The 144,179-nt window shown below is 39.1% G+C and overlaps 1 protein-coding gene across 3 annotated transcripts; it reads left to right on the plus strand.

Moving 5' to 3' along the window:
• The first annotated feature begins 25,652 nt into the window (after positions 1–25,652).
• Positions 25,653–85,234, plus strand: PTAC12 (plastid transcriptionally active 12). 3 transcript variants are annotated; one of them, XM_089396773.1, is made up of 10 exons: positions 25,653–25,806; positions 26,827–26,967; positions 27,058–27,122; positions 27,211–27,906; positions 28,278–28,390; positions 29,880–30,139; positions 53,115–53,236; positions 84,156–84,227; positions 84,549–84,602; positions 84,808–85,234. In XM_089396773.1, the coding sequence occupies exons 2-10, from the start codon at positions 26,931–26,933 to the stop codon at positions 84,829–84,831; spliced, it is 1,443 nt and encodes a 480-aa protein (XP_089252899.1). In that variant the 5' UTR covers positions 25,653–25,806; positions 26,827–26,930; the 3' UTR covers positions 84,832–85,234. The 3 variants fall into 3 exon arrangements, 2 of the variants coding, with proteins under 2 accessions (XP_089252899.1, XP_089252900.1); XM_089396774.1 differs by having other exon boundaries at positions 26,881–26,967; XR_016252960.1 differs by lacking the exon at positions 53,115–53,236.
• Positions 85,235–144,179: the final 58,945 nt, after the last annotated feature.

The following is a 144,179-nucleotide window of genomic DNA, read 5'->3' on the forward strand; positions in this document are numbered from 1 at the left end:
ATGCTTGATGGGCCTGAGAATCTTTAAAAGGCACATTTACAAAATATTTTTGCCTAAACCGGAAGGCATCAGGATGTTTTGAAGTGCAATCCTTCTAGAGTTTGGAGACAATATCGTTTAACAATTCTTTGCCATGTAGGTTAGTATGCTTGGTTATATTTTGATTTTTTCCAAGTCTTGAACATATTCTTTAATAGTCTCTGGAGTATCTAGCTTAATTCATATTGCATATTTGCTTTTAATTGGGACTGTTATCTTGGCTTGCTACACAGTGAATGTAATTGCATCTTTGTCAACTAGGATAGGCATATATTTTTTCACAAAATCCTGTCCCAATAGCATATCACAACCAGTATCATAGTTATACAGGGTGACATATACAATAGTAGATGAAAGCAATATAGGAAAATCAGGGGCAAAATAAGAAATCTTCATGAGATGTTTATTAATAGCTTTAAAATGCAATTGTGTGGGCTGCCAAAAATAAGATGGAATAGATTTATACTTGCAAAAACTACACATAGCTCATGTATCTATCTGTGCATCCAATTCATAATGCTTATAGCCATCTGTTTTCATTCCAATGGGGATGACCATCCGATCTCCTATAAATTGATACCAAGAACAGGTTTAGGAGATATTTCTTCTATCTTAACTACTAGTATATCTGCACGAGCCAGGACCAAAGCTATAAACTTTGAATTCATTTTATCAAGTTTCTGAATTTGATGTTGAATCTGATTTTCTAACTCTACCATTTTTTTTATATATTCTTTTGTTTACGACTTTCATCTAAAATCATTTCTTCCTGAGAACATGAGGAAGGAAGTGGTTCTAAGACAAAAGCATAGGAGGGTTTATACCAGTCCTTAGGATCTAATTATGCTTCATCATTCTGCAACACTAAAGACTCTTTCAATTTGTTGATCCTCTCTTGGAGTCTTCATCGGGGAATTAGCAGTCCTGGAGCAAGAGCATTTTTTGTTTTTGGAGAGATTGAAGCATTTCTTTTGAACTTTGTACAAAAAACATAAGACCATTTGAAATGTATGTACAATCATCACTACTAGAGGAACATGCTATAGACATTTTCTGAAAAATATTTTCTACATCAGAACCAGAGTCACTATATACAAAAAAATATTCATAGTCAGAATCTGATTGTGAAACCATATCCCAATCAACAGGATTATATGTGGTGGTGAATAACTCACAAATTTTGTTTTGAACTCCTTTCTTTTTATCAAGACACTTGTTAGCCCAATGTCCACTTTTACCGCAAATAAAGCACGTGGATCCCTTTGTTGGGTTTTCTCTTTTTTCTGAAGACATACTTGGATCTAGGAGACCTTTTAAACTTCTGAGGATCTTTCTTGAAATATTATTTCTTTTGTCTAGACCCTTTCGAAGAAAAATAACACTTATGGTTCTGTTTTTTCTAAGAACCCTTCTTGGAGGAGTTCTTATATCATCCAAACCTATAAGTCTCTTTAAAGGAGTCACAAATATTGGGGTTAAAATGCAACTTCTTTTTCACATTCTTCTTTGTTTTATATGCAACACATTCATTTCTGAGAATAGTGAGTATATGTTGATGTAATGCAGCCAAAGAAAGTGTTTCCATAAAAATTCCTTGAGCAAAGAGAGACTGATGAAATAACTCAGGAATCACTGGCATTGAAGCAAGATAATGTATTAGGTAGGCTACATCCTGGTAATCAGGAATCTTGTAGAAGAGAATTTTCATGCTGCAATAGTAGTATGAAAGCAAGTCAGGACTACATAACCTTTGGCTCATAAATAGCTGAGCATAGTGGTATGCATCAGTTGGTATATCTTATAGAGGATCATCATGGTCAAGGATTTCTAATTGTTCTTCTCTAGTATGCTTATCCCACCATAATCTAACATTACCATAGTGCCCAAGTGATTTAGATGACTACATCCTTTCATGAGGCTTTAGAATTTGCTTTCTTTTGGAATCCCCATGCATTTATCTTTTGCAACAAAATCAATGTCTGATATCTGTTTAGACAATCAAAATTAATAAATGTTATATTACCCTTAATATTGAAATCAGAGGATTTTTCTTCCTTAGCATCAATATCATTCATTTGTTTAGTCCATTTAGAGAAAGGGCTACTATGTGGCTGAGATCCTAGGTCTAACCTGGAAGTCTTTGGATTTTTATTGGAGAAATTAAAAGTTTTAGTACGTTTGTTCTTATTAGAAGATTCTCCAACTTCTTCTGAACCTGTCATTTTGATTTCAGAAATAGAAAATTCTTGTAATTTTTGTTTGATAAGATTTAACTTTTCATAAGCCAAATTTCTTCCCTGACTAAGTTTATCCAAAATATCTAAATCAGAGATATGGTCTTGATCAATCATCTTCAGAACGAGACTTGAGGAGCTTTTGGTGGCTCTATGATAGCTAAAATTTGTTCCTTCTTGTTCAATATCTTCATAATGAGGCAGGGATGATGGCCTTGGCAATGAACTTTGAAAATTCGAAACTGCTTTACTGATCACTCCTAGCTGGTCTGTAATGACTTGCAATTTTTTGGTTTGACCATCTTGGTGAGCATAAAGGGTGTCAAATGTCTGATGCAATTTCTTAACATGTTCCTTGACTTCTATCACATCTCGGGCCAAGTCATCTAAGTTTTGTGCAAGGCAAACAGACTGATAATTGACATAATTAAGCATTCTTGTTTGCTCACTTGGTTCAAGCTCAATAGTAGTATGATAATGTAGAAATTATAGGTCACATTGCATAGTTCCATTTCAGAACTTGGGAGTACTATTCCCAAGCTCTAGAGTTCTTTCTGGGAGTATAGGCTTACTGTTTGATTTTTCTCGAGGCAGGCTACATCTTAATATCTGGAGCAGGAATCATAATACAATCTGGACAATCAGAGTGTTGGCCATGGTGTGACTGAGAACTGGATGGAACACCAATACACTGGTACTTCTTTTTTGGATTTTTTGTATTATCTTGACAATACATACAGGAGTGTGAAGGACAAAACTTATGCGTCTGTACATGACTATGGAAACTCATGGCAGGAATAGAAGAAGTTGGCAACCTAGGAAAAATAGGGCTTTTATCAAGTCTGGTCAACAGACTATGACTCAACGGATTCATAGATTGAAATTTCAGACTAGTTCTACCATCATTTGTGGAAACAACTCTTAACTGATGGGAGGTGCTAGCCAATTGGGGATATTTCTAGGCCAAAGGCTAATATGCACTTTAGCATTCATCAAGATGAGTTATTTCACTAAATCCAATTTGGAGTGGGGTTGCGTTACCGGGGCCGATCACAACACCTTCCTTGAGTGCACACTTGTGCAATTTTGGGTTTATGGGTGGTATATCAGATGTAACAAAACGAATACACACAGTAGAGTGTAGTTGGGCTATCTATGTTTGAGGAGCGAAATTGAAGCGATGGAATTGAATAAAGGCTTGCAAAAACTCATTGACATAAGGGTTTGTTAGTGATACTTGATACCTAGGGGTCACAGAGGACTAGACAGGACCATTGTTCAGAGGACTTTGGAATCCGCCAGCAAGGCATCATTAAACTCATTGGCTCTGGAGTCAAGGACGCAAGTCAAACATGAGGTATTTAGTCTTGGTCGCACCAAAAGATTAATACCAAACTGTATAAGGCCAATATGGATATACCAGAAGCCATTATCAAGACAACATTCTATATCTTCTCTATTGATTAAAGGAACTTGACACACATTTTGCGATGGAGAGATTGGAATGTTAACATAAGTAAAACAAAAAATATTGGCAGCTCTGAACTTAAACACATGCATATTATAAATCTTATCTACATCAATATCTAGAAGTGTCTAGTTTGGTTGGGGATCAAACTCCTGAGTAATGACACAAGTGTTATATAGAAGATCCTTATTATCTTTATTCAAAAGTTTGGACAACCATGACCATCATTTATCATGTGCGGCTTTGCTCTATTCAGAAAACTCATAAGTTTTCCTAGAGTCCATATTGATACAAGAGAAAGAATAAGAGGAACATGAAAAATCATAAAACTGGTTGCAATCCTTGATCTACTGCCTTCACGCCCAAACACGACCTCCTCTAGTCTTCAAATGGGACTTATCATAGCGCACGACCTTCGGCTTTCACCTACAACATGTAAAATCTCACTCTTTGGCTCCCATACTAATTTCAGAGTACACAAGATCGAAAATATAGATAGATCACAAACACTTAATTCTCATAGACAGATCTCATAAAAACAAAGCACACAGACAAGTTTTCTATTATAGAGATTCTCTTTAATGTCTTATAAGCTTTAAGTCACATGAAGCATTGACACATAGAGGAATGAAGGAGTTAGAGGGATGGTTATCTCTGCACCCTACACTTTACATGTATCGATAAAGACCATACAAGTGATTAGAGGGTTTAGAAGGAAGGCTAGCTCCTTACTTTGAATTAAGAAATGAACTAACTAGGCAAGGAAGGATATTCGACACATGACAATACACTAATGTGGACTAGCATAAGCTCGGGACTTGGATGAAGCAAACGTCCACACTTCACATTATGTATGTTATAATATCAAGAAGGAAAAATCCCTTCATGGATAATGTGGTAGATGGCATGACCACTCAATATTGCAACATATGTATAAACTAAGGAATGGGAAGATGCCACATATTATCTGCAAAGAAATAAGAGAGTAAACATTATTTCTCACACAAACCAAAAGTTAGTCGAGTACTCTATTCAATCAATGTAATAATACACATATAATTCATAAATGTCATCTCAAGATAGACAAGATATCTTGTCAATTCATAGAGAAAATATCTCAACCACAAACCTAACTAGGAGCTAACTAGTTGGAGAGAGTCTCATCTAATAACCTCATAAATATTTGGAAACATGCTTTTATGTAGATACAAAATCTACCCAATAACAAGCAGTAATCACAACAACCACAAATATTATTATACATACTTATGATAAGTAGGAGTTACATATTCCAACATCGCCCCTTAATCACTGCTTGTCTCATTCTTTGTTGGGTTAGGTCTTCATCAACATCTAGTCCTCTACAACAAATGTTCCATTATGAATTAGAGAACCTTGTGATCAACAAAGTCTCTATCTAGTTCATCCTGTCATTTTACTTATACCTTAATCATGTAGACATCACCAAATATTAAAAGTCCATATAAAGGAAAAACCATCCATTATAATACATGGGTAACCTAACTATTGCAATTTTTTAATCTAATTGGATTTCCTTTAGGTACATAATTCATTTAACTTCTTGATGAACTCCCCTCGAATGTACAAATAATTCTATCAACATTTTTGAGGAGCTAACTAGTGAAACCGATGCACCCACTCTTGCTAACACCTCTTAAAGTCTACAACCAACATAGTCCACTCATAGAACATATAGCCAACACATGGCCCTACTCCAAATATAAAAAAACTCCATAACATAGGTTTCTATACAACAAATTGTTAGGGACACATGACAAAGGGGTATGCATGCTTATCTAGATATTTTAACGATATGCCCTTTACATGTCACATAGATAAATGTACATAAAATTAACACACTCCATCTCATGGAGACATTGGGTGAAAGCTAAAAAATTTCAAGGACCAATAAATGACATCATAGACTTGCTACAAATACAAGGTGTGATTCACATTACAATGCTGTCAAGTCTATTTTTATTTGACGAAATTCACAAAATTTACATTCATAGTCCACCATTATTGAATCTTTGTTGCTGCAAGAAGCAATATCATTAACTTCCATTGGACAAAAATATATAAAGAACTATTTGTTGTATCGCAGACAACATCTTTATCCTTTCTACTGCAATCTCACCCATAGTATTCAAACCGACTGATCCGAACTGTAAATTAGTCAAACCGACTGGTTCATTAGGCCGAGCTATCCAATCAATAGAGAAATCGGTTTCAATCCCTGTGGGCTAGTTTTTCGGGGTATAACTAGCCGATTTATGACGAAATTGACTAGTTCTTCCATAAACCGGCGAGTTCCATCATAAATCGGCCAATTTATTGCCAGGCCGGCTGCAAATGCCACAAAAGGCAGTTTTATGCTTTTTGAAGTGGTTTTGAGAGAAAATAAGGTTGTTTCCCTCCAAAAACACCCCCTCCAAGCCTTTAAAAGGATGTCTCCTCTCTCATTTTCCTCACACATCTCATTTGGAGTTTTTGTGAGCTTCATTGTGTACTTGGAGAGTGTTGAGTTTTTGTTGGAGTAGTGGAACAATAGAGAGTTTGGGTTGAGTAGTAGCCACCATGCCTCCAAAACCTAATGATATTGCATGGGTTCATTGGGCTATGATTAATAGCAAATTGATTTGCAAATATTACCAAAAATCTATTGAAGGAGGGGGTATTTACATGTTTATACAACACTTTGCTAGGACAAGAGGCCATGTAAAGCCATGTAGAGCACTAGATGAAGTAATAGGGCATATTGGGGAAGAATATCGTCATAAATTTGAGAGTCAACTAGCTAAGAAGTTTGTGACTCAACCAGTTGAAAATTTTGAGACTCAACCAACTGATTTTGATCATGATGAGAAATGATCATGTTGATCAATGATATGTGGACTTGTAGTACGCAAGTCGCCCCATAGCTTGTAGCATTGTTTTTGGATTCTATAGACCATTTAAAGTGTCATTGATTATGTATTTTCTCACTGATATGTATTGTACTTGGTGCCATTTTGATATACTCACCTTTAATGGTATATAGATGAGCAAACTTTGCATATTTATCTCTATTGGTTTGAAACCATGGTTTTAAATCTTAAAAATAGTTTTTTCCATTAAAATTTAATTATTTAATGCATTTTTTAAAAAATTGGTTCATTGAGCTCTGATTAGTTCTGGTTTGACCAGTTTCGATTTGAAACCCAACTTGATAGGCAGACCGATCCAATCACTTGTTCTAGTTTTCAATATTATGATCTCACCATTCCACTCCAAAAATTTAGCTCACAATCAACCCATGGCTTCTCAAGCAAGAACAATTTTAACTACTATGATAACCATCCAACCAACTCATTTTTGTCTTGGAACAAAAAATGTCCATGCTCCTCCGTTCACTTGCAAACTATTATCTCAAATACATACCAACTGGGAACCAACTGCACCTTTGAGATAAACATCAATATCACATGAATTGATTAGGAACTTGTTTTATTTCCAGGCCTAACATCAACATAACAGTAAAGAGTGAGCAACTAGCCATACCATGGACGTGTTTCCATATATCGAGACACATAGGTACCCAACCACTATTCTTGTGAATTGTCTAGAAAATATTATGGATACATGATATATACAAGTCAACCTTACATTTTTTAGACATCTCAGTGAGGACTTATATTGCAACATTTTTCAAACAATCCATCATAAATGAATAATAAAGGGGAACAAAACATGCAACTATAACTTGTTAGCTGCAATACACTTTGCCAAGCAAAATCGGTAATTACTTTGCATCACAAATTATTGCCATGCAAAACTGCAAATCATTAGCAAGAGATGACACATATGACATCAATTTATGTACCTTCTTGTTCCTCTACAATTATTCACATGTTTGGAGTCTTCATCTACATATTTGACCTCTAGAACATCAATGTCCTTGGATTTTCATACTCACTTGTGATTGGTTATAGTAGCCAATTCTAACAAAACCACTACATTTCATATTGAATTAGCTAGGTTTAATACGTTGCTTGATTTTATTAAACCCTAGGACACTTTCCACAACTCAATTATAGGTCTACATCAACATGTAGCATTTGATCTAATGAACTAATCATGTTTTAAAAATAAACATAAACATCACTTCATAATGGTAATCTTTAATAACTTCCATGGCCTTCCATTCTACGATCTCGAGGATGAGTTCTTTTGGTGATAAATGAGCTTGCTTGTATGGATACTCTCGGCCGCTACAAAGGGCTCCTTCTAATGTTTGTTTTTCATCCCCCATATAATGACGCACTTCCTTAAATAGCCAAGTTGCCATGACTAGAGTTTCAATGTCCCTGGACACAATGTTTTGAATGGCTCAAATAACTTCCTCCCTAGAAAGAATATTGCCCTTCAATTCTTTTGGGAAGAACACATTCAACTACAACCTTACAAAATATGCATACGCAAAAGATGGGTGAATCTACTATTCTCTTCCTCTCCTTGCAGACCCATTGGAGCTACTGAACAACACCACCAATTTTGGTAGATTCACAAATGGATAAGTGCCTCTTGATGGATATGTTATTTGAATTTCTAGCCATATGTCTTCCACGCCCTCTTTGATAGTTAGCTTCATCTACTTCAGTGATTATAGACTCCCAATGTACTATCACTGCTTCACTCTCACCCACCTGACCCAAGTTGCCTTGGGAATGGCTCCTCTTGGTGTTGGTAGATCTATGAAAAATTCAAAAAGCATTGATAGTGGCTCCTTCCTGTAGGTAGCACATGACCCTCTCTCCAACAAATTATTTATCATGGTAGTTCCCTTCTTAGCAATAGTTCCTCTCCCCACATGTATGATGGAAAAACATCTTATAGTACAAACAAGTCATAACAATCACTTACAAAACAATTTACTCTACTCTCCTACTATAATCCTACATATTTGCAAAGGATTAGAACTCACATTTCTATCGCTTTCCTGGGGCTCTCTTGTGAGGAAGTTAAGCCTAGTCCTACTTTGATACCTTGAGAGTAGACATTATTTATCGCACACACCAAAATTGTGTTGAATGCTCCATTCAATCAGATGTAATATTATACAAAAATATTTGAATGTTGTCTCAAGATAAGGCACACTATCTTGGTCAACCAAATCAGAAATATTTTAACCACACACAAAATTAGAAGCAATCTAGTTGGAGAGAATCTTTCAAATCCAACTAGATCTAACAACCTCCTAAAGATTTGGAAACAAACTATATGTAGAGACAAACACTATCTAATAATGACCAATATTCATAACAAACACAAATATTATCATGCATAAGACAAGTAGCCATTACATATTCCAATGCTATATTGGTGGATGCAACTCTAAAAATAATCATAACATTTAAAATGCATTATAGTGAGTGGTTATGATATGGGTTTCATTGATAATAATCAAGGTGTCTATAGAGGAATATGGCGAGGTAACTGCGATGACTTCTAGAGGTGTCTTAGTTTTCAAGACAATGGAATCAAAAGGGACCAATTGTTGTCAAAAGAGTGCCAAAGATTGGGCACAAAAGGGGTGAGAAAGGACCACTAGAGACAACCCAAAGACCATTGAGAAGGTTGCGTAGGTTGTTGATCATTCTTTTACCCTTCATAGTAGAAGGTAAGAAAGAAAGTTGAGGCTAAAGATCCAATGTATCATTGCATTTGTCTCCATGAGCAAAGGGTAATTTTGAAAATGATGAGAAGAAGACTCAAATGCCAAGTTTGTTCACATTTGGAGCAAATATGTTCATGAGCTCTAAATGGACATAAAATAATCTCTTAAAGAAAGCATCACTAACAACACCAAATGAATGGTCATTGATTTAGAGAAAGATATCAACAACAATAGAGAACCATTCCAAACACTAAGAAGATGAAAGGAAAAACAAACCTATCCTAAGGGGAACAAAAACTTCCCAAAGCTTTAATTGATGATCTCTAAAAATACAAATACCCATTAAAATGTAATCATTTATATGTAATATATGTAATATATATATATATATATATATATTTTTTTTTTTCTATTAATAAATAATTTTACAAAAATCCATTATTTACTAATTTTCTTATTTGCAAAAGGTGAAAATGATAGCACTTATGGTCCCATAAACTATTTTTAATCTGGTTAAAATATCATCTCATTTTTTTTTTATTATACCTGCAACACACATGGTATTATGGTCTCAAAACGATTTTTAATGTCGTTAAAATATCATTTCATTTTATTTTTCTTTATTACACCTGCAACAAGCATGATATTACACATTCAATTTTGCTTTGACTTGTGTATTAGTTTATCTTTGACCAACATTTCTTGATGCTTATCCATAGTTTAACATTAGGATTTCAATTTTTGTTATTTATTATTATTATTATTATTTATTTATTTTTTGTAAAGTGATTAGTTGAGGTGTTATTATGGGCTCTTTAGTAGCTTCCATTTTTGCTAGTTACTAATTTTTTGTTTTTAAATTTATTTCCTTTTTATTTAACTTTTTTTTCTTCATAAATTCTAAAATTTTCAATTTAAAATAACTTATTATTATATTAAAAACAAATTTTAATAAATTATATATATATATATATATATATATATATATATTATTAATTAATCATATTTCTTAAATTTTGGTAGTGACATATAACATTTTATTAGTTATTTTATTTTTGTAATGATTTTTATTTTTTAGTTTAATTAAATTATATTTAAACTTAACCACAAGTACTAACTAATATATAACTTTTATAATTCTTATTTTCCATAGTTTAATTACTAAACAAACACAAAATAAATTCCCCTTATTTTTTAATATTTATTATTAATGTTTTCCATATATTTAATTACAATATATAATTAAATCATACAACCAAATTTAAACTAGCAACTGGAGATTGGATTCATGAGACACTGATGAATCAACTTTTTTCTTTTTCTTTTTCTTTTATTTTATTATTATTATTTTTTTAAGGTGGCAAAACCTATCAAACTCAGGTGTCAAACCAACAGTGAGGACAACCATCTCTGGCTGCTATCCGCGAATGTCGGTTTGACTCATCACTGTTATCAAGGAAAACTACGCCACCTGTAATAACCCGCTGGTGGTACGTAACGGAGTAGGCTATCACTCCTGCGAAATGCTTCTGAGTCTTGGGTGGTTGACCTGTTTCCTTACATCCTAAAAAGACAAGGCTTAGTTTTAGTTTTAGGGCATACTAGAGCACGTATAAATCGAATTACTATACAAACACAAAATAAATTCCCCTTATTTTTACGTCGTAAGGCGTTCCCTCTGGAACAACTCCCCTCTGGCATTACGTGTACATTTGTACGCCTTTGATTTCTAATGTTAGATGATTAAAATAGTTTCAACCGTGCGATTAATTCTAATTACTACCACGCGATTATTTCCAATTAACCGTGCGATTAAGACTGGTAGCGGTAGCGCTTGCTCTGGACTATCCATTGTCTGGAACACTTCTGCTACCAGAACGCTTCTGCTACCAGACCGAGGGTACAACCATGCGATTAATTCCAATTAACAGATGATCTGTGATTGATATTTAATGACAGATGATCTGCATGAAATTGAGAAGAAGGTATGGGTGTGAGAGAGTAGCTGATAGACTGGGCCACCGAGTTTTTGATAGCGATGGTGTGTGGGAAACAATAGGGAATGAAGAGGCCGTAGATTTATTGAAGGATGTGATGGATCCTGACACGGCTGCTAAACTCCTGGTTGACAGAGCTGCTGAGAAGGGAACTAGCACGGAAATATTGTCCTGTATTGTCATTCGCTTCCAATGATCCGAGTCGCCACAAATCCTGGAAAATTAATGTTGAGTTTTTCTTTTCAATACAAAATTAAATTGTTACTGACAGCTATCTTCTTTTGTTTTTTATGCAGGTGGCTAAACTAGAGGTACAATTTAAGGGAGGGCGCAATACGCGAGTAGAAGAGAACCACCTGCTGAAACAGATAAAAGATCTGGAGAAATCAAGAGGACAAGTTTTGAGCGTTGAAGATTGGAATCTGAAGAGGAAATTGAAAGATATTTGGAATGAGAAGAAAGCGTTGCGTGACATTGATTCAGAAATCCGATATCTGGAGAAAGATCTCCAACATTATAAATCTTCCATGAAGCACCTTTCTCCATCTCTCGATCAACTACGTACTCGCCGATATCAAAACGTAAGTTTCAAACTATATCAATAGAATTTAATATTACAATTTAATTGAGTAGAAGTCATTAATTTCTATTCCAATGGCTTCCTTTCCTGCAGAATGTGCTCTCTTTGCAACTGCGGGCCGTAAGGGATGATGCGATATTTGATTTCTACAGGAACAATCACAACGTTTCTGACCTGGAGAACAGGTCAAGACTTGAGGTATATAATATTTTTATTTTTGGTTTCTTCTAGGGTTTCTAACTTCTTAATATACCAGAGAAATTAACGGACTGCATATTCATTCAATTGCAGGTTGATAAGTTCATGGAAATGTGGAATGAAAATAAAGAGTTTAGGGAAGAATATGAACGAAGAAAGTTGATGGCTCGCAATCAACAAAATTGCTCTGATGCCAATGTTATGTTGGAAATTTATGAAAATTCCATAACAGACAGACAACAAAAATGCTCTGTTTTTATACTCTGTTTTAACACAGAAAACTCAGAAAAACAGAAAAAAAATCGTTCTCTGCCCTGGTGTTGCAGCAACGTAGTTTGGTGTTGCAGCAACGCTGTAACTGGTGTTGCAGCAACGCAAAAAAAATATTTTCTGAAAACTGAATTTCAACAGTGCACAGCAAAAGGGAAGTTGTATTCATGTATAATACTTCCTCTAACAGAGGGATTTCTACAAGGCTACTTTAAAGACAGTTCAAAACTTAAAAAAAACTTCATGCTGTAAACAGAAAATACATTACTGTGTCTGCACTGCTGTACATTACAGAAAACAAAATACTCTGTCTCCTCTGAAAAATCAACAGGCTGTTTTTCACTGCTGTGTCTGCACTCTGCATTGTTGTGACTGCACTCCTGTGCATTTACAAAACACTCTGTTTCTGGTCAGAACTAATGTTGCTGTAACACTCTGTTTCAGCTCAGAACGCTGTTGTAACACTATGTTTCTTCCTTGAAACATTTTACACTGCTGTGTGTAAATTACATTCATACATTCACGCTACTGCATACATGAAAAAAAAACTTCTGCACTGTTGTGCATTACAAAGAGAGCTCTGCCTCTGTTCCAAAAAAAAAACTAACACACTGCTATGTCTGCATTACATTTTTCAGATTCAACAGAAAACTGAACTTCACGTTTTTTTTTTAGTTGCCGTAAAAGCAAAACTATACCTGTGAATTAAAATAAAATAAAATTAAAAATCCTACCTACATTTACCAACTACAGCAATAAATTACCATCATTCCGTGAGTGACCACCATTCCGTAATAAATTGTTGTGTAATGACTGATTCAGGAAAAGACTGGAGTTGCGGATGTTTAATGGCAGTTTCATCAATGTAGAGGTATGGTTGTTGATTCATCAATACAGGAGTATGGCAAAGGACAAGCCCTGCAGTTGAAAATAATATTTCAACACTCCCCTTTAGTTTCAACTGCTGGGTAATCAGTCATACCCAGACATTTCCTCAAAAACTCAAAACTTTTCTGTCCCAAAGGCTTGGTTAGAATGTCTGCAACCTACTCCTGAGTTTTGCAATGTACTAGGACAATTTCTCCATTATTTACCAACTCTCTGATATAATGAAACCTTGTGTCAATGTGTTTCATTCTCTTATGAAACACAGAATTTTTTGATAATGCAATAGCAGAACTGTTGTCACAATAAATCACAGTTCCTTTTACCTGCTCTTGGCCTAAGCTCCTTAACATCCTTCTCATCCAAACTGCTTGACATGCTGCTGCTGTAGCTGCCACGTACTCTGCTTCTGCTGTAGACAATGCCACAATTGGCTGTTTCTTGGAAGCCCATGAAATGGCTCCTGAACCCATATGAAAAACATAACCGGAAGTGCTTTTCCGATCATCTACACTTCCAGCCCAATCACTATCAGTGTATCCAACTAAATTTGAACATTCTGAAGTAGTATATAAAATTCCAAACCTTTTGGTACCTTTGACATACCTCAGAATTCTTTTTGCTGCCTGCCAATGTGCTTCCTTTGGCCTCTCCATGAATCTGGAAATTAAACTAACAGCAAACATAATGTCAGGCCTAGTAGCTGTTAAATACATAAGGCTGCCAACAATACTCTTGTACAAACTAGGATCAAAATCATTGCTGTTATCCTCTCTGCTGAGTTTTAATCCCATTATTGTGGGAGTGATCTCTGCTTTGCATTCTTGCATGTTAAATCTGCCCAACACTTGATTTACATATCTAGCTTGTGAAATAAAGATTCCTTTTTCATTTTCATCTACTTCTATGCCTAAGAAGTATCTCAAGAAACCCATGTCAGTCATTTCAAATTCCTCTTTCATGACTGATTTAAAATTCTCAATGAGCTGATCATCATTACCTGTGAAAATAACATCATCAACATATAAGACAACAATTAAAATTTTACCATCCTTTTCTTTGATGTAGACGGTGGGTTCTCCTTCACACTTGTCAAATTCATTATCCAATAGATAGGAATCTATCCTGCTGTACCATGCTCTTGGCGCTTGCTTCAGCCCATAAAGAGCCTTCTTCACTTTGCACACTTTGTGCTCTTCACCTTTCTTCTCATAGCCTAGAGGTTGTTCAACATAAACCTCTTCCTTTAACACTCCATTTAGGAATGCTGACTTCACGTCCATTTGGTAAACTTTCCACTTGTTTTGAGCTGCTATGGACAACACTGCTCTCACGGTTTCCATTCTTGCAACCGGGGCAAAAGTCTCCTCATAATCTCTCCCATATTGCTGCTTGTACCCTTTGACAACCAGCCTTGCCTTGTGTCTTTCTATTTTACCTTCAGCATTGCTCTTGGTCTTGTAAACCCATTTCACTCCAATGACTTCTTTGCCTTTTGGTAGCTCAACCAAATCCCATGTTTTGTTTCTCTCTATGGCATTCATCTCCTCATCCATAGCTTCTATCCATTTCTTATCTTTAATTGCATCTTCGAAATGAATAGGGTCTTCAACATGACAGTATAAAGCAAATAAAGAATTCATACCTTCATTTGCTGCTTCTTGTTCATAAATTTCATTTAAATTTATGAACTTCTTACCTCTTTCATTTGGTGTATAAGTGCTTGAAGAAGCACTTGAATTTCCTCCTTGTGGTGTGCTTGAAGAAGCACTTTCATTTCTTCTCAAGGGTGTCTCTTGCTGTCCTTGTGTTGGCGCTGCTGTTTGGGGTGTTTCAGCCATTTCCTCATCATCATCATCATGAGACAAACAGTTTTTAACATTAACTGTTTTCTCTATGCTTCCATCCCAAGCTTCCTCCTCAATGAATTGAACATCTCTGCTGACAAAAAATTTCTTGGTAGATGGGATATACAACCTGTAAGCTTTGGATTCCTCACTGTATCCAATGAAGATACATTTCTCCCCTTTGCTGTCCAACTTCCTCCTTAGCTGATCTAGTATGTGTGCATAGGCCACACATCCAAAAACTTTCAAGTGGGTGACACCTTGCTTTCTCCCACTCCATGCTTCTTCCGACACTTTGTTCAACACTGCTTTTGTAGGACACCTGTTCAAAATATACACTGCACAATTTACAGCTTCAGCCCAATAATCATTTGGCAAATGCTTTGCCTTCAGCATGCTCCTTGCCATATCCATGATGGTCCTATTCTTCCTTTCAGCAACTCCATTTTGCTGTGGGGTGTACCTAGCTGTAAACTGTTTGTGAATTCCATTTTCTCTACAAAATCGTAGGAATTCCTTGGAGATATACTCACCTCCTCTGTCAGTTCTCAAAACTTTTATATGCAGCCCGCTTTGGTTCTCCACAAGTGCTTTGAAATTTTGAAATTTCTCAAACACTTCACTTTTGTTCTTAAGGAAATATACCCAAGTTTTTCTTGTAAAGTCATCAATAAATGTTAGGAAATATTGGCTGCCTGCTAATGATGGAGCTTGCATTGGTCCACATAAATCTGAGTGGATGATCTCTAAGGGTGCCTTTGCCCTTATGCTTTTACCTGATGGAAAACTTTCTCTATGTTGTTTCCCCAAAATGCAACCTTCACAAAGGCTGTCCGGTTTCTCTATCAATGGTAATCCTCTTACCATTCCTTTTCTGCTTAACAAGTTTAGACCTCCAAAATTGAGATGTCCAAATCTCAAGTGCCACAACCAATTTTCATCATTTGGCACACTTTGGAAAGCCTCTTGTGTCACTGCTGCAATTTCTTCTTTATTTTTCAAATCTGCTCTTATTCTAAGAGGGAACATTTTGTTCCTTGTCATCTTCACTTCAGCAATGCATCGCTTGCTGGGTGCTCTGTCCATAATGGTGCATACATCATTCTTAAAGAAAACATTGTACCCCTTATGGACAAGCTGTCCAATACTCAAGAGGTTACACCTCATTCCAGGGACATAGTAGACATCTGCTATGGTTTTCTTTTCTCCTTGCTTTGTAAATATTTTAACTTCTCCTTTTCCCATAACAGAAATTTTGCTATCAGTTCCTAGTGTGACTTCTGATTTCACATTTTTATCTAGGGCAGAAAAGAAGGCTATGTTTCCTGTCATATGGTTGCTGCAACCTGAGTCTAAAAACCATATGTCTTCACTGTTTGTTTCAGCCATATTACAAGCTAACAACACATTATTTTGGCTGATATTTTCACTAGTAATGTTTGCATTAGATCTATTGATCATATCATGCTGTTTCTTTTTACATTCACTGGCATAATGCCCATATTTTTTACAATAATAGCATTGGACATTGGATTTTTCATACCTTTGTCCTTGAGCATGATGTTGTCCTCTTTGCTGGCTGTTGCCTTGGCCTTGGTTCTGATTTGGATTGTTGCCTCTTCCTTGAGCATTTGCTAGGCTGTTCCTTCCACCTCTGTTTTGATTTCTGCCTCTTCCTCTCTTGTTTCCTCTGCCTTGACTTCTTCCTCTTCCAAAAGACATCTGGGTCTTGAAGGCTTGCTCTAGAGATGAGTTTTCATTCCTACTCAACCTCTGCTCATGTGTTATCAGTGATGCATGTAGTTCATCAACTGAAAAGTTTGAGAGATCCTTTGTCTCTTCAATGGTGGTGACAATCGCATCAAACTTTGAGGGTAAGACCCTCAATATTTTCTCCACAATCCTCCTTTCTTCAATGGTTTCTCCATGAGTCCTCATCTGTGTGATCAGACCAATCACATGTGTGAAGAATGAGTCAATGTTGTCTGACTCCTTCATGTTCAGATTCTCAAAATCCTTCCTCAGCAATTGTAGTTTTGCTGTCTTCACTCTCTCCATGCCTTGATAGGCTGTTTTGAGAGTTTGCCATGCTTCATTGGATGTCTTAGCTGCTGCTATTCTTGGAAATACACTCTGGTCCACTGCTTGATACAACAATACAATGGCTTTTGCATCCTTCTTCCTATTGCTCTTCAGCAGATCTTTCTCTCCCTGAGTTAAGTTGTTAAATTGATTTTCATCTGCTGGTTCTGCAAACCCAGATTCAACTAATTCCCATAAATCTTGAGAGATAAACACGACTCTCATGGTTATGGCCCAATAGTCATAGTTTTTCCCATTAAACTGTGGGAGTTGGGTGTTAAACATACCCATACTAGTGCTGGTGCTAGCCATTCTTTCAATACTTGACTGTGTAAAAAAAATTCACTGACTCTCTTCACTCTGCTGGTGAAGTTGCTACAGCAATAAACCCTTCCTTCAGCTTCTTTGACACTTCAAAGAGCCTGGACTAGCTCTGATACCAAGTTGGAAATTTATGAAAATTTCATAACAGACAGACAACAAAAATGCTCTGTTTTTATACTCTGTTTTAACATAGAAAACTCAGAAAAACAGAAAAAAAAATCGTTCTCTGCCCTGGTGTTGCAGCAACGCAAAAAAAATATTTTCTGAAAACTGAATTTCAACAGTGCACAGCAAAAGGGAAGTTGTATTCATGTATAATACTTCCTCTAACAGAGGGATTTCTACAAGGCTACTTTAAAGACAGTTCAAAACTTAAAAAAAACTTCATGCTGTAAACAGAAAATACATTACTGTGTCTGCACTGCTGTACATTACAGAAAACAAAATACTCTGTCTCCTCTGAAAAATCAACAGGCTGTTTTTCACTGCTGTGTCTGCACTCTGCATTGCTGTGACTGCACTCCTGTGCATTTACAAAACACTCTGTTTCTGGTCAGAACTAATGTTGCTGTAACACTCTGTTTCAGCTCAGAACGCTGCTGTAACACTCTGTTTCTTCCTTGAAACATTTTACACTGTTGTGTGTAAATTACATTCATACATTCACGCTACTGCATACATGAAAAAAAAACTTCTGCACTGCTGTGCATTACAAAGAGAGCTCTGTCTCTGTTCCAAAAAAAAAACTAACACACTGCTGTGTCTGCATTACATTTTTCAGATTCAACAGAAAACTGAACTTCACGTTTTTTTTTTACTTGCCGTAAAAGCAAAACTATACCTGTGAATTAAAATAAAATAAAATTAAAAATCCTGCCTACATTTACCAACTACAGCAATAAATTACCATCATTCCGTGAGTGACCACCATTCCGTAATAAATTGCTGTGTAATGACTGATTCAGGAAAAGACTGGAGTTGCGGCTGTTTAATGGCAATTTCATCAATGTAGAGGTATGGCTGTTGATTCATCAGTACAGGAGTATGGCAAAGGACAAGCCCTACAGTTGAAAATAATATTTCAACATGTTACAGATAGCAACAAATCCCAAGAGTAGTCTTACTAATTTTTCAATTACATATTTTTTGGAATCATTTCCAGATCAGTTTTTCCATTTATTTAAGAACGTCGTAATAGGTAATTTAGGAATTGCTGTTCAACTTTTTGAACACTATTTAAAACATAACCACATATGTTTTCCAATGTTTCTTAAAATATGAAGATATAATTATCTTGTTGCTCTATAAAATGCTTGCAATATATGAAATGGATATATTTAATACAGAAAATTTAATAAATATAAATAAATTATATGTATTTCTAATTAAGCGAACCTTGCTGCATAACCAAAGTTTTCAATGGTAACTGTGAGAAGACTCATGATATAGTTAGTATTACTGTAGGTTGAATATTTCGTAAGTTATGTAAAATGCAGAAGATAATTCTTATACTAGTTAATGAAAAAATAATAAGCAGAAACTAATTAAACAAAATTGTAATTACGCCGTAAGGCGTTCCCTCTGGAAACGACTCCCCTCTGGCATTACGTGTACATTTGTGCGCCTTTGATTTCTAATGTTAGACGATTAAAATAGTTTCAACCGTGCGATTAATTCTAATTACGACCATGCGATTAATTCCAATTAACCGTGCGATTAAGACTGGTAGCGGTAGCGCTTGCTCTGGACTATCCATTGTCTGGAACACTTCTGCTACCAGAACGCTTCTGCTACCAGACCGAGGGTACAACCATGCGATTAATTCCAATTAACAGATGATCTGTGATTGATATTTAATGACAGATGATCTGCATGAAATTGAGAAGAAGGTATGGGTGTGAGAGAGTAGCTGATCCACCTAAGGAACCTTGAAGGTAATTTTGAGCATATTGTGAAGTCCTTGTTACAATTTAGTGAACTTTTGTTTTACGGATAAAAATTTACAGCTAATTTGTTATAATCGGGATTATGTTTTATTTATTTCCTTTACATTCTATCACTTTTAAATTTTAAACATGGTTCTTTGGTTTTAGGTGGCAGATTATGTGATAAAAATGTGCTCATTATTTTCATTATACCTATATTTTTTTTCAATTTCTAAGTATTTAATACTGGCAAGCAAATGAATTTGCAACAAAAACAATCAAGAATAGTGGTTTTGTGAAAATTATTTATTATTTTTATTAGATTATTTTACAGGAAGTATGGCCAACAATTAGCTTACAGAAAGTATTCCCAACAATTATCTTATTGTTGCACAGTTCAATCAAATTTGACATCATTAAGGAAACTCTGTTTTTTACTATCAACAACATTGATACATACATCTCTAATTTCTGTAGCCTTCAATAATCACGCATACATGTAGTAATAGGTCACATTTTTGGAGTTCATTGGGTTTATCTTTTATGTTTTTGGTTATGTTTTTTTGTTGGAATTTTGGAATCAACTGAGTGGACTTTTTGTCCCTTATTTCGCTCTCTTTTAATAGAATTCTTTGGACCCTTTCTAAGGCTACATGCACAGGTCCTAGATGTCATATTTGGCCTGCTTCCTTGCAAGGGTTTGGCCTTCAAAGAATACAAACTAAGGTCTGAATTCATCCTTCTTCACAAAGATTTCTATGGAAAGTTCAGGCATCCATTTAACATTCTATTTCGATCATTTTTGAAGTCAATTCGAATTTCTGGGTTGAGGTAGGATGGGCTTATCTTCAAGCGAGTTCTTGCCTCCCTCTAATGAATATTATTGGCAATCTTTTGCAGATACTTGTCACCTACATTTCAGCCTTGAGGAAGTTTCTTATTCACACAAATTCAGGGTTATTTCTGTGTGGTTAACCTGCACTATTTTGAGAGTAATTGAATGATGTTTGGAGCACAATATGTGGATTGATTTTGAATTCAACATTCTGTCTGCACGCGAGTGTCTCAAGCCTGTCAGCTCATTGACATTGCCACAGCTTCGTCTCCAATGTTCTTCAGGGTAACACATATCCAACGCAAACAACATGATCTCATGTAAGTTTTTTCACTATGTGTAGTCCTTTCAACACCATCACTGCTTTGGCATGTTTCTTTGTTTCTCTTCTTGTGCTCCATGCAAAATCTGCTCCCCTCTAGTCGCATGGGTCAAAAATTAAGAGGGAAAGATTGCTTTTGAAGAGCCTGCCCAATCCAATAAGTCTCGGTTCTTCAATCAATCTCTCTTTTTCTCCAAGTATAATGTTGATTTGTCTCTCTGACGTGCCTTCTGATGACAAAAGATCAGAAGGCATCTTCTTGGTTTCTGATTTGATTTGGTCAATCCTTTATTGTATCTGCATCGTCTCAGAGCTCTTCTCATGAGTATATTCATCAACAAGATCTTATCTACCTTCTACAAATATCAGGTGCAAAAGTTAACTTACTTGAAGTGAGACCATGATCATATGAAGTGATTGAATATCTGGTACTCCAGAGCAAACCCATTCAGCTCAGAGTCTGCTTCATGCATTTATTCTAAATAACCAGTCATCATGTGGTTCATATTCTGGATAAGTACTTGTATGGTAAGCTATGAAATATGCTGTCTGTTTTGTAAAAAGCTTCTGTCATGGTTGTTATGTCTTTTGATAAACAAATTTAGATGGCTCTTGATTGGCACAGATGTCTATTTCTGTCTAAAGGAGTTCATTACTGATAGTTGGGGATTGACATGAAGTGCTGGCACATGTTTTGTATTTAAGCAGATCTTGCTGTTGGTCGTTTTGAACACGCGGTCAGTAAAAACAATGCCAATGGGGAAGGATAGAGTTATTGCTGATGTTGGAAATGCAGCTGAGGCAGTGAATGCTGATGAAGAGGCAGCCAATCCCCTTCATGAGATCCAGAGTCTTTGCATGCGATGTGGAAAAAATGTGAGGCTCGTTGAGAAACCCCCAATGCTCTTCTTGGATTGGTTTGATATGAATATGTTTGACTACTTCTAGTCTTCCAATAATTAATTATTATTGTTGAACTGTAGCTTTCTAACACTCCGTAAATCTTTTTTTTTTCGTAATAGGTCTTATTTAAAATGTGTGCCTTTTCTGCTATAGTTGTTAGAATTTTCAATGTACAATAACTGGTGCTTGAAGTTACATTCTTAACCAGAAAGTTACATATTTGGAATAGGAGAGACTTGTACTGATCATTCTCCAAAATGATATCAGGGGAAACGCATGGTGGATATTTGACAATGCTTCTATTTTGTGTCTAGACTTTAGAGTTGGCTTTTGTTACTGGATTTCTTCTGCAGCTTGGATTTTGTTTTTTGGTGGACACGGTATCTCTTTGTTCGTAAGACCTGTTTTAGAAAAGGAAAGTTTGAGTTTACACTATTTCATACTTATTGGGAATGACTATAGGTGGTTTTCACTTATGCCAACTATATCAACAAGTTTCCCCTACACACTGAATATTCACGCACTAGTGGAAGCAAGATCTTGTATAACTGGCAGTGTTTTTTAAATATGTTTTCTTGTTGCAATTGCTTATCCATGCCTTTTTAATGAAATGGACCCTAAGAGATTATACTGAAATCAGTTGCTTTTTGTGTTTGGATGGAGAAATTTTTCAGTCTCTAAAGGAATTTTCTCATCTCCATTTTACAGACCTCTTCATAAAATGATTTTCTTCCCTAAGATTTTCCAGATGGAAGCATTTCTTAGCCATATAGAATTTGTTAGGACATTTTTGTTTATAAGGCGTGCATTTTGATACAATGTTTATATAATACATTTGCATGTTTGAACAGTATGGACATCCTTTTTTCGAACAGTATAAAGCTTATAACATTTTTATTATTTTTTTCTTTTCCTTGGCATATATATAGTCCAATGGCAATGTCCAAGAGTCACATAGTAGTCCTTGCTCCATTCGTTACTAAGGGCTAGGATCCATGTTGTACTGAATAGTGCATGCACATTGTTGTTGTTTTTTTTTAACTGTAACGGATATAAGTTTTATTTATTTGAAAAAGATAGGAGGGGTCTTTGCCGAGGCAGCCCCAATTACAAAGTGAACATCCAACAAATTCAGCTTTTAAGTTGCATCATTTTCAAGGAATTTGAAAGGAATAGTCGTCGTTTATAATTAGCTGCCCTTTCATGAGAGAGAATCCTTTGTTCGCCATCTCGTCTGCTTCACCATTCAGGTTTCTGAGGATATGATAGAACTTGTAGGAGGTGAAATCTTGAAGGACTCTTTTCAATCTGCCCAGAATTTTGTTGAGGCTAATCCTCCGAGTCCTCGAAGAATAAATGACCCCTCCAGCGCCAGTAATCCCGGGGTTTCCTTTGGAGGCCCCATCGAGGAAGATTGTGGTTGGATTTTTCGACCTCCACCAGTTTATGAAAGAATCCTCAGAGTCTCTTTTACGCCATTCCAGGTTTGTTGTTTGAGGAGTGAGAAGGAACTTTCGAGGAGAAGGTTCGAGGGGGTGAATCCATCTCCTTTCTTCGGGTAGGAGCAATGAATCTTCTTTAAAAAACTGCTGTTATGTGAGCTATAAGGTATAGTAGCATCTGATTCTTTTCATGGTTATTTTGTATTGAATTGATATGGATGCATCAATAATAAGTACAGTTGATTTGTTTTTATTCATTATTTTCTAAATGGCACATATCTCTTTCTTCTTGAAAGGCAGTGAAAAAGAAACAAATAGATGTAGAGAATAGAGATCTATTGTGCTATTATAATTTCCATCAAAACTTTTCCATTAGGTAGGTTTGGGAGTCTATGGTTATTTGATTGCACTTGAAATAAAGCAAGTGAATGTAAAACACCTCATGATTCAGAAGGTTTAAACTGAGCTTTCAATACCTTGTTTTTGATGCAGTGCATAAAGTCAAGATCATGCCAGATATGCCATCCAGATGCAGTTTTCAGTCTTGTAGGTCATCCTTTCTAAATATGGAGTCCCTACGCTCTCGATCTTCAAATTTACAGTCCACAGTTTTGGCTGGATGGGAAGCAGTGAGAAAAATTCGTGTTAGACCCCATCCTCCTCTGCGTGCCACATATTCTCAACGTGGTCTTGCTTATGTGCAAGCTAGTGCAGAATACATACGAGAGGTGTCTACCCTTATAAAATCAGGGGCAACATCACTTTGCAACAGCACATCAAATGAAATGACACAAGGTGTGACTTATCTTCTATAACTTTGTAGAGGTTTTAGACCATCTTTGTCCATGTCTCGCTATTAAGAAAAAATATTCAGTCACATAGCACAATTTGAACCTCTCCGTTACAGGGATGTAGGTTATTAACAAAATTGTGTTTGTTGATTTCTTTAAATTGTCATGTAGTTCAGAAAATGCAAATTCTTTCACAATTTTGGGTGAAACTATTGTGGATTCATCACATTCAAGCTCTAGTAAACTTAAGATTTGCAAGATTTGGAAATCCAAGTGGGTCCTGCAAAAATTTCTAAGGGGTCTTGCCATGCAGTGAATTCAACTTCCATTCTAGAAAATGTATGCACTTATTTAATACACTAGTTTGATTGAGGGAGATAAATGAACGTCTGCTAACATAATTATTTTTTGCAAAGGCATTCCTTGGAAAGGAGACACGTTCCATCTCTGTTTCTGAAGATTTGTTTGGAATCTCTTGTGCTAACAATCTCAATTCTTTGGCCGCTGAGGGAGTTTGGAAATATTGATCAACACAGTTGCTACACATATTGTCAAATAAATATGTAAAAATATAGCACTCACTTCAGATAATTTTATATATGGAAGCCTGCAAAAATGATTCGAAGCAATTTTATAAGTAAACTAAAGGTTGGTGTTGAGTCTACATCTGTGGCTTGTCTTGGAAATTGTTGAAGACCAATTCAAAAGATATGACAGGCCCCTCTAGCATATTAAGACTATTCATTGTGGTGATCAATCGTAGGCTACTCTTCCACATTTTTGTGGTGCAATCTAATCCATAAAGGCTTATCTCTATAAGTAAGAGTTTCATTGGATGATTTGAATGTGTTTTTTATGCTTTTGAGGAAAATGGAATAGTGGAATTCAGACCCACGTCCTCACCATAATATTTTTTTTTTTATCTCAGAAACAATGATGCCAGTGAATGTTCCCAGTGTAATATTGTTTTTAGAAGTTCTTTGTTGTGCTTTATAATATTTTATCTGTCCTTCTTTTAACATAGTTGTCATATGAATTGCAAAAATATTATTATAGGTCCCTTTAATATAGTTGTCATAGGAATGACAACATTGTTAATATATATTTTTTCATAATAATTGGTTTGGGAAGTTGAGAAGTGCTTTATAGTATTTTTATCTGTCTTTCTTTTAACATAGTTTTCATATGAATTCCAGAAATATTATTATAGGTCTCTTTAATATAAATGTCATAGGAATGGCAACATTGTTAATATATTTTCTTCATAGTAATTGGTTTGGCAAGTTGAGGAGACTCAAGACTGAAACTTGAAAAAAAACCTTAAAATAATATACAAAAACATGTTCACATGAACAACAATTAAATGGATAATGGGGATAACGGATAACCTGTGACATGACATTAACTATAACTCATTATCATCCACCCTTGCTTTCAACAATGTTGATTCACATGTTTCTATTCTTCTACACACTATTATTATTTACAAAGTATCCATATTCGAAATACAGAACTAATACTTTCAACGGTAACTCATTATCATCCACCCCTGCTCTCAACAATGTCCATTTAGTTATTTTTCTACACACTACTATTATTTACAAAATATCCTTACTCATAATACAAATAACTAAAAATATCAAGTGTAAATCATTATTATCCATCCTTACTTTCAACAATGTCTACACACTTTATCGTTATTCTTCCACACTTTATGGCATACACACTTTATCGTTATTCTTCCACACTTTATGCCTTGCGGCGTTTCCTTTGCAACCTCAGATGAAAACGTTAGTTTAATTTTATATTAAACATTATAATAAATATATTTACCTTTGAATTTTCGTTCGAGGAAAGTGTCGATACATCACGCAGACTGCTCTCTTATCCGCCTCGTATGGACTAGAAAATTTTGAGCATTTCACCTTGCGAAATGCAGTGTTAATCTCTGCGAGTATCCAGATTACCAATATTTTGAAAAAAGTTGGTACGTTCTTCCCTAGTTTCTCAAGGCTTTACCAATCTCTGTCAACGGAAAATAATCTCTGTCGATGGAAAATAACTTCCATTCAATAATATAGAGTATTTTTAACACAGCAATCTCCGCAAGTTAAATTGTTCTCTATGTTATTTAAAAGTTTTTGTTGTCCGTTATCGTTTCTTCATTTCAGTGAATCCAATCAGCCCACCAGTAGCTTTTGCACATTTACCCGATAATCAGCCTACCAGTAGCTTTTGCACATTTACCCGATAATCTTGACATGTAGTCCACTAAAACCCTGCAAAATCCACACATTATTATCTGAAGCAGAAATTGTTTGGAAATCTTGCAAATAATGAAGTATTCATCAAATATAACATATTTCATGAGATTTATGGGGCAATTCATTATATTTGGGTTCTAATACATAGAATCTGGGCGACATCCGTTGTCAAAACCTTAAGTTCTGCCGTTTTTTGAAACATGTATCAAGGTTTACAGTCTAATTAATATTCTTGAGCATCCAAATGCAAATTTTAGGTCTCCATGACTTTTTTGGGCAATGATTTTTATTTTGAGCTAGTGAGGTTCAGGCTAAAATACAGCTTGGTAATTATTAGGTACTGCCACTCTCCCCGTTGATTGGGAGGTTTGTACTCGCTGCTTATGAATTTCCTATTGTGCTGGTTCACCTGCTCATTTTTTTTTTCTCATAGCAGTCTCGCATTACTCACAACTTTACGAGCATTTGCTGAAAATATTGCCTGGAAAATAGGCTTAAAATATTTGTTGTTTCTCTTTAAAAGGCTTAAAGTATGGACCATAGGAGCCACTCATCTCCACCCTTTTCAAATGTTAGTATTTTTTTTAGTTTATATATCAGCAAGTCGTCATCAGTTCCTTGCTTGATACATTTTTTTGTGCTATATGTCATAGCTTGAAGACGTCCTTATTTCATGATTTTTAACCGCTGTGAAGCGCATTAATAGATACTTGGTGCTCAAACCTGATTTACTGTTTGTACAGGTTATTTGGAATTAAAGTTTACACTTTTTCTTGGTGAATATGATATGAATGCAGAAATAAAGTGGAGATTGAGAGGAGGTTCTTAATCTCTAATTGTGGCTATTATGGCCGCTTCTTCAGCAGTGTGGTCAATCAATCCAGGTTTGATTCTTAGTATCAGAAATTCGGCACTGAATAAGTAGTATTCAATTGCTGACAAAAAATAATGATATTTATGTGTCTCTTCTGCAGATAGTGTTCTGCATCATAATGCACATCATTCATTAGGCTTACAATTGTCAAGGCAAAAGTTTCCAGTAAGTTGTTGTATTTCTTCAAGGGAAAAATTTGTACTTTTGGTGGCTTTAAACATCCACATTTTAACTTTTTGGCTGGACATTGCAGGGGAATCTACCGAACAATATGATATATTCATTGCCTTTAAAAGATCCAGTGCAATTGTTTGTACGATTGACTAATTATCCTGTAAGAAAGAAGAAGAACAGATTGGTTGTATCAGCAGGATGGCGGCCAGGGGGTGAAAGAATAAATGGTCCCATTGAATTCCCCCCTTATGATTCTTATATAGACTCTAATACCGGTGAACCGGTGCCGGCTATGGGTGCCCGTTCAAGTATACCTAATAAGGAGTTTTGGTCTGAAGACACAGTTCTTCGTGTGAGGTCTGCACAAGCATCTTTGCCTTTAGACAAGTCTGTCTCTTCATCACATCCTTCTTTTGGCCAACAGCCAGGAAGCAGGAGGAAGAAGTTCAAGAAGCATGCATCAATGACAGAATCTTCAGCTGGAGAAACTGTTGACAATGAATCTACTCTGGAAGATGCAGATTATTCATCTGATGAAGCAGAAGACACATCAATGCCATATGTTATTCGGGAACCAGAAACAAATGAGACAGTTGATGCTGAAGAATTGGCAAGGAAATATGGAGAGCCTCATTCCTTTGTTCGCCAAACGAAAGCGAAAAATCCACAGGAAGGGAAACTGCCAAATGAAGATCTGTGGTGGAACTGGCGTAAGCCCCCAATAGGCAAGGAAACATGGTCAGAATGGCAAAAAAGAGCACCCGATGTAGATACGGTATAGATTTTGGAATTACACTGCTTTCCATAATGGGAAATCTTTTTTTGGATAAGCTTGGTGTTTTCATAACCTTTGTTTTATTTTCCTTGAGTGACGTCTATGATAAAATTGGAATAAATCTATTTGCAGAAGTCTTTCCCTGGGATTCTACCATTGTTATCAATAACATTCTATCTTAACCCCCGGGGCTTTGTTTAAATTTCATTTGTCTAGAAACTTTTCCATCTAGTAATTCAGCGAAATAGAGGGAATGGGGGAGAAGATCATGTTTTTTTCGGTTAAATTTCTTCTTAAATTATTCATGAAGTTCAACAAATAAAGTTGGATATAAGAAAGATTCCGAGTGGCAAAACTGCTCCTATTTGCAGGTCATGGCCATGGCAATGGCAGAGGCTGGGCAGATAAAACTATATGGAGAAAAACCAACAGTTGCCGAGGCTGCTCTTGCACGAGCACGGAAAACTGTTTTGAAGGAAGAAAGGTACTCTCTTGTGGGCTTGCTTTTTATTTTCTGTTCGTGTTACTTGCTGCATTTTGAATATAACTAATATTTTGAGGTCTTTATCTCCTTTTTTACAGCCAGAAGAAGTCAAAGGGCAATGGCATTTGATTTTCAAGACTATATGTTGCATGAAAACTAGAAAGTGGGTATGGAATGCTAAGATACAAAGTCTATCTCTGATTCTGTTTTCACCTTGTTACCGTCCTTGTTACCACAAAATCTAGCAGCCTAGCACAAAGCTTTACTAGGCACTCTATTTCCAGGGCAACAACAAGATCAACCACCACTGTCACTTTAGTGGCTGTCCTCCTGTTGTTTTGTGGATGGATATTATCCCCACAAGGGAGTCTTCCCCAGCAGGTCTCAGAGATTAAGTAACTCAAGGATTCCCAGCGAAATACCCTCTAAGGAATCTGTTAATTTAGACACCCCATAAATGTATTCAATAAGGAAGGTTCCGAGTTAAAATGAGATAGCGAGTTCAAAGAACCTATTGCTAAGTTTAGAGGGCTGAAATAAGTCCCGGAGATGGTCAAATAGATTCCAAGCACATGCCACTATCAATTAAATAATTGCTGTTATAAATTAGGGTTTGGGATAGACACTTTACAATGTGGAAATGTTATGACAACAATGATAAATAGCCCACAAATGGTGATTATCAATAAATTAACAAATGATATTAGATAAGTAAAGAAGAGAAAGGCTTAAACAAAGTTTTAAATGGCTGAAAATACAAAAAACGGCTAGGAAACCCTGGAGGTCAGCCCTAAAATCTGAAAATTGCATAAAATGGTAAATTTTTCTTTTCAATTTAGTAGATGTAAACTCTAGTTATAGGACATCAACATGTAAGGTGATTCAAGCTATTTAATGCAGATTTTACTAAACCCTAACCCTAGTTTACCATGAAAGAGAAAAATAAGGTAAATTTCATGAGATCGACACACAAAGTCTAGTGCCTTTTACCTTGGATGGAGAGGGAAGAGAGAAAGGAACTTCTCAATATAACCCTAGTGAACTTCACTAAGAGGAGATTTAAAATCAATGAATGCACCTTTAGTTTCCTTGATGGATATTTGGTGACAAATCTTTCATAGGGAGATGTTAGAGTTCATAAATGATAAAAGATACAACATGTCATGAAGACTTCATAAAACACAAAGTCTACAACACTAGCAAAATGAAAGAAAATATGTTGATGTGAGTAGCTTTGGAAGTTCTTCTACATCAGTTTGGTGTCTTAGCATGTGGAAGACATTATTTGCCTCTGTGAGTGATTTATGTCTTCTTTCCTAAGTCTAACTTAGGAAAAGTACAATAATTAAAGTAAATTAATTATTGTGGACTAAATTAATTAAATGCCTAATTACTAAAAGTAGAGGATATTAGCTTTCCAACGTATTTTTAAGGTTTTTTGGCTTCATAGGTAGTGGGTACCATGATAATTATAGATTTTTGAACACAGGCTGAAAGCTGAAGAAGAAAGGAAAGCAGAGATAGGTCCACTGGCATACTATAAAGAATGGGTGAAGGCTTGGAAAAGAGATACTTCTAAAGAAGCTGTGCAGAAGCATTTTGATGAGACTGGTGAGGATGAGGACCTACAGCTTCTTAATATGTTTCTATATCAAACAGAGAGAGAATATCGCATAATGATGGGCACAGATACACGCATTCGTCGTGATCCATTAACAATGCGCATGCGACCGGAACTTAAGAAAGCAGGTACTTTAAAATTTTTGTTTCTGATATGCAAGTTGAGTAAGCAAGTTTAAGCATTATCTATTAGCAATATGCTGCCTTTGGAACTGATCATAAGATATAATCAATTTGCCAATGGTCAAATAACAATTATAGAATTAGCATAGTCTAGTGGTCATATCATTGTATTATTAGGTGTTCGTATTAGATAATAAAGTGTTTGAGGACACGTTGTGATAATGTCTCGTCATTTAATAGAGGCAGTGGACACTCATTGTGCCAATTACGTATTGATATATCTCAACTCAATGAGGCTGGTACAACTATTGCCTTCCATAGGAGATGTAAGTTTTTATCTCATTTTCATATTGAACAATAGCAAAACTCTCTCCCTCTTTCAATATGACTTTTCACTGTGCGTGTGCATATTCTTAGATGGTATTGGAGAGAAGGTTCATCAACTTACGAGAGAATTAATACCTGATTTTAGGCATGTAAGTCTATCAACACTTTGTTTTGGGGCATTTGGGTAAGTCATGGTGAATATTGGGAATAATAGGAATACAAACGTAGGACTAGGCTAGGGAATTAAGACAAATGACACTCTGCAAATTCGCAAAACGTCAGCTTGGTGATGGGTAATTAAAATACACTGTAAGCTTATATTTGCGTCAATGATTCATGGAGTGAATTATGGCTTCGGAAATAATTGATTATTATGAATTTGAGGTAAGTGGCATGTTTCTTTTAAATATATATTGGAGTTGAAAAAAGGAGTGACGGGCAATGATAATGGAGGTACATATGAGTAGGGTATTAGTATGGGCATATAGGAGATCGGTACAGATGCACATAGTAAGGTTATCACTGTCTAGGAAGGCAGGCATGCATGTTTATTAGCAGGTATGTCAGGAAGGGTATAGATGCACAATCTTTTAAGGGGTTGGGTACAATAGGTTTAACAAGTGTAGCAGGAATGACAAGTGTAGGAAAAGGTACGGATGACTAGTAGTTGGCTCAAGGGGTTTTGGCGTCAAAAGAATCATGCCATGCGATTGGTGGGCAGCTTGGGATCCCTTGTGGTGAGGAGCAATGTTTTTTTTTGAGGGGGCAAAATTTGAGATTTTGAGGGTAGGGATGTCTATTGGAGGCAAAGCAATTCTAGGGAGTGGTTTCTTGTAGAGTATCTTACCCTTAGCAATTTCGAAAAGCAAAGTTAGGTGCAAGCTGTGGTTCATTTTTTGAATGCTTAATATACAAATTACAGGTAATTCCGTTGCTAGTTTGTAGAAGTCTAGGGAGGAGTTGTTTTGGAATGGATCCAAACAAATGAATGGGTATAAGTCTCAGTAATTGCAAGTTAATTTGGTAAATAATAAAGATTGGCAAACTTTGTAAAACAATGCCTATGTAAAGTTTAGTAAAGACAAATATGGGAATGTGAGAGGAAAATATAGAATTAAATGTAATAAGAAAAAATGAATAAGAGAGTAGGCTGAGGAATGGGAAGTGAAGGGGATTGCTGTTGGCCTTCCTGCTACCCCACAACTCTTCCTTTTTCCTCCTCTAGTCTCGTTCTCAATGGGTCTTTTGGCCAAGAAGAGGTGGACAAGGGTAGGAACAACATTTTAACCAAAGATTTGCTAAAATGAAATAGACTAAGCTCTATTCAAAGTTGGTTTTTGTTAAAATTGGCAACTCGGGCCAAACTCCATGTGGATCACCTTATTTGTGACTACTGATATTTTTCCTAGATTCCTCTCATTGAGAGGAATAGGATTGATATAAAGATCATCCGATTCTGATAAGTATTTATGGAGATATGAATTTATTTTGATTATGGAAAAATTATCAAAGTCGGCCAGCAACTTATGTAGGCTTAGAAGCCCAACAGTCATGTCTATTCAACCTCAACGTTTTACTATAAAAAGAAAAGGTCTTCAAGTCATTTAGACACACACACTCTTCATGTGATCTCCTCTCCACGTCTTTGGGTTTTGGTGGAGGAGAGACACTAAGAGTATACGCTGGCCTAAGTAAAGATGATGCCCTAGCCGCAGTAAAGATGATGCCCTAGCCGCAGTAATGAGGGTTCTATATGCAACTAGAGGAAACTTCTATCCGAAGCATTTAAGTGTGCCCTAGCTGTAGCATTTAAAGGTGCCCTTGACCGCAGTCAATGATGATCTGAGGCAGCAAGGGGAGGCACTTATACGCAGTCTAGAAGAGATTTAATTCCGCTGAGAAAGGAGGTTCTAAATGTAGCTATAAGATGCCCTAAGTCACAGTTAAAGGGAGGCTCAATACACAATCCATGAAGGTATATACGTAGCAACAAGGGAAGGATCTAGCCACCATCTAGCCGCAGTTATCTAAGGACCTAGCTGCTGTCATAATGATGCCTAGCCACAGTCAAGTCTTACAAGGAAATCTGGCCGCAGTTAAAAATGAGACCTGTAACTGTCAAGAGGAGTACCAATACACAGTATGAAGGTGTCCCTAATATGTTGTCCCAAAAGTCCTTATTACGCATCCCTAATTCGCTGTTCAAGGAGGCCATTATATGTTGTCCTAAGATGCCCTAAATCAACATATCCTCTGAGCCTTCATTCACAGCTAAAGAGTGATCATATTTGCTGATTAGAGGAGTCACTCATTCCACAGCAAAGAAACCCTATACGTAGCAAATGAAGAGTCTCCTTATCTGCAGCAAAAGATGGCACCTATTCACAATATAAATTCGGATTGTTGTAGGTGACGGCATAACAATAGAAGGATTGTTTAGTTTGAGTCTGCTTGAAGGAATCTAGAACTATAGCCTAGCTGCTTTGCTAGGCTGCAAGCCATAGCAAGCAGCTAAGGCTGATATACATATTGCAGTATGATGAAGCAACAGAAGTATAGCAGCAGCATGATGTAGCAACATGATGAAGCAACAGAAGTATTGCAGCAGCATGATGTAGCAACAAGGTATTGCAGGTATTGAGTATGCCTTGAGTGTATGATTGGGTGAAAACACAGTGACACGTGCAACTGATAATCAAGTATAGCATAGTAGTCATTAAGTATAGATCAGTGATGGTGCAGCATTGAGTGCAAATCAACAATGAGTACAACATTAGATGCAGATCCGTGATAAGAGCAACTCAATGAGTGGAGCAGCAAAGTGACAAGAGCATCTACACGAAGTGCAACACAGCGAGGTGTAGCATGTAGACAAGATGCAACACTATGATAGGTGAAGGAGTCACCTTGGAGAATCAGTTGAAGCAGCATGTCTTCAACTGATCTCATGTAGATATAATAAGTCAAAGTGTTGACTTCCGTTGTAGATGTACTATCTCTCTCTCTCACTGCTGAATTATTGAAGAACATATAAGAAGAATTGGTCAAGGGTTTCCCCACATTGGGGTTTGTCCCTGGCTAGCGCCACATCTTGTGTCCTCTTGTCTTGGCTTGTCTTCTGCGATTTATGTTTATGTTCTATCTGCAGTTTACTTTAATGATTGCTAATCTGGAAAAGATATTGAGCTAATTGTGAAAATTGAAATAAATTGCTCTAAGCATAGAACATACCTAAAATTAACATGGTATTAGAGCTGAGGTGAAGACAATGCCCAAGCAAGAGTAGAAGAGCAATCATCGAAGACAGTTGGGAAAGAACAAAAGGATCAATGGATTCTTCATCCCTCTTCAAATTCACCAAGGGTGAAGTCGAAGTAGAGAATATTATCAGAATGGCACGACGAAAGTTTCTAATGGCCTACCGAAAGATCACTTCATTGGGAAGTCCAGATCTAAGGGTGGAAGGAAAGGCAGATGCCTTGGTTGCAATAAGTTCGACCATTATGCGAAGGAGTGTCCGAATGACAAAGACACATCTCTTGATGAAGATAACAATCTATCTAGGGATGTCTTCAATGATCAAAGGAATGACAGGTAATGCAGGTCATCGAGGAAATGGCCGACTCTTCAAAGAAAGCAAGGAACCCCATGTATGAAGAATCAAATGTTGTTTTTGATAAGATAAAGAAGCGTTATCTTGTATTGGCCCTCTCCTTCAGATTCTTTGGAAATTTAGCTTATTGATTGTAGTGCTTCAAGGCTTCATCGGATAGAAGGGTGCACTCTTTAATTTGATAGAGATGAAAACAATCGTGGGATTATACTTGGAGCTGATGCCACCTATCTCGGAAAGGGTGTAGGGAATGTTAACTCTCAATTGAATGAGGGTAACTCAATTCATTTACAGAATCTCTTTTATGTACCTGATCGCAAGAAGAACCTGGTGACCATTTTAGCAATGGAAGTCAAAGGTTACGAGGTGGCACTCATCGATGGAAAGGTACGTGTTTGAAAATAGAATTTTCAAAGATGTTTTTTGAGTTCAGGGTTGTATCAAGTTGCATGAAGTCCACTGGGGACCATGTCCATTGACACATAGCACCGGAGGTCTATGAGTTAGATGGTGATAGGGATGCCTGAATTAAAAAAGAGCATGAAAGTACATGTTTGAGATATATCGAAGGAAAATCTTACAAGGGGACCATTCCCCTCATGTAGCACGTCCATAGGTTTGGAACAACCTGAGGGGTTTGAGATTGATGATCAGGAATCTCACGTATATAGGTGGAAGAAAGCCCTCTATGGCTTGAAGCAAAACTTCTCGGGCATAGTATGAGAGGATTGATAGCTGTCAGATGAAGCTAAGATTCACTAAGAGTGAAGCCGATCCAAACCATTGTTTGAAGGTTGTGGATGATAATCTCTCATACCAGCACCTTATGAGGACGATCTATTTCTGACCGGTGCAGATCCTCTCATTTGTAGAAGTAAGAGGGAGTTGGATTTCGGATGTGGAATGATAAACTGCAAGCCTGTGACTATCTCGAGGACCTTAACTTTCAGAAGTTATATGGTAGTGATGTTGGACTAGATTTGGGAAAGGCCTCTGAGTTTCATAAACTCATTCGCGTTGATGTTCTTGGTGAACTTCCGTCCGGACATATGTTTTGCAATTAGCATGGTGACCTCATATTTGGTTGAGCCTCACTGGATTGGTGCCAAGAATCTTTTGAGATATCTTCGGGGCACAATATTTCATGGATTGAGATACACTGCCGGAAATATGACACTGCATTATTATTCGAATGCTGAGTAGGCAGACAGTGGAGGATCTTAAGAGCACTTTTGAGTGCTGATTCTCTTTGGATTCTGCTTCTATATCATGGATGAGCAGGAAGCAGAAGTCGGTTGCTATAAGCATCACCGAGACCAAATACATAGCGACGAGTATAATCTCATGTGAAGCTGCATGGTTGCGGAAGCTCTCAATTGAGCTGTTTGTACACATGATGAATATCACTGCGATTCTCTGTGACAACGAGAGGGGGATTCAATTATTGAGGAATCTCGTATTCGATGATCGCTCCAGTAGATAGACATCAGATACTGCCTTATCCGTGATATGGTAAGTCGATGAATGAGGAGGCTCCATCGCATTGAGACTGTTGTACATGTCACAGAGATTTTATCAAAGCCCTAGGGGAAAGGTCAAATCTGTGAATTTCCCGAACGACTTGAAGTCGTTGAGAGACCTTCTTATAAGGGTCCTGCGTGTTGTATGCATTGAGCTCTTGGGGGCTTGGGGTACTTACTGTAGCAACATACGACCACAGGGTGACTCACTGTCCCCTGGTGGTGCACTATGTACAGGGTGACAGGTTCAACCTTCCCCTGTGATACCCTGTGGCGACTGTTCCATAGGATGATTAGTTCTCCTGTGGCAACTATGGAACAAGATGATTAGTTCTCCTGTAGGCCAGGATGATTAGTTCTCTATGGCATCCATTGGACAGGATGATTCGTTCTCCTGTGGATAGGATGATTAGTTCTCCCGTCGAGGCATCCTACCCATGTAGTGTGGGACTCATGGGAAGTACCTCTCATCTGATCAATGAGCAGGGAAATGAGGATAGGGACCATAGTAGTTCTATCGATGGACGCATCGTTGTTTCTACCGTACTCCCTATGCTAGGATGACCTCCATTGATTTGGAATCAATGGAAATGATCTGGATCAGTATGAGTGGTTTGAGACACTCTTTTGTGATATTGATCTGGGATCAATAAAACTGACTTCGGGTCAGTAAGAGTGATGTGACACACTCTCTTCAGATGAAATTGACTTTGGGTCAGTAGAGAATGGTATGAGATATTCTCGATCAATTCTTCTTCTTCATGGTTCAACAGAGCAGAGCAGAGCTCAGCAGGGCAGAGCTCAGCAGAGCAGTGCAGGACACTGATGGCAGAGATAGTACGGTCAGACATATGGATCAACAGATGGAGTTCTCCCTAGTTGAGAGGGAGTGTTAAAATTGGCAACTAGGGCCAACCTCCATGTGGATCACCTTATTTGTGACTACTAATATTTTTCCTAGATTCCTCTCATCGAGAGGTGTAGGATTGATCTAAAGATCATCTGATTCCGATAAGTATTTATGGAGATATGAATTTATTTTGATTATGGAAAAATTTTCAAAGTCGGCCAACAACTTATGTAGGCTCAAAAGCCCAATAGTCATGTCTATTCAACCTCAACGTTTTACTATAAAAAGAAAAGGTTTATTCGAAGCATTTAAGGGTGCCCTAGCTGTAGCATTTAAAGGTGCCCTTGACCGCAGTCAATGATGATCTGAGGCAGCAAGGGGAGGCATTATACGCAGTCTAGAAGAGACTTAATTCCGCAGAGAAAGGAGCTTCTAAATGCAGCTATAAGATGCCCTAAGTCACAGTTAAAGGGAGGCTCAATATACAATCCATGAAGGTATATACGCAGCAACAAGGGAAGGATCTAGCCACCATCTAGCCGCAGTCATCTAAGGACCTAGCTGCTGTCATAATGATGCCTAGCCGCAGTCAAGTCTTACAAGGAGATCTGGCCGCAGTTAAAAAGGAGACCTGTAATTGTCAAGAGGAGTACCAATGCGCAGTATGAAGGTGTCCCTAATACGTTGTCCCAAAAGTCCTTATTACGCAGCGCTTATTCGCTGTTCAGGGAGGCCATTATACATTGTCCTAAGATGCCCTAAATCAACATATCCTTTGAGCCTTCATTCACAGCTAAAGAGTGATCATATTCACTGATTAGAGGAGTCACTCATTCCACAACAAAGAAACCCTATATGCAGCAAATGAAGTCTGCTTATTTGCAGCAAAAGATGGCACCTATTCACAATATAAATTCGGATTGTTGTAGGTGACAGCATGACAATAGAAGGATTGTTTAGTTTGAGTCTACTTGAAGGAATCTGGAACTATAGCCTAGCTGCTTTGCTAGGCTGCAAGCCATAGTAAGCAACTAAGGCTGATATACATATTGCAGTATGATGAAGCAACAGAAGTATAGCAGCAGCATGATGTAGCAACAAGGTGTTGCAACATGATGAAGCAACATAAGTATTGCAGCAGCATTATGTAGCAACAAGGTATTGCAACATGATGATGTATTGAGTATGCCTTGCGTGTATGATTGGGTGAAAACACAGTGACAAGTGCAACCGATAATCAACTATACCATAGCAGTCATTGAGTACAGATCAGTGATGGTGCAGCATTGAGTGCAGATCAACAATGAGTACAACATTAGATGCAGATCCGTGATAAGAGCAACAAAGTGACGAGCATCTACATGAAGTGCACAACATGGTGCAACACAATGAGGTGCAACATGTAGACAAGATGCAACACTATGATAGGTGAAGGAGTCACCTTGGAGAATCAATTGAAGCAGCATGTCTTCAACTGATCTCATGTAGATATAATAAGTCAAAGTGTTGACTTCCCTTGTAAATGTACTATCTCTCTCTCTCTCTGTTGAATTATTGAAGAACTTATAAGAAGAATTGATCAAGGGTTTCCCCACATTGGGGTTTGTCCTTGGCTAGCGCCTCATCTTGTGTCCTCTTGTCTTGGCTTGTCTTCTGCAATTTATGTTTATGTTCTATCTGCAGTTTACTTTAATGCTGATGTGATTGCTAATCTGGAAAAGTTATTGAGCTAACTGTGAAAATTGAAATAAATTGCTCTAAGCATAGAACATACCTAAAATTAACAGTTTTCCCGTTTAGGTTTCTAGGGTAAATTTCTGAGTTTCCAGGGTGAATTTATGACTTTCCAGGAATCAGAGGCAAAAAGGATACAAGAGATAGAGCCAAAACATGGGCAGATCAACTGTGGGGCAAGTCGAGACAACCACTAATTGCATGCAGGCGGGACAAAAAGAGTGTCGACAACAAACTGCGTGCACGGGTGCCGCCAACAACTTAGTTAGTCTGCAAGGAAGCAAGGTGAGCTAGACGACAATCATGAAAGTTGTGTTAAATCGCTAGGAGTGGTGTAAGGGAAACTAATTGGTTGTAGCCACCGCTGCAACTAGTAGCTACAAAGTGACATGACTCAATAGAGGGGCTGCAAACTGGGTCAACAATGCACAATTCGAATGCACATTGTGGTGTCATTTTCTAGGTTGTCCAGTTGGTTAGCAAGGAGTAGTCGTAGCGATAGAGCACAAGGGCATAGGTGGGGCATGTTGTTGCAGAGTAGAGGTGCAACACCAATTGCCCAAAGTACTTGCAATCGTTGACAGTGGAACTGCTAGGGGGCGTGTGGTAGCTGATAGAAATGATGCAAGTGGTGTAGCTGTCGGCTAAGGCAAATAGATACTATTTGGGCTGTTGTGGTTAGTATGAGAGAATGTGTAGTCAGAGTAGAAGGCAGGGCCTTGCAGTAGGCAACAATTGGTTTCAATTATCTAGCAGCTTGGGTTGAGTTTTTATAGTGTGGGTTGTGGGGTTTGAGCTAATGTTGCAAAAGTCTGACTTGGGAATGAATTGGCAAGGGTTCGAAATTGAAAAAGTAAAAGTTGGGAGAAAATCGAAAAAATTGGGAAAAACATGACAAAATTAAAAAAGTACAAAAATATTCATTTTTTAAATTATTTTTTTAGCATCTAAAGTATCCATAACATCAGATAAATGCGTTGCCACATAAATATGAAAATTAATCTAATATACAAGATGTATAAGAAGTCTAGTGCTACATCACATGTCGACAATGAATAAAGTCTTGAACCCTGAGTCTTGACTCACCCTCAAGAGTCAAAATATCATTAAAAATTATAATAAATATATCTCATCATCATGAGTCATCTACATGTCATAAACTAGTGAGTCTCTGAGTTCCTCTGCCCCTTTTACGAGAATAGGGAATGGCTTTTCTCCTAGAGGAAGAAGGCCCTGCCGTTGGGGTTAGAAATGGATTCTGATGTCCTCTAGAAATGAAAATAGGAGGTCATCTCTGTCCTTTGTTGTTTCCCATAATGATGTCACCTCCTCCTGCTCCCGCTTCACCACTTATTCTTGCTCCTCCTCCTCCTCCTCTTTTTCGGCCTCCTTTGCAGCTACTACCTCCTCTAATGCCTCTACCTCTAACTAGTAAAGGACCGATTCCATGACAGGCCTCTTGGTCTCAACCCTCCATGCAACAACGATGTCAATATGATCCAATCAGATGGCTTTCATGTCAGGGGTTTCTGAAGTTGTCTCACCCACATTTGAAGACATAAACAATGTCATTAAGGCATTGAGACTCCATCAGGGTCATAAATTTTAAATTAGTAATTAGATAATTTAAATATAAAAAATAAAAAATTATAATTTATAATGAATTCAAAAATTTAATTTGAATTCTTTTAACCCATTATGCTTCTTGGTGTGTATTTTGTTAAATACACTCTATTTGTGTTTGCATCCAAAAGAACTGCATGTTTGGCTGAGCACTCTATTGCCCACCAAAAGTGGGGACCCCTAAGAGAGCTTTTCTCCAACTCATCTTCTTCTAGTTCGCAGCCAATAGCCCAAAAGAGCCACCTTGTAGCTGATGTGATTTTCCACTTTATCTCCGCTCCTTGCATCAATTGTATGTCACCTTGCCCATCAGTCAAGAGCATATGTTAGAAGGTGTGCTATCCAATCCAAAAGGTATGTTTTTCATTGTGCAATCAAGAGCTTATGCTTGTTTTTCATTTGGGGTTTTTGGGCATGGATTATTGGGTGACTTGGAAGAAGGAAGCGCTTTGACTGTGGTTTTGTTCCCTCACCTTAAATGGAGGGTTAATCTTCAATCCTAGTCTTTTTGGATCTCCCCTATTGGCCTTAGGAAGGGCACTACTTAGGAAACCTCGATTTTGGTAGCGTGGTCCTTGTTACTCGCCACCTGTGGGTGACACTTGTAGGAGAAATTTTCTCCTAGATTGCCTTCAACATATAGCCAACAACCCCTTGCAGTCGCTAGGTAGCTCGATGTGCCACCATTTCCGCCACTTGAGCCAACCATTATGCACCCTCACCCATCTGTCATGATTGTATGTTTGAAGGCGGGCCTTCCAATGTCGAAGGTATGGCTTTCATTATGTAGTTGGGTATTTTTGCTTACTTATCATGGACACTTCTAGGCATGGATTAGTGGGGGGATTCAACGGAAAGAATGGGCTTGGTTTGTACTCTTGTTCCCTTGTCTAACTTGGTGGTTAACCTTGTATCCTAGTCCCGTGGGATCTCCTTTATTAGCCACTAGCTTTAGGAGTAGCACTACATGGGAAATCCCGATTTTGGTCATGTGGTCCCACTTCCTGACACCACATACATCACTCCCCTTCACTCATTATAATCCCTTTTCACATATTTCCCATCTAGGTACACATTTGTCCATTGGGTCCATAAGGGGTTAGCCTCCCCCTCCCCTTCATTCATTTTAATCCCTTTTCACATATTTCCCATCTAGGTACACATTTGTCCATTGGGTCCATAAGGATTAGCCTCCCCTTCCCCTTGTCCATACATTGGGTCAAGCTTGGAACTCTGCCCCAGAGGTTGATGCAGCTAAAAAAAAGTTAAAAGCATAATTTGGCCACTTTCAACAGGAAATGTACCATTAAATGCAAAAGATCGCTGGGACATACAAATTTAGCACATGGGCAAAAACCATCATGAGCTCTACCCCTATCGTCATGGCCATCACCTTGGTCCTAGGGTCCCTCATATTGCCCCCTACATCATTAAGCAACTCATGATTGTCCCAACCCCGGTGGGCGATGAACTACCCAACCTTAAGAGGGTATCACTACTATATCTTACACATCATGCTCTCATTTCCTGGATCCCTGAGCAGTTATAAAAGAGAAATCAATAAAAGGAAAAGGCATATGAAGAAGGGTGGAAAAACAAAGGCAAGGGTAACTCATGTACCATGATTTCTCCTTCCTGCACCCATGCAACTAAGTGTGGGCCTCCCTCATCATAGCTACCCTTGTACCATGGCATGTGGCTTGGAGCCTTCCCCAATGCCCCACTAAGTTTCATCATTATATCACATGACACCTACCATAGGATGGATGTACCATGGACTTGTCACTTTCTTAGAGGTTGAAACCACTTAATAGGGTCTTTGATCAACCTCCTTCTTGAACTTGGAGACACTTGTACACTCTAAAGCCCATTATGGAAGGGCATACCACTATGAAGTGCCCACTTGGTTCCATGACTTGTAAGCTCATTTGCTCAATTACATTGATGATTTGTTATACTGAAAGGTGAGGAGACACATTAGATCTTATGTAGGATTGCAAGTGGGTCTTCATCTTGGGGTTTGGACTCCCTATATGGGGTCCAAGCTCTCCAAAGGGTCATATTAGCATTTATAGGGTATGCGTTGAGAGCCACAGGCCTCCATTATAGCAAAGAGTAAATAACGATGCCACGGGATCCTTTAACACTACTCATTGCTAGCTCATGTTCCACTTATTTGATGATGTTGATGCCCTTGGACCACCTTGCCTAACCGACTACACACTTGCACCACACACCTGGCAGTTAGTCCAGGGCCCAAATGGGGTCGTGTTTCACCATGGGAGACAAAGGGAGGGGTTTCATTCTTGTTCTGGCCCTTGTAAAGGGTTACATGCTTGTTCGATTTAGTTGGAGACCCATGAGGATGGTTTTGTGCCCCCCATAGACACTTTGGGGAACCGCAGGTCATTTGCTTGGAGATCAAGGGGCCATCCCCTTCATCACTATTTTTGAAGCCTTTTCATTCATTTTGGCACATGTTGGACTCCATTTGGCCTCCCAATGTGTTAATTTGGTAGCTCAATGACAAATTCCAATCGTGGGAATAGATTCCTCTTTTCAACGGGACCAATTTTGACTTATGAAGCACTTGATTTGGACAAGAGAAAGTGTATTTTTGAATTGAGGCCCACATGTGCACAAAAGGACAGGTCGACCCAAAAATAAATTGGACACCCTTGGATGGCTATAAATACAAGTCAAGTGACCCTCATTTGGAAATGGCATAGGTCTAAGGTTGGTTCGCATGGGTCCGAAATTGCAGGGTCTGAAGCTTGCATGTGTGATTAGGGTTTTTGGTTCCTAGCTGCACGCATGCTACAAGGTATTTTTGGTCGTAACTGTAGGCACACTAGCTCATGCGTGCATTTGGAGGGTTTTAGCTGCACGCGCACACACTCTCTCCATGCGGTTGGAACCTAGGGTTTGAGTTTTACAGTTTAATGCAGAGTTCGACAGTTGACCTCAAGCTTCTGAATTAGGGTTTAGATTATTAGCATTGTTGGGTTTATCTCTAGGATGTTGTTTAGTTGATTATGTTAGATAGTTTTGTGGTTGAAGATACGGATCATTGTACTCTCCCATTGCTAGGAATGTCTTGATTTCTTATATGCAATACTTTCATCAAAGGTAACATCACTACTTCAATTCGTCGCTCTTCCTTGAAGTATACTCTGTAAGCTTTGGATGATGTACTATAACCAACAAAGATGACTGTCATACCTCGAGGGTCCAATTTCTTCCTTTTGTCATTGGAAATGTGTATGTATATAGGAAATCCAAATATTCGAAGATGGTCAACATTTGGCTTCTTTCCTGTAAATGCTTCTTCTGAAGTCATGTCATTGAGAATTTTGTGAGTACTAATATTTTGTATATATGTCGCTGTTACTGTTGCTTCTCCCCATAAGAAATTAGGTAAGTGTTGGTCATGAAGCATGGATTTAATACATTCTTTGATTGATTGTTCTTTCTTTCAGCCACAACATTTTGTTGAGGATTATAGGGAACTATTAACTCCCTTTTGGTTCCTGCTTCCTTACAAAAAGCCACGAGTTCTTTGGAAGTGTATTCTCTATCATTATCAGATCTTAGGATTTTTATCTTCCTTTCTATCAGATTTTCCACTTTCTCGTTGAACTCTTGAAATTTCTCAAACACTTCATCCTTAGACTTGAGAAGATATATCCATGTTTTTCTAGAGTAATCATCAATGAATGTCACATAATACTGATGACCTCCAAGAGACTTTTCTACCATTGGGCCACAAACATTAGAATGTATGAGATCCAAAATTTCATTGGATCTGGTATCAATGCATGCAAAGGGTTTCTTTATATTCTTGCCAAGAGCACATCCCTTATAGATTCCTCCATGTTCTTCTTTCAGCGCAAGGATGCCAGTAACTATATGATTCAATGATGGCAATATCTTATAGTGAAGGTGAGCATACGTTTTGTGCCATAGTTCACAAGGGTTTATCTCTAAATGCACTAGAGCTTGAGGAAGAGGTGTTAGAAGCCTATACAACATCCCCTCACAAATCCCAATTGTCTTAACATCTTCAATACTAGATCCCTTACCCCATACAATGACTTTGCCATCAACAAAAGAAATCCTATCACGTCTATCGTCTAGACAATAAATAGAAAGCAAGTTTTTCTTCAAATCTGGAACATGAATTATATTGTTGAGATGAATGCTTCCACCAGTTTCCAGCTCCAAAGAAGTAGATCCAATCCCTTTAACTGAGTAGCTCTTCTTGTCTCCAAGTTCAATTGAATGAGAAGAGATTCATTTTGATATAGTTTGATGTTGTCCACATTCCCCTATCATATGTCTGGAGGCTCCAGTATCAATTACCCAAACACTATCACCTTCAAAAGTAATTGAGTGCAGAAAAGAAACTTCCATCCATGACCCTTCTTGATAGCTTGGAGATGAATTTCATGATGCAACCTTTGATAGTGACAAAGAGACTCCTAAGAGTCTTGAGACCTTTGATCATGTAGTTTGCCATTGAAGAGAGAGAGAATAGATGACTGCTTCAAGAGTGCCTTCCAACAAGATAGCCAACAACTCTAGCCAAACTTGCCCAGTTCAAAACTTAGGCACTGCAACTCAAAAATTTTTGGCCCTTCAATTTAGATCTGAAATTCCCCCCCCTCAATATTCGGACCCGCAGTTTGTACAATTACTCAAAAATCTCACACGTGTGAGCAAAAGTAGTAAAAAATTCAAGATTTTCCTTCTTTTCTTGGCTTTGTTTCTCTTCCTTGACCTTTGCACCTCTTTTTCTTCTTCTCTTGCTGGGAGATCAAACTTGTGAGTGAAGTGTGTCCAAATGAGGACGAAATCTTTTCCTTTTATAGTATTTCATGAGGTTGAATTAGCCCTCCTCTAGGCCGACTTCTCCTTGGCAGGGCCGACTTGGTCTTGGGGGTCAAAAAGACTTTTCTAGACTCAAAAATAATATTTTTCTTTGTTACAAATTGTTCAAATGGGACTTTGATTCATGACAAAATTTCTAAATAAACCCTAGAAGCATGAAGAACATGTTTGTCTAGAAAAAAAATAATAATTTATTTTTTTCTTTCGTTTGCTTTTACATGGTATATACATTGATACAAGTACAAATACAATTATGAAGACTAAACCTAGTTACATTTTCTAACACAATTGATGTAATCAACATGAAACTCATGAAGAAGTTCATAGGTTCATATTTAAATCCAAGGTTTCATAAAGCCTTGCGTTTGGAAGATGTTAATTACTTTCTATTTAACGTATGATAAATCATCAGGGTAAAGTCTAAATGTAGACCTAGGTGATTGGGGACATGTTATATTCTTGGAAACTAGATTAATAAGCTTTGATAGGAGCAAGTAGTTATCCCAAATCGAGAATGTTGGGTTAATCTTGACTCATTCATTCATGGGTTTACAATTTGTGTCCTACAGGCCCATGGTATTGGGTAACCTATGGTATTAGCGTGTGATTGACTTACAACTCCAAAATGAATGGCAATTGCATGCTTGAGCATGTGATGTTCAAAGAATCCACTTGCTTCATTACTTGCATATCATCTGCACTCTCCATGGCTTCCATCATCAAACCACTCTAGCTTGAGAGTCTAGGTTTTCTTTGCTTGGATACCAAATGTAAAATCCATAGGGATAATAGTAACACCAAGAATCACAAAATGCAGAAGATATTTTTCCCCTAGCAACTCTTTACCAGGAAAACCAACTTTCAAAGATATATTTTCATTCACCTTGACCAATCTGGCCCAGTTATGCAAGGAATTGTTTGTGACATTTTACAATGGAGTTCTTCAAGCCTTTAAATAGACTTTAAATAAACTTCATCACATGCTAAGACCACGGAAAAATACCATGGTTTACCCATTACCATGGGCTTCTAAGCCACAAATGGTAAACCCATCGATGGTCGAGTAAAGATTAACCCAACATTGTGACATTACCACTCTTAGGTCTGATAATGGTGGGGAATTGTCTTCCAAAGAACTCAATAACTTTTGTGATTAACATGGGTTCAAAACACAGTAAGCTACACGTTACACTCCACAACAAAATGGAGTGGTCAAAAGGACGAGCCACACAATCATATAGATGGTCAGCTGTATGATGCAAAGTAGGTGTGTTCCAAATATCTTTTGACCTGAGGTAGTGTTTGCAGTAGTATACTTGCCAAACGAATTTTTGACAATGGCGTTGAAGCAAGAGACTCCAGAAGAAGTATATTTTGAGGGGAAGCCCAATGTATGTGATCTTAAGGTCTTTGGTTTTACTGCTTATGCTTGGATTCTAGAGGAGGAGAGAACCAAGTAAGACTTAAAGAGCAAGAAACTATGATCTTAGACTATAGCGACAGTCATAAAATTTGCAAATTGGTTGATGTAAACACTAATCAGTTGAGATTCAGCCGAGAATTTGTAATTGATGAGGAAGTTGGACCTTTCTATACTTCTTCAGAGATCAACATCACATAATAACACCTGTTGCAACTAAGGATTCAGGGGTCAAGCTTTTGGTAGCTCCACCTAAAGGGGAGGGGGAGGGGAGTGTTGAACAATCTAGGGGAAATCAGTGTAGTGTGATTCTTCGTTACTTGATAACAATTTGTGGAGTCTTTTTACTTAGCTTAATCTTCTTCTTCTTCTTAATGCAATGTGTGTGAACTTCATCAAACTACCACCAAAACATAAGAACAAGATCACAAGATGTTGGCTCTTTGCCAAGGCTAAAACCTCTCTTCTCTTGAGAGGAAAACCCTTTAGTAAGTTTCTCTTATTGAAGCTTCTTATTGATCAATGCCAAACCCTAGACCCCTGACTTGAATATCCTCCAAGCACAAGTCAAGTCCTTCCGACACTTTGTTTCCTCGACACTTCCTCCTTCTGACACTTCGACCTTCTTCTTCCAACACTTTGTTCTTTTTCAATTGTTGATAAACCTTGTTACACTTGCTCTAGAAGAGACACCTTTTGATAAGTCCTTTTCTTGAGATGATCCCTTCCTTCTCTTCACCAACCAATCAACTTGAATGACTGTAATAGGAGGGCTGTTATAACAGCAGAGACAACCTCCTTTTCCTTCGCACGTGTGACTGTAATAGGCTTTAGAACAACCTTATTACCTTTGCTCTTCTTCCTTACTTCTTCGCTTGAGTGGGAGGTACTTTAGGTCTATGCTCTTAGTGCAAAAGATGAAGTTTATGTGACTGTGGTAGAGGGCTTCTATAACAGCAAAGAGACCCTCTCCTTCTTCGCATGTGTGACTATTTTCTACCCTAGAAAACAGTCCTCTCGACTTCGGTTATGTACCCTTCTCCTTCGCTGCCCTTGGAACCCCTTTTCTTCGTCCTTCTTCATTCTTTTCTTGCCTCCTTTTCCTCGCTGATTTCAGAGCTATCTTGGTGCGTTATATTGGAGTGGACAACCTCTATATATAGAGGATTGTCCCTCCTTTTAGGCCGACTAGAAGGTTGACATGTTAACTGTTTGTAGGCCGACTTGTTGTGCAGACTTCAGATGGTTTCTATGGTGGTTTTGCATGCTTGAAGGAGCTTCTTTGATGGTGCCTTTGCATAGGAGGAGGCTTGACTTTGCTTGGAGGTATTCTCTTGACTTTAATACATAATCATACATGGTGTAATGTGACCTTTAAGGTCTTCAACCTTTTTCTTTTGTTTTGACTTACCTATGGCACTTTAACTAGTGCTAGACCTATTTCAATGAGCAAGAAACTCATTGACATATATTATAAAAATAATATTTCTTTTCTTGAATAAGTACAAATATCAAAAGTACATTTATGAAGACCGAACCTAGTTATATTTCCTCCAACACTCTCTCTTAACTTGGGAGGTATTCATACAACATTACAAGGTGTTTGGCTATTATGAATTTATGAAGAATTCACATAAGAGAAACCGGATTTGCAATCCATCTGTTATAACATCATATCAATCATTATTGTCATAGTGCAAGGCCTTGACTAACAGCTCCATCTCTTCATGAGATCATGAGCTACAATGCTGGTGAGACCAATGATTTATAAAAACCTTCATCATTGTCTCTCAAGGTTCATACCCACCCGGGTGTTCTCTGAGTATGACCTTCTAGGACTATTCTTATCTTGGGTTCCCAACTCTCAAAGAATATCGGTCCTCTTGCCTACTCTTGTCTTGGATGCCTTACACATCCTCAAAGAGTATCAAATGCCAGATGATTACGTAATCCTCCCATTCTTTCTTCCCAAGTGAAGACAAGAATGTTGTGTCTATCTTGTGTATACATTTCCATTCATGGCCTTCATCTAGACTTATGACTATTAGTCCTGGTCTAGTGCATGACCCATGAAATGGAAAAACACAATTGTCACTCCTTTGTAATCAGGGGTGATCCAAAAGTCCCTCTTGATCAGGGACCTGTCAGAGCTCTCTCTTAACTAGGGACTCTTTCATTCATCAATAACTTCTTCTTTGTGGGTCCTTCAGCTGCTTGATCTCTTTCCTTTCTTTGATGTCATGACGTCTTTGTTCGAACTTCTTCTAGGTAGGGCACCATCCATTGATCACTTTCCTTCCTGGTTTGTTATGTCATTGCTTCCTTCGTGAAAGTGGCTTTCTTGCCCTAAATCAAGTTTTCTGGTCATCTGACTACTTCCTTTGTCATCTGTCCATGCTTCGGAATACTCTTCTCATGGATGCTTCGTTGTACTTGCTTGTTTACATGCTTCGACCTAGTAGCCCATCACAACTTCATCTTGATATTGCTTCAACATTGCTTTTTCTTTTACTGGATTGTTTCTTCATCACGACATCTTCGTAGAGTAGAATCAATTATCTGCATCTTTTATATCTCCAATGCCTTCATAGGTGTCAAGGGTCCTTCCTTCCTTTGTCAGAGTTGTCCTGCCTTCTTTCGGGAGATATCTTCAAAGTATCTTGTGAGATAGCGATTCTTGGTGATCATGGTGTTCTTCACATGATTGATCTCTTTCTTCATTTTCTTCTTCATAGATAGATGGGTCAAGCATCTTATGCTTCTTATGAGAGCATTTCTTCATTGCTTGTTTCCTGGACTAGTCAACATTCTTCTTGTTTCTTAGTCAACAATCTTTTACTCCTTATGTGAGCATATTCTTTTGTTGACCTTCATTGCATTTTAGTACATGCCTTCGAGCATGTCCTTGATGAAAGAGATTCTTTCATACTTGATCATGTTATAGAACTATTCCCATGACTCAATAATATACAAATGATAACATGACTAAACTTAGATGCATAGATACCTCATCTTGATTCTCCTTTGATCATTTTAGCTTCATTTGGTTGTCCTTGGTGTTGCTCTTCTTGCTTCATCTTAGCTTGCTTGCATATCATATTTTTCTTGAATCCCATGAATGGGATTCCCAATGAGACATCTGCTTCTTATTCATGAATCTTCTTTTGAAGATTCCATCATAGGATCTTGAAGATCCTTACCTTGCAAATGTTTCTTTCCTTTTGATGATGGAGGTCTTCTAAGATTCTTATTCATGACCAATTTTGTTTCATAGTGGATGAGGTTGTATTCTAGGTATGCTCCTTCTACATGAATATCTTGAGCTATACCTATCATGCTCCTATATTCTAGAAGATATTTTTAACCATGCATTTTGTTCTCATTATAAATGCTACTTCTTCATGAGTATCTAGAACTCTATGTACTTCATGCTTTTAGATTCGAGAAGATGTTTCTAGGCATGCAATTTTATTTTATTCCTACATGCTCCTATCCTACTCAAAACCTTGAAAGAAGACCTAAAGTAAAGAGTTTTCCTTAGTCATAGTAGAGATTCGACGGATCTTCCTTCCTTTGCTTTTTTTTCTTCTTTCGCCTCTTGAGTCATGTGAACTACTTTCCTCTTTCTTTTGTTGTTGTTTTCCTTCTTAAGCTCAGGACAATTCCTTTTGTAGTGTCCATATTCTTGGCATCCAAAACATTGGATTTTGGACATGTCTTTGTTGTTTGTTCTTCATGGACCAAATTTTCCATTTTTCTTGGCCATGGTAGCAAATGCTTGCTCCTTTGATCCCACATCTTCCTTTGCTTTAAGTCTAGTTTCCTTTGTCCTGCATAGAGACCATATTTCATTGAGTGTGGTTGCTTCCTTCTTGGCATATATGCTTGATGTGAAGTTGCCCCAATCCTTAGGTAGATCATTAAGTACTACAATTGTCATCGTTCTGTCAGACATGACTTTCCCAAGCTCTTGAAGTTGATCTCTCATTTCAGAAATTTTCATGAAGTAGGGAGCTATTCCTTCCTTTGTTATTTTCATCTTATATAGTTCATTCCTTAGAGATATTACTTCTCCGGTTGTGGATACCAAGAATAGCTCTACTAGCTTATCATAAATTTCTTTTGATGTTTCAAATTTGGAGACATAAGGAATGAGAGAGCCTTTGATTGATTCTATCAGAATCCTTTGAGCCCTTGTCTCATCCTTATTATACTTGGCTAAGGCTTGAGTTTGTTCCTTAGCAGGGATAGTGATGTTCCCTTTAACATGTTCTAGAAGTTCATTTTCCTTGAGAAGTAAATCAGTCCTCTTCTTCCATGCAAGAAAGTTATTGGTACCTACCAATTTGTTGCTTTCCTTGCAAAAAGACATTGATGTATATTCAGAAGGGGACATATACTTACTTGATAGATTTTGAGATGTAGTGGGTTTGCTTTCTCCTTGAAGACTTGATGGCTTGCCTTTCTAGGATCTTGATGTTCTTCAAGTTTCCTTATCCAAGTGGACTTGCTTCAAGTAGACTTCATTAATGGCTTGGCTTGTGGTGTAGGACCCTTCTCGATCTGCTCTTCTTTGTAGGTGCCTTTATGTAAGGCTCTTGTTCTTGCTATGTAGTCTTCCTTGATGAATGATGTGTGGTAGGCCTTCTTTTCCTTGAGTGGATTTGACTTGATGCTTCAACCTTGTAGATGCCTTTCCTTGATGAGTGTTCTTGAGTTGCCCTTTCCTTGATGTGTCACCTTAGCTCTGATACCATGTTGAAGAATGTAAGGCAACTAAGTATAGTGTGATTCTTCGTTACTTGATAACAATTTGTGGAGTCCTTTTGCTTAGCTTAATCTTCTTCTTCTTATTAATGCATGTGTGTGAACTTCATCAAACTGCTAACAAAACATAATAACAAGAACACTAGATGTTGGCTCTCTGCCAGGGCCAAAACCTCTCTTCGTGAGAGGAAAACCCTTTAGTAAGTTTCTCTTATTGAAGCTTCTTATTGATCAATGCCAAACCCTAGACCCCTAACTTGAATATCCCCCAAGCACAAGTCAAGTCCTTCCGGCACTTCGACCTTCTTCTTCCAGCACTTTGTTCTCTTTCAATTGTTGATAAACCTTGTTACACTTGCTCTAGAAGTGACACCTTTTGATAAGTGATTTTCTTGAGATGATCCCTTCCTTCTCTTCACCAACCAATCAACTTGAATGACTGTAATAGGAGGGTTGTTATAACAGCAGAGACAGCCTCCTTTTCCTTCGCATGTTTGACTGTAATAGGCTTTAGAACAGCCTTATTACCTTTGATCTTATTCCTTACTTCTTTACTTGAGTGGGAGGTACTTTAGGTCTATGCTCTTAGCCCAAATGGTGAGGTTTATGTGACTGTGGTAGAGGGCTGCTATAACAGCAGAGAAACCCTTTCCTTTTTCGCACGTGGGACTGTTTTCTACCCTAGAAAACAGTCCTCTCGACTTCGGTTATCTACCCTACTCCTTCGCTGTCCTTGGAACCCCTTTACTTTGTCCTTCTTCGTTCTTTTATTGCCTCCTTTTCCATGCTGATTTCAGAGCTATCTTGGTGCGTTATATTGGAGTGGACAGCCTCTATATATAAAGGACTGTCTCTCCTTTTAGGCCGACTAGAAGGCCAACATGTTAACTGTTTGTAGGCCGACTTGCTGTGCATACTTTGGATGGTTTCTATGGTGGTTTTGCATGCTTAAGGAGCTTCTTTGATGGTGCCTTTGCATAGGAGGAGACTTGACTTTGCTTGGAGGTATTCTCTTGACTTTAATACATAATCATACACAGTGTAACATGACCTTTAAGGTCTTCAACCTTTTTCTTTTTACTATTTGACTTACCTATACCACTTTAACTAGTGCTAGACCTATTTCAATGAGAAAGAAACTCATTGACATATATTATAAAAATAATATTTCTTTTCTTGACTAAGTACAAATATCAAAAGTACATTTATGAAGACCGAATCTAGTTACACTTTGTTCAACTGCGAGGGTGGGGGGGCGAAGAGGAGAGGATTCTGAGCATGAGAAATTTTCGGGATATGATTTTGATGATGCTAGTATGGGTACAGGTTTACCAGATCATGGTGACAGCTTCAATGGTGAAGATCTCGAGAAAATGTGAAACTGGTGGCACAGCACCCTTGGAGATCGCGGGATGATTGTGGAGAAACAAGAGTAAGAAACCTAATATGGTCAACTTTCCTCTAATTGCCAATGTTCAGGAAGTATATGAGCCACAGGTGTTTGATGGGACAAAAGGGAGATCTGGATGGGAGAAGGCTGTGGCAGCTGAAGATGATAGTTTGATGAAAAATCAGACTTGGGATCTTGTAACTCTTCCACGAGGCAGGAAACACATTATGACCCTTTCATTTTGTTTTTTCTTTTGTTCTTATTTTGACTGAATTTTGTCATACATTCTGTTATCTTTCACTCGTTTGCATATTGAATTGGAATTCCTTCTTTTTTCCCAATAAACCTATTAAATTAACCTGTGTTACTGAATGCATCCTTTGCATGCTAAAATACATATAAAATTATAAATTTATGGCAGTGCATATGATCTTTAATACACATTGAATTCTGCTCAGTTTCTCTAGCTGGAATTGATGCACACTGAATTTTTGTTTAGTTTCTCTAGCTATAATTTATAGTAAGTTAGTAACTGATCATGATCCAAAGCGAGATGCAACTCTATGAACTCCCTATTATGAATTCGGTAGTGCACAAGAGCACAAAAACAAAAGAAATACTACAGTTTTAATTTGCGGCAATAAAGTATGGAGTGATGATTATCATTTTAAGGCAATATTCAGATTCTGTAGGTTTGTCGTTTATTCACTATCACATTACGATTTCTATTCATTCCTTCAGCTCATATGTTACAAAATAATGGTTTCATTTCTGCCAAGTTATGACCCGAGCTTGACAGAATTTCATCTGTGCCCTCCTCAGTAACACATATTCATTTGTAGTGCAGTGTTTGGAGGAGATCCAGTGTATCCAACTATAAACTATGAGCAGGCTCCTGACCATGTAATTGATTATCGTGGACCTAATTTCCATGAACCAGTGCCAGATATACTGGAAGTTTTGAGACGGGTAAAACTACAAAACACAATGTTTCCTTGTACTAATTGAGAATTAAGTATGACGAGCAATTCTGAATAATATTTTGCAGATTCACACACGCGAGAAATCTTATGAACTTTCCCCACTGAGACTGTTTAAATTGAATTGCTCTTTTGTTATGGATTTTATTGAGTGATTTTCTCTTTTTTTGGTGGCGACCTTTTGAAATTGATTAAATGATAAAAATACTAGATTATGTTTTTTCTTCTACTGATCTGCACTCATTTTTGAATTCTCAATTTCTGTCATTTTGAGATCAGAGTCATAAATTTAGACCAATCCAGTTATCTAGTATGCTACTTTTAGATGTCTCTACTAGCATTGTTAGCCTTTGTGTAAAATTTCACTTCAAGTTGTTATCATGTTGATCTGATGAGTTGTTACTCAAGGTAAATTCCAAACACCATATTTTTTCTTTTAAACTGTGAATATGTAATACTCGTTGCAGATATAAAAATATTTTCTTATCATTTCAAATTCTGGAAATGAAACTACAAGTCTGATGGGTATCTTTTGTTTAGCTCATCTAATTGTTCCCATTTCTTTGACAACAATAATGATCTTTGCCAGAGGGTCCCCATCACATGTAGCCTAAGTTAGCAAGATACCGATTCAGATACAGATACATTGGTTTTTTGAAAAGTCAGGATCTGCATATGGGAAATAAGTTATAAATTATAATACACACATAAATCTCGTCTCTTTTTGTGCACTGTGATCTCTACTGCTCTAATGTTCTTGTGTTGTTGAATTTCTGAAGTGTAATCGCTTAATGATATACTGGAAAAATTAAAAGATCAACATCACTAGAAGTAATTATCAGTATTTCAGAAATACTATAAACATCAACATGGTATCAGAGCTTTGGTGAAGAAAGGAACATTGAGATCACCTTCAAGGAAACTCTACTTTGAGATCACCATTGTTAAAGTCCTTGTTAATTTTGAGTCTTGCATATTCTATGAAATCATAAAATAAGCAAGAGGGAGCATCAAACTTCAGAGCTTGGAAACACAGAATTGGTCTTGTTCTTGCCAAGAACAAAGTTCTGGATATTGTGACAGGGAATGTTGTAGAACCAACAGATACTGCAGGAAAGGAGAAGTTTAAGGAGGATGCCATCACTGCCATGAGTCTTGTTGTGGACTCCATCGGAGATCATTTCATCCCCTACATTGCAAAGCATGACACTTCCAAGAAAATGTATGATGCCCTAACCAGTCTATATACTATCAAGAATGTTGCTCAAACCATGAGCTTAAAGAATGAACTTCGTGATGCAAGGATGACAAATGATGATACCATGGCTTCATATTTTGTAAGGATTTCACAAATAAAAGATCAAATTCAAGCAATCGGAGAATCTGTACCTGATCAAGAGCTTGTGACTACAACACTCAATGGTCTACCTAGATCATGGGATGCATTTACAACAGTCAGAAGTAGCAGGAAGGAAATTCCCTCTTTTGAAGAACTATGGGCTTGTTGTGCTCAAGAAGAGTCAAGGTTAATATCAAGAGACCGAAAGGAAGAAGAAGCTCAAGCATTTGCAACTTGTTTCAAGAAGAAAAATTGAGGAAAAAAGAAATTTGGTTTCCAAAATCGTTAGTCTAAAGGAAGATCTGCTCCACAAGGGAAGAAGGATATGTCAAAGGTTGAATGCTATCGTTGTCACAAATTTGGTCACTACAAGAACATATGTCCTAAAGGAGAGAAAGATATAAAGAGAAAACAACATGCTTCCGAGGTGACAAGGATTTCTTTATTTTTTTCTCTAACAGGTTCTATTGCAGATGATGATGACAATGTTTTATAACTCGAACTCGGATTCAGAACCAGCTGAGGGTCAACTATGACTCTGTATCGACTTAGAGTAGTTGATTCCAATGACTCGGTCTTTTTAAAAAGTACATTAAATATTTAATTTTAATGAAGAAAACATATTTTTAAAGATTTTCATTCATGTTTCCAAACTCAAAGCATTAGAATAATAGAGAGAAGACCACATATGATCAAAATATGCTCATGAATATATCTATTATATCAAAACGACATCCAGTGCACTATACAATACATGTAATATACAAAGATCAGAACAAAAACACATAACCAATGCTGCTCCAAAAACCAACTCCTTAATGGAAAATGTTGCTCCAAAAACCAACTGCTCAATGTTGCTCCAAAGATCACCAAAGAACCTCTTCAATGCTGCTCCAAAGATCACCCAAGAACCCTTCAATGCTGCTCCAAAAACCAACTCCAACTGCACACAAACTCCACACTTATGCTCACACAAATGCAATGAGATAGTTCTGAGGAAATATGAGGGGGTTGGGTCACCTTTGTAGGCGTGGGAGAGGGGTAGAGGGGCTAGGAAATAGTTTAAACAAAAAAAAAGATTTCAAGTCTACCCAACCCCCCTTTTTTCTCGCCACTGAGACCGATTGATTTAAGTCGGGCTTGGTCGGTCTGACTGCCAAACCGGATAATTAACCTAGTCAGTCCAGGCAGGGGTATGACTTGGTCAACCAGGCCGAGTTTGAATCAAACCGGCCTAGTTTTGAAACTATGGACGAAGATATGTGGCTTTTGGATATTGGTGCTTTTAGGCATATGACATGAGATCATGGAAATCTCTCTAGCATGATGGAAAGAAGACTATATCAAAGTGTTGAGCTTGGGGACAACAATAGCTACATAGTCAAAGGAATTGGAAAAGCATCCATTGAGCTGGAATCGGGTAATAATGTTCATCTCAACAATGTTCTATATATGCTAGGTTTGAAAAAGAACTCAGTCTCTATTTCATGTTTATAAGACAAAGGAGATAGTGTAGCTTTTATGGATGAAAAACTACTTGTATGGTCCAAGGGCTATAATATAGATGATGCTAGGGTTATTGGGATTTGTGAAGGATGATTGTATACACTTGTAATTCAACCAACTCAAGCTCTAATACATGACGAAATCAATTTGAGTGAACTATGTCATATGAGATATGGTCATCTTCATTACAGAGCATGTGCACTTGGAAAGAACATCAAGAAGCCATTTCCATACAGTGACAATATATCCAAAGAAGTCTTTGTTAGTTTTGTAGCATGGGAGGTGTTCTAGTTTCGAAAATTTTTGGAGAGGCTAAAACATATGAGATCTCCATAACCCAAAAATCGTTTCTAGAAACTCCACCTAGAAGTGTCCCAATTAGATTATTAGCCTATTTTTTAATATTTCCTAAGTCTAAACTTAGCAAATCTGGTTAACTAATTTGTATTAATTGAGATAAGGTGTGAATCATCTAGAAATTCACACGGATTGACGGGGAATCAATCTGGGCCCTTGACTAAGTTTTAATCTTGGTCATTAGAGGCCCAACAAAAGATTATAAGAAGTCGATGGGTAGATGGCCTACATGCTTGAGATACTTGTGGAGTTCATTTTCCTGGGGCAATTCGATTTCTAGAGAGAAACAATAGTTGCTGGAAAGCCAGAGAAGGAAGCAGAGACAATGAAGGGTAGGGACAGTGAGTCCGGAGGAAAGTTTTTCCAGATCCAGAGTGTTGTTTTTTCACGATCTTGGTGTATGGGATAGAATCTTAAATCACTTACACTACCAAACCAAGAATCACAACGAAACTACTTTGCACAGTGGGATATAAACAACATTAAATCTATTAGTGCACAAAATATAGATAACTTTTTACAATTTTCAACCTAACTTTGTGATGTTAATCAAACTGAATAATACAACAGTCTAGGGCTCCCGTACTAGGGATAATGGCCCTCATACATCCACTATTACAAGAATACAAAACTGGGGCTTGGTGTCAATCCATCGACAACCAATCTACTCTCAACAAGATACTATGACCATCTGATTGTAGCGCACTCTCAAAGCTCCTCTCGGTCGTACCTTGTACCTTCCCAGTCCTTCGGCTCCTGATCTGCGACCCTTGCCTCTATCAATCCTCCAAGTCCATCTGGCTACTGAATCTTGGCTTAACAATCAGTTCTCTCGTTGATCGTTCGTTCATCAACGCATCAACACATCGAGACTCCCGTTGAGTTGTTCACAACTCCATTAGTGAACAACTGTCAATCTGCCCACTGCTGCTCCTCAACTATTTTGGGACTTCAGCCCACTATGGTCTTTCTGCATTGCTTCAATGAAGACCAACATAGGGCACAACGGGCTGCCACCTATCACTGCAAGATGTCCATCTCCCACAATGAACACAGGCTAGGAGGACTTCCCATCATTTGCTGTAGTTGTCCTTCTCCACACACAAGTCTAGGGCTACTCAAACTACTCCTAGTTGATCAAACCTTGAGCTCAACTTCTGCGGCCTGCCACTCTAGTGGCCACTTAAGTCCATGAAGACGGTGCACACTGGGCTCCAACTTGGGCACTATCGTGCTGTCCTCTAGCAGACCATAAATGCCCAATCCAGTGTCTATACTTGGTCCACTTTCACGCTGCCCTCCAATAGACCATGAGTGACCAAGCCTCACTATAGCATCTACCTCTAGTTAGGGCATCCAACCATCTAGGAAACACCCCTCTTGGCTGCCAACAGACTCCTACAATCTATTCTCTCCTAGGGCACCCATCCACCTGATGAGATGATGTGGCATTGCTGCAAAGTCTGCAATCTGGTTAGGGCTAATATCAATCCACATCAACCCCAGATCCTTGCCTCTAGACCTCCTCTACAACTGTGGTTTACTTCTCATTGTAAGCTTCTCCCTTTTCTAGCACATGAGACATGTCTGTGGTGGAGTGCAGTCGAGGTCTCCTAGGCCTACAACTAAGCTTTATAAGGCCTAATGACCCCAAAGCAAGGCCTAGAAAGGGAGGTCGAGGTCCCTAGAGGGTACAAACTGCATTAAAAAGGGTTGAAATGAAGATGCAGAGGGATGGAAGGTTGACGCAGGCCAAGAGGAGGAGGATGCTAGCCCTAGGAGGACTGGATCTGGGCTTGGGAGGCCTAAAACTCAAAACCCCAACTTCTGAAAATTTTATTGGCTCACATCTGAATTTTGCTTTAAATTTTCCAATTGCTGGCCCTGCAAAAATTCTAGAGACTAGATCTTACCCTCAAGGGCTTAGATCTAGCTCTATTCTAGCTTCTTTTCTTGACTTCACCTACAAAATGGAGATAAAATACCCAAAACCCCAAATATATACAAAATCTCAAAAACCAAAAACCCTAATTAGCCAAAATAATTTACAAATTTAAATTACAAATCTATTTACACAAATTTACAAATATACAAGGGTTTTGAAATAAATTTAGAGAAATAATTTTTATGGAACTTTTTCTTTGATAAATGGCTTAAAATACTTTAGAAACCCAATGCACACTATAGCCTTACCAATTTTTAAATCAACCACATAAATATTTGGGATCCAAACAAAGTCGGTTCATGCCCATAGTTTGTGAACTTGGAGACCAAGGATTGGGGTACCTGCAAACACTATGTATATATCTCAAGAAAATATGTTAATCATATGGCAAATCAAATCATCTAAGATTAGCCCAAAACTATCAATAGAATGACTTTATCCCCATCTAATGAAAAACAAATTTTATCATTTACCAGCACAACATAGGAAACCCTGTAGCCAACACATACCACAAATCAACGAACATTGAACACCTTGAACTGCACCCCAAAGTCTTTATTATGATAGAAATAAAAGCTCCCAACACAACAATAGTGTTACATCAATGTTTCAACAACAATTTCTTAACCATAAATCAGATGGTTAAAGACCCAAATGACTCTCTAATTTATAGATCAATCCTCCAAGTGGAAAAATAACAGCTAGTGTGCTTGATCCTTGTCAAAATAATCTTGACCATCGAAAAATACTTTATCATCTTTTAATTTTAGCCGTTGAATTTTTATTTTTGAGGAATTTTCGAATTTCTCGTTTAATTCCATTTTTATTAGCTCAAAATTAATTATTTTGAGCTAATTTTCTCAAAATTTTGACTTTGACTTAACCACAAGGTCCAAGAGTCCCATTTTTCTTGAAATATCCCATATTCCCTTGGCGGAGGACCTCCAAAAATTTGTTATTTTAAGAGCCACAAATTTTTCCACTTGGATAATTTAATTTTCCTAAGATGTTATTTTTGATTCTAATTAATTAAATTTCTGGCTTAGGATTTAATTATTTTTGCCAGAAAAATTAATTAATTGACACTTGAAGGGATTTAATGTTTTTTTCTCCCTCTAATATTTTAACCACGATGTCTAAGTATGAGAGACCATGCATTAAAATATTTTTACATTTACATAAGATTTTTTATAATTCAATTCTCAAAGGGGGAATACCCATTCGATTAGACCCTCGAGTTACATACCCAATTCTGCGACACAATATGATCTAGTAGACCAAGTGATTTGTAATGAAGTAATTTAGCCAATTAGCTTAAATTATTCCCAAATCACTTTTACATAAGACTCGATTAGAACGCTAGGACTCACCTAAGACTTTGACGAATAATTCCACCCTAGTTTTGGGGTGAAGTTAGAGGGAAAAACTCTGCTGACCATCCGTGTTTAGAAATACAAATGAGTTAGTGAGACGAAAAAACCTCTTAGGATGAAACTCTTGTCATAACAATAGGCCTACTTAGGTTGTTACATACATTCATGGTCTTACTAACATCATTTACATTACATAACTTGCAACATGGGTTCACAATGACACATAAACGACTGATAGATGGATTGGTCCTATTGAAAAAATTTGTACTTCCGTTTCCTTGTGTTGAGAAATCTAAAGTGTGGCAGTTAAATGTTTTCTCTTATTTTGACATTATCTTGTGATGTTTTTCATTATTATTATTTGAGTTATCTTTCTTATCATCAAGACTAATGCCAAACAACAAATAGAAGAGAACACAAGATGTAGGTACACTGCCAAGGAAAAAACCCACTCTAGGGGAAAACCCAGTCAAATTTTTTTTTTTTTTTTTTTGCAGTAGATTCAAGTTGAGATGACTAGGACCCTTACAACTTAGGCTTCAGACTACCTCCATCCATCAAGTCAACCTTGTCATTCTCCAGTTCTATGGCTTATGTAGCAATCATTCTTCTTCACACTTTGATCCTTGCAATGGCACTGAACTTGTATCTGGAGATAGCAATGATCTCTGAATCATCCTTGTGTGAAAGCTCTGAACTTACTCACTGAGATAGCTGTGAAAGTTGATAATACGAAGTTTTATCCATTAACATAAAAACCTTATCACTGTGATAGCATCGAGATACTGAAGAATCGAGGCTTCATCACTGTCGTAACAATGTGATAGCACCGAGACATTCACTGTGGTAGCAATGTGATAGCACCGAGATACATTACTGTAATATCACCAAAATGTGATCACTGTAATAGCATCGAAACTATGGTAGTACCAAAACTGTGAGACTGAAATATCACTGAGTCATTGTGATATATCAGCGAAATATCTCCACTGTAATCCACATTCTATATGCCGAGAATATTTCTGAAGCTTGTATATGTGGTTACCGAAATTCTCTAAGATCACCGAAAATTTTCCATTGAGATAACCGAAACTTCATCTCTAAGATCACTGCAATCTTCTTTGAAATCCGAGCTTTTGATCTGTGATATTATGCGAAGTCCTTAAGCTTGTATATATAGTGGTTCGTCCATCATAAATGAGCCGACATGATCATCATGAAGACATGTGTCTCTTTATAGACCTGTTACGCACCATTTTGTGGGTAATATCCCTAGGAGAAATATTTTTCTCCAAGATGGTCCTCAGCCGGCAACCAACAACCCCTTGCAACCATTAGCTAGCTCATTGTACCATTTCTTCACCACTTGAGCCAACCATGTGGTTCCTCGCCCATCTGCCATGGTTGCATGTTTGAAGGTGGCTTCTCGAATCTAAAGGTGTGTCTTGTCATTTGGACATTGAGTATTGTAGTTTGCTTATCATGGCCACTTCTAGGTATGGATTAATGGGGGGATTCGACAAAAAGAATGGGCTAGGTTTGTGCTTCTGTCCCCTAGACTTCTTTCAGGAATTAACGTTGGATTTTTTCTCGTGGGATTTCTTTTACTGACCATTTGGTTCTAGGGATGGTATCTCACAGGAAACCCCAATTTTGGTTGTGTGGTCCCACTCCCTTATCCGCTCATATTACCCTCTTTCCATTCATTATTACCCCATCCATCATTTCTCCCACCCAGATCCACATTCCTCCATCAGGTTCACATAGGGTCAGGTCGCCCCTTGCCCTTGCCCAAACCTTGGGTCATGGCTTGGAATGAAGTCTGACGGTTGATGCAGATGAAAAGAAAGTTAAAAGCATATATGGCCACATTCAACAGGAAAAGTACCACAAAATGCAAAAGATGGTAGAGACAAACTTTTAGTACATGGGAAAAAGCCAATACATGGAGCTCTACCTCATCATCATGGCCATCACCTCGGTTCCTTAGGGTTTTATGAGCCTTCTTCATCATATAGGAATCCATGATTGTTCCAACCCTTGTTGGGCGATGAACCACCCCATCTTAAAAGGGGGAATTCACTGCCATATATTATACATCATGCTCTAACCCCTTGAGCCTCGAGCAGTTAATCAAAGAAAATCATAAAAGGGAAAGAGACATATAAAGAAGGGTGGAAAAACCAAGGCTGGGGCACCTCATGTACTATGATTGCTTCCTCCCACACACTATAAACCCAAGTGTGGGCTTCCCTCTTATCAGTTACCCTTGTACCCCAGCATGTGACCCAGGATTGCCCCTTCTCATCTCCTACTTCATCCACCTACCTGTCACATGCCACCACCTTTTAACAATGTACCTTGACTATATTATCCCCTTAAGAGGTAGAAACCACCTAATAGGATACCTAAGTAACCCCATTAGGAGTTTAAGAGACATTGGCACATCTCGAAGCCCATTGTGGAAGGGCAGGCCATTATGAAGTCCCCACTTGTGGTCCATGATTAGGTAAGCTCATTTACTCGATTTCTCTAATGACTTGTTGTATTGGAAGGCTAGGGGACACATTGGATCTTATACATGATTGCAAATGGTTTCCATTTGGGTTTGGTCTCCCTATACGGGGTCCTAATCATTCGGAGGGCTACATTGGCGCATATAGGGTGAGCGTTGAGAGCCATTGCCCTCCACAACAGAAGATTGCACTTCATGGATCCCCACAATAATTTAGAGATTTCTCGTGGTTCACTCATTGGACAAGGAGGATGCACTTGATCCAATATGCCCAGTTGGCCCCTATTGTAAAGGCAAATCCCCTCTGTGGACAGAGGCGATCCCTCTAGCCCAATGAGTGGGTCTAGCAACAAATTAACAAACTAACATACACTTTCCTAGCTTATGTTTGACAAATGCAGAGAGAAGGAGAAACCTACCTTGCTCTGATGCTAATCGCTCGATCCTTGGTGATGGCTTTGAGGCGTTCGCTCCAGGCCTTGCTCCTTAGTTGTTCTTCACGTCCAATTACCTGCAAGAAAGATCAAAGTACTATGCAAGGTACAAGAGCATATGTGGCATACATCAAACATAAACTACTTAACATATCAAGGAACATTAAGCTAATAGCGTAAATATTTACACAATTATGGAAAGTGATCATCATATGTATATATTAATAAGCTAAAAAGGGAAGCATACAACCTATGCCTTGATGTTGAAGACCTCTTTTTGGTGGATGTCCAAGTCCAAGCAAAGACTCTTTAAGCATTCCTTCTCCAAGCTAGAATGGGTAGCATGTAAGCATAATCTCAGCATAGGGATGCAATAATCAATGACCAACCATTTGGGGATGGAAGGGAGTGAATTTATAGGAAGGGAGAGGGAGTTAGGGATCCATAAAAGAGGGAGGAAGGTCCACATCTCAAGGGGAAAGCCCATGATGATAAGATCAAGAGGCCCAAATGAGAGAGCTCGACCATATCAACAAGAAGTTACAACCAATATCCAGCTTGCTGTTCCCGAAGGCTCTAGTGAGTGAAGCTTATCCTCTAGTTTGGAAAAACCTATCAGAGCAAGAAAACCCATGCTGGCAGCGCAAGTGTATAACTGAGCAACCTACCATTAGCATGGGTAGGCAGTGGAGCAAAACGCGCTGATGCCAAAAATTAGGTTTTTATGTAACCTTCTCCATAATGGATTTAGGGCAGTTTTCCTTTGATTCTTTTGGGAGGTTTTTGTTGAAATTTCTAAGTCTATTCATTAGAAAATTAATCTGTATTCTGTTGGTTTATTTCTTCTACTTGTAAATTTTGAACAAGTTTTTTTAAACATTTAAATACCGAAATAAATACAACACAGTCACAACATCTATAGATCATCGGCTGAAAGAAAACAAACACACAAGTGACACTGTTATTTTTGGACAAATGTCCCCAAAAAAACCCAATGCGAGAAAAGCGGTGCAGTTATTATGAGGGTTTATTAATGTAGTATTTCCTTGAGTACAACTGGGTGCCTAACCGGCTCATCCGATAGAGAAAAATACACGGCAACAATACATCTATATTCGGAAACAAGTATTCAGAAAACCTTTCCCACGAAACCCTCTCTGGCGACTTTGAAGCTCAGCGCTGGCCCTTCTGGCCTCTGCATCAGCCTCCTGCTAACCTCCGTTAGACCCAGGACCCTCTGCATCAGCCCTCTGAGGCATTGCACAGCCTCTGGGACCCTTTGCGTCACTCCAGCGACCTCTGCGTGGATGACGTAGTCCCTCTAGCCTTTGCGTTATCTCTGCTGGGCTTTGCGTGGCTTGAACTGGCCGTTGTTCTCTCTCTCCCAGCTTCTACGCTGGTCTCTCAGTACTGTTTCTACCTCTTTGTCTAGTACTCACTGCCCCTTGCTGCTGATCACTGATTCACTTTTTCTTAGCAACCCCACTCTAGCAAAATGAATGACTGATCACTCTGGTGTTTTCTCCAACTGACCCTCAAGCCTCCTCTTATACTTTTCTCATTTGTCCTTCAACGACCGAGATTAAATCTCTGATCAACAATTAAGATTAGTTTTTGCTTGATCCATGACTTTTGGAACTTTCTAACCCAGTTTTATATTAATACCCATTAATATTTTATTTTTCCTAAGTTTAGACTTAGGAATTCCATTAAAAATATTAATTATTCTAATATCTCCCAAACCGGGTATAATCTTTCCAAACCATTTCCGAGTTTTGGAGATCTCATGTGCTTTAGCCTCTCCACCAATTTTCGTGGCCAAAGCACATCCGATGCTACCCCAAATCAACAGTTTTGGTTTGGATATCATGATGGATATGTTGCACAATAGTCAATGTTTTGGCACTTTGGGATATGGTACAGGAAGTGAACATGAGATATGACAAAATATTGTGTAATAGATGCCCCCTAAAGCATGAAGGCAAAATAGGGAGTGATGGTTGAGATGCTTTACAAGTTAGTGCAAGGACAAGAGCAACATTGTTATGAGACCTACAAATCAAGCATATACATATACATATACATATCTGACATCTCTGATGGTCATGCCTAACGATACAGGAATAGGCATCTAATAATACATGAATCCGTTATGGATGCAACCATCTGTATAAAAGGGATCATTTGCAAAGATCCTCGGTATGGTCGCAACCATCCAAATAGAAAGGATCATGAATATGGGCCCACGGTATGGTTGCAACCATCTGGCTTGAGGAAACATGTGTGCAATCATGAATGACTCCTAACTCCATGCAACCTAGATTTTATCAGACAAAATCCAGGGCCTTGCGCTCGGTCTCGACCCAATGAATGTACGAATTTTAACATGTGAATAGATGTGTCGAAGTCGAATATGATAAAAAAACCACCACATGATTACCGGTCAATGATGTAAACCGTTAACAGGCACAAGAGAAACCACTAATGATGACAATGGCTCTCAAGGTACAATCAGCACAATCCATGAATGTGAAAAATGAAACTTAAGTCGAACACTCGTGGAATCATCCGATCAAAGGTCAATGATGTAAACCTCTCATCGAATGCAAAGAACTTGCCATTGAGGCATGCAAGCCCTAAGGTACTGGAAGGGAGTTTCTAGATCATATACCCGGATGATGGGCTGAAGTCAACAGGAAGTGATCCGTCGAAGGAGGGCCATAATGAATCCCACATCATCGACATGAAACAAAAGGATGTAGTAGAGTAGATAAGTGTGATCTAGGACTGTGGCAGAAAGTCAGACAATGTATAGGCGGTAAAGAACTGCAGATAAGACTTCTCTTGAAAATATCGACGACACGACTCTAGAGTTTGGTAGCATTTGACTCAACATCGGATCAAAGGTCATGATGATCGAATGGTATGATCAAATGAGAGGAAAAATGGATTCCCCAAACCTAGGAAGGCAAGTGACCAAGTGAGGATGTCCCAAACCTGACACAAGTAATAGATGAGTGTCATGTTCAAGAGCGACATGCTTCCTTTACAGGATACAAGAGATGAATGCTTTCACTTTTTCGCCCACCATTTTTGGTGAGTGCCCTATATATTTTTTATTGCAAGTTTGAAGGGGATAGCATATGCTTGCCATATAAGTTCACCCTTCGGATGAATCCATCCTAGTAAGTTTTACGAGCCCTAGGAAGGAGGAACTCGACCTCGTCATGGTGACAAGTCCTGCGTCGTTTAAGTTTTACGAGTTTGACGGAGGTGAAATTCAACATTTTTTTATGTTTAGAGAGTTTGAAAAAGAAGCGAAAAAGAAAAGTCCAAAGGTCCCTTTTTGTAAATTGTCTCTTGAAATCGAAAAGGTAGAAAACAATATCCAAGAGAACCTCTTAGCCGTGTTCGACTAAGGTATTCCTCCTTGTACAATAGTCTATCTTAGTCCTGAAAAGGGTTAAACTTATACTGAGTAAATGTCATTTCGTTTACTTTGTTGAGTTCGAAAAGGCAAGTGCTCGACAATCTTTTCATATTTCAAGAGTCAGAAAAGAGCTAAAAGATGACTCTGCCTGGAAGAATGAGTGGTATAAAAGGATAGAAACTGGTTCCAATTATAATCAAATTACTCAAAACATGTAAGGGTCAAGAGGTTGGCTAATAAGACCGCTCATTGCAGATGCTCCCCAGGAAAGGGTAAAACAACCAAGTGAAAGCATATGATCTGCCAAAGAGATGGTGATGATGGAATGAAAAAACCAAGGCTCATCTGGCAAAAATTGGCTGATAAAAACGACAATCACGAGATGTAAAGTGGGAATGGTTTCATTTTTACACAAGCTTGAAATAAAGATAAACTATGCTTGAGATAAGTTTTCATGCCCCCAGCATGAAGACTCAATTCGAGGTACATGACCCGCAAGCTTCATTTCATTCACCTAAGTAGACTACTGGTTACTAACAGGTGGATGGAATGAAGGTTCACTTACGAGATCAAGTGAAAGACACAACTTGGTCTTTACGAGATATAATCAAAGACTCGAATTGGAAGGGTATTTGTTTCATTTTTTAATGAGCTTGACATAGGAAAAGAACCATGCTCATGACATCTTGTTTCATTTTTTACCGAGTTTGACACAAGTAAAGGAACCATGCTCATAGCACCTATTTCATTTTTTAATGAGCTTGACACAAGGCAAGGGACTTTGCTCCAAGCCCTTGATCACAGACCAAAAGAGGCCATGGCTTCCAAGAGGTTCTCATCAGATGGGAGAACAACACTCTGGAAGGGATACATGTCCAGGGATCCAAATGAAAAATCGAGCTCTAATGTCTCCAGTACATGATGCATTACGTCACCTACTAGATCATCAGTAGATGTGGACATGGAACAAGTGGCCACGTAATTAACCTGTGGCGAGGGTGATATCGCTTGCATATAAGAACCATTTAGGGATGATGATTGTTTGGGAGTTGATTCAGGACCAATAAACGTAAGATGATCAATGATCACAATGCTTCCTTCATGTAGGAAACACATCACTCGAAAGAGGGAAGAGACAAGGCTCCCATGACATAAACATAGTCACCGCGAAGGAGAAGATTAAAATCCAGTGGGCTTTGGACAACCATCACGTCTATATAGACAGTCTTTCCTCCCAAAGTAATAGGCAACTTAGGAAGGATCCCTAACGGTTCACTGGTTCCTCTGTTAAAAGTTAATAGATTTTGGGTGATGGGGACAAGCTGAAGAGAACCTAAAGCTTGCCAAGCAGTTGAGGACATAATGCTAACATATGCACCCTTGTCTATCACTGTGCTAGGTACAACCATATTATAAGCCTGTATTGTAATCTGGAAAGGCACATAAGACGAAACACGATACCCTGCCAGTCGACTCCAATCAAAAGAAGTGACTAAACTACTCGGAGGGGGTGTCGTAGGAACGTGAGAGTTTCCCTCTTGCGCTATGGGTTCAAGAGAACTGCTCTCATGCACCTCGGGAATGAGAGGATTTCCCTCTAGTTCATTCGAAACTAAAAACACCATAAGAACCTGAGTGGTATGAGGTTCACTCTCTACCGGAAAGGTACGATTAACTGAAGGTGGAGTCAGGTCTACCGTTTTCTCAACCAATGGTTGGTCAACAATGGACTCATGAGACTCACTTTTAGAGAGAGTGGGGTTGACCAAATATGAATTTTGATCAATCACTTTGTCAAGTAGCGGAGGATCAGGGGAAAGCTTTCGATAACCAATCGAAAGATAAGGCTGAGAAGCTGTAATGTTTTCAAACTGTTTGGAAGCTTCATCCATAATAGGACAAAGGTGAATGGGATGATTACCTTGACACAACTTACAGGGAAATTTGACTTTTCCCTTTTTCCCATGAGCTTTACTGTTACTAGTTGAGGGTTTGTCACTAGCATGAACTCTAGAGGCTAATGACAAAGGTCGATGTGAACCTGTGGACCACACTTCTAAGACTTTGGGAATACCAGGACAATTCCAAAGAAGGTGGTCACCCTTACATAACATGCAAGGGAATTTTACTTTCCGGGGCTAGTTGGAAGATTTTTCTTCATCAATTGCATCCATAGCAATGGTTGTTTGGTTGCCCCCTTGCTTATTTTGCTTCTTCTTCTTCGTCCTCTTCTTCTTCTTAACTTCTTGGTTACTAGAATTTAGACTTTCACCAGGCGAAGAGGAAGAACGGGGTGAAGAAGGCGAGGGGTCAACTTTAGGATCAACATGAGGTTGATGTTGTTCAGGTGGAGGAGAACTTGGTTGAAAAGCAATTTGGACACTTGGAATCACCGAGGCTGAAAATAACCAAACTGGCAGACCAATGGTCAATCTAGGAAGAGACAACGTTGCCATATAGGGAGCACCAACATTTCCAAAAGAAAGAAAAGGACTAGGATTCCCGCCAAAGGGGTTTCCTTGGTTGGTAGACTTGGGAAACGTTGCCAATGGTATCAACCTAAGATCTAATAAGGAGTGTTTCCACCGGAAAAATGTTTTTTTGTGGTCAATTAATTAATTTTAGAAATTAACAAAACAAAACAAAAGGGGTAAGCTAGGCAAGATTTATATACACCTTAGCCGAAACCAAGGACTTCAAGCACAGCGATCGATCTCCCCGAATGCTGTGTTCGGTGTATCACGTCTACAAGGTGGTTGATTCGATTACCTGTGGCTAAAGGATAACATCCTAGTGGGGTTTCCCAATATATATGCGACGGTATGGGGAGCATAGGTCCGTGTTAGCACTGTCTAATGCATAATCGTTCAGTGAGAGCATTCCCGTACTTGCCATACTAGAGTACCTTCGATATACTCGAGAGTGCTAGAGAACCTCTAATATACTTTCGTACTGGAATGGGATTTCATCCCCGGGATACAATGCGGGCAGTTTACGACAGTTGCTAGGTTTATAGACGCTGGAACACATCTCTATCTTAGACCTCTAAATGTTTGCGTTAAGTTCCAAATGCTTCTTAGGTTAATTCAATAAATTTTAATGTTGTTCTTGAATTATGTTTCAATTTGGGCTCAAACGATGTCACCTGAATCCTAGAATGCAACTATATGAGAAAATGAAACTTTTCATTTCAATGAAAAGCTAGATTAATCAAAGGGAAGAAATTTCAATCAATAATGCATAAAACAAAATGCATCAAACAACATGCCTTCCACTAGCTTTCACTTTCGTCTTCCAAATGCAATGTCAAAAGTAAAAATGATTTTCACTTTTCACTATCCTAAATGCAACTTTTTCGAAAGCAAAATGATTTTACTTTACTAAGATGTACTTATATGAATTATGCATTTCTTTTCCCTTTGAATGATTTGATGCATCTAATACAGTTTTTAGCTTTCAATCACTGAAAAATGTGATCTATTTTCAACGATGAATCTCAAAAATTAACTTTTCAATGCAACTAATCTAATGCATTTTCATGAAAAGTAAATTTTGAAAGACAAGCTAAAACAAATGCAAAATGATGTTTTCAATGATTTCCATAGAAAACAACACTCGATCGATCAACAAAACCAATATCTCAATTACACCAAGAAGCAACAAGCCATGACCAATTGACAAGAAACCCTACAACTCAATCAAATTTCACTTCAAAGCCAATGAGACAAATTTTGCAAATTAATAAAGACAACCAATCAAAAACACTGACAAATCCAAGCACACAAGACAAAACAAGATCTTAGGGGCTCAGACACACTGGGGTTTGATAGAGAAACCCTAGATTTTTGTTAATATCAGAGATCAACACAGTTGTTAAGGCCAAACTGGCACTGAACAGGGGATCAATGCGACTGTTTTTAATAAAAAACATGCTGGCAACTGACTGTCAGATCAAAAAGCGCGCTGGGCGAGGAATGATGGAAAAAATAAAAAGAATTTCACAAACACTTCCAGACTGAGCACTCTAAGATAGCAACCAATGATTGTGTAGACCTATATCAACCCAAACTAACTGAGAACACAATGGTCAGTCAAACTAATCAAGAGATCAATTGAGAAAGGAGGATGAACAAGCTATGGCTTTCCCCTGTGGAGTTGCCATTGCGTAGACATGCCGGACAAACACTTGCTGTTTGTCGCTGCACTGCCATAAAAAATTGCACAGTTCTGTCAGCTAGTCACCCTATCAGTTGTCCTATTGCTCCTCCTGAAAATTGCACAATTTTCATGGGCAGTCTCCTAGCTGCCTAGCATCCCGCTCAGCCTAGAAATTGCACAGGGATGTCCTGCAGGCCAGCCTTCTAGCTTTGCGTAGTTTTGGCCAGCAGCCTCCCGCAACCCATTGCTAGCCTCCCTAGAGAATCTGCGTAGTTTTTACTGCCAGTCTCCCCTTGTTGCCTGCATTATCTCCTGGAAAAATTGCACAGATCTACCCTCCAGCCGAACCAGATCCTACAGATAGTCATTGTCGATCCGCACTGCCCATCTCAGCCTCCTAGTGACCTCTGCCTCTGCGCAATTTTCATTGACAGTGCCCGGAGCTGGCATCCTGGCCGCAAATGTGCTCTACGTAGTTTCAAAGCCTTGTTCTCTCTCTCGGCCACCTGCATCTGAAAGCGAAAGATAATGCATCATGGTAGACTAGGAGATTTCTAGATTTGATGTTGTCTCGTCATGAATGATTGCAGATACATGTACATGGATGAAACATGGCGCGATAACGAATGGGATGAACAAGGAGCACATGCAAGGAGACTTGTTCGCGAACAGACGAACATATGGAGCATGCCAAGCACAAGCGGAGAGACATGCACGTGCAACATTAAGCAAACACCAAGACCATCGAAGACTTCGCACACCTTGCCATGTGGAGGTGAAGCTATGATACACCAAGAGCACACTCATCACTCAGCAGCATTGCAACTTGACATGGACACCAGCAGCAGCATGAACATACTAGCTCTGTCGTGTCGAGTCATGTCATGAGTCATCTTGGCCACATCACTACTGTGAGCCACACTGTTGTAATCAATGTAATGTAATGTGGGAGTCCAAGAGACCCACATGTAAAGTTGAAGAGCCATGTAAGTTAAACAGTCATGAGGGAAGTCAAACAGTAACAAGGGTCAGTTTCACCCTTGGCTATATATACCCGTCATTTGTACATGCAAAAGACTTTTCACCTTAGCTCCTCCCACATAGCCTTGAGAGTCTGTAGTCTTTTCTTTGAGGAGCGAGCAGTGGCTCCAATGCCCTGCTATCGGGGTTAGTGATGTAAAGGTGTACCAATGTGTCTTGGAATTTTCGCTTAATTCAGAAACCTGATAACAGGCCAACACTTTTTCACACATGTATCGTATTTGTTTGTAAGACTATTCTTTGGACACTTGTAATGCAAGTTGCCTTAACCTGTATTAAGACAATGGAACTGTTTCGGTTGTTCTAATACATATGCTTATGAAAATGTGTTGTATAAGTTGTTAATGTTGTCTCGCCCATGTGGGCTATCCTGCTGACACTCGACAAAACCATTTCCATAAACTTGTTATAATGGCCGTCGCACTCGTGTGGATTATTTCGTTGGGTTTTATACGTGCTATCCGTTCACTGTGTGCTTGTGGCTATTGCATCTGATCCAGATTTAAACAGGAACACAACAAATTACAGATATAACCATAAATACAAAGATGCAGTAGAAATAACACTTCATTTCGTTAATATCAAATACTGAAATATGCTTACAAACAAAATGGAAATAAGACTAGCTCGGACGATGATAGCTTATCTCTGAGAAGAGATGTGGCGGCTGCATGCCTCAGATCTATGTTACAATGAGGCTCAAAGGCCTCTTTATTATTGAGAAACAATGGAAAACCCTAAACATCCAAAAACCTAACCCTAGGAGATGAAGCACCAAAACTATGGGCCTTGTTTGGATAAATTGGTACATCAACTTCCCGGGGTCGTAACTTTGACATACAATCTCCGTTTGGCTATCATATTACCTCGTTTCGAAGATCTCGAAGAGACTCGAAGAGAAGGCCAAAAAAATAGGCAAGCTGATTTGGGATGTTTCCGATCTCTTTGTTTTCCCTAAAAATGCCGTTTGAAGGCCAAAAAAATAGGCAAGCTGATTTGGGATGTTTCCGATCTCTTTGTTTTCCCTAAAAATGCCGTTTAGGGCCTCAAAATGGCTCCGAAAGTTCAGGGCCTGAAAAACTGCCAAAAATAGTAAACTGTGCTACAATTAAGGAAACCAAAAAACTGAAAGAGACAATGTTGGGGGTTCAAGTGGAATAGGCAGGTGGCCACCAATATCCACCTGGATCATTCCTCTCCCCTTAGGAAGCAATGGTCCCCATTGCATTGAGTTCCTCCATGAGATGAGGAAACTTTTGCTGAACTGGGTCCCCTGGTGAGCCACTCACTCTGGTGAAGGAGTTGGCTTGCTTTGACAACTCGATATAGGTGGATCCTTTGCTTTCAGGTGTTCTTGATCTATGTGTCCATGATCTGATCAATTGTGGCTTGTTCCATGCAATCTGGATTTAACTCTCTAGGTGTGAGCTGTTCTGCAATGTCTGATGTGTCTAGCAATGGTGGGAAGTATGGTTGAAGGTGGTCCACATTAAACATTGGGTGCAGGCCAAGGAATGGGGGAATGTTGAGCTCAAATGCATTGTCTCCCATCACTTTGGTAGTGTAAGGACCATATCAGAGTGGTCTGAGTTTCCAATAGGCTCTGGTAAGGCCTTCCTTTTACAAATGCAACCAAACTTTGTCGCCCACTTGAAACTTGTGTGGCACTCGATGTTGATCATGTCGTTGCTTGTACTTGGCATTTGATTTCTCCAGAATGTCATGGACCTGTTGGCCGATATGTTGGATGTGCTCAATGAAGCTGTTTGCCTTATCAGTTTTAGACTGGACGTGAGTCGAATTTGCATGATAGCTGCAAATGGCATGGCCACATCAATGGGACATAGTGGCTAGAATCCCAAGCCCACTTGAAAAGGGTTGTGGCCAGTCGAGCTGTGGAGAGCCCAGTTATAGCTGTGCTCGACATAGGGGAGGCTCTCATCCCATGTGCGTGGACGCTTTGAGTTGTATATGTGCAAAATATGTATGATCATCCTGTTGACGACCTTTGTCTGGCCATCAGTTTGGGGATGGAAAGCTGTGGACTTAGTGAGTTTGGTGTCCAGAATCGACTAGAGATTGGACCAAAATGCAATGAGGAACCTGCTGTCCTGATCTAAGATGATAGATTGTGGGATCCCAAAGTGTATCCACACTCGTTCAAAGAAGAGTTTAGCAGTGGCTTCTGCGGTGATATTCTTCTTGCAGGCCGTCATAATGGCCATCTTCGAGAATCTGTCAACGACTACAAAAGCACAGTGATTTCCATGCTTAGTAGAAGGAAGGCCCAACATGTAATCCATGGAGATGGATTCCCAAGGTCGACTAGGGGTAGGCAGCAGAGTATAGAGGCCTTGCTTCTTGATGGTAGGTTTGGAAATGGCGCAGGCAGTGCAGGATCTGATGTACTTCTTGACATCCTGTCGAAGATTCGACCAATAGAAATACTTTGCAGTACTGCCACTGTTTTCTCGACCTCGAAATGCCCAACGGCTTGACTATAGTGTGCTTCCCAAATCATCTTAGCACGCTCTCTTGAAGGAACACAAAGGTGTCCTAGGTGGCATAATAGGGCATCCTGGAGGTGAAAATCTGGAACTTGTTGACCCTCCAAGAGCCTCTGGTATGTGTGGCCGAATTTTGGGTTGCTTTTGTGGAGAAGTGGCTAATAAAAAATCTAGTGCCCACAAGAGTTGAGCACGGTGGTTAACGCCATGATCGGTGGTCCGCTGAGGCAATTTGCAACATTATTGGTGTTGCCCTTCTTATACTTGATATTCAAATGGAATTGTTGTAGCTATGGGGACCACTTCTGATGGCGATCATTCTGCAACTTCCTTTGCGTCTGTATGTTTTGCAGGGGCCGGTGGTCTGTGTGGATGATCGTTTCCTTCCCCAAAATGCAATGCTTCCATTGTTGGTAGGCCTGCACAATGGACTCTTTGTCATAAGTGGGATTTGTGTCTGAAAGTGTCTCACTGTGATATACCACTGGATGCCCCTGTTGAGTAATGATTGCCCCAATAGCATAGTCAGAGGCATCTCTCTCGATCTCAAATGGCTGTTGCATGTTTGGTAATGTGAGCACTGGTGTAGAGTAGAGGCGATGTTTCAACTCTGTGAATGCCTTCTGTTGAGATCCAGACCAAAAGAATTTTGCTTTCGCTCCTCCCTTGGTGACTTGACTCAAGGGCCACGTGATATGAGAGAATCCCAACACGAACCTGCGGTAGAAATTGGCAAGACCCAGAAAGCTGCAGAGCTCTGTCAAAGTGGTTGGAGTTGATCAATCCTGGATGACTTGAATCTTGGCTGGATCCACATGCACCCTCTGTTCATCAATAATATATCCCCCTGTTCATCAATAATATATCCTACATACTAAACCTGGGTCATGCCAAAAGTGCATTTCTCCAAATTGGCACATAGTTTGTGTTGCCGCATTGTTTGGAGAACTTGTCAGATATCCTAGATACTAAACCTGGGTCATGCCAAAAGCGCATTTCTCCAAATTGGCACATAGTTTGTGTTGCCGCAGTGTTTGGAGAACTTGTCGGATGTGGTGGAGGTGCTCTTCCCACTCTGGTTGAATATTAGGATGTCATCCAAGTATACCACTACAAATGAGTTGGTGAATGGCCGCACGATGTCATCCATTGGCCTCATGAAGCTTGTAGGAGCATTCGTCAACCCGAAAGGCATAACCAACCATTCGAAAAGGCCCTCCTTGGCTTTGAAGGTAGTCTTCCACACATTGGAGGGTTCGATTGGTACTTGGTGATATCCTGACTTCAAGTTGATCTTGCTGAAATATTTTGCCCCCTTTAGTTGGTCTAGAAGGTCATCAATCCGTGGGATTAGGTACCTATTCTAGACAATGATTTTGTTTGGCGCCCGATAGTCAATACAGAGTCTCCAAGTCCCATTCTTCTTCTGTACCAACACCATCGGGCTCCCACAGGGCGATGAACTCAGTCGAATGTGACCTTTCTGCAGTAGCTCTTGAATTTGCCTCTTGATTTCGTTGTTCTCTCCGAAACGGAGCGCCGATAGATTGGTCCATTGGGCAGTGACGCACTTGGGGTCAGATCGATGGAGTGCTTGACCTGACAGTGTAGAGGCACCCCTGCGGGGGAGGTGAAGATGTCCTCGTACTCCTCCACGAACTTGTCCATCTATTGTTGTCGTGGGGAGGGGCCTTGTTTGGAGGTCGTGGCCACCATCCTCTTCTTTACTTGAGGGTGTATCATCAGGAAAACAAATTTCCCGGTTTTGGAAATGAGCTTACTGCATTGTTTTGCAGTAAGCAAAGAGATGGCGGTAGGCAGTGCTACCTTCGGTATCCTGTACAACTTATTTCCCAAAGTAACAATAACAGCACGAGGCCTTGACTCATACACAACATGTTGCTTCCATAAGTATGGTTGGCCTAATAATACATCACAAACATCAAAGAGAGAAACGCCACTTAATACCTAATTCGAGAAGGGCTTGATGCTATATGGAAGGCGGCATTGCTGGCTCATGTGAAGATCCCGTCCTTGGTGAAGCCACCCAATGGTGTATGGTTGTGGATGTGTTGTGGTCGGTAAGCCCAGCCGCTTCACGATCTTTGCCGAAATGAGGTTCTTTTGGCTCTCGCTGTCGACAATGAACTGTAGCGGGGAACCTTTTACCCACATCTGGGAGTGGAAGAGGCGCTCCTCCTCCTCTGGATCTTCGGGTTCCTCCTTCTGGATCTTCGTTGGGCTTCACATCAATAATCTGCTTCCCTTTGTCATTCCCCTTGTTGGGTTTTGACTTAGAGTCGGAACATGCATCTGATTCCGAAGCCTTTAGCTCGGCCACCAGTGACTGCTTGGCCCGACACTCACTTGGGTTGTGAGTGCAGCTCTTATGGAACTCACACCACTTCCTGTGTCCTTCTTCGGCTTCACTGTGTTGTTCTTTGCTTGTGGCTTTGGCGAGTTGTCCTGGGCTGCCCCACCTTGGCTTTGTCCTTTGTTCTGCAGCTTGGGGGTACCTTTCCCTTGCTTTGGATGCGCAGATCCAAAGTCTCACTTCTTCTGTTTAAACTTTTGCTCGATCTTGACGGCATATCGGTATGTTGTGCCGAGCGAGGAGATGTTTAGGAACTCCATCTCGTCTGCGGAGCGAGGAGATGTTTAGGAACTCCATCTCGTCTTGGATGTACCTGTGTAGGCAGTCGCGGTACTTGAGAACCAAATGGTTCTTAGAATCCTTGATAGCCAACTACGTGCGAAGGGTATGAAAAAACATTGGTAAACTCCGGTACATCTTGGTCCCTTCCTTGTTGTAGCGTTATCCACTTTATGTATTTATCCTCATAGCTCCCGACAGGGTAGTATTGCTCCTTGATGGCATCCCGGAACAAGTTCCAAGTGGGTACGGATGAAAATAGTGACTTTGCACTTTCATCCTTCTGCTCATAGTAGGTTTCCCACTAGTCCTTGACGTGGGGGCTTGCTTTGAGAAATGCAAAAGTGATATTTTCCCGGCTGGAAAAATCATGTATGGAAAAATATTCTTCTAGTAGGTTTAACCATTTATCTACAACGTCTGCATCTATTTGACCCTCAAATATGGGAATGTCGAAGTTAATTTGTACCTTAAATGGTGTGGCACTTCCAGAGTAGCTGCCGGAAGTAGATGCGTCGCCCTTGGGTAGCCGCTGAAGGATCTGGGCAAAGTTGTCCATCATCGCGTTACTTTGTTGCTCGAGGGCTTCTTCGAGCAAGATTTTGATAGGATCTCCTGCCCCCTCGCCTTTCTTTTCATTTGCCATGGGAGGCCATCGGGATTTGTGAGGCTGGTCTTGCAAAAGTTCAACCAGTTCAAGCCCTAGCTCCTTATATCCCGACCTCGTTGGGGACATGCAAAGCAAAACAGAGAAATAGCGGATCACTCTGATACCATTGATTTGGATTTAAATAGGAACGCAACAAATTACAGATATAATCATAAGTACAAAAATGCAGTAGAAATAACATTTCATTTCATTAATATCAAATACTGAAATATGTTTACAAACAGAATGGAAATAAGACTAGCTTGGGCGATGGTAGCTTATCTCTGAGAAGTGATGTGGCGGCTACATGCCTCAGAACTGTGTTACAATTAGGCTCAAAGGCTTATTTATTATTGAGAAACAATGTAAAACCCTAAACATCCAAAAACCTAACCCTAGGAAATGAAGCGCCAAAATTGTGGGCTCTGTTTGGGTAAATTGTTACGTCAACTTCTCGAGGTCATAACTTTGGCATACGATATCCGTTTGGCTATCATAATACCTAGTTTCGAAGATCTCAAAGAGAGGGCCGAAAAAAATAGGCAAGTTGATTTGGGACGTTTCCAATCTCTTCGTTTTCCCTAAAAATGCTGTTTAGGGCCTCAAAACGGCTCCGAAAGTTTACGGCCCAGAAAACTGCGAAAAATAGTAAACTGTGCTACAATTAAGGAAACCGAAAAATTGAAAGAGATAGTGTTGGGGGTCCAAGTGGAATAGGCAAGTGGCCACCAATATGCACCTAGATCAACATCCGTGTGGACTACTCCGCCGGAAGCCGCGCATGTCGTACTGTGTTGTGTGTCTCTAACAAAGTTGGGACTCTTCCCTTTCCACTTGAGGCTCACTTCCACCCTCTCCCTCCGCGGTGAATGAACCTTGACACAAGTAACATTAAGCACTCACCAAGCACATGAACCACGCTGTTCGAAGGCAAAGAAGACCACTCTCATGTGCTGACAAGCAAGAGCTAAGGTAAATCTCTAAGACAATGGAAACCAGGCCATCATACCGGATGGGACTCCTACACTAAACGGTGTGAGGTCTAGTTGGGACTTCATACCCCAGAGATCCCCTGAATGTTGCTGGGTACGGCATCGTCAACATAACCCTATGTTCCATGACCTCATTTTTGATGAGATTCAGATATGTCCTCTTCATCCATGTAAGAAAGTTCGAAGCCCCAACCAATTTGTTGCTTTCCTTACAAAAAGACATTTTGACAGATTTAGATGTAGACATAAATATACTTGTGAAGATGCTTCTTCCACTTGCTGCGTCCTTGAATTTGATGATGATGTAGATAAAGAACTTCTTCTTGATGAATATAGTTCTTTTCGAGAGTGATCCTTGACTCCACAGAGAGGGAGATCATTTTAGATCCTTTTATGGTGATGTCCTTGTTGATGATGATTGATGATGACTTTATGGTTCTTGGATGATCTTCTTCGAGGATAAGGATTTTATTTTAAGAAGAAATACTTATTTCAGTGAGAGGGAGATTGCCTTAGAAATTTTGAGGATGACGACAACATCCTTGATCTTGCTTCTCTTGGATGAGTAGTTTTCAAGTTACTTTGATTTGTAGATCTCTTCAACTTGAGCAAGGTCTTAGTGGTCTTTAGATGATGACTTGGGGATCCCAAGACTTCTTCTAATGTAGACTTCTTCTTTGATCTAGGATTTTGACACTTATTTGTAGATCTTGACGAGATTTGCTTTGATGCCCTCCTCGAGATTTGGTCCTTGATGAGATGCCCTTGATGAGATCCTTGAGCGTCCCTTGATGAGATGCCCTTTCCTTGATTTTGTCACCTTAGCTTTGATACCATGTTGAGAAATCTAGGGCATTAGAATTAGGAGATTTCTCTTTTATGATAATTGCTTGTGAATGCTTTCTACTTCTTTAAATTAGGATCTTTTCTTTAGTTATATTATTACAGTGTTCTTCTTCATCAAACAACTACCAAATAATAAACAATAAAGAGTCAAGAGACACAGAATATAGGCGATCAGTCAGGGCCAAAACCTCTCCAACTTGAGAGGAAAACCCAAACGAATTCATCTTCTTATAGAGACTTCAATTGACGAATACCAAGACCAAGACCCTTGACCTATTTAACCTCTCCAAGACCAAGTCACAAGGCTTCTTCTTCTTCTTCCTGGAGTCAATGATGGTCAAACTACTTGCTTCTCTTTCCTTCTTGGCTATCCTTCAGATTTAGGCTTCCTGCAACCCTCGACCTCTTTAGAATCCCTAGTTGCAGAACATGGGAGAGATAGATGGTGATTTGATCCCTAAAACTCCTTCGCTTGGATAGTATGACTTTCTCCTTTAACTCAGCTTGATGAAAGACTTATTATTCTTCCTTGATTCGATCCTTTAGGACAACTGTAACAACTCAGCTTCCTTGAGCAACAAACGATACTTCTCTTCTTCGCATGTGTGGGAGGAATCAACCAAAACAGGCCTAAAAAAATCAATATACTTCGACTCCTTGACTTTCTTCTCCTCGCTTGATGTGAGGCTCCTTCTCCTAGGTTTCTCGCACCTTCTCTTCTATTTTAGATCCTTGATCGAATGTATTCTTAACGAGGTCAAGCTCATTCTATATATAGTGCCCTGCTCTTGGAAGTAGGGTGACTTGAGCCATGGGTTAGGCCGACTTGCCATTTTAGAAAGATCTCCATCTTATTTTGAGGGTCGACATGAAGGAGCGCTTGTGAGGAGGTCTTGGAGTGTTAATGGCTCAAACAAAATTACTTTTTACAATATGTAACATGTCTTCAATTCATGACATTGACTCCCTAGACTTTATGACTTGATGACCAACTCTAAAGGCTCACAATGGGAGCCTTAACTATAAAATAAAATTCCTTAAGCTTGAAACCCATAACCCAAGCATTATAATTCTTATTTTTATTTTCTTCTTTACATCAATTACATAAAATCATGATTGCACATGTCATTATGAAGAGCGAACCTAGTTACATTTATCAACAATATTGAGGTTGGCTTGTAACCTCACACTTGTTGAACACTCAAACAAACTTGTTTTAAGGATTTACTTGTAAAATTAGTGGCAATAAGGTGAGTTACTTTTATAAATAGACGAGACCTTACTCTAATTTTCATGATCACACATTCACCACTCTTCTTCCAAAGAGCACGAATTGGTCTCTTTTCTCTACCTGGGTCAAAATGTGATCTTTCTCTGGTGCAAATTTTCTTGGAGATGGAAATTTGTATGGAGATGTTTTCCTTGGATTGAATGAAGTTTTTTTGGAGAATTTTGTAAATTTCATGCGTATTTTCTATATTTAGCATATTATATTTGTGTAGTAGAGTTTCTATTTTGTGCTATTCATCATCACACATTCATCACTCTTCTTCTAAAGAGCGTGAATTGGTCTCTTTTCTCTACTTGGGTCGAAATGTGATCTTTCTCTGGTGAAAATTTTCTTGGAGATGGAGATTTGTGTGGAGATGTTTTCCTTGGATTGAATGAAGTTTTTTTTGGAGAATTTTGTAAATTTCATGCGTATTTTTTATATTTAGCATATTATATTTGTGTAGTAGAGTTTCAATTTTGTGCTATGATTAAATGTTAATTCTATGTTGAAATCTTCCTCCTTTATAACATGCAAAATTGTTCTCTTTGAAACCTACAAGGAAACTTTGAACGTGCATTCCTTGTATTTAAGTTCTCTCTCCACGAGGAAAATAGTTAGGGTTTTAAAAGTGGATTCCCTAGGCATTTACCCTTACGACATCAAAGCCATTCTCATTGAATTTTGCCCTAGAAGACTCCATTTAACGCATTTAGGACAAGGCAATAATCATAAATTGTGTTGATCATCCATTCAATTAATTAAATTCCTTTATCTTTTTCCTAGATTTCTAGGTATAGGCTTCGTATAGCGGCTAGGGTTTTATGTGGAATGTTGCTAAAAAGTGACTTTATGGTTCATAAAGTGTTAGTTTTTGTAGCATCAAATATGTTCTAGCCACAAAATTTGGTGGAGAGGCTAGAATACATGTATTCTCCAAAACTCGGTAATTGTTTATGGAAATTCCACCTAGAGACAACTAATTAAAATAATTAATCTTTTTTTAATGGTTCCTAAGTCTAAACTTAGGAAAACTAATTAATTAAAAGGTATTAATTAAGTCATGGTGAGAATCTTATAGAAGAAGACATGGATCGAGTTCTAGTTAATCTTAGCCATCGATTTTGTTTTAATTTTGGTCGTTGATGTCTCAATGAGAGATTATAAGAAGAAATTCGATGGGGGTTGGAGAACACACTCGAGACACCAAAAATTTGATTTGCTGGGGAATCAATCTCTACAGTAGCAACATTTAGTTGCTGGAGGTGATTCAGTGAGATTGAAGTAGTGAGAGAGGGGTAGGGATAGTAAGGCCGAAGGGAGATTTTCCAGTTCGGTGAGTGCATAACAGAGAGGCAGTGAGTGCCACAGAGAGGCAGCATAGTGCTTCAGAGGGGAATCCGTATTTTGCTGGGGAGAAGCAATGATTCAGTGCTAGAAGCCGGAGTGGGAGCCTTCAGGCTAGGAGAATCGATTTTCTAGACAACAACTGATCAATTTGCAAGAGAGACGCTGGTCCAAGTTGTGGGACACAACACTGCATAGGCTGATGCAGGGACTGTGTAGAGGCAGCAGAGAGAAGCTCATCTTGAGCCAAGGTCAGTGTTGGATCACCAGTGGGAGTGAGATTTTTCTCCATAGACTTTCTGTCAGCCATTTTTCTGCATGGATTGCTAGATTTGAGCATCCATAGCTTTGTACTCAGATTTACTACTGCATAATAATTAAACCCTCAGGTGCTGCACCAGTTTTCCCGAGTTGGGGTTTTCTGGGGACTTAGTCCAAAAATAACTGTGTACTTGTGTGTGTGTGCATCTATTCTTCCAGCATTATTTTTCTTCCACAATATTGTATTTGTGAAGGCTGCAGTGTATTAGTTTCAATATTTACCGTAGGACGCAGTAAATAATTTGTTCGGTTCATTTAACAAATAGAAGAGACTTAATCAATTGCTGTAGTAGGATTCGGGGTTTTCCAAATTTTCACATAAAGTAGGAGTTGCATCAACAAATAATATAAATGCAAAATCTAGCATTGCTGATTTCATCCATATTTTGCTGTTTATGCATGTTTTTAGCCATACAACTACACTAAAACCCCTAATCCTTTGTTTCTATTTGGAGGCCTTGCTTCCTTTCTTTATTATTCATAGTTTGCTTTTTATGCGTGTTTTTAGCCATACAACTACACTAAAACTCCTAATCCTTTGTTTCTATTTGGAGGCCTTGCTTCCTTTCTTTATTATTCATCAAAAGGCCTTTTTCCTTGTCTGGTATATGACATCGTGTATCATTGAAAATCAGCACAACCCTAAGTTATAACAACTGTCAAATTGGTCTAGGAATAGACTACTTCAACTTTGCATGGAACTTCTAGGCCTTCTAGGCTCTGCTGGTGCTTTATTCTGTTTTATAGATCTTATTTCTATAACCTTAAGCCATAATCATTGAATATTCTTTAGTTTAGTTTAGGGAAGTCCCCCGTGTGGTCAAATACCACTGAAGAACAGGAGAAATATTGCCGAGTGACAGTGTTAAGCCTTTCTCTTGTTGCCATAATGTTGGGTTCCACCTAGTGGGGATTTTTGCACTAGGCCTGCTAGATTTTGTGGCAACATGCAGATTTAGGGATTTTCTGGTTGGTTCCATTTGATCATCTCTCTTTTTTCTGGATTTTGGTTTTATCTTTATCTAATTTTGTTGATCATTTCTTTCTATTTTCTTAATAATTTTCCACTTAGAAAAATTTATTTTTGAATTCTATATATATATATATGTATTTTCATTTTTTGAATTGTCTGATTCCAAAACATTTTTTGGTGCCATGTTTTCATGCCATACTTGGTTTGGAAATCCTTATCTTTTGTGAAGTTTGTGCAATTTAGGCTTCAAAAGATATGCAATGATGTGTTTCCAATGCTGGCTACAAATCTTCCAAACTCTGCAAAAACAACACTTTATCTTCTACAATTTATTTGTCTTTAGGATTTTCCTCTACAACATTGTATTGATCAAGGAGTCAGCATTAGTTGATAATCTGATATGATTGTGAAGATGTTCTTGTTGGCACTACCTCTTCTGTGTACCCTTGAGGTGCTTTTAATGATAAGCTAGAATCTTGAAAAGGCCCAAGCCCTATACCTTTTATGAGATCTAATTCAAAAATTTATACTTGGAAATCCCAGCCAAGTAGAATATATAATAAAAAAGGATTGCTCAATGCAAGTGGGAAGTACAGCATCAGCCTTGGCCAATACGTGAGAAACTGCCATGAGGGCATGTCAGTTGTCTGTACCAGCCCAAGATACTCACCCAAGATTTCTGATACCATAGGAAACCTAGAAATTGTTAGATACCATCCCAACATACTTACCCAAGATTTTTAATGCCATAGGAAACCTAGAAAATAGTTCAGAGATTGTCATTTCGCAAGTCATAGACAACTTTAATAGGATCGTGGATAGGAGACCTTCCTATATATACTTGGATCACAAAGTTTAATTAGACCTTATGGCTTTATGGCAACCATTCTTCACTCCACGATCTGATTAACATATTTCCGGCTTATTTACCTCTGTGGTTATAGCAGCTTACTTAATGTATCCTGCTCTATTTTAGTTTTTGATGTTGTGGAATAAGATCTAGAGTAGAAATGCCTTATTCACTTCCACACGTGCTTTCATTCTTCTCAATCACAATTTATTCAATAGTTCTATTAATCATCTTTAGACATCTGTGAATATTAATATAGTTTAGTATTTTCTTTCTATAATATAATTAGTATGTTGATTTTGAATACATTTGATGTAACAGTCACTTTCAAAACTATCTATTGTGCTGTTATGTTTATCTCCAGTTGACTGTCCTGATAATCTTTTACCTTCTAAATTTCAGAAGGGAAGACTCATATCACGAGAGGAACTTGCAAAAAAGCTAGCCAAAGAGAAAGCTGAAGTAGAACTTGAGGTCAGCATTTTGTTTCTGTAGTTGACATGTGAACTCTATATGCTGTTTTCAATAAAACATAGGAAGAAATAGCTATTCCACGTCCACGAAATGTATACACCTGGACCTGGAATATGTTTGCTTTGATTGGATGAAGGTATCCTTATGGATCATTGTGTATGTTCTCTAATATTGGTGATTGATTTATAGATTTTTTTTGTTTTATTATTATATTTATTTATTTATTAGTACCTTATATATAAAATGTGATATAACATATTTCTTGTTTTGTATTCTTATATGGTCTACTAACAATCGGGTGTAATCATACGTGTAACGCAGTTTGATGATATAGATGAAGCAATTGCTGGAGCCATTGACATTGGTGAAAAGGAGGTAAGTTCTGATATGTCTCTCTTAAGTATTTTAGAAATTTTGGTTGTTTGCAGCCTTTTTTAGTTATTTTGATAGTGCTGTTAGTTCTTTCATAAATAGGGCTTATAGATAGTCTTAGCAATATATGGTAGATGACCATACGGCACAAGGAAGGCATGCATGAAAAAGTGTAAAATAGTGCTGAACAAGAGGTTTTGTGTATCAGGATGAAGACGAAGATAAAGCTTGAAGAGAATAATTCACTGACTGGAGTATGACACTCCAATCTGTTTCTTTAGTGTCTCCTCTGGGGAGCTACACTTTTCTGGACGTATGTTGTATGCTTGGTGGTAGCTCCATTAATAACAGAGTCTAGATGCAAAATCCCATCGAGGTGTGCTAATCCATTAGACATTCTAGTGCATAGGGTGTAATTCATGACAAAAAACATATCAATATAGCGTAAACAATATGCTTACATCTAGAAAGTGAGTGCCTTCAATGATAATTGTTAGGGGGTATTATCCTCTATCTGGAAACATATCCAGTCTGTTGCAAATGCCTAAAGCATAAACTCACCTGATTATGATTAGTTGACATTTGTCACTCAATGCCTTAATGAATGCTATATAAAAATTGAAGGATTTGGATTGGATAGGACTCAATTAGCCTAAGACTTAGAAGTCACCACATAAAAATATGTAAAATGTTCAAACTTTAAAAATTCATAAATTCATGCATAACAGTGTAATATGAACAATTAAACTCCGAAAATTCAACTTTACTGATTTATATTTTGTGTATGCATGCAAAAGAAAAATCACAATGAGATACCTAAATTAAACGTCCTAATGTAAAATTAGTAAAATTATTGTTTTGAGAAACTTATTGATATATAGACAATATGCAAACATTGCAGTTCTAAATGGCTTCTAAAGCCAACACTCAACAAATTTAAATCTAAACAATAAATACTCTGTGGTTAGATACATGGGCAATTAATGCAAAATTAAAATTTCACTTCCCAAGAGGGTTCTTGGAATTTGACCCTATTACTGCTCAAATTAGCAAGGGACCTAAAGTGGATCCTTAAAGGAGCAAATGCTAGAACAAATACAAGAAATGGAGACTTAGCCACTGTCACCTCAGCTAAGGCTCCCTACTATTTATGGACTTTCACCAATGGGAGGAGACATGGTATATATGGAGTCACAAATGAAGGATAAATCAACAAGTGGATATAGAGTGACACATATTTCTTTCCAAAAGAGGTTTAAGAATAGAGTTTGCTTGTTTACTAAACAAGGTACAATGTCTTCTAGAAGAAGGATGAGAGGATTTGAGGGTTAAGTTTAGGGAATATGACTCGTGAAAGAGTTTTGCAATCCCTAAAATCCTTATTGAAATTGGTATCTTGAATGGTTCTTAAACAATTGTCTTTTCAAAGGAATGAGACCACACGAGACCAAGTGGACCCAACCTAGGTTAAGAGGTAAGAGTTTAGCAACCATTGATATTCTTAACTCAAGAAAGGAAAGGAAAGGATCAAAGAAAATATTTTCACTTAAAGGTGTTGATTTGATCGTATGAGGCACTAGCCTTGGGGATGTTAGAGTCAGTATTTGCATACAACCATTAGTGATCAAAATTTCTTTTTTCATATCATTTTAAGGGTCCCACTCAGATTTTTTTTTTATCATTCTACTAGGTCATGCAAAAAATTAGTCACTGATGGTAGTCCTAGTCCAAAAACATCACTCTTCCCTAAATGTGATTACTCGCTGGCATAGTTTCATATCTTGTTGACTGTACATCATCCATAAAGTTATTTTTATCATGCCATTTGTATCAATAATGAGGTCATTATGTCATCTTGAAATTCAGTCCTTCAAGGTCTCATTAGGTCTATTAGGGTTTCCAAGGTTCCATTCCATTGCATAAGACCAACAAGTAAAGGGTGATCAAATAACATCCCTCCACCATGTGAAGATGATTTGTAAAGAGAAATGCTTATTTCATTATGTAATTTTATGTCTTTCAAATGTAATAATTTCACCATCCCAAGCTGTTAACTCAGTGTCCCAAAGATGCCAGACCATCAAAAGATCAATTTGTCAAAGGAAATAGTCAAGTGAAAGGGTAAAGTTTCAAAGGGTTAATTGAATGCCAAAGAGAGTTGTCTTTTCCCAAGAGTCTCCAAATCATCATTTTCCACAAGCACTAAACCCTAATTTGCTCTCCCATTGAGCTAGGGTTGGCTATGGAATCAAAGACATCTGAGCAAAGAAGGAATAAGGGAGGCCATTTCAGCAAGTATGAGGTCATTCCAACTCATAAACATCATGTCTCCATCATTTTTCAAGAACTCATTCCAAGGGACAAATCATTTGCCACACATAGGGCCAATTTTTCTTCAAACTATGTTTCTGACAAAACAAAGATGAAATTGACAAAAGTGAGAGGTTTCTGTCTCTCATAGTCCAAGGAAGATAAACCTCCTTCACTTTTTACATGTGTGATGGTTTTAGAGAAATGTCAACAATACAGTTGCCACAAGAGAGTTGCTGCACTTCTAGAGTGACTTTTGGAAAACTATTTTTTCTCCTAGCTGGATTGTCCAAATGAATTTCTTGATGAGTCAAATGATAACTAGAGAGAAATATTTGTGCAATGGGCTATTACAATGTCAATTTGGAGTTGCGGAAGACCTCCAAAAGTTTCCTGAAAGAGAACACTTCAGTTTTGCTCCCTCATTTTGCAGTTTTTGACCAGTCTTGAGATAATTGATTTTTTCAAGGGCTATAATTAATCATTTTCAGTGCTTGATAGGTCCATTGTGTAGTCAAGAGAGAGACCTTTCCAACAAGCTATCATGGGCTCAATTTGGACTCAGGGAAGGTAGTCAAAATCAATCGGAAAGTTGGAGGATGCGTTCAGCAGGGTCGCTGCGCGTTTAACCTGGTTGCCGCGCTCATGTAGAGGTCGTTGCACGTTTGCCAGAGATCACAGTGTAATTTCTAACGACACTGGGCTCCTGTAGAGGTCGCTGCGCGTTTTACCGAGTCGCTGCATGTTTGCTTGGAACGAACAAAAACAAGCAAGAATGTCCTCCATCGCCACCAAGTTTCGAAATTGGTCATCACACACTTTAGTAAATGAGGTGGGTGGAAAAATATATTCACTCCTTCCCTACATTGTTGATCTACATAGGGTTTCATAGGTGTATGCTGACATCTCTAAAATCAAACCCTAGTAACAAATTTTCACAGTCCCACCTATTCAGGATGGCCAAGAGGCACCTTCATCCTCTCATCCATCCACATTCATTCTTCCACCTCAGTCCATGCATCATTCATCTTCATCTCATGAGTCAGCCACACCATCATCTCCATCATCACCACTTCATCAACCTATTCATTCACCTGGCAAAGATAAAGGAACTGAGCAGGAGCATATTGAGCATGGTGAGAGCAGCAAGCCCAAAATTGTTGGTTTAGGTACCTTGGCACATACCTATCAGAGAGTGCATAGGCAAGTGTTTGCCCCATTGATCATGGGAGGGGCCTTGCCTTCTTCATCGACGGAGCAGGAATTGAAAAGGGAGGAAGAAATGGCTAATCAACTCACCTTGAATGAGCAATTTGCCAAGATGGTAAATGAAAATTGAGAATACTGGCTTGAGAAGGTAAATGATCATTTGGAGAACCTCCTAGGCAAGGCCAACAAGGACAATGATATTCAAAGAAGGATGGCGAAGCACTATGCTATGAGAAACAAAATTGCAAGAGCCAAGCTCAAAAGAGCTCATGCAAAAATTGAGGTTTTGACCAAGCAAGAGGAGAAAAAGAGGTTGGATATCCTTGCCGAGGCATCACTCCATGCCTCAAACATATAGCCAGCTCTCATCCCACTAATTTTGTCCATTTTTGAACAATTTTAGCAAGATATGTTTTGCTGTGTTTTTTGAAGAAATTTTTGCACAGTTAGCATGGTCAAACGCGCAAGACCTAGGAATTTGTGCTTTTGTTTGGGGCATCCAATGAGAAATTGGTTAGCATTTTTGGATTCAGAATGATGAGGACATGCACCCTGTACTTTTGCTAAGAATTTGAAGCAAAAGTGGTCAGCCAAAAGGGTCAAAAACTACCAAAAAATCACCTTTCTGCTTCTTTTCTGGCCTGGTCACTGCACGTTTGAGTAGTCTTGGTAGATTGCAATTTTGGAGGGGCAAATCAAGCCCATTTTGAAAACCAAGGGCAGTTTTGGAAACTAGATAGGATACGCTTTCCAATGAGCTATCCTGGGCTAGATTTGGACATCGGGAAGGCAGTCAAAAGTCAGCTTGAAGAGGACGCTGCGCATTTGACCAGGGTCACTGTGCGTTTGATAGTTTTCCACAATTTTCACTGTTTCACTCCAAGTTGACTTTTATCCATGGGGAATTCAAGTTTTACTTATGTCATTGATCTAGATGATGTAATTATCATGTTTTTACTTTTACCTAGGGTAGATACATCAATTATATGGCCTATGTGGCATGTAATGAATCAGTTTGCTAGAGTGAGGGATGAGTCACTTTGACCACCCTACACTCCAGCTATCAATTCAGCCTTTCTTGCAACTGCTCCTCCACTCATGGATTCGACCCCTAAGCCTAGGATGACTTGGTTGTTGGCCTATATTATGCATTTCTTAGTCATTTTATAGGTTGACTCAATAGGGATGCTATACTAGTGATTAGAGACTATTGTATCAGATTTTGGCAATTTTCAATAGATGAGTTGTAGCTATTTTTCTGGGATACATGTGGTATGAATTTTTAGCGTTGTTTTTTCTTTGTGATCATTTGTATGAGTGCTTTATCAGTTCATAAACCATTCCATGTCTGTTATATGGTAATTTACGAGTTGATATGCATAATACATGTTTTCTCATGCTCTGTTTTGGGTAATTTATCATACTTTGTCCATTTTTCCTTAGTTTAGGGAGAATACATCTCTTATGCTCTTCCTAACTCATTAGTCTTAAACCATCTCATCAAATCACCTTTTAAGTGTTAAGCTTCAGACCCACCTTGCCCCTTTGAATGCCTGCAATCATATCTCATTTGCCCTGACCTAGACCCTCTGACCTAAAACACACATCCTTGTGACTACCAACCAAAAAATCAAATCAAACAACCCCCTGCACTTTACATCTAGCCTAAAACCCTAATCTATCTAGCCCTCCTGGATGTGATCCTTTGGAGAGAGCCCTCTCCAGCTTGGTAGGGCTAGCTACCAAGCTAAAAGATTGGTATGTGGTTGCCTCAACCAGACTCTTCCTCAGCATTGGAGATCCGAGGAGTGATAACATTCTGGCGCCGTTGCTGGGGAGTGAAAGCTCTATTTTCCTCGGAAAAGAATGACAATGATTTAGATCTAATTGTTGATGGTGAACAACAGTTGGACACATAGGAAGGCTGTACCATCCACCCGACGACTCCATTGATTGAAAGATCCAAAAAATCAACACTTCATGGCGACTCCACTTTTCAAGAACCAGTGGTTTGAAAACCTTCTTGGTGACTTCATTTTTGTCAAGATGAGTTATGCTGCAAGAAGAAATCCCAGGTATGCTCCTATGGATTGATCTCAGATCTTATGCCTCATGTTGACTAGTTTACAAATCTTTCTATGTTTAGAAATGAACAAGAAGATGATGCTACTTTGAATTTAGTAAGGTTTCATGTACATGTATGTAGACTAAGAGTTGAGTTTCCTGAGGACTGTCTCATGAAGTTGTTTATGGCCACCCTTGAAGATAAAGCTAGGGTATGGTATGAAGGGTTACCAGAAGAAAGCTTATGTTCTCTAAAATATTTGCATAATGTGTTCTCCAACCATTATGTGAAGTCTTATCTTTCTTTACAAAGATGTTGTGATTATAGTGAAGGTTTCATTGTATATCTTGAAAGTATTGATGATATCGAATGTATGGATGATGAAGAAATCATTGAAGCCTTCTATGATTTTTACCTTCAACTACAGTCTGAAGAAGCCAATCACTTTGATACACAAGATCATAGTCAGCATACAATAGCTTCCTCTTTGCTTGAAGATGAAGGAATTTTGCATCTTGATAGTCAAAAGGAATCACATGAAATGAATCAGCAGTCTGATGAAAATTTATATACTCCTTTGCTTGAAATTAATGAAGATATTCAACATCCTTGTCAAAATTTAGGAGGGAAAGAAGACAATTACTGTTTTAGTAAGTGAAAACAAAAAGTACTATCTCCTCTGTCTGAAGATGAGATAGAACAACTCCTGAAAAGTCATGTTACAACACAAGCTAATGCAGGTTTGCTGCGTTCACATAGTCAAGAAGATGATAGGGCTGTCATGTTTGGTAATCTTGAAGAATGTTTTTTGTTTAAGGATGACTTAGACTATGAATTTGAGGAGTATGAGCCTGAGAGAGATAGTATGCCAGAAATCGAGTCAGAATTTCTCATGCTCGAGGAATTTACAGCCAACACTCAGATAGCAAAAGGTTATACTTCTCTATGCCTTCCTATCAATCAACAACCAACAGTGCTTTTAGGTCAGAATGAAGGGAGTACTTGTATTTTTGCTGCTGGATCTCAAGAGAAGGTAATGCTTCAGGATTTTCAAGATCCCTTTGATAGTCTTTTGCAAGTATTGGAGAAGATGAATGTTGTCTGGTTTGTTAGCAGAAGCCTTGGTTTCAGTTGTTATTGTGAGTTGCCTGCATGTACTTCGTTATGCCTACTCGAGGAAAGTGAGAGCAAAATTTCAGTAAGTAGCCATCTGCTGGATTGGTTACATTGGAAGGCTCACTTCACTTGATTGTACATATTTCTTCAGTAGGCAGGTGGTTGTCATCAGGATTTGAAGCTCTCAAATCTCGATGGTCTGCTGCCATTAATAAGCTTTGTAAGTACTTGTTTCAATGAAGTAAGTTTTGAGTCAGTTTCGAGTCAGTTTCACACCATTTTTGAGTTTTTGACCGTATTGGCCCACATGGTTAGGCACTTGGTCTACGGTGTTCTTGACACCTCCAAGGAGTTTCCATCCCCAATAAGGCCGATGTTAGAGTCAGTGTTTTCATACTGCCATCAGTGATCAAAAATCCTCTTTTCATATAATTTTAAGGGTCCCACTTAGTTTTTTGTTTGTTTGTTTGTTTATCATTCCACTAGGTCATGCAAAACATTAGTCACTGATGGTAATCCTAGTCCAAAAAAATCACTCTTCCCTAAATGTGATTACTTGCTAGCATAGTTTGATATCTTGTTGATTGTACATCATACATAAAGTTATTTTATCATGCCATTTGTATCAGTCATGAGGTCATTATGTCATCTTGAAATTCAGTCCTTCAAGGTCTCATTAGGTCTATTAGGGTTTCCAAGGTTCCATTCCATTGCATAAGACCAACAAGTAAAGGGTGATCAAATAACATCCCTTCACCATGTGAAGATGCTTTATAAAGAGAAATGCTTATTTCATTATCTAATTTTATGTCTTTCAAATGTAATAATTTCACCATCCCAAGTTGTTAACTCAGTGTCCCAAAGATGCCAGGCCATCAAAAGATCAATTTGTCAAAGGAAATAGTCAAGTGAAAGGGTAAAGTTTCAAAGGGTTAAGTGAATGCCAAAGAGAGTTTTCTTTTCCCAAGTGTGTCCAAATCATCATTTTCCACAAGCACTAAACCCTAATTTCCTCTCCCACTAAGCTAGGGTTGACTATGGGATCAAAGACATCTGAGCAGAGGAGGCATAAGGGAGGTATTTTCAGCAAGTATGAGGTCATTCCAACTCATAAACATCATGTCTCCATCTTTTTCCAAGAAGTCATTCCAAGGGACAAATCATTTGCTACACATAGGGCCAATTGTTTCTTCAAACTATGTTTCTGACGAAACAAAGATGAAATTGACAAAAGTGAGAGAGGTTTTTGTTCCTCATAGTCCAAGGATGAAAAACCTTCTTCAATTTTTACACAGGGGTCATGGTTTTAGAGAAATGTGAACAATACAGTTGCCACAAGAGAGTTGTTGCACTTCTAGAGTGACTTTGGAAAAATTATTTTTTCTCCTAGTTGGATTGTCCAAATGACTTTCTTGATGAGTCAAATGATAACTAGAGACAAATATTTGTCCAATGAGCTATCATGATGTCAATTTGGAGTTGCAGAAGACCTCCAAAAGTTTCCTGAAAGAGAACACATCAGTTTTGCACCCTCATTTTGTAGTTTTTGACCAGTCTTGGGAGAATATTTTTAGGGGCTATAATTAATCATTTTCAGTGCTTTATAGGTCCATTGTGTAGCTAAGAGAGAGACCTTTCCAACGATCATGAGCTCAATTTGGATTCTGGGAATCTAGTCAAAATCAATCGGCAAGTTGGAGGATGCATTCAGAAGGGTTGCTGCACATTTAACCTGGTCACTGCCCGTTTAACCTAGTCACTGCGCTCCTGTAGAGGTCACTATGCGTTTGCTAGAGATCACAGTGTAATTTATAACAACGCTGCACTCTTGTAGAGGTCGTTGTGCGTTTGATCGGGTCATTGCACATTTGACCGAGTTGCTGCGCCTTTGCCCGGGTTGCTGCGCGTTTGCTTGGAAGGAGCAAAAACAAGCCAGAACGTCCTCCCTTGCCACCAAGTTTCGAAATTGGTCATCACACACTTTAGTAAATGAGGTAGGTGGAAAAATATATTCACTTCTTCCCTGCATTGTTGATCTACATAGGGTTTCATAGGTGTTTGCTGACATTTCTAAAATCAAACCCTAATAACAAATTTTCAAAGTCCCACCTATTCAACGTGGCCAAGAGGCACCTTCATCCTCTCATCCATCCACATCCATTCCTCCACCTCAGTTCATACATCATTCATCTTCATCTCATGAGTCATCCACACCATCACCTCCATCATCACCATTTCATCAGCCTATTCATTCACCTAGCAGAGATAAAGGAACTGAGCAGGAGCATATTGAGCATGGTGGAAGCAGCAAGCCCAAAAGGGCTGGTTTAGGTACCTTGGCACATACCTATTAGAGAGGGCATAGGCAAGTGTTTGCCCCACTGATTGTGGGGCGGGCCTTGCCTTCTTCATCAACAGAGAAGGAAAGGAAAAGGGAGGAAGAAATGGCCAATCAACTCACCTTGAATGAGTAATTTGCCAAGATGGTAAATGAAAACCGAGAATATTGGCTTGAGAAGGTAAATGATAATCTGGAGAACCTCCTAGGCAAGGCCAAGAAGGACAATGATATTCAAAGAAGGATGGCGAAGCACTATGCTATGAGAGACAAAATTGCAAGAGCTAAGCTCAAAAGAGCTCATGCAAAAGTTAAGGCTTTGACCAAGCAAGAGGAGAAAAATAGGTTGGATATCCTTGTTGAGCCATCAGTCCATGCCTCAAACATATAGCCAGCTATCATCCCACCAATTTTGGCAAGATATGTTTCGGTGTGTTTTTTGAAGAAATTTTTGCACAGTTAGCATGGTCAAACATGCAACACCTAGGATGCTGTGCTTTTGTTTGGGGGATCCAATGAGAAAATGGTCAGCATTTCTGGATTCGGAATGATGAGGACATGCACCTTGTACTTTTCCTAAGAATTTGAAGAAAAACTGGTTAGCCAAAAAGTAAAAAACTACCAAAAAATCATCTTTCTGCCTCTTTTCTGGCATGGTCGCTGCACGTTTGAGTAGTCTTGGGAGATTGCAATTTTGGAGAGGCAAATCGAGCCCATTTTGAAAACCAAGGGCAATTTTGGAAACTAGACAGGATAAGCTTTCCAATGAGCTATTCTGGGTTAGATTTGGACATCAGAAGGCAGTCAAAATTCAGCTTGAAGAGGTTGCTGCGTGTTTGACTAGGGTCGCTGCGTGTTTGACAGTTTTCCACAATTTTCACTGTTTCACTGAAAGTTGACTTTTATCTATTCGAAATTCAAGTTTTACTTATGTAATTGATCTAGATGATGTAATTATCATGTTTTTAAGTTTACCTAGGGTATATACATCAGTTATATGGCCTATGTGGCATGTAATGAATCAGTGTGCTAGAGTGAGGGATGAGTCACTTTGACCACCCTATACTCTAGCTATCAGTTCAACCTTTCTTGCAATTGCTCCTCCACTCATGGATTCGACTCCTAAGCCTACGATGAGTTGGTTGTTGGCCTATATTATGGATTTTCTTAGTCATCTTACAGGTTGGATTCAATATGGATGCTATACTAGTGATCAGAGACTATTGTATCAGATTTTGGCAATTTTCAATAGATGAGTTGTAGCTATTTTTTTGGGATACATATGGTATGAATTTTTAGCATTGCTTTTTCTTTGTGATCATTTGTATGAATGCTTTATCAGTTCATAAATTCCATGTCTATTATATGGTAATTTACAAGCTGATAAGCAAAATACATGTTTTCTCATGCTCTATTTCGGGTAATTTATCATACTTTGTCCATTTTTCCTCAGTTTAGGAAGAATACATCTCTTATGCTCTTCCTAACTCCTCATCAGTCTTAAACTATCTCATAAAATCACCTTTTAAGTGTTAATATTCATACCTACCTTGCCCCTTTGAATGTCTGCAATCATATTTCATTTGCCCTGACCTAGGCCCTCTGACCCAAAACACACATCCTTGTGACTACCCAACCAAAAAATCAAATCAAACAACCCCCTGCACTTTACATCTAGCCTAAAATCCTAATCTATCTAGCCCTCCTGGCTCTGATCCTTTGGAGAGAGCCCTCTCCGACTTGGTAGGGCTAGCTACCAAGCTAAAAGATTAGTCTGTGGTTACCTTAGCCAGACTCTTCCTCAGCGTTGGAGATTTGGAGGAGTGATAACAGGGGATACGAAGATAAAGTTTGATCTCACAACTAGGGCTTGGATTTTCTCATAAATCCACTATCAGAATGGCTTCAAAATTGGAGGAGGCCTTGAGGAGACACCAACGTAGGGGAGAGTAGGAGATCAAATTTTTTGGAGGACTATTTTGTTGGGGAAAATGATGCCCTAGGTGACCCAACTTGGATAGACCTAGGAAAAGATGAAAAAGAGTTGATTTTAGGTGACCACCCCTTGGTAGATCAGTGCTTTAGTCTTGGGATAATGGAGTCTATGATAAATATGAATGGGGACCTTGGTTCTTAGTCAAGGAGGCCTCAAGACTACATCGCTAGCCTTTTAGGAAAAAGAGAAGAAATATTGCAGGTTTTATACTTCAATGTGCAAAAGGTGATGACTTATCAAGATGAATTCGTTGAAAAAATTATCCCTAGGAGATTTCATTCAAATCACATGGCCCATACGTTGAGAAATATTATACAGAGACAAAATGCCACAATTTAAGAAGTAAATGCATGCAACGATTAGCCCTAAAAATAGCGAAAATCCCAATCTATTGTATATGACAAAGTAAAACAAGAATAACATTAAAAACATGTACTTACATGTAATAAAACATTTCCAACCATCCATAATTTGAAGATAGAGAAGCTCCAAGATAAGATAAACCAAATCCACACATCAAAATTCATCCATAAAGCTCTTATTCATCCTGCAAGAAAAAGTGCGAAATTCTCGAGAGAGAGAAGAAATCCAATCATATGTGATGATGAGAAAATGAACTCATCTCACTTGTATTTATACATTAATGAGGAGTTTGAATTAGTCTCCTTGGTCCATATAAGCCCCAAAAATAAAATAATGTTCTAATAATCTAACTTTTCGTGATAAGCCCACCAAACTAGCTCATAAATGAAAGACAACCTCTCAAGAGGTCAAATAATATTTTATCCATGTCGTAGGGCCCTCTAAGTGGGCTAATGAGGTCCATGGGTGCCATAATGAAGAGTAGGACCCTCAAAAGTGATGGACAAGGGGTTGGCCCCTTGTTCTCCAAACAATAAACCTGTGGTGCTCCCAATGGGTGTGGGGGAACAACAATAACTTCATGGGTCTCCAAATGAGTCGAAGATGCTTGTATATCATTTGCAAGGGCTCCAATGATGATGTAGGGGATGCCACATCATCCTACAAGTCCTGGGTGAACTACCAAGTGCATGATACATCTGCGGGGTCGACTAGGAAAAATCGAACTGGGTGCATTTTCCTCATCCAATGGGAGTATCTCGAGCATCTCTGACCATCCTTGGCGATAGATGGAGTGTTGTTTACTGTTGTGGAGGCCCATGGCTCTCAACACACACCCTACATGCGCTAATGTAGCGCTCTGGAGGATTATGATCTCGTACAAGGAGACCAAACCCAAGATGGAGACCATCTGCAATCTTGCATAAGGTCCGATGCGCCCTCTAACGTTCCAACACAACAAGTCATTAGAGAAATCAAGTAAATGAGCTTACCAATCATGGACCACAGGTGGGGACTTCATAATGACCCGCCCTTCCGCAATGGTCTTCGAGATGTGTTAATGTCTCCTAAACTCCAAATGGGGTTAACCAAGTATCCTATTAGGTGGTCTCTACTTCTAAAGAGGATATGTTCAAGGTATATCCCTCAAAAGGTGGTGGCATATGACAGATAGGTGAATGAAGTAGGGGATGAGAAGGGGCAACCCTGGGTCACATGCTGGGGTACAAGGGTAGCTAATAAGAGGGAAGCCCACACTTGAGTTTATAATGTGTAGGAGGAAGAAATCATGGTACATGAGGTGCTCCAACCTTGATTTTTCTACCCTTTTTTATATGCCTTTTGCCTTTTATGATTTTCTTTGATTAACTGCTCGAGGCTCAAGGGATAAGCACATGATGCATAAGATATAACAGTGAATACCTCCTTTTAAAGGTAGGGCGGTTCATTGCCCACTAGGGGTTGGGATAATCATGGGTCGTTCATATATGATGAAAGAGACTTATAAAACATGTAGGAACTAGGGTGATGGCCATGATGATGAGGTAGAGATCATGTATTGGCTTTTTCCCACGTGCTAAATGTGTTTGTCCCGACCATATTTGCATTTTGTGGTACATTTTCTTGCTGAATGTGGCCAAATATGATTTTAACTTTCTTTTTAGCTGCATCTACCTCCAGGGTGTCATTCCGGGCCTGATCTAAAGTGCGGGCAAGGGGAAGGGGTGAGCTAAACCTATGTGGATCCAGTGTAGGAACATGGACCTAGGTGGGATAAATGATAAATGGGGTAATAATGAGTGGAAAGGGGGTAATATAAGCGAATAAGGGAGTGGGACCATGCAACCAAAATTAGGGTTTTCTATGAAATACCATCCCTAAAGCCAAAATGTTAGTAAAAGAAATCCCATGGGACTAGATCAAAGGTTAATATCCAAAAGGGGTCTAGGGGATAGGAGCACAAACCTAATGCATTCTTTCTGCTGAATCCCCCATTAATCTAGGCCCATAAGTTCCGTGATAAGAAAATTGCAATACTTAATTACTAAATGACAAGGCATACCTTTAGGTTCAGGAGGTGCACCTTCAAACATACGATCATGGTATATGGGTGAGGGAACACATGAATGGTTCAGGTGGAAGAGAAATGGCACAATGAGCTAACTGGAGGCTACAAGGGGCTACTGGCTACCGGTTGAGGACCGCCTTGGAAAAGATTTCTCCTAGGGATATCACCCACAAAATGGGGGGTAACATCTTGCTCCAGCTGGGATGTGATCTCTCGAAGAAGTGGGTGAAACTATTCGAACGGGAGGTCATGAGAAATTCAACATTCTCTTGGTTATTGTAGATATGTCAACTGCACATATAATAGACGAAAAACACAGGGCAAAATGATTTCACGACGTCTCATGATTGCACATGTTATATAATAGGTCATAAAATCAATAAAAAATAAAATATGCAATTATGCATCTATCTACCATGAGAATTATCATATGATAGTAGTTATAATATGAAAATGAGCATGCAATGCATCCTACCCTAACATGCATATGACAAAGCTAGTATTAAGTGTAATCATAAAGCTAGTGCAACCAACATATCATCAAATCAATATGCCTGCCTATATGATTACTCATGCAACAAATCCCAAAGCGAATGCAAATCCAAACACATGGAGGATGTTGCGGGTGGGAGGTGGGAAAATATGATGCCACACGCATGGATGATTATGTGAGAAGAGGTAAGAAAAGCTTGTAATCTAGTCCATGAGATCTTCTCTTGCACCCAAAAGATAGAGATGTCAACAACCAAGCTCATAAACTTTTGATGGGTGGCAACCTCTGGCATATCACTTCCACCATTGTCCTTATTTACGTCATGGCTTATGGCCTTCATCGAGTTATGATAAATAGGAAAGGGAGGTCGACGAGACAAAGAAACACAATTAGGTTGCACATGATGATTACACTTGAGAGGGGAGACTATGGAGTGATCAAAACCCTAAGGGTGCATCCAAGGAGGAAAAGTATGATCAATGAAGGGATTTTCCTTGGCATCATACTTTGGAGGGGGAAAGCTCTCACAATTACTTGGGATCATACGACAAGGGGTGAGGGAATCACTTGATGAAGAGTCAAGATGATGACCAATAGGAAAAAGGGAGGAAGAAGTTTTGTATTCAATGGGTTTCGATTCCCCAAAATCATAATCTAAAGGCTCAAGTGATTTTAACATGGAATCATACTCACGAGAAGTGGGTTTCTTATCAATTTCCTTAGTATTAAAGATTGGGTCTCTCCTAAAAGGAAAATTGATCACTTCCAATTGCCGTTCTTTATGCAAAGGAAAATGAAGATTCTCCTTCCGAAGGGTATCAATGGGTATGTCATCATAAATAGTGTCTAAGGGAAAGGGAAGACCAATCTCAGCCTCATCCTCCTTGTCAATGTCATAAATGGGAGCACAATCAAATTGAGGACCAACAATTTCCCATTTCTCCTTTTCAATGTGGAAATAATCTTCAATGTCATCTTTCGAGGGGTTAATGGGGTCAACTCCCTCAAGGTTCTCAAAAGGAGAATCATCAGAAGTAATATCCTTGAGAAAGGTAAGGTTAGTCTCAACTTCACCTTCCATAGACTCATTCTTCCCAACACATGCGTTCTCAAAATCATATTTTTCATCAAGCGGACCCAACGATGACTCATCACCCTGCTCATTACTTAGATTTTCAATGTCTTGATGATGCTCGATGAAGGCTTCCTCTTGGATGCTTAATGCAGGGTATACTTGAAAGTGACTAAGAAATCCATCAACGAACTCCTCAATATATGAGATGCTCTTGGGTTGATGATCATGCAACCATGAGTTATGACCATTGAGAGATCCCATGAACAATAACAGAAGGACATCTTGGTGAACTACTTTTTCCTTTGAAGTATGTGCATTGAATCTTTCTGCATGGTCAGTTATGGAGAGTGGATCACCATCAAACACGGGAACCCCACTTACCATCCTTCCCGCGACATGATTAGGGTGCCCAGGGATGTTAACAATGTCCAAAGCGGGAAATTTATCAAAGAAAGAAAACTTGTTTAAGACATGCATGAAAAATATGTAGGAGTCGCCAAGGTGAATTTAAAGATGCTTAGAAAAATACTTGCTTCACCCTACAAGCATTGACCTTATAGTTCAATGAATAACTAGGGCTTCGTTCTTCCAATGGAGTCACCAGTAATAATACGTCAATATTTCGTAGGGGGAACAAAACACACGTTTCATGTCCCCGACAACGGAACCAAACATTGTTAAAATTGGCAACTAGGGACAAACTCCATGTGGGTCAGCGTATTTATGGCAGCTGATATTTTTATTGGATCCCTCTCATCGAGAGGTGTAGGATTGATCCAAAGATCATCCAATTCTGATAAGTATTTATGGAGATATGAATTTATTTTGATTATGTAATTATTATCAAGCCAACCATCTCTTTCATAGGGTCAAGAAGCCCAAACGTCATGCATACTCAACCTATACGTTTTTTTTGTATAAATAGAAGAGGATTTGTTGTCATTTGGACACAATTCTTGAGTGATCTCCTCCTCTCCATGTCTTTGGTTTTTGGAGAAGGAGTGAGACACCAAGAGAAACACACGTTGGCCCAAAAATGATGCCCTACCTTCGCAATCATGAAAACCTACCAACGCAAATCATGGAGACACATAAAACACAGCTAATGGAAGAAGTCTCAACGTTGTCCAGACAAGGAGGTTCTATACGCAGAGTTCAAGCCCTAAATAGTGAAAGGGAGCTTCTATACGAAGCCCTAAAGGGACATCTATACGCTGTCCAGTTCAAGCTGAATGAACGCAGTCAAGGCAGCACATATGAACGCAAAATGAAGGCAACAAATATGAACATATGAACACAGTCAAGGCACTCAAGTAATGAAGGCAATATACATGGAACACAGTCATAGGATGGAACGCTGTCAAGGCAGCAAGGGAACACGCTGTAATGTGAACGCAGTCACATGATGAGGCAGCAAGGGAACACGCTGTAATGTGAACGTAGTCACATGATGAGGCAGCAAGGGAACACACTGTAATCACATGATGAGGCAGCAAGGGAACACACGTAATGAACATAGTCAAAAGGAGCACCGTTGTCCCTAAACCCTAACACGATGCAATGATCACAATCAAAGGGAGAACTGCAGTCAATGGATCAGTTATCCCATACATAGTTCATGGAAGACATGGATACACTGAAGCACCCATACGTAGGTTAATATGCCACACAGTTCATATGTATGTCAGCGTAGATATATATATATATATATAGATACAATCTGTAGAACACAATCATATACATATGGAACACAATCATCATGGATTATATATACACTGTAGAATGCAGTCATATACATATGAAACACAGTCATCATGGATTATATTTACGCTGTTCATGGAGGTACAAATACACTCTTCATTATGAATCATACGCAACCCTAATATAATGAACAACAATGATATTGTCTAGGTATATAAATGTTGGCGGCATAGAGATAAGGATGTTGTTATTATGTGTGATCTGGGCACATATATATAACACAGTCATGGGTAGAAACATTATGTGTGATCTCAAACATAGCCTAGCTTCTTTGCTAGGCTGCAAGCCATAGCAAGCAGCTAAGGCAGATATACATTTCGCAGTGTAATTGTGTTGAAGCATGTTGAGATCATGGGCAACATGGACAACATGAAGCATGATGAGGTCATGGGCAGCATAGGCAGCATGAAGCATGAGGATGGATAAGATCATGGACATGGGCAGCATGATGAAGTGGTGCAGCAAGTGGACCAGATGCAGCACTACGATAGGTGAAGCTGTCACCTTGGAGAATTAGTTGAAGCAGAGTGTCTTCAGCTGATCTCATCGGTATACGAAATGATCTATGCTAGATCTAGATAAGTCAAAGTGTTGACTTCTGTTGTAAATATACTATCTCTTTCTCTCTTTCTCTACTGAATTTTGAAGAACATAAAAGAAGAATTGATCAAGGGTTTCCCCACACATTGTGGGGTTTGTCCTTGGCTAGCGCCACATCTTGTGTCCTCTTGTCTTGGCTTGTCTTCTGCGATTTATATTTATTTTCTATCTGTAGTTTATCTTAATGCTGATGTGATATGAAAATTTAAATAAGTTGCTCTAGCATAGAACATACCTAAAATTGACATGGAATTAGAGATGAGGTGAAGACAATGCCTAAGCAAGAGTGAAAGAGAAATCACTAAAGACAATAGGGACAAGACAAAAGGATCAGTTATGCCTCTTCAAATTCACCAAGGGTGAAGTCGAAGCAGAGAATATTATCAGAATGGCACAGTGGAAGTTTCTGATGGCCTACCTAAATATCACTTCATTGGGAAGTTCAGATCTAAGGGTGGAAGGAAAGGAAGATGCCTTGGTTGCAATAAGTTCGGCCATCATGCAATGGTGTGTCTGAATAGCAGAGACACATCTCTTGATGAAGATAACAATCATTCTAGGGACATATTCAATGATCAGAGGAATGATAAGTAATGCAGGTCATCAAGGAAATGGTCGACTCTTCAAAGAAAGCAAGGAACCCTAGAATCTCTTTTATGTACCTGATCGCAAGAACCTGGTGTCCACCCAGGAATGGAAGTTGAAGGTTTTAAGGTGGCATTCATCAATGGTAAGATGGTCACAGGGAATACTGAATTCAAAAAGAGCATGAAAGTACATGTCTAAGATATATCGAAGGAAAATCTTACAAGGGGACCATTCCCCTCATGTAGCAGGTCCACAGGTTTGAAACAACCCGTGGAGTTTGAGATTCATGAACATGAATCTCATGTATACAGGATGAGCCCTCTATCACTTGAAGCAAAACACCCCAGGCATCGTATGAGAGGACTGATAGCTGTTTGATGAAGCTGAGATTTGCTAGGAGTGAAACCAATCCAAACCATTATCCGAAGGTTGTGGATGATAGACCTCTCATACTGGCACCTTATGTGGATGAACTATTTTTGACAGGTGCAGACCCTCTCATTTGCAGAAGTAAGAGGGAGCTGGATTCCAGACATATGTTTTGCAGTTAGCACGGGGAACTCATATTTGGTTGAGCCTTACTAGATTGGTGTCAAGAATCTTCTGATATGTCTTCAGGGCGTAATCACTCATGGATTGAGATACATTGTCGGAAATATGAAACTGCATGATTATTCGAATTCTGATTGGGCAGACAGTATGGAGGATCACTAGAGCACTTCTTAGTGCTATTTCTCTTTAGATTCTGTTCGATATCATGAATGAGCATGAAGCAGAAGTTGGTTGTTGTAAACACTGCCGAGACTAGATACACAATTACGAGTATGAAGCTGCCTGGTTGGGAAAGCTCTTCAGTGAGCTGTTTGTACACATGATGAATACCACTATGATTCTCTGTAACAACTAGAGGTGGCATTCGATTATTGAGGAATCCCGTATTCGACGATTTCTCCAGCAAATAGACATCAGATACTACCTTATCGGGGATATGGTAAGTCAATGAGCAAGGAGGCTCCATTGCATTGAGACTGATGTACAGGTCGCTGACATTTTGACAAAGCCCCGTGGAAAGATCAAATCTGTGATTTTCTTATACGACTTGGAGTCGTCAAGAGACCTTGTAAAAGGGTCCTGCATGTTGCATACATTGAGCTCCGAGAGCTCTGGGGGCTTGTGATTCTTACTAGAGCAACATATGACCACAGGGTGACTCACCCTCCCCTAGTGGTGCGCACTGGGACAGGATGATTCCCTCTCCTATGGACAAGATGATTCGCTCTCTTATGGGATAGGACAATTCACTCTCTTGTGGACAGGATGATTCACTCTCTTGTGGGACAAGATGATTCACTCTCTTGTAGGACAGGATGATTCGATCTATTGTGTAGCAGGATGATTAGTTCTCCTGTGAGGTCTAGATGATGTGTTCTCCATGAAAATTGTAGCAGGATGATTAGTTCTCTTGTGAGTATGGGATTGATTAAGTTCTCTTGTCGAGGCATCCTACCCATGCAGTCTGGGACTCATGGGAAGTACCTCTCATCTAATCAATGAGCAAGGAAATGAAGTGAGGGACCATAGTAGTACCGATGGATGCATCGCTGTATCTACCGTACTCCCTACGCTAGGATGACCTTCATTGGTCTAGGACCAGTGGTACACTCTCTGAGCCTGCGACACTAGTCTGGGACCAGTGGTAGGAGTTGTGCCTACTATGACGCTGACTTCGGGTCAGTTGTGACTGGTTTGGGACCAGTGGTACATACTCTAAGACTGACTTTGTGCCAGTGCAGGACTGGTTTGGGACCAGTGAGAGTGGTACATACTATGACACTGACTTCGGGTTGGTTGAGACTAGTCTGGGACCAGTGGTACACTCTCTAAGCCTGCGATACTGGTCTGGGACCAGTGGTACCCACTATAACGTTGACTTTGGATCGGTTGAGACTGGGCTGGGCCCAGTGGTACGCACTCTGAGATTGACTTCGGGTCAGTGGAGAATGGTATGAGACATTCTCGATCGATTCTTCATCTTCATAGTTCAACAGAGCTAAGTTGAGTAGAGCTAGCAGAGTCGGCAGACCTGAGCAGAGCTAACAGAGCAGAGCAGAGCCAGCAGAGCTGAGCAGAGCCAATAGAGCTAAGCAGAGCTGGGCAGAGCATTGCAGGGCACTAATGGTAGAGACATTACAGTCGGTCATATAGATCAGTGGATGGAGTTCTCCCTAGTTGAGAGGGAGTGTTAATATTGGCAACTAGGGCCAAACTCCATGTGGTTCAGCTTATTTATGGCAACTGATATTTTTATTGGATCCCTCTCATCCAGAGGTGTAGGATTGATCCAAAGATCATCCGATTCTGATAAGTATTTATGGAGATATGAATTTATTTTGATTATGTAATTATTATCAAGTCGACCAGCTCTTTCATAGGCTCAAGAAGCCCAAACGTCATTTCTATTCAACCTATAGGTTTTTTGGTATAAATAGAAGAGGATTTGATGTCATTTGGACACAGTTCTTGAGTGATCTCCTCCTCTTCACATCTTGGATTTTTGGAGGAGTGAGACACCAAGAGAAACACACGTTGGCCCAAAAATGATGCCCTCTTAGATGATCCAAAAATACAATTTTATCATAGGTTATAAAATTAGAATAAAATAATTATTAATTTAAGATATTAAATTAATAATTATTATTCTAGAATGTTTATTTATTTAATGGAGACTTTTAGAATTAGCATATTGTTGTAACTAGATATGACTCTCCAAATGTGTTGTATCTTAGGCTCTTTTTTAGGAGATTAGTTAGCTAGTTGGTTTGAATAGCATTTATTGTAAATGGACACTTGTTATTTAATAAGTGATCCATAATTAGAGGTAGTTAGGACATGGAGCTTATATATAGCTCATTGCAAGAGTATTTGTGTTGTTCGGGTGTAAACTCTTGCAAAATCAATTATGTAATTTTTTTTTATTAATAAAATTACGTGTCTGAGGACACTTCTGCCATTATGCCCTACCTTCACAGTCATGAAAATCTACCAATGCAGATCATGGAGACACATAAAACACAACTAATGGAGGAATTCTCAATGTTGTACATACAAGGAGGTTCTATACGTAGAGTTCAGGCCCTAAACAATGAAAGGGAGCTTCTATACGAAGCCCTAAAGGGACATCTATACGCTGTCCAGTTTAAGTTGAATGAACACAGTCAAGGCAACACATATGAACGCAGAATAAAGGTAGCACATATGAACATATGAACGCAGTCAAGGCACTCAAGTAATGAAGGTAGTATACATGGAACGCAGTCACAGGATGGAACACTGTCAAGGCAGCAAAGGAACACACTATAATCACATGATGAGGCAGCAAGGGAACATGCTGTAATATGAGCGCAATCACATGATGAGGCAGCAAGGGAACATGCTGTAATATGAGCGCAATCACATGATGAGGCAACAAGGCAACACGTTGTAATCACATAATGAGGTAGCAAGGGAACATACGTAATGAACGCAGTCAAAGGGAGCACCGCTGTCCCTAAACCCTAACACAATGTAATGATCACAATCAAAGGGAGCACCACAATCAATGGAGCAGTTATCCCATACGCAGTTCATGGAAGACATGGATATGCTGAAGCACCCATACGCAGGTTAATATGCCACATAGTTCATTTGTATGTCAACGCATATGTATATATATATATATATACGCTATAGAACACAGTCATATACATACGAGACACAGTCATCATGGATTATATATATGCTGTAGAACGTAGTCCTATACATACAAAACACAATCATCATGGATTATATTTATGCTGTTCATGAGGTACAAATACGATGTTCATTATGAATCATATGCAACCCTAATATAATGAACAACAATGATATTATCTAGGTATATAAACTTCGGTGGCATAGTGATAAGGACATTGTTATTATGTGTGATCTGGGCACATATATATAACTCAGTCATGGGTAGCAGCATTATGTGTGATCTGGAACATAGCCTAGCTGCTTTGCTAGGCTGCAAGCCATAGCAAACAGCTAAGGCAAATATACATTTGGCAGTGTAATTGTGTTGAAGCATGATGATATTATGGGTAGCATAGGCAACATGAAGCATGAGGATGGACAAGATGATGGACATGGGCAACATGAAGCATGAGGATGGACAAGATCATGGACATGGGCAACATGATGAAGTGGTGCAGCAAGTGGACCAGATGCAGCAGAATGTCTTCAACTGATCTCATCGTTATACAAAATTATCTATGCTAGATCTAGATAAGTCAAAGTGTTGAATTCTGTTGTAAATATACTCTCTCTCTCTCTCTCTCTCTGCCGAACTTTGAAGAACATAACAAAAGAATTGATCAAGGGTTTCCCCACACATTGTGGGGTTTGTCCTTGGCTAGCGCCACATCTTGTGTCCTTTTGTCTTGGCTTGTCTTCTGCGATTTATATTTATGTTCTATTTGCAGTTTATCTTAACGCTAATGTGATTGCTAATTGTGAAAATTTAAATAAATTTCTCTAGCATAGAACATACCTAAAATTAACAAACATGTTACTACTCAAACTGGTAGGGGACCTAAAGGTGCAAATGTTCGAACAAGGGAAACAAATGGAGACTTGGCCCATTGTCACTTCAGCTAAGACTCCCTACTATTTACAAAATTCCACCGATGGGAGGAGACCCAATATATATGGGGTCACAAATGAAGGATAAATCAACAAGTGGATATAGAGTGACCAAAATAATCCCTTTCCAGAAGAGGTTGAAGAATAGAGCTTGCTTGCTTTCTAAACAATGTACAATTTCTTCTAGAAGAACTATGGGAGGATTTGAGGGTTAGGTTCAGGTAATATGAATTGTGAAAGAGTTTCCCAATCCCTAAAATCCTTATTGAAATTGGTATCCCAAATAGTTTTTTATGAATCGTCTTTTCAAAGGAATGGGACCACATGGGACCAAGTGGACCCAACCTAGGTTAGGAGGTAAGAGTTTAGAAACCAACAATATTCTTAATCCAGACAAGGAGGGGGAAGGATCAAAGAAATGATTTTCACTTAAAGGTGTTGATTTGATCCTGTGAGGCACTAGCCTTGGGAATACCATGGCAAATTTTGATTTCAGAGCTAGGGCTTTGATTTTCTCACAACTCCAATGTCGGAATGGCTTCAAAATTGGAGGAGGCCTTCAGGAGACACTAATGCAATGGAAGCTAGGAGATAAAACTTTTTGGAGGGCTATTTTGTCGGGAAAATGATGCCCTAGGAGACCCAACTTAGATAGACCTAGGAAACGATGAAAAAGAGTTGATTTTAGGTGACCACCCATTGGGAGATCAATGCCTTAGTCTTGGGAGAATGGACTTTATGATAAATATGAATGGGGACCTTGGTTCTTAGTTAAGGAGGCCTCACGACTACCTCTCTAGCCTTCTAGGAAAAAGAGAAGCAATCTTGCAATTTTTTTACTTCGATGTGCAAAAGGTGATGGCTTATCAAGATGAATTCATTGATAGAATTACCCCTAAGATATTTTATTCAAATTACATAGCCCATACGTTGAGAGATACTATATAGAGACAAAATTCCACAATTTAAGAAGTTAATGCATGCAACAATTAGCCCTAAAAATAGCAAAAATCCCAATCCAATGTATATGACAAATTAAAACAAGAATAAAATTAAAAGCATGTAGTTACATGTAATAAAAGATATCCAAGCATCCACAATTTGACAATAGAGAAGCTCCAAGATAAGATAAACCAAATCCACACATCAAAAATCATCCATGAAGCTTTAATTCATCCTCCAAGAAAAATTGCGAAATTCTAAAGAGAGAGAAGATATCTAATCCAAAGTCATAACGAGAAACTGAAATCATCTCACTTGTATTTATACACTAATGAGGAGTTCTAATTAGTTTCTTTGGCCTACATAAGCTCCAAAAATAAAATAATGTTCTAATAATCTAACTTTTGGTAACAAGCCCACCAAACTAGCTTATAAATGAAATATTAAGCCCCTCAAGAGGTCAAATAATAATCTATGAATGTCGTAGGGCCCTCTAAGAGGCATAATGAGGTCTATGGGTGCCATAATGAAGAGTAGGACCCTTAAAAGTGATGGAAAAGGGGTTGGCCCCTTGTTTCTCCAAACGATAAACCTATGGTGCTCCCAATAGGTGTGGGGGCACAACAATAACCTCACAGTTCTCCAAATGACTCAAAGATACATGTAGACTATTTGCAAGGGCTCTAATGATGATGTATGGGATCCCACATCGTCCTACAAGTCCTGGGTCAGCTGCAAAGTGCATGATACATCTGTGGGGCCAGTTGGGAAAAAATGAACCGGGTGCATCTTCCTCATCTAATGGGAGTATCTCGAGTATCTATGATCATCCTTGGGGATCCATGGAGTGTTGTCTATTGTTGTGGAGGCCCATGTATCTCAACACACTCCCTACATGTTCCAATGTAGCCCTCTGAATGATTAGGACCTCGTATAGGGAGACCAAACCCAAGATGGAAACCATTTGCAATCCTGCATAAGATCCAATGTGTCCCCTAACGTTCTAGTACAACAAGTCATTAGAGAAATCAAGTAAATAAACTTACCAATCATGGACCATAGGTGGGGACTTCATAATGGCCTGCCTTTCCATAATGGGCTTCAGGACGTGCCAATGTCTCTTAAACTCCAAATGGGGTTAACCAAGTATCTTATTAGGTGGTTTCTACTTCTAAAAGGGATAATATGTTCAAGGTATATCCTTCAAAATGTGGTGGCATGTGACATATAGGTGAATGAAGTAGGGGATGATAAGGGGCAACACTTGATCACATGCTGGGGTACAAGGGTAGTGTTATTTCTTAAACTAGCAAGGGTCTTAAGAGGGAATCCTAAAGGGACAATTGCAAGGTCAAGGGAAACAATGGAGCAACAACACACTATCACCTTAATTAAGGCTCCCTACTCTTTATGGAATTTCACCGATGGGAGGAGACTTTTTATGATGAGGATCACTAAATGGATAGACCAATGATAGGGGTAGGGGTGATCCTAGGAGCCTATTCACAAGAGAGGCTTGAATATGTGGCTTGCTTGCTTTGGAGGCAAGGTTCAAAGCTCTTAAGGGCGGGCTTAAGGGGAATTTCAAGGTTTAGGTTTAGGGTATGTATCTTATAGTGGGGGTTCCTAGGCCTTGAAATTATTGTGGAAGCTTGGATTCCTAGTGATCCTTGAAGAATTACCCTCAATAGTGTATGGGAACACACAAGACCAAGTGGACTCGTGGGTAGGTCAAGAGGGTAGGGTTTAGCAACCAATGATACTTTTGACCTATTTCGGAGGGGGAAAGGGATCAAGGAATCAATTTTCAATGAATAGAAATGCAAGGATCCCAGTGAGGTTTCTAGCCTAAAGGAAACCAAGGGCAAGAATTGTTCTTTGAGATAGGGCTTGCAATATCTCAATATCCCACCGTTGGAATCTCATGAAATTTGGAGGGATTATTGAAGACACACCAGGATAATTGTGGACCAAAAATCGAAGTGTTTGGATGTCTAGATCGTGAGATAATTGATGCCCTAGGTGACCTAGAGGGCTAGACCTAGAGAAGAGGAAAGGGGAGAAGGAAAATAGGTTTAAGGTGATCATCTTTAGGTGGAACAATGCCTAATTCTTTAGGGAGATTGGAGTCAAGTAGAATTATGACTACGGACCTTTGAATTTTCTAGGCCAAGGAGGCCTCAAAGACAACTTTGATTGGCACGAGGGAAATAAAAAAGGCAACTTCAAAGACTTTATAATTCCTTTTGCAAGTTAAATGGCTTTTCAAGATGCATTTCAGTAATGAAACATCCCTAGGAACATTCATTCCTTATACATGGCCCATATATGAAGCATTCACTATCCGCAAACAAAATTTCCACAACTTCGCATAAGAGATGCAACAAATAAGCCCTAGTATAGCGAAATCCCAACAAAAATGTATGCGACAAAATTAGAAAGAAATAATAACATTAAAATGTACTTACATGTATAAGAATATATCCAACCATCCAAAAACTTGCCATCAAAAAGCTCCAAGACACGTGAAAATTATCCAAGCATCAAAATTCATTCCATGCTCCAAAAGTTCGTCCTCCAAGAAGGATAGCGAAAATCTTTAAAGAGAAACCAGTTCCAAATCCAAGTGATGATGCTAAAATGAATTCACATCACTTGTATTTATACACTTTTAATGAATTTGATTTTAGCTAATTAGCCCACATTAGCCCCTCCAATAAAATAATGTACAAAATAACAAATGTTTGGTGACAAAGCCACCAACCTAGCTCATAAACAAAAGAATAAGCCTCTCAAGAGGTTGAATAATGAATAATATTTTTTGTTGGGTCTCGGAGGAAGCCTAATGGAGTCCATATGTGCCATAATGTGTAGTTTAACTCCCAAAAGTAGTGGACAAGGGGTTGGCCCCTTGTAATAACCTGTGGTGCTCCAAATGACATATGGGGGCACACAAGTGTCCTCATGGGTCTCCAAACAAATCAAAGATACATGTAGATCGCTTGCAAGGGCTAGGATGATGTTGTAGGTGATGCCACATCATCGTGCATGTCCTAGATCATTTGCCAAGTGTATGGTGCAACTTTGGGGCCAGTTGGGCATGATGGATTAGGTTTAGCTCCTTCGTCCAATAAGTGAACCAGGAGAAATCTCTAAATGGTTGTGGGGATCCATGGAGTGTTGTCTGCTGCTGTGGAGGCCCATGGTTCTCTACACACACCTTACATGTGCCATTGTAGCCCTCTGGGGTCGAGACCGTGTATTGGGAGACCAAACCCAAATGGAAACCACTTGCAATATTGCATAATATCCAATGCGTCCCCGTGCCTTCTAGCACATCAAGTCATTAAAGAAATCAAGTAAAAGAGTTTATAAACCATGGATGACAAGTGAGCACTTGATAATATCACGTCCTTCCATAGTGGGATTTTAGCATGTGCTAATGTCTCCCAAATCCAAATAGGGTTAACCAGGCATCTTATTAGGTGGTTTTTACCTCTAAAGGGGGTGGTATGTCCATGGTACATCCTTTAAATGGTGGTGGTATGTGGCATAATGATGGAATGGAGTAGGGAATGAAAGGGGGAAACCTAGATCACATGCCATGGTACAAGGGTAGTTAATAAAAGGGAATCCCACACTTGGGTAAATAATGTGTAGGAGGGAGCAATCGTGGTGCACGAGTTACCTTGGCCTTGAATTTTCCACCCTTCTTCATATGCCTTTTACCTTTTTATGATTTTCTTCGGTTAACTGCTCGGGGCTCTAGGTAATGAGAGCATGATGCGTAAAGTATAGCATTGGATACCCCCTTATAAGGCCAGACAATTCATCGCCCACCAGGGGTTGGGACAATCATGAGTTCCTCAATGATAAAGGAGGCTCATCAAAGGCCTTGTAGGAACCAGGGTGATGGCCATGGAATGGGGCAGAGCTCATGTCATGGATTTATCCCACGTGCTAAATGTTTTTGTCCCGACTATCTTTTGCATTTTATGGTACAATTTCCTATTGAATGTGGTCAATTATGCTTTTTCTTTTTCTTTTAGCTACATCAACCTCTGGGCATCATTTCAGGCCCGACACAAGATGCGGGGCAAGGGGAGGGGTTGGTTGACTCTATGTGGACCCAGGTGGGAGGAGAGATGATTGGGGTTGTAATGAGCGAAAGGGGAGTAATGTATGCGAATTGGGGAGCAGGACCACACAACCAAAATTAGGGTTTCCCATGTGGTATCATCCCTAAAACCAATAGGTCAATAAAAGAGATCCCGTGGGACTAGGGTGCAAGGTTAACATTCCAAAAGAGACCTAGGGGACCAGAGCACAAACTTAGACCACTCTTTCCGTCGAATCCCCCCATTAATCCATGCCCAAAGTTTCCATGATAAATAAACTAGAATACTCAATTACCAAATAACAAGGCATACCTTTAGGTTTAGGAGGCCCACCTTCAAACATACGATCATGGCAGATGGGTGAGGGAACACATAACTAGCTTAGGTGGTGGATAAATGATTCAAGTTTATTCAACTCCCAGATTTAATCAAGATCTTTTACTTTCAGGATGTTGTTAGAATTGCATTTAAAATAGCATAAAAGAACATAAGTGCATGCTATAAAGAAGAAGGAAGATGAAAACCATCAACAACATAAAACAACAAGACGTTGATAATGGAGTTTGTCCAGGAGGGACTACATCTCTAGGCCTCGGTGTCAAGATGGTGTAGGCCGCTGCATTAAGTGTTGTCAATAGTGATGATATACATAGGTGGTGATGTCATTATCATACAAGGAAAATGCCCTCACACAACAATGTCTCCAAGAGATGTTTCGCTACAGGAACCTCTCATTCAAAAATAACTCCTATCAGTATGACATAACTCATACATGATGATAATGAGCATCTCGCCAACATGGCATAAAAGGGATTTCAATGCAAACATACATGGTGACACATGAGTATCCCATAAACATACAACAAAATGATCTCAAACAATACATGATGAATCATGACAAAAAGTACATCCCACAGATGATTCTGCATCACATCAAGCAGGAATCATGAAACAAGTAAGAAAACAAGATCCCACATCAAACATCAAACAAGGATCTGTGCAGCACAATGCATCTCATAGCAAAAAGAAGTACATGAACACACTACATATACCTCACATCCTGGGGCCATCTGAAGAAAAGGATGTCAAATTGCTGAAGCTAGCCGTACCATCAATCTCGCTGCGTCAAATTTCATGGAATGACTGCTCACATGTGAATGCTGACACCTACACTCCACTTTGAAAAGTGGCCAAAAAATGAAATAAGTGAATGGAAAATCTGAATGTACCATCATATTTGTGGCGTCGAATAGTGCAAAATCGAGTGTCAAATTTCTGAATTATGAGAAAGTGAGAATCCGGGGCTTAAGGAATCTTTTAGATTCCCCCTAGATTCTGCAAAGATTCCCTCCTCCGGGTCATCTGAAGATCTGTTACTCAGATCAAAATTCTGATTGCGCCATCAGGTTCATGTCACTGAGAAGGGTAAGATCAACATAAAATTTGTCCAATTTGGACATTGCAAAAATTTCACCCTCTTGAGAATTTTGCCCAATCATGGTTCTACCCGCCTCTTCTTTGGGCTCATGGTTCCACTTTCACATTAATAAAATAATATATCTCGATTCGTGTGCATGCTCTCCTCTGTCTCCGTGCCTGTTCTCCTCCACCTCCGCGCATTGAGAAAATGAGTTTATATTGAATTTATTGGGAAGACTTTACCATGTGGGTTGGTTGGCGCAGTGGTAACTTTAGTGTTTGGTTGGAGAGAGGTCGGTGGATCAAATCCCAACCCTCTCGAATTAGGCGTGCATATAAATATTTTTTTGGCATATGGTTTTGTATAACTGTTTTAAAAATGGCACGTGAAGCATTGTTATAACAATGGTGATATTATATGCTGCGGTTATGTGGCATGGAACTGTTATAATTGCGCTGTGTGTGTTGGTTCTAGGGTTCAGTTGCGTGTGAGGGTGCCTAGGAGGCGAGCTGGCCACACCGGCCAGGTGGGTTCAAGCCCCGCCACCCTCGGTTCATACATGGCATATGGAGATTGGGTGTGGGTCGTGTCCACTGGAGGTGGCTCGCCCACAACCCTTAAGATAGTTTTAATGTGTGGTTTGAAGGGTTCGGTTGGATCGGCGAGTGTCATGGCCCATCGGTCTTTTAAATATAATTTTGGTTATATGGTTGCGGTCGGTCGGCGGGGGTCATGGCCCGACGGCCCTTTAATAATAAAATTTTGTTTTGTAATATAGTTTGGGGGTGGCGAGGGTGGTGGCCCGCCACCTCATTTTATATTTTTTTGATTTATTTCTATTAAATACATTTTTTTTGAATTTGTCGGATATTAGACAAATTAACTATCCAACAAATTCACCCGCTTTCGGGAACTAGTTTTCGTGTCTTGGGTCGGTCATATTGTAGGACAGTGAAACTTGGCCCACAGTCCAACTTTGACCAAAAATTTGGCTCATTCTCCCTCATACGAGCTCGATTGATGAATCGTCCACACCATTGCGATCAGGACGACAAGATCTACGCTCTGGTCTTGGTTCAAAATCATTCTAATCAATTTGATTTTTGAGCTTCCATAAGCCCTCTTTGTTCTGTGTATGTCTCTAGAGCCACCTGGATCAATCCTCCCCACTGAGGAGCTTTTGGTCCTCCAAAAGCATGAAAAATAATCTGTAACTTATCTACACCCTGTCTGTATCACAAGCATCCTGAAAAAGGTACCACTTCCATCTCCTTCACCTTTGTTCTTCAGAGCCTTAAGTGATGAGTCGACACCTGCAACCTCTGCAACCTGTAGTACATTGTTTTAAAAATTCCATGCTTGTCGTACATGACCAACTAATTACCCAAGCATCCCATACTTGCCACAAGTTTATAACACATACTCGGTGGTCAAGCTTACGTCAAGATGGGCACAATACCCCAGCTATAAAAACAAGGCCAACATATCATTATTGCTGCAACAAGTGATGGAAAAACACATCATTACTGCAACACATGATTTACAACAATAAGGCCAAACCTATTTTTTGCTTTAATAAGTGATGGAAGCATAGTATCACTTTCATAATTTATCATGTAACTCAAAATAAAACCATACATCATTGTTGCTTAACAGTGATGGAAAACACATCATCACTTTTACATTTAAAAATGCAACAAATGATTTACAAAAGCACTAACATGACAAGCTAACATATCTAGAAACCATTTTTCACTTATCAATATGAATGGGTCATCCCCCTGTGGTGGTTTCACTTGTCGAACAATTGTTTCACTTGGTTCATGCACCGACGCTTTGTCTTTAAGGCGCTACTCTGGATGGAGCCTCCATCAAGTGGATTTTTGATGGCTACCTCTGTTGCAATCACTGCAATACGCCTTCTCCCTCCAGATCCGCTTAAAGTGTTTCTTTACCTGCTGTTGAGAGGGTCTTTCACGCCTCATCCTTTTGTGTGCTGCTATTCTTTTCCAACACTTAGAAAATGTATGGTTATGTAATCCACAAAAGGTACATGTTTTTTGATGCCTTGATTTATGTCCATATTTAACAACATGATTATAATTGAAATGAACATTCGAATGTCGAGAGTGGTTATACCTTTCCTTTTCGTCTCTGGTGTAAGTATGGCAATGAGAGCTTGCCTCAACTTCTTCCCTACCATGGGCACTTCCATGGGATGATGGGGATGTGTTCCCATCATTCTATTTCCTCGACGATTTCAATGATGTCTCGGAAGCATTTGACACCTTCGAGCATTCTCCCTTGGTGTATATCAAGCCTGCAAATTGAGGTCTCTACACAACCTCCAATGCTTGAGTTATGCCTTGCTTATTAACACCAAGTTCTTTTTCCGCCTCGTGCCTCGTCCTGGTAAGGAGGCTCATTTTGTCCCTATAATTGGGATCTACAAATCTCCAGCAGAAATCATACTATGTGAAGATGAAACCGAAAGGAAATCAACATCTTTTACCTTCTCTGTCGATTTGGAAAGAACTGAAGAGGGCTTCTCATCATATATTGTTGGTGGTTCATTAGCTATCTCGACGCATTCCCCAACTTCTTTCCTGACATACCCAAGTCTTTCCTAACGAGGTAATTCTTCTACTTTGATGGGGTTGACAATGCCTTGGCCATTAATGCCCAAGCCTTTTCCTTCATACCCCATTCTCTTCAATAGTTTGGAGCCAATTCCCGTGGTATGATTTTCAAAAACAACGAAATCATCATCAAGACACATACATGAATTCAGAGAACTATTTTTTACCTCACATGGGTCACGTTGCAGCTTTTCCAAGGCCTTGTCCTTAGCTTGCAGTTGTTGTAGCAAACTTTGTTTTTCCTCTTTCTCTTCATGTAGAAGCATCTTTAATTCAATGTTCTCTGTTTGAAGATTCTGTTTCTTGTGCTTCAGTTCTTCTAGGGCCTCTTCCATGGCTCACAACTGAAGTTGCAATCGCTCCTTTTCCTTTGTCTCTCTTTGTAGAGCTTCATACATTATTTCCACCCTTTGGGAAATTTTGAGCATGGTCTCGTACATCGCTTTTTCATCCTTTTTTGCTCCACGTTCCATTGTTCACGTTTGCAATTCACATCCACACAAACACTGCTTTGATACCAAACTTGATCCAAGTTTTTCAACTCCCAGATTTAACCAAGATCTTTTACGTTCCAGATGTTGTTAGAATTGCATTTAAAATATCATAAGGGAACATAAATGCATGCTGTAAAGAAGAAGGAACATGACAATCATCAACAACATAAAATAACAAGACATTGATAACGGAGTTCGTCCAGGAGGGACTACGTCTTCGGGCCCCAGTGTCAAGATGGTGTAGGCTGCTGCATTAAGTGCTGTTAATAGTGATGATGTACATAGGTGGTGACGTCGCTATCATACAAGGAAAATGCCCTCATGCAGGAGTGGCTCCAAGAGATGTTCCACTGTAGGAACTCCCATTCAAAAAGGACTCCTATCAGTATGACATAACTCATGCATGATGATAATAAGCACCCCGCAAACATGACATAAAAGGGATCTCAATGGAAACATACATGGTGACACATGAGTATCCCATCAACATACAACAAAGAGATCTCAAACAAGACATGATGAATCATGACAACAAGTACATCCCACAAATGATTTCGCATCAAATAAAGTAGGAATCATGAAAAAGTAAGAAAACAAGATCCCACATCAAACATCAAACAAGGATCTGTGCAACACAATGCATCTCATAGAAAAAAGAAGTACATGAACACACTACATATACCTCACATCCTGGGGCCATCTGAAGAAAAGGATGTCAAACTGCTGAAGTTGGCCATACTATCAATCTCGCTGCATTGAATCTCATGGAATGACTGCTTGCTTGTGAACGCTGACACCTGCACTCCACTTTAAAAAGTGGCCAAAAAATGAAATGAGCGAATGGAAAATCTGAATGCACCATCAGATTTGTGGCGTCGAATATTGCAAAATCGAGTGTCAATTTCTGAATTATGAGAAAGTGATAATTTAGGGCTTAAGAAATCTTTTAGATTCCCCCTAGATTCTGCAAAGATTCCATCCTATGGGTCATCTGAAGATCTACTGCTCAGATCAAAATTCTGACTGTGCCATCAAGCTCGTGTCGCTGAGAGGTGTAAGATCGACATAAAATTCGTCCAATTTGGACATTGCAAAAATTTCACCCTTCTGAGAATTTCGCTCAATAATGGTTCCACTTGCCTCTTCTTTGGGCTCATGGTTCCACGTGCACATTAATAAAATAAGATATCTCAATCTGCGTGCATGCTCTTCTCGGTCTCATGCCCGTTCTCCTCCACTTCCGCGCATTGATTAAATGAGTTTATATTGAATTTACCAGGCAGACTTTACCACGTGGGTTGGTTGGTGCGATGGTAACTTTAGTGTTTGGTTGGAGAGAGGTCGGGGGATCAAATCCCGACCCTCTCGAATTAGGCATGCATATAAATATGTTTTTGGCATATGGTTTTTTATAACCTTTTTAAAAATGGCGAGTGAAGCATTGTTACAACCGTGGTGATATTATATGCTGCGGTTATGTGGCATGGAATTGTTATAATTGCGCTGTGTGTTGGTTCTAGGGTTTGGTTGTGTGTGAGGGTGCTCGGGAGGCGAGCCGGCCACGTCGGCCGGGGGGGTTCAAGCCCCGCCACCCTCAGTTCATACATGGCATATGGAGGTTGGGTGTGGGCAGGGTCCACCGGAGGTGGCCCACCCACAACCCTTAATATAGTTTTAATGTGTGGTTTGGAGGTTTCAGTTGGACCGACAGGGGTCATGGCCCATTGGTCTTTTAAATATAATTTTGGTTATATGGTTACGGTTGGCCAGCAGGGTCATGGCCCATCGACCCTTTAATAATAAAATTTTCTTTTGTAATATAGTTTAGGGGCAGCAGGGGTGGTGGCCTGCCACCTCATTTTATATATTTATTTTGTTATTTTTTTGTATTAAATACTTTTTTTTCAAATTTGTCAGATATTAGACAAATTAACGATCCAACAAATTCACCTGCTTTCAGGACCTAGTTTTCATGCCTCAGGTTGGTCAAATTGTAGGACACTCAAACCTGGCCCACAATTCAACTTTGATAGCCCCGTTCTCCCTCATACGAGTTCAGATTGACAAACCATTCGCACCGTTGCGATCAAGACGACAAGATCTACGATATGGTCTTGGTTCGAAAGCATTATGATCACTTTGATTTTTGAGCTTCCATAAAACCTCTGTCTTGTGTGTCTTTGGAGCCACCTGGATCAATAAATGACACATCAAGTTAGTTGGTTATTGCTTGGGGCTGTTTGTTGTCGACTAAGGACCATCATGGAGAAAAAAATTCTCCTAGGGATATCACCCACAAAATGGTGGATAACATCTAGCTCCAACTAGGACACATCTCTCGGAAATGTGGGCAAAGTTACTCGAACGAGAGGTCATGAGAACACCAAAAATCTCTTGGTTACCGTAGACCTGTTACTTGCACATATCAGACTAAACCCACTGTTGGGCATGGAATCCCCCCACAACATGTTTTGGGGCTCAAAGCCCAAGTTTTGGTCAAGGTTTTGTAAGACTTCGCGAATTGTGGGCGCGGAGCACGAAGTATAGGATGAGTCATAGGGCTGTCCGCCCTAAAATATTGTAATGAAATGTAAAGTCATGTCGGCCTACCCATGGTCCGCGGACAATGGGAGTGTATAAATAGAGCGAGGCTCTAAGTGTAAAGATAGTGGATTAGAGAGAAGAATAGGAATGCTTCAAGCATAGAAGAAGAGTCTAAGTGTGTTGGGTAGTAGTAGTAGGAAGAGGCTTTGCAACTGAGTGCACAAAGGCCTAGTAGAGTCCGCAGATCCCTGCAGCTGAGTGCGCACGGCGGTGTCGAGTTTGTAATCGGGATTGAAGATTAATAAAGAGAAGTTGATTTTTATTTATGTGTATCTGTTGTACATTGTCTTCTTTATGTTTATATTGTTTTATTTATTGTGCACACTGATATGATTGTTGAATATGCTATAATAACCATTAGTCTTACATAAACAAGTCAAGTAATCAGATAACAATAGATTAAATCACAAGGGACTCGGGTATTATACGGGTTGCGCCCCAAGTAAGGCTGCGCAGAGCAGCATCACAGGCTACGAAGGATAGCAAGTGCACATAGCGACGGGTCAGACCGCGGACCCACAGAAGCTCATCAGACATCCCCAATGTGCGCAAACCTGGTTCTATCACCATCCCATACTACTTCGGGTGAGACCTCAGTCTGTGCTCCACGGACTGTTGCTGAAAGGGCCAGTAGTACCAGGATTTGCTTGGTTAAATCACCTCTAAACATGGGTCAGGCTCCTACAAGCCAAGGAATGGTTCCATTTCTGGGACCAGGATCTGCACAAAGGATGTTTGATGTCGTGCCACTGGAACCCAACAAAGAAAGAAATTGAAGAGTGGTTGGACAAGAAGATTCATGAGTTTGTGACGCAGGAAAACAGAACTCCGTGAGTATCTAAGGAATAGTGGTTGGAACGCTACTTGTATACGGAAATCCACGAGATTTTCTTTGCATCCTTTCCTTCTGAACTGTATGAGTGGATCACGAAGTTAGCAGACAATCAAGGAAGGTGTAGGCTCGACAAACCAATAGTGTGGACTCCGGAATTAGTGCGCAAACTAGAAGCGTCAGAAGATAAGATCGTGCGGGTTGTGGACCATTGGCTCGATCGAATAATAGGAGGATTTATCACTAAATTTGCGGTAGACACGACCATCAGCTATAGTGAGGTAGAGCGATGTTTTCTCAAGGGATCGCGAGGTAAGTATATTAAATCTTTGAACACTTGGATTAATATTCTATTGTGTGAAAAGTGGGTTATGCGAATAAATTAATGTTTGGGACTACGCAGAGTGGGAAGATCTACAAAAGTAGAAGTAGTGAGGGATTAGAAACCAGTCCCTTAATTTCACCCTCGCGGGAGAGCAAGGAAGAGCTCACAAAGGTTTCTCCGAGAAGTGCGGTCAGTTTGATAAGACAACGAATTCTGCATTTACCAGCTCCGCCCACACCACCACCCGTTTCACCCTCCTCACCTCCATCTCCACCCATTACCCCTCTGCCATCACCACAGTTCAGTATGGCGAGTGCAATCAAACTATCGGTATTTAGAGGAGTGGGGAATGAAGATCCAGGCCAATTTGGTTCTTGGTAAGAGCAATATGGGAAGAACAAGGTGTCGCAGATGACAATATTAAGAAGGCTACGCTGGTGAGCGCGCTACATGATTGCGCATTAACATGGTATATCAAGCATTTTAATGACCACCCAAACGTAGGAATCACAAAGATCCAGGCCGTGCTGAATAGGGAATTTAGCAGGCCAAAGTCAGAAACACAATCAATCATCGGGTTTAAAGAGATTGCGATGCTCCCAGGCGAGAACCCCTGGGACTTGGATCAAAGGCTGAAGAGTACGATTCACGAAGCCAATATGGCAGATGGAAAACATCACGCATGATTTGTAGCATCTCTGACACTGCACTTAAAGACGACGCTATCACAGCAAAAAATTTCCATCAAGGCTGAAGCGTTGGAGATCCTAGGTTGGGAGTCCAAAAAATCCACGCGTAGCTACAAAATCTGTGTCTGGAAATGCAGAGTTTGAAACAGGACATGACACCTCGGCCTGGGATGCGTGAGGAAGTATGGTGCATAAAATGCAAAGGCCAGGGGCATAACAAGGATCACTGTCCAGTGTTCGTGAAATACTTGGCAGGAGGAGGGCCGATGTTGTTGAGACCGGAGGCACAGGCAGGGCCGAGCATGGCACCTGCATTATGGTGTGCGATTTGTTAGATAGGAGGGAAACACACTACGGATAATTGTCATCTGTTGCAAAAGTATATGCAGACATCCCAACAATTGTTTTGTAATTTCTGCAGGTCGGTAGGCCACGATGAACGCACTTGCCGAAGTTACAAACTAATGATGGATTGGACCTTTGCCTATAGGGTGCAGACTGAAACGCAAGCCCTCAAACCAAATGCAGGGATGGTGTGCAATGGAAATCAGGGGCGCGTTCGAGGACGAGGTGGAATGGGACTAGGAAGGGGTCGCAGACAACTAATTTGTTACAACTGCGGAGGGCCAGGGCACTATGCCCACGATTGTACCAACCCGACAAGGATATCATGTTTGTATTGTACTTAGTTTGATCATGAGGCAGAAGACTGCCCTTCGTTGATCACAAGGATGTGCGAAAAAGGGGTACTCCAGCCCCCTCCAATTCAGAAGATACAAATGATGAGGTCTGAGCCGTGCGAAGAAGACCTGAATGTAAATGTGATGCTTAGGAGCGGTATGACCATGGGAGATGATAAGGGGAAGCAGCTAGAAGAAAATGGGTGGGTTTGCAAGGCTCTTGCAAAGAAACCCGAGTTTGACTTAGAACGTGCAAAGGAGACATTCATGGAGGCTAAGAAGAGCTTCACAGAGGCCTCCACTTCAGGTAGTAAGGATCAACTAGAACCAGGAATGGATCCTTCAATGCTCACTACCTTTCTTGAGACATGCATGAAACTACTGCGCAACAACAAGGCAGTCAAAGGACTACAAGAACTTATCACTAGATGCGTGGGTCAGGAGAACCACGCGTGGTCTAGAAACTGGAGAAGCATGCATTGCACACTAGAAGGTAAGTGAGGTTGTCTACGCAGATCGACGAGTATGAAATGGATCATGTAATCCTAGATCTGGGTTCGAACGCAAATGTACTACCAAAGCAAACGTGGGAACGCATGGGCAAACCCACGTTACAATGGTCTCCCATTTAGTTACGAATGGTGAACCAACAGAAGATTTTGCCCATGGGAAGATTGCAAGGGGTAACTGTAGATATTGAAGGGGCGAGTGCACAGGTGGATTTTGAAGTGATAGAGATTGTCGATGATAGTAATCCCTATTTTGCGCTACTAGGAATAGGCTGGGCCACCGGTATGAACGTTGTCATAAATATGAAAAAGAGCAAAATGATCTTTGAGAAAAAGTCACTACGCCTAGTAGTACCGTTGGATCCAGTGGAAGGAGCGCAATACACTGAACCGATGCGCGACGATGATAGTGATGACGATCTCGATTGTATTTACAAGGTAACTGCGCGAGAACAGGATTGGGTGAATCTGCCTGCAGATGGGAGAATTTCGTGGGAGCGTGAAAGCTCCTGCACTTCAGATTTAGACGAACAAGTAGAGCGATGGAAGAATTGACTGCACAAAGTAACAACACTTAATTGAAACACGACGGTTAGATCGCTACGTTGCGTAACAACAGAGGCAAGGAAGCTGCTGACATATGATGGATTGTCAGTGGTGGATGATTTTTTGAGAAAATTTGAAAGTGCAGTACTAGAACAGTAGCAGTTTGATGCGCTAAAGTGGGAAATGCGTACAACACCTGCACGATGGTGGGGTACACATCAAGGAAAGTTTGAGGACTGGCGCGGATGTAGAAGGATGATGCGCCTACGTTTTGGAAAACCCCAGCGTCAAATGAAAGTTAGTCAGCAGGGGCGGAACAACTTGCGCGCCCACCTTTCTCGATGGGTATAGACATATGCTGTATAACCCGCACAAGTGCACACTAGCCCTAGAGTAGCGAATCAGAACAAACCATAGCAGCAAGAAAGGCAACGCGTGCTCCCAATTATCCACGTTGAAGAATTTGATAAGGTGTGCAGAGTATTGAGCAAGGTTCCTCAAGCAAAACGAATTGATTGGGACCTACACGTACTAGCGGTTTAATGGGCCTACTGGACCATGTGCAAAACCCTGAACGCGGAGATGATTCCAAAGGTGCCAAATAGAGTGCAGACCGTACTTATAGAAGAAGATCCAAAGAGGAATCCACATGTACTGGCCCCCGCAGTGGCGGTAGTGCGCGATGGCAAGGAAGAAGAAATCACACATCTACGCGAGGACGAACATTTAAGGATTTAGGAAGCCATCCGATGAGGAAAACTTAGACTCCATGAACTCGAAAAGGACTAGGTATGATTGAGGCAGAAAAGCATTTTGATGGACGTTGAGATCACGAGGCTAGAAAACGAGATTGCACAAGAATGTCTCATCGAGAAACCAAGGATGACGGGGCCAGATACATATGATCATACCACTACATTAGAAAAGTGTCGTCGAGAATCTATGACTCTGCTTCCATGGCTACGATCACACCTCAACAACTAGGGGACCGCACTACATACAGTAGAACGCTTGGTGCCGGCCGTTGCGAAGGTAATTGAGAAGTTCCCGTGGACTACACTGAAAGGTGAGTTGAAGTCTTGTACAGGTGGCACGACCACCTGACTAGCTGTAGGGGGCACAGTCTCAGCGCTCCAGGCAGTTGAAAGAGAGCATGGGACTCTAAAAGAGTTTGTTTGGGAACTGTGCGATAAGGGAGGTACGCACAGAATCAACATGTCCCAAGGTTTGCGCTTGCGCACGGGGGGTTGCATTGCCGCGCGGATAGGCTGGGAAGTGACCGTTGGTGTCACTGTTCATGACAGGATGACCAATTTAAGGCAAATGGGAGCGGGCAATGGCCATTTAAGACACGAATTAAGGGAAAGATTTGCGACAATCTTCTGCCAAGAAAGCATTAATGACTTAGAATTGGAGGGAACGATCGAATTCAAATTCAAAAGGCGTTATAAAACTATAAGGGCTAGCCACGAGACAACACTTGTTCATTTGGGATTTGAGAAATTACGTAGAGCACAAAGTGTTGAGCGCCAAGCGCTATTTGAGCCCCAAAGTTCGCTAACAACCACAAATAGTTCAAACAGGATGTCGACTACTAAGAGAAGTGTGGCTTTTATAAAAAATATTGTCGGCGAAGTTGTACAGAACCCCACGGTGCAGGATGTCCCCAAACATGCTGGGGATGCGCCGAAAATTCCGAAATCGCCTCGGATGCTGAGTCCCAAGAAGGATAAGTAGGTAGTGAGACCAGTCTGCATGTCCTCACGGAATCTGCAATTCGATAAACTCTCCATGGAAGAAAATGGCAAGGATGTCACCATTGAGATAAATGATGAGGAGGACGACCTATAGGCTCTTGTCGATGAGATAAAGGTAGCTGAAGACATGGAAGAAGACATTCAGCTGGTACACATTGCAGCGAAATTTCCCGAGTACGTCTCTTTGTGAAAAGGGAAAGCTAAGATAACCAAGGATTTGGATGCTGCTAAGAGCGCACTCCAAACCCCACTCCTCCCCAATGGAATTGTATTTGAGGGCTCACCCCTGGGCTGCGTGCCCACAATGAAGTTTGAAGATTGGGACCTCATGGACAATGAGAAGTTCCCACATTTAGATACTGAGAACCTCATGAAACATAGCATGGAGGGATCAGTTACAACACTAGAGCCACAGAAATGGCTGTGCGGTGTGGAGAAGGCTGGATTGCTTCATCTACTATGGATTCCACACTTTCACCGCGCACCTATCACAATTTTCGTCATCAGGCAGCTGCTTTGCCTAGTGCATGATTGGTGCTTATGGTTGGAGGAGCCTATTCCCATCACGGCGGATCTTATCCACAGGATTTCCTGGCTCCCCTGTAAGGAAAAGGACCCCGCAGAGATAGTCAGAAAAAGCGGAGATTTGGCGCTCGCAGAGGCCATGAAGAAAAAATACAAATTGGAAAAGAAAAAGAGGGGTTACACAATTAGTAGCATTAAAGATAAAGGGGTGTGCGTAGCCACCCAACTCCTGGTCGGGAAGATAATGAGAAAATGCCACGGAGATGAGGTACCAGCGCCAGTAGTTGCACTGGCAAAATAATGCGTGGAGGGGGTCCAATTCAACTGGGTCAATTCCTCTACGAGGAGTTCCTAACTAACTACAAGGAAGCCTAGGAGCAAGGCAAGACCTTCCACTATGCGTGGTTGCTCTTGTCTATTTTACTGGTAACAGGGGAACTACCTTAGGACAGTTAGTTCCCTAATATTGAACAGGACTTACCAGAGGAAGCCTAGGAGCAAGGCAAGACCTTCCACTATGCGTGGTTGCTCTTGTCTATTTTACTGGTAACAGGGGAACTGCCTTAGGATAGTTAGTTCCCTAATATTGAACAGGACTTACCAGAGGCCACAAAGTACACATCGCTCTGGGCTACTAAGGATGCTATGCGGATTCGCGAAACAAAGATCTTTTGGGTGCTCACAGAGGCGAGCGTCCGAATGTGGATCAACAGGAGGTCGTGCCTGTCCACCACAATTTACAATAGTTTGCAGAGCTTTGCAGACTTCAAGGTGGACATGCATAATGTGTACATCAAGGTGCATAAGGACTCGGTACAACAATGGACCAAGCTCCCCTTCATCGCTATTGATGATGCGATCTTTTTAGTGCTAGAATCATGGCCCCCCGAGTGGCGCGTCCCAGATCTGGTGGAGATGGATCGCAAAGCAGCATAGAAGCAGAAGGATGCAACCAAGTTGCGTGTCACGTAGTTGGCCCAACAAAGGCGCAACGAACAAGTGGTCGCAGAGGTAAGGGCTGTCCGCGAGGCAGCGAAGGCAGCTGCAGAGCAGGCAAAGGCCGCCAAAAAAGCAACAGCAACATAGGCAACAGGGGCCACCACTACGTAGGAAGAGGGCCAGAACTTGTCTATAGGACAGCGAGTAGAGGGCACAGTAGAAGGCACGGACCCAAGCACAACGTCCACCCAGTTGAAACGATTGCGTGTCACAGAGATATCGGGTCCACAAAAAAAGGTCAAAGGCATTCAACTTGGACATCAAACCGATTACACTAACAGAAGGCAACCTCTACAACATTGGCGACACTGTTCGCGAGGTTAATAGGGAAGCACTTCAGGAAGCCATGTCGGAGCAACAGATTGTGTTGGGGGCCCTAAGGGTGTAGCTACAGGAACTTTAGGTGCGGCCCCCATAGCAAGGAACATTAGTCGCCTACAACACTGCAAGTACATCAACAGCGGAGCAATTGCTACGCGCAAAGATGGCCAACACCATAGTTCTACTGGAGGGAGCGCTAACATCAGAAAACGAAGATGATAGAGCCGCGGTAAGCAGGCTCAAGGGAATGGGCCTTAATTTGGATGCCCTTTCATGAGACACATTATATCAACTACAGGATGGCATCATAATAGAGCTTCACTCGAGGGAGGGCCAGCGATCCAGGTAATGAGTGAGCAGAAGATCAACATCAAACAGCTCGTCCTGTAGCGTGACGAATTAGTGACACAGAATTGGCAGATCGTGCAAACAATTGATGAAGCATGTTGACGAGTTCCAGAGTTGTACATCGCCGTAGACCTACCAACAGAGATGTGGTTATACTGTCTGGAAAGTGGAGTCCGAAGTGCGCGCGAGGAAACAACGCAAGTGCAGCTGGAGCTGAACCTCCGGATTGCGGAGCTGCGGCTAAAGGCACAACCTTCCACTCCTTCAGAAAGTGGAGAACAACGCGTTAACGTGATTCAAACAGGGCTGGAAGAAATTGGACAAGCAGTGCAGCACTGTACCAGTGTGTTGGACCAAGATTTGGACGTCCTCACATCCTTGCAGGAGGACCCCAACATACATCGCCTGGGAACAGAGGTGTGTGAACTACATGAGCATTATGACAATGTAAGGGGAACTGCACAGATAGTCATCCTCACCCAACGACTAGCAAAGATGTAGCAAGCAAGGGCACTGAAAGAGTAGGTGGATGCTATAAGAAAGAAAGAGGCACTTATCAAAGCGTGCGTCCAGCCTTGGATTGATGAAGCCTTCACCATTACGACCGATATTGAGGGCAAGCTCGCACAAATGCAGGGACTCTATGTGCTAAGGCAGGGAGTTGACCCTCACAAAGAAGCATCATAAGAGCGCATGCATCAGGTCCAACACACCGCAAAACAGTGCGTCGCGGACCTCCAAGCAGTACGGGACCAGTTGGATGGGATCTATGCCAAGATCACCACACTAGAAGAGTGACTTGGGATGAGTCACGATGATTATGTTGGGGGCTTGTTGGGCATGGAATCTCCCACCAACATGTTTTGGGGCTCAAAGCCCAAGTTTTGGTCAAAGGTTTTGTAAGACTCCGCGAATTGCGGGCACAGAGCGCGGAGTATAGGATGAGTCATTGGATTGTCCACCCTAAAATATTGTAATGAAATGTAAAGTCATGTCAGCCTACCCATGGTTCGTGGACCATGGGAGTTTATAAATAGAGCGAGGCTCTAATTGTAAAGATAGCGGATTAGAGAGAAGAATAGGAATGGTTCAAGCATAGAAGAAGAGTCTACGTGTGTTGGGTCGTAGTAGTAGGAAGAGGTTCTGTAGCTGAGTGCGCAGACCCCTGCAGCTGAGTGCGCAGGGCGGTGTCGAGTCTATAATCGAGATTGAAGATTAATAAAGAGAAGTTGATTCTTATTTCTGTGTATCTGCTGTGCATTGCCGTCTTTACGTTTATACTATTTTATTTACTGCGTGCACCGATATGATTGTTGAATATGCTATAATAACCATTAGTCTTACATAAAAAAGTAAAGTAATCAGATAACAACAGATTAAATCACGAGGGAATTGGGTATTATACGGGTTGCACCCCAAGTAAGGCTGCATGGAGCAACATCACAGGTTACGGAGGATAGCAAGTGCGCATAGTGACAGGTCAGACCGCAGACCCCTAGAAGCTCTTCAGGCATCCCCAGGGTGCATAAACCTGGTTCTAGCACCCTCCCATACTACTTCGGGTGAGACCTCAGTCCGCGCTCCGTAGACTATTGCCGAAAGGGCCAGTAGTATCGGGATTTGCTTGGCTAAATCACCTTTGAACCTAAGTCAGCCCCCTACAAGCCAACACCCACGAGACATCATGTTTTTATGGTGTCTTATAATCACCCATGCTTAGTGTTAAGTCGTAAAATCAACCAAAAATAAAAATATGCAAATTTTAATCTAAATGCAACTAATCTACCCTGAGAAATATCATATGACATTAGTTACAATGCTAAAATCAACATGTAATGCATCTTACCCTAATATGCATATGGTACAAAACTAATGCTAAGTGTAATCATAAAGCCAGTGCAACCAACATATCATCAAATCAATATAAATATGTTGGCCTATATGATTACTCATGTACAAAATGCCAAAGCGAACATGGAAAAAATCACATGGATGATAAGGCCCTAGTGGGAGGTAGGAAAATACAATGCCCACACATGGATGATCACATGAGAAGAGGAAAGAAAAGGATGTAATCTAGTCCATGAGATCCTCTCTTCTAGCCAAAATATAAAGATGCCAATGATTAGGTTCATACACTTTTGATACATGGAAACCTCACGCATATAATTTCCATTATGGTCCTTATCATTTATGTCATATTTTATGGCTTGTATAAGATTATGATTAGTACGCAAGGGAGACTGATGAGATGGAAAAACAAAAGTAGGTTGCCCATGACGATCATATAGAAAAGGGGGGATTATAAATTGATCATGATCTTGAGGGTGTGTCAAAGGAGGTAAAGTATAGTTAATGATGGGTTCTTCCTTGACACCATACTAAGAAGGGGGAAATGGATCATGGTCACTTAGGAACATTTGAAAAGGGGTGAGGGAATCATTTGTGGAAGAATTGAAGTGATGAACAAAATTATAAGGCAGAGGGGAGGGTGAAGTATTACATTTAATGGGTTTTTCCTCCTCAAATTCATCCTTTTCATGTAAGGGAAAATAATGACCCTTCTTCTCAAGGGTATTGATGGATATGTCATCATAAATAATTCTTGAGAGAAAGGGTAGACCACTCTTAACCCCATCTTCCTTGTCGATGTCATAAATGGGATCAAGATCAAATTGAGGACCAACAATTCCCATTTTTCCTTCTGAATGTGGAAGTAATCTTCAATTTCATCTTCCAAGGGGCTAATGGGGTCACCTTCTTCAAGGTTCCTAAAAGGAGGTTCATCGAGAGTAATATCCTTCCCAACACGTGTTCTCAAAATCATTCTTTTCATCATGTGGACCCAAGGGGGACTCATCTTCCCATTAATCACTTGGATTCTCAAGGTCTTGATGATGCTCGATGAAGCCTTTCTCTTGAATGTTAAGTGCGGGGCATACTTGAAAATGCCTAAGAAATCCATCAACGAACTACTCAAAGATGTGATGCTCCTAGGTTCATGATTTTGCAACCATGAGTTATGACCATAGGGAGAACTAAAGAATAACAACATAAGGCAATCTTGGTGGACCACTTTCTCCTTTGAAGTACATCTTGGTGGAACACTTTCTCCTTTGAAGTATGCACATTAAATATTTCCACATGGTCAATTGCGGAGCTTGGGTCACCATCAAAGAAGGGTACCCCGCATACCATCCTTCGTGTGATATGATTAGGTTGCTCGGGGATGCTAGCGATGTCCAAAGTGGGAAAATCATCGAATGACACCCTACTTTAGGTATACATGTAAATTTTGTAGGAGCCACTAGGGTGATTTTAAAGATGCCTAGAAAAATGCTTGCTTCACCCTACAAGCATCAACCTTAAAGTTCAATGAAGAACTAAGGCTTTGTTCTTCCAAAGGAGTCGCCAATAATGATATGTCAATGTGTCCTATGGGAAAAAAACACACATTTCGTGTCCCCGATAACGACACCAAAATGTTACTGCTTAAACTAGCAGGGGTCCTAGGAGGGAATCCTAAAGGGACAATTGCTAGGTCAAGGAAAATAATGGAGTGATAACCTATAGTCACCTCAGCAAAAGATCCCTACTCTTTGTGGAATTTCACTGATGGGAGGAGACCCATTATGTTGAGGATCACTAAATGCATAAACCAATGATAGGGGCGAGGGGTGATGCTAGGAGCCTATTCACAAGAGATGCTCGAATATGTGGCTTGCGTGCTTTGGAAGTAAGGTTCAAAGCTTTCAAGGAAGGGCTTAAGGGTTTCAAGGTTTAGGTTTAGGGTATGTATCTTATAATGGGGGTTCCTAGGCCTTGAACTTCTTGTGAAAATTTGGATTCCCAATGATCCTTCAAGAATTACCCTTCATAGTGTATGATACCACACGAGACCAAGTGGACTCGTGGGTAGGATTTAACAACCAATGATACACTTGACCTATTCCAGAGGGGGAAAGGGATCAAGGAATGATTTTTCAATGAAAGGCAATGCAAGGATCTTAGTGAGATTTCTAGCCTAAAGGAAACCAAGGGCAAGAATTGGTCTTCGAGCTAGGGCTTGTGATATCTCAAGATCCCACTGTCGGAATCTCAAGAAAAAATTTGGAGGGCTTCTTGAGGACATACCAATGCAGTTGTGGACCAAAAATTGAAGTGTTTGGATGGCTAGATCGTGAGATAATTGATGCCCTAGGTGACTTAGAGGACTAGACCTAGAGAAGAGGAAAGGGGAGAAGGAAAATAGGTTTAAGATGATCACCTTTGGGTGGACCAGTGCCTAATCCTTTGGTGAGATTGGAGTCAGTTAGAATTATGATTATGTACCTTTGAATTTTCTAGGTCAAGGAGGCCTCAAAGACAACTTTGCTTGGCATTAAGGCAACAACAAAAGCAACTTCAAAGAATTTATACTTCGTTTTGCAAGATAAATGGCTTGTCAAGATGAATTTCAGTAATGAAACATCCCTAGGAGCATTCATTCCTTATACATAGCCCATACATGAAGCATTCAGTATCTGGAAACAAAATTTCCACAACTTTGCATAAGAGATGCAACAAATAAGCCCTAGTATAGAGAAATCCCAGCAATAATGTATGTGACAAAAGTAGAAAGAAATAATAGCATTAAAATGTAGTTACATGTATAAGAATATATCCAACCATCCAAAAAATTGCCATCAAGAAGCTCCAAGACATATGAAAATTATCCAAACATCAAAATTCATTCCATGCTCCAAAAATTCGTCCTCCAAGAAGGATGACAAAAATATCTAAAGACATACTAGTTCCAAATCGAAGTGATGATGCTAAAATGAATTCACATTGCTTGTATTTATAGATTTCTAATGAGTTTGATCTAGCTAATTAGGCCTACATTAGCCCCTACAATAAAACAAGGCCACATAGCTAGCTTTCCCTGCCACTTAGTCTAATTATTGAACTTTGAAAGGTATAAACAAATTCCCAGATTTGAACAAGGGATTGAACAAGGGATTAGTTTAAATATAGTTAAATTAAAGTTAAAAAAAATAAAGCTATAACGGAAATTGACCCATTTTTCCAGAAAATCTCATGTGCAGTGGACTATATCATAGATGTAGATAAAGTAATATTCATGATGTGGTCCTGTTACAAGAGCACATATTAAAGATGGTCTACGATATCAAACAAACTAGGTCAAGATGGTTTACTAGTTTGAAATAGATACTAGAAAAAAAGAACATTAACTTGGAAAGATATGAGATATTATTTTTGGGATTATATACATAGATTAAGTCATTAATCTAAGACCCATGCCCACGAATATTAGTTGCAAATGATCAATTTCTCATGATTTTGAATAGTCCTCTTAGCACCGATTGAATGAAGGGATGCTCACAAGGGTGAATAAGTGAGAATCAAACTAGCAAAATCAATAATGTAGCATCAATCAATGACTTTTGGGACTTGCACCTGATAGCTAGGAATTCCTAGTAGGTCATGCATCTTAATACACATTTGGCTCAAGTGCACTTAACTTCGAAGTCACTTGATACTTAAACCTACTTAACTTTGCTAGTCCATTTGTAAAACCTTAGCAAGTATTCTGCGATATGAGCTATTTAATTAGAACTCCCTAAATCCTTTTATTTATTGATAAACTTCTATAATTCAATATATAAAATTAATATTTTAACATAAATATACACATCTATAACAAAGTAGTTAATAACTGCGACTCAATTTTTTTACTAAATATAATATGTCACTAAATCATTACTAACAATAAGCTAAAAATGATTTATAATAATAATCAATAATATCACAAACAATATAACAAAACAACTAATATAGTTACAAAAGGAAGAAGAATGATAACACGTAAAGTTGACACCAAATTGACAATATAACCAAGATGTTACACTAAATATATCATTAAAACAATATAATTAATATTTTAATATAGATATTTCATTGTTAAAATAAATCAAACTATGTAACAACATTTGTTATGCCTTATAGGTGGTGATTCATTTACATGATTAAGGATTGTTTAATTAAATTATAATTGGTAAAAATGTTTACGCTTAATCTTCTTTATTATTTAAGTTGGTTGAAATAATTTATTTTTTTATTTTTATTATTATCATTTTTTGAAATGTCAATTTGTTTTTTTTAAGTGATTGATTTCAATAGTTTTAAAATAAGTTAAGACTTATAGCATATATATATATATATATATATATATATATATATATATATTTTTTTTTTTTTTCTTAAAATAAAACAAAATAATTAAATTAAACAATAAATATCCACAAAAAAATTCTTATTAAATTAAAATTCTTATTAATCAAAATAACAGGTGATAATTTTTTTATTAAAGTGTTAAAACAAATTTGGAATTATATATATATATATATATATAATTTTTTTTAAAGTGTTAAAACAAATTTGAATATATATATATATATATATATATATATATATATATATATAGTTGTTTCAAGGATCAAAAGTAGGGTAGCCCAACCCCACATTGTTGAAAATAGACAAAAGAGACAAAGTGGAGTAGCTCAACCCCACATTCTTGTAAATAGACGAGAGAGAAGGACAAGGAAACAAATTGCATGTTGTACATTGAACCTTCAACTTGGGTAGGGAGTTGGCTGTTTTCTTTTCAATCTTATTAAAACTAGCACAATCATATAATTTAAATACACTATATGCATCACATTGTAGACTAATCATTCTTCTTCCATCTAGTAAACATGTTGGCTCTATCCTAGACTCAATCTAATTAAAAGAAAAAGTCAATTGTAACAAAACTAGCTAGGCCATATAAATTAAATGGCTGGTAAACAATTATAGGCATCAATCAATGATAAACAACAAAACACTTACAAATCTAAGGTTGCTAAAAAATATAATTTTATTTTAAATTATTATTATTATTGTTGTTGTTATTAGTTATAAAAATAATTGATATATAAGTTAAACATATTTACATTTAAAAATAACATGTGACAATATTCTTAATTATGGAGATTTACCTCTCACTTCACCCCTACTTTACAATATCTGTAAATAGGGTTTGTTACAATACCATTGCTTATCAATACCATATGCCCAAAAAACAATAATTCAATTCATATGACATTTTCTTTAATTAATCAATTTAATTAAAAGGGCAAAAATGACATAAAGACTTTGGAAACAAATATCAACATTTGATTTGTGTATATTATTAAGAATATTTTTTATAGATTAAATCCAAAATAGATATACCTATCTAAATAAAAATTTGGATGTTTAGACTTGCTCAAGAATAATTAGTACTAAGTTAAATGGACCAGTTATAAGACGTGGATGTTGAGAAAATTCCTAACAAAACCCATAATGTTTTAATTGTGATTTATAACATTTAACCATTTAAACTATAAATTATATAAAAATGATAAATAGTGCACATCGATGTGATTGCATATTTATAATAGAATCTGTTCCAAAATTAAAATGTTTTAAATTAATTGATGAAAATTTTTGGTGTAAAAGGAGTTGTTTAAGAAGATATATATGATTAAAATTAAGAAATTGATAATAATGGTTTTGAAATTAAATTTATGGAAAGTATATGATTAGGGTGGGTTAGTTGTATTGCACATTCATGTTAGTAAATATTGGGTTTAGTGTTCATTTAATAAATTGGATAATGAATTGCTTATCTTTAGTGCTTTTTAAATTTCGGATAAAATATTCGAAATGATATTTTGGAAGTGAGTAAATCAAGGAAAATCAAAGGTATGAAATTGGGCAAATCACTAATTTTGACTCATTTTGTTTTTACATGTTTGTTTTTATTTTATGATGGTTAAAAAAGAAATGATTCTAAATTGAATGAAATCTTAGATCTATATTTGTTATAAAAATGAGGGTTAATGTACAAAAATCTTCTATGTTTTTCAATAGAGAGGAAGATGACCAAACAAATGATTTGTTATAACTTTTCCATTTTTAACAATTTGAACAAGCTTTAAATACAAGCTAAAGAACCATAGAATCAATGACTAGAAATAGTTGATAGATAAAGTGAAAAGGAGAATGATTCCAGCTTTGGTACAACAAATCCCTATTTAAGGGTGAGAGACTTACATTGGTTAAATTATTTCTTGGAGGCTATTCCAATATATTGGCATGATTTGGTATTTATATCCAAAAAGAAATAAGAAAGATTAGATTAGGTTTATATGGTTAATATAAAATAAAACTCAAATTACTTTTGGTACAACAAATCCCTATTTCAGGGTGGGAGACTTACATTGGTTAAATTATTTTTTGGAGGCTATTCTAATATATTGGCATGGTTTGGTCTTTATATCTAGAAGGAAATAAGAAAAGATTAGTTTAGGTTTATATTGTTAATAAACAATAAAATTCAAATTAAATTTTTAAGTTAAGGAAAGTTTTAATTATTATAAATCCAAAAAACCAAGGTTTTATAGATGCTAAAGTTTTACCATAAAAGGTTGGGAAGTCTGTATGCCATAATTGAGGAATGGATTAAAGATTTCTAAAAAACATTCACAATTTCTTAATCAGAGATATAAAATGTGAAAATTTTAAAAAATATGAAAAAATAAATTCGAATTTATATTTATGAATTATTTTTAAATCTCAATATCAATAAATTTTTTTTGATTGCAGAGGAATAAGCAACTAGAGCAGCCTCTCAACTCGCGTAACATGGGGTCGGTTCTGACGGCTACCACTATAACCCCTGGGAACTGCCTCTCAACTCGCGTAACATGGGGTTGATTCTGACGGCTACCACTATTCTGACGGCTATCACTATAACCCCTGGGAACTGCCTCTCAACTCGAGTAACATGGGGTCGATTTTGACGGCTACCACTATGACCCCTGGGAACTGCCTCTCAACTCGAGTAACATGGGGTCGATTCTGACGGCTACCACTATGACCCTTGGGAACTGCATCTGTCCCTCTCCACAGCTCCGAGCTAGTCCGGGGGATTTGAACTTGTGACCTTCACTATGAAACCCACCTTTCTAAGGAACTTCACCGCATTATGATTACCAACTCGCCTACCTCTTGAAGCTCAATATCATTATCAATATTAATATTAACTAAAATTCAATATTGTATTTATAAATTATTAATAATTAACCAAGTGAAATTTCTAAATAATTAAATATTTAATATAAAATAATAAATATAATTTAAACCACAAAATGTTATTAAACTTTAAATGGGATGAGAGTAATTTTTTTTAATAAATTAGAATAGATTTTGATTTTTCACGTCTACCAAAATTTACTTAAAAAATCGTTTGATATCATATCGTCTGGCTAAAGTTTGACCCTAGTAGTCCTGTTTAATTAAAAAAAAAAAAGGTGCTCTCCATAATTATTGAGATTTATCAAATTATAAACTGGCGCATACAAGTCCCCTTCACCCATTAAAAGCCACAACTATAAGCAAACCGGTTATACTGTACATCACTTAAATGCAATAGTACCTTGCGTTCAAAATGCCGATTTTTTTTATCATTGTAAGGTGAATAAGAAATTTTAATTTTTTTGAAAATTTCAATTGAAGTTTTGAGGTTAGAATTTGAAGTGAGAAAAGAAGCGCAGGATGTCGTGATGACAACGATGCAACGGAGAAAACATAGTTGTCCCCATGGAATTACCATCGGAAGCTGCCCACGAAAAGTACACCCGAGAAAATAGGATGCTCATGTTCCGTGCAATGGCTGAGGTGAAGTCAAAGATTTGGCTTACAACAAAGGATTTGGCGGCGACAACAACATGATTGCCAAATAAGACCCAAACTTCCTTGACTAATAACCATGTAGAAAAAATAGAATTAATATATATATGCATATATATGTTTTAATAAAGTTAACATTACAGATTTTCATCTGATTTTTGGTCAAAGGAGAACTATTTCCAGTTTAAAGTATGATCGAATGTGTTATACTTGTCCCGCGACAGGAATCATAACGTGCAAAATAACTAATTTCTGGTGACAAGTCCACCAAACTAGCTCATAAACAAAAGAGTAAGCCTCTTAAGAGGTCGAATAATGAATAGTGTGTTTCGTTGGGCCTTGGAGGAGGCTTAATGGAGTCCATATGTGCCATAATGTGTAGTTGAACTCCCAAAAGCAGTGGACAAGGGGTTGTCTCCTTGGAATAACTTGTGGTGCTCCAAATGACAAGTGTCCTCATGGGTCTCTAAAAAAAATCAAATATGCATGTAGATCGCCTGCAAGGGCTACGATGATGGTGTAGGTGATGCCAAATCATTGTGCATGTCCTGGATCGTCTGCGAAGTGTATGGTGCAACTCTAGGGCTATCTAGGCATGATGGATCAAGTGCATCTTCCTCGTCCAATAAGTGAACTAGGAGAAATCTCTGAATGGATTTGGGGATCCATGGAGTGTTGTCAGCTTCCGTGGAGGCCCATGGCTCTCTACACACACCCTACATGTGCCAATGTATCCCTCTGGGGTCAAGACCCCGTATAGGGAGACCAAACCCAAATGGAAATCACCTGCAATCCTGCATAAGATTCAATGTGTCCCCGTGCCTTCCAACACACCAAGTCATTAAAGAAATCAAGTAAAAGAGTTTATAAATCATGGATGACAAGTGAGCACTTAAAATGACACACCCTTCCATAGTGGGATTTTGGCATGTGATAATGTCTCGCAACTTGAAATAGGGTTAACCAGGCATCCTATTAGGTGGTTTTCACCTCTAAAGGGGGTGGTATGTTTGTGGTACATCCTTCAAATGGTCGTCGCATGTGGCATAATGATGGAATGGAGTAGGGCATGAAAGGGGGAAACCTAGATCACATACCATGGTACAAGGGTAGATAATAAAATGGAATCCCATAATTGGGTAAATAATGTGTATGAGGGAGAAATCGTGGTGCATGAGTTACCTTGGCCTTGATTTTTCCACCCTTCTTCACATGCCTTTTGCATTTTTATGATTTTCTTTGGTTAACTACTCAGGGATCTAGGTAATGAGAGCATGATGCATAAAGTATAATAGTGGATACCCCCTTATAAGGTGGGGCAGTTCACCCACCAGGGGTTGGGACAATCATGAGTTCCTGAATGATAAAGGAGGCTCATCAAGGGTCATGTAGGAACCATGGTGATAGCCATGTAATGGGGCAGAGCTCATGTCATGGATTTTTCCCACATGCTAAATGATTTTGTTCCAACCATCTTTTGCATTTTGTGGTACAATTTCCTATTGAATGTGATCAATTATGCTTTTTATTTTTCTTTTAGCTACATCAACCTCCAGGCATCATTCCAAGCTTGACCCAAGATGTGGGGCAAGGGGAGGGGGTGGCTGACCCTATGTGGACCTAGTGGAGGAATGTAGATCCACGTCGGAGGAGATATGATTAGGGGTGTAAGAGCGGAAGGGGAGTAATATATGTGAATCGGGGAGCGGGACCACTCAACCAAAATTAGGGTCTCCCATGTAGTACCATCCCTAAAACCAATAGGTCATTAAAAGAGGTCCCATGGGCCTAGGGTGCAAGGTTAACATCCAAAAAGAGACATAGGGGACAAGAGCAGAGACTTAGACCACTCTTTTTGCCGAATCCTCTCATTAATCCATGCCTAAAGTTTCCACGATAAATAAACTAAAGTACTCAATTACCAAATAAGAGGGCATACCTTTAGGTTTGGGATGCCCACTTTCAAACATATGATTATGACAGATGGGTGAGGGACCACATGACTGGCTCAGATGGTGTATGAATGACACATCGAAATAGTTTGTGGCTGCGAGGGGATGTTGGCTGCCGACTGAGGACCATCATGGAGAAATTTTTTCTCCTAGGGACATCATCCACAAAAGGTGGGTAACAGGTAGCTAATAAGAGGGAAGCCCACACTTGGGTCTATAATGTATAGGAGGGAGAAATCATGGTACATGAGGTGCCCCGACCTTAATTTTTCCACCCTTCTTTATATGCCTTTTTCCTTTTATGATTTTCTTTGATTAGCTGCTCGGGGCTCAAGGGGTAAGAGCACAATGCATAAGATATAGCAATGAATACCCCATTTTAAGGTAGGACGTTTCATTCCCCACTAGGGGTTGGGACGATCATGGGTTCCTATGATGAAATAGGCTCATAGAACCTGCAGGAACTAGGGTGATGGCCATGATGATGGGGTAGAGCTCATGTATTGGCTTTTTCCCACATGATAAATGTGTTTGTCTCGGCCATCCTTTGCAGTTTATGGTACATTTTTTTGTTGAATGTGGCCAAATATGATTTTATCTTTCTTTGTAGATGCATTGACCTCCAGGGTGTCATTCCAGGCCTGATCCAAAGTGCATGCAAGGGGAAGTGGCGATCTAACCCTATGTTGACCCAGTGGAGGAACATGGGCTCATGTGGTTGAAATGATGAATGGGGTGATAATGAGTGGAAATGAGGTAATATAAGTGGATAAGGGAGCGAGACCACACAACCAAAATTGGGGTTTTCCATGAAATACCATCCCTAAATCCAAATGGTCAATAAAAGAGATCCCACAGGACTAGAATCCAAGGTTAATATCCAAAAGGGGTCTAGGGGATAGAAGCATAGATCTAACCCATTATTTCCTTCGAATCCCCCCATTAATCCATGCCCAAAAGTGTCCATGATAAGAAAACTACAATACTCAATTATCGAATGACAATGTATACCTTTAGGTTTGGGAGGGCCACCTTCAAACATATGATGATGGGCGAGGGACTACATGGCTGGTTCAGGCGGTGAAAAAATGGCACAATGTGGCTACTGGAGGTTACAAGAGGTTGCCAACTAAGGATCGTCTTGAAAAAAATTCTCCTAGGGATATCACCCACAAAATGGTGGGTAACAAGCCCCATATGTTTTAGGCTTTTGGGACTGTTGTAAATTAGAGTATAAAACAATTGAAGGAACATCACAACTCACTTCAAACAACCCTAAACTTCTCAGCAATTAAAGGACAAAATATACCAAACAAAGAGAGAAATTTCAACCCCTTTTTGGGCAACCTATCATGTACATTCAAGACTCTTCCTTCAATTTTGATTACATGATTGTATTTATAGATTTTTGGGACAAACTCATGTTTAAACTTTAATGATAAATGTCATCCATTTTTTGAGGATATTAATACATGCTCATTGTTGATATTTTATTTTATTTTACTTTTAATGGAAGGGATACATAAGGAGGTCATCGCAATGATTTGAGGTACAAATAGAAAGAGGTTTAATGCTTTTACTTGGTTTATTTTATGGCATGATTTTTTATATCAACATGAAGATGGGCATGTTCGAAAAACCTCAAGCGTAGACATATTTGTAGGGGATTGATCCAAATAATCTACAATGATATAACTATGAACTTCCCTTGCATGAGGGTTGTGAGAGGTGCTTTTGATATATGTGGAGTGGGGTCACCACTAGGGCATGCAATCATCAAAGGAAAGTTAGTGATAGATGGATTGGTATTTGAAAGATTCCAATTAGATGTATTGTCGCCCCAAGTCTACACCTAAGGCGCAATGCTCAGAGCAGGGGCTATCACCTATTCCCTACTCACTATGTTTAAGCTCTCTCCTAGACAATCTACGAGGGGTAGTCCCTAAAGATAAATGAAAGATGAAAACTCATCAGAACAACAATTTCTAGGAGACTAAGAGTAAGGCAATTACTTCTCTATATAACTTGATTTGAAGTTAGTTGGCAAGTATGATTATTAATGAGTAATGCAAGTGTTAAAAATAGATTCAATTGGATCAATGAGACACTTAAAATGATAAAGAGTGAGAGACCACTTCCTTAATAATGATGCTCAGAATATGATTTAAAGTACTTGAACATTAATAAACTATATCTCAAGTTATAAGATAAGAAATGATGCAAGGCAAGGTTAGTACAAGAGTTAAAGAGATTAAAACAATTGGATATATGAGAAATAAGAAATATGTTTGAAATATAAATAAGATTTGTACTTCAAGTAAAGATGATATTCAAGAGTCAATAAACTTGAAAATGAAAAGTACAATAATGTAAGATTTGCAAGTATGAAATGAACTCACAAACCAATTTACAATAATGTTGTGAAATGAAAAAGGAAATGTTAGATGAATAAATACAATATCTACCTATGTGAGATGCAAGATCTTAGTTAATTTTAATTATATGCCTATTCTAAGTTGAAGACCTTCTCCTCAATTACTGAAGCAAGTCTTAAAACAAGGTTGTTGGGAGAAGTGTAGGTTAAGGCCTCATTAACGATACCTACATAGGACTTCTAGCAGCCCAAGTGCCTCTGTTCCTACAAGTGCTCGGCCACAAGAGAACTACAAGGTCACTCGTTTTAACCTTTGTTCAAGGGTCAAGCTTCTCAAACTGGATATGAAGAAGGTTGTCCTATATTTCTATCAACCAAGCTTGTGATTGGAGGTAAATTTTAAGAATGAAAATTTAGATCTAAGATGAAAATGAAAATGTTTCAATGAGATACAATTACAACATGTTGAGAAATCACTGCATGTGGATATTAGGGTTTGATTCATCTTTTTTTGATAATTACTAATGATTTATGTTGACTTCTTTTACTCCTTTATTATATTATCTTTCATCAAGAAATTACCAAATTAAATGTATGAAGATCACAAGATCAAGGAACACAAGACATAGGCACTCAACTAGGGAATAATCCCTATCTAGGGGAAAACCCAATCCAACTCTTCCACGAGTAGATTCAAATCAAAATGAGACAATCCAAGACCTTTTTGACCTTGACAAAGACCTCCTCCAATCACCAAGTCAACCCTTCCTTTAAGTAGATGATATCTGCCAAATATTCCAAGTGTCAACTCCCCAAATAAAATGTCAATCCAAAATTTTGACCTGCCAACTACAAAATTTCAAACCTGCAGCTATTCAGAATTTCGGCCCCAACTACTCGTAGATATAGCCTAGAAGACTTTGCATATGTGTGAGAGAGGTTCCCAAGAACTTCGATTTTGTCTTACCTAACTTCTTTCTTCCTTCTCCTTGCTCTTTGTTCTTATTTTCTAGGCTTCGAGTTGCAGATCGAACCTCTGAATTAGATGATACCAAATTGATCGAAATACACTTCTATTTATACTGCTTGTGCTAGGTCGAAAACCTCAACTCAGGCCGACTTTGTCAGGACAGGTCTGACTTGGTGTGGAGGTGACAAGTGACATTTTTGACTCAAAAATAATTCTTTTTACATGATACAAAAGCCAAAAAATGGTATAATAATTGTGACAATGACTCTTTTGACTTGTGACAAATCCTAGAAGCCTTCAATGGAGGATTTTACCTAGAAAATAAATAAAAGAACATGAAACCCATGCTTCAAAAATATGTTTTTCTCTTTTTCTTTTACAATAATTTTTTCTTTTGACAAATATAATTATGAAGGCTGACACTAGTTACATTATTCAACACTCCCTCTTAACTAGGGAGTTATTCATAATTACATATATACAAAGGTACATGGAAGATATCAAAATGATATGCTCCATGAAGAGTCATAACAAACACAATGCTACATGTTAGATACCTAACAAGGGTATCTAACCAGGTGGGAATAAGGTGTGTTCCAAGCTTTAGCCACTCTAGGTACCATCATGCTTTAGCTCTAACACCAACCGAGGGATCTAGGTGCATATCCAAGGTCAAAGCTCCAAGACCAATGCCATCCTCCCTACTTCGAGATCTTGAAATCATCACAAGTTGACCAAACGTCCTTTTCAAGCATCTTTTCGCCCCAAGATGCTTCATCTCTCGCTATCTACTAAATCTGTAATATCAACCAATCCAAAAATGCTTATGAAATATTCAAACTTCTTATTTGGAAGAGATTTTGTTAACACATAAGCTACTTGTTCATTTGTCGAAATATATTGTAGCTTCATGACCTCATCATGCACCAAACTTCTAATTTAGTGGTACTTATTAATGATATGGTGCATCCTGGCATGAAACATGAGGTCTTCAGACATCTTGATGTTTCTTTGATTATCACAATTTATCACTGTAGGATCCAGTGGCCCTCCAAACAATTCTGACAAGATGTTTCTTAACAAAACTTCCTTTCCTACTTCACATGCAACAACATACTTTTCTTCATCACTACTTAAATAAAAAAGATATTGTTTTCTACTCATCCATGAAATCATTGTGGATTCCAAACTAAAATAGCCACAGGTAGTACTTCTTTCATTTGTCTCATTGCCACCCCAATCAGAGTAGGTAAAACCTTTTCGTTTAACTTCCTTTCCATCATATTTCAGGTAGTGATGAATTCTTCCTCTTAGGTATCTCAAACTGTGCTTAGTAGCTATCCAATGGTCATGCCGAGGTTCCAACTGAAATTGACTAAGAATGATCACACCGAAACATATATCAGGTCTCGTGTTTACCAAGTACATCAAAGATCCCACCAACTTACAATAACTTGTAGGATCAATGAAACTAGAGTCAGAGCTTCTCAACTTCTTTAAATTTGTGATCACGAGACTAGTCATAGGCTTGGAATCCATCATACCGAAATTTTGTAACTTCTTGATTATATCCTTTGCTTAATCGAGATATATTTTACTGGTGTTTCTTTTTTTCCCCTGGGAAAAAGTCGTAATTTTCATTAAGGTTAAGAAAATTACATTTTGCAGATGCCGAAGCATATTCAAAAGCAGGCTTATGCCTGTCGAGTTCATTTTATAGCTGCTATATACAAAAGTCTCCACGCAGGGAGCATGTAAATAAGTCAGAGCTATGTTCAAAATTTATGCTGGCTCTTCGCAGAGAGCAATATATACTGCTGTAATATAACAAAAAGATGTACTGTTCAGCTGTATCTACATACTGAAAAAAACAAAAAACTGCATATGTATATAGGCTTATAGCCCATCATTCCAATTGTTCATCAAATGGCCGATGATAGTACTGATAAAAGGTGCCATCGACTTCCTCTTGGATCCACCATTCCTCCCCTATTCTGTGCGCTGCCTCTTTGGAGAGCTGATCTGCAGTGGTGTTCTGTTCCCTGTAGATATGATGACAGACAAAAGATTCAAAAGACGTAATCAATCTCTTTGCTTCGTCAAGAATATGTCTCAAAG

This window comes from Pinus tabuliformis, chromosome 1_2, assembly GCF_031772625.1.
Source record: "Pinus tabuliformis cultivar Carrire ecotype Pingquan chromosome 1_2, CPIR1, whole genome shotgun sequence".
NCBI classification, from domain to species: Eukaryota; Viridiplantae; Streptophyta; class Pinopsida; order Pinales; family Pinaceae; genus Pinus; species Pinus tabuliformis.

What these genes read in the sequence shown, in the direction of transcription:
- PTAC12 (XM_089396773.1), top strand. Translation starts at nt 26,931, where the DNA reads ATGGCCGCTTCTTCAGCAGTGTGGTCAATCAATCCAG. An exon ending in AGTGTGGTCAATCAATCCAG is followed by an intron (nt 26,968 to 27,057) that starts GTTTGATTCTTA and finishes TCTCTTCTGCAG; the next exon opens with ATAGTGTTCTGCATCATAAT. An exon ending in ACCGGAACTTAAGAAAGCAG is followed by an intron (nt 30,140 to 53,114) that starts GTACTTTAAAAT and finishes TTTGTAGTGCAG; the next exon opens with TGTTTGGAGGAGATCCAGTG.